Genomic DNA, 144179 nt, shown 5'->3' with positions numbered 1-144179 from the left:
CGCCATTATTAGCGTCACCATACCGCTACTCTGCCTTCTAAAACGGTCCCTGCTGAAAAACAAACATGATGCATTGCAGGCGGAGCGCGATGAGTTGCAGCAAGAAACAGTAGTGGGTGTGGGTGATAACACACAGCCCAGCCTCGTCTCATCACAACGTGCAGTGGAGGACTATGACGAGGAGGAGGATGAAGACATGGAGCAACTCTCCGGCCAAATTGAGGATATGACATGCACACCAGTCATATCCTCGATTCAGCGTGGCTGGCCAGAGGACAGGGTAGATGAGGAGGAGGAGGAGGAGGAGGAGGAGGACAGCATGTTCAGTCATCTTGTTGGTCAGGCTACTGAAGTCCTGGCTGTTAAGAGTCTGGCGCACATGGCTGACTTTATGGTAAGCTGCCTGTCTCGTGACCCTCGCGTTAAGAACATCTTGGCCGACAATCATTACTGGTTGGTAACACTGTTAGACCCACGCTACAAGGAGAACTTTTTGTCTCTTATTCCCGTGGAGGAGAGGTCAACCAAAATGCAGCAGTTTCGGAAGGCCATACTCACGGAAGTAGGCAAAGCATTCCCCTCACAAAACGCTAGCGGCATAGGTCAGGAATCAGTGGACAACCGAGGCGTACAGCCGAGAGAGGCACAAGTCCAATCCGCCAGAGGTAGGGGAACAGTCTTTAAGATGTGGGACAGTTTTCTCAGCCCCTCACGTACCACAGCCCCTGAGGTGCGGGGTAGTGCCACAAGAAATCCTAAGTTTGCCCAGATGCTGAAGGAGTACCTTGCAGATCGAACAACTGTACTCCGACATTCCTCTGTGCCTTACAATTATTGGGTATCCAAGCTGGACACGTGGCATGAATTGGCTCTCTACGCCTTGGAAGTCCTGGCCTGCCCTGCTGCTAGCGTTTTGTCAGAGCGTGTTTTTAGTGCCGCAGGTGGAATCATTACAGATAAACGCACCCGCCTGTCAACTGAAAATGCTGACAGGCTGACTCTGATAAAGATGAACAAGGGTTGGATTGGGCCAGACTTCACCACACCACCAGCAAATGAGAGCGGAATTTAAAGTTTGCCATGTACCTCCACTCACCCATGGGTACACTTCTCGACTTTGGATAATCGCTGGACTGCTCCTCCTTCTCCTCATGCGCCATCATGATGACCGTTACAATAGTTAGGTCTTTGTTTCAGGTATACCCCCAGTGGTAAATTTTTTCGCCCATTCTTTGCAGAATGGACATTACAACGACAGGAGACCCGCTCCTTTGCAATGGGAACAATGTTTTGAGGCCCTCATGCACGTCTCTACCCAGGGACAACGTGGAGCCTCCCAATTTTTGGCTGCCCTGCCTAAGGGCTATACTGAAATACACCCACTTCCTTAAAATGGACACTTAATGTTTTGAGGCCCTCATGCACGTCTCTACCCAGGGACAATGTGGAGCCTCCCAATTTTTGGCTGCCCTGCCTAAGGGCTATACTGAAATAGACCCACTTCCTTAAAATGGACACTTAATGTTTTGAGGCCCTCATGCACGTCTCTACCCAGGGACAATGTGGAGCCTCCCAATTTTTGGCTGCCCTGCCTAAGGGCTATACTGAAATACACCCACTTCCTTAAAATGGACACTTAATGTTTTGAGGCCATCATGCACGTCTCTACCCAGGGACAATGTGGAGCCTCCCAATTTTTGGCTGCCCTGGCAAAGGGCTATACTGAAATAGACCCACTTCCTTACAATGGGCACTTCAGGTTTACAGGCCATCATGCACGTCTCTATCCAGGGACAATGTGGAGCCTCCCAATTTTTGGCTGCCCTGGCAAAGGGCTATACTAAAATAGACCCACTTCCTTACAATGGACACTTAATGTTTTGAGGCCCTCATGCACGTCTCTACCCAGGGACAATGTGGAGCCTCCCAATTTTTGGCTGCCCTGGCAAAGGGCTATACTGAAATAGACCCACTTCCTTACAATGGGCACTTCAGGTTTACAGGCCATCATGCACGTCTCTATCCAGGGACAATGTGGAGCCTCCCAATTTTTGGCTGCCCTGGCAAAGGGCTATACTGAAATAGACCCACTTCCTTACAATGGGCACTTCAGGTTTACAGGCCATCATGCACGTCTCTATCCAGGGACAATGTGGAGCCTCCCAATTTTTGGCTGCCCTGGCAAAGGGCTATACTGAAATAGACCCACTTCCTTACAATGGGCACTTCAGGTTTACAGGCCATCATGCACGTCTCTATCCAGGGACAATGTGGAGCCTCCCAATTTTTGGCTGCCCTGGCAAAGGGCTATACTAAAATAGACCCACTTCCTTACAATGGGCACTTCAGGTTTACAGGCCATCATGCACGTCTCTATCCAGGGACATTGGTGAACCTCACAATTTTGGACTGCCCTGGCAAAGGAAAATACTACAAAGACTCACTTCCTCAAAATGGGCACATTAGACTCAAGAGGCCTTCATGTACGTCTCTTCTCAGGGACATCGGAGTGCCACACAATGTTTTCACGTAAAATCTTTCATGTATTAATCTCAAAAAGTAACATACACCAGCTCTATCTCACTATTGGGTATGTGCCCTTAACATTTCTGCCATGAAAAATCATTTTGGGGTCATTTTGGAAGGTTTTCTGGTGAGTCCGTAAAAATGGCGTAAAACGCGGACAAAATTGTTCACAGCTGTGACTTTTGAGTGATAAATGCTTCAAGGGGTCTTCCCCATGCTGTTGCCATGTCATTTGAGCACTCTTCTGAGACTTTTGTGCCATTTTTAGGGTTTCTCCATGCTGCCGGGAGGTCATTTCACAAAAATACTCGGGTCTCCCATAGGATAACATTGGGCTCGTTGCTCGGGCCGAGTACACGAGTATCTTGGGAGGCTCGGCCCGAGCTTCGAGCACCCGAGCTTTTTAGTACTCGCTCATCACTAATCAAGACATGTCACTGGAAGCAAAAATTACCTCCTTGTACGGATAGGTTGACAGGAACAAAAATAAAAAAAGTTTTGACGCCTGCAAAAAGAGGAGGAAAAACCTAAATAGTAAAATCCGTGTTATTAAGGGTTAATGCTTCTCTCCAATGTGTTAATTTTCGGATTCCTCTGTGGCACAGAAGGTGACGGCAGTGACCACTCCTGGCCCCGCTCTGGGCTTTATCTGCGGTCTAGGAGATGATGAGGACTTAGGACATGGCCTGTATAAAGTTTTACTCTCCTCCCCCCATGGTAACCGTCCGGTGCCGCCACCGCCGCCGCTGCTCACCGGCCGCCATCGGAGCAGAAGGTAAATTTGCAATGATCGCCTCATTCACAGGTTTAATCAAAACGAATTATTCCGGCATTTATCTTATTTTGCGATTCACAAACATTGCCTCCGTCGCTGGCACACGCGTTTATTGTTTATTCTCCATCCCCAGTGATGCAGATTGCCAAACCAAATCCTTTTTAGAATTTCTCTCTGAATAAGATATGGGGATGGGCTGGAAAACGTCCAAATGAATCTGCCAACAGCGGTAATCCACGGCTGCTTAGAATGCATGGCTGGCTTATAGCTTTAAGGGACGCCGCGCTGCATAGCAAACACCAGCAACGAGCAGCCACTGTGGATGGAGGGTAAAGTGATGTGTGTGCAGAATCCAATGGACTGCGGAGGGGCAGAGGAAACTTATACAAGGACCAATGAATCCTAAACCGCTCCTTCAATTACAGACCATCTGTAGGCAGAGGCGCAGCGATCGCCCCAGGAAAAGAAAGTCCCTGATACTAAGTATCTATTGTCAGAACCAAAAACTCCATCCAAAGGATAAGAAGTAACTTGCTGAACGCTGGGGGTCCTTGTGCCGCCCCTGAAGTAGCCATACTGCTTGGATCCGAGGTTTGCTGTGGCTCGAGGGTCAGCGGCCACTCGAATAAAAGGAGGAAATATTTACAAGGGATAGTTCTTGATGCCACCCGTGGTTCGCGGTAAGGAGTGGGGCAGCCAGATAAAGATCCCTCCACGAGTAGGGGAGGCCCCGGGACTGTGGAGATAAGTGGCGGATAGTGTTGTGCAGGCTATGCGGGCAGGCAGGACCCGGTGAAGCAAGTGTACTTACTCAGGCGGTGCAGTTGTTAGTGCGGCCAATAAGCAGACTCCGACACAGAAGTAAACCAAGTTTCAGGGTGCTGCTGCCACTCTGGGGAGCTCGTCCAGGTGTCCGTCCCTCGCTGGTATTGCTTAGTGGTCCGGAGCCTGCCTCCATGCACAATTGTGTAGATGTTCCTGAGTGACCCTTCGGCCTGAAGCTTTCGGGGTCGCGCTCAATATAGTGAAATAGTGGAGCTGTGCTCTCGAAGGCTGACACTTGGGATTTCAGTGGGCCGCATAAGCTGGAAAGCCCTATCCCCCTCGTTGTGTTGATGCCTTCGATCTCTGAGCTCTTGGGGAAAGGTCATAAAGAGACTATCCTCCACAGGTGAATTATCAGGTTGCGTGAAGCTACTCCCTGATCTAGGGTCCTGTACCCCGCTATGCTCGGTACCGGTCCGGTTACTGGACTTCTGGTGCCGACCGTTCTCCAAAACTAAGTCTATGCACCCTCTCTCAATGCCCTACAACCGGGTTTCCAACTCCTCTGGTCCCAGACCACCGTCTGCGATCCAACCAAGGTCACACAGGGAGCTCCAACTCCCTCCAGCTCCTCACTCTTTGAGGGCTACTACTCAACTGACTTCCTCCCTCCCACCAGTCTTCCTGACCCGTAGGCGGGTGGCCCTATTCCAGCTAGACCACCAACTGGTGTGCCTGACAGGGTGTGGTGTGAGGTGTGGTTAGGATTTGAGTGCTGATGGAAGCAATACCAGTGTGTTGGAACCCAGAACCATGGAGGGTGGGTTCTGCACCATGAGATACAGGGGTGAAGTTCCCTTTGACACCCTGATAGAGCCAGGGGCGTCACATCCTGACCACTGGGACCCCGGGATTCGCACTATGTCTTGAATGAAGTGGAGGTGCACATGCTCGGCCTCTGGAAATTGCAGAGGGTTGTACTTATCAGAGGCCGAGCATGTGCACCTCCCGTCGATGCAAGACAGATGCAGAGCTCTGTTCTCCGGGTTCCAGAGTCCCATTGCCAGAATCACTGAGGGTCTCTGTGAGCAAGTTATCTCCTAACCACAGCTCGATATTTTAGGCATAGACCTTTAACCCTTTACGACCTAGGTCGTACATATACATCCTAGGTCACCTCCCTCCCTATATTGTGGGCTTGCACTGTGAGCCCGCTATGTTTAAACCTATACATGTTTGGCATCTACAAACTGGTACTGACCTGAGCACTCATAATGCCAGGTCAGTTTTACCGTATAGTGAACATGATGAATAAAAAAATAAAAAATATTTCTGCAAATGCACCACAAAGGAAATTTTTCACCATTTTCCAGTACAATATGGGGCAGAATGAATGGAGTCATTCAAAAGTAAAACTCGTTCTGCAAATATCAATTCCTCATATGGCTATACTGACCCAAAAATAAAAAAGTTATAGCTCTTGGAGAAAGGGAGAGGAAGAAATGAAAACGAAAAATGGAACACCGTTGGGCAGTAAATGGGTTAAATTTAAAATATGACAGACGTACAGACATATACGCTTACAGTCATGGCCAAAAGTGTTGGCACCCCTAAAATTGTTCCAGAAAATGAAATATTTCTCCCAGAAAGTTATTGCAATTACACATTTAATTCCTTTGAATGAACTGGAACAACACTAAAAATAGAGGGAAAAAGGCAAATTGGACAAAACTCCAAACATGGGAGGGACAATATTGTAGGCAAATTTCCAAAACTCTTTTCTAAAAATGTGAGTAAACAACTATGCTTTAAGCATGTGTGGCTCCACCAAAATCTCCTGTGGCAAGTAACAGATGTGGGCAATATGAAAATCACACCTGAAAGCAGATAAAAAGGGGAGAAGTTGCCTCAATCTTTGCATTGTGTGCCGCAATAAGCATGGAGAACAGAAAGAGGAGAACAGAACTGTCTGAGGACTGGAGAACCAAAATTGGTGAAAAATATCAACAATTTCAAGGTTACAAGTCCATCTCCAGAGATCTTGATGTTGCTTTATTCACGGTGCACAACATAATCCAGAAGGTTAAATCCCATGGCACTGTAGCTAATCTCCCTGGACGTGGACGGCAAAGAAGAATTGATGAAAGGTTGTAACACAGGATGGTCCGGATGGTTTATAAGCCCCAATCAAGCTCCAAAGAAATTCAATCTGTCCTGCAGTCCAGGGGGCATCAGTGTCAGCGTGAAGTGTGGAGAAACAAAATTCAGAAATGTGTAATAAAAAAATAATCGCATTTTCGTCGCCATTTTAAGAGACTCGTAACGTTATCTTTTTTCGGGATCTGGGGGTCATTGATGGCTTATTTTTTGCACCCTGAGCTGACTATTTTAGTTATACCATTTTAGGGTAGGTGCAATGTTTTGATCTCCTCCTATAGCTTTTTATTACAATGTTGTGGTGACCAAAAAAAGTAATTCTGGCGTTTTGATTTTTTTTTCTTGCTATGCCCTTTACTGATTCGGTCACTTCTGAATGCGGTGATACCAAACATGTGTATTTTTCTTTTGTTAATTGTTTTATTTTCAATAAAGCAAAAAGGGGGAGGGGAACTTTAACTTTTGTATTTTTTTTAATTTTTCACATTTTTTAAACTATTTTTACTCTTTTTAATGCTTTTACTAGTCCTATTAGGGGACTTTAAGCTGATACAGTCCGATCGCTTCTGCTGTACACACTGTACTTCACAGGCACTATGTCATCAGCTGACCCCGACAGTCGTGGCAACTCATAGGCGCCTTGTGATCATGTCACGGGGTTGCCAATGGGGAGAGGGTAATGATGCGCTCCTCCCCGGCGCACGGTAAATGCCGTTGTCCTGTTAGTTGCACATGTCGGCTGATCAGATGTGTCTGGAAAGACGCCATGTGAGCCTGTATTACAGGGACAGACAAGACCTACAGTCAGGGCCAGAAATATTTGGACAGTGACACAAGTTTTGTTATTTTAGCTGTTTACAAAAACATGTTCAGAAATACAATTATATATATAATATGGGCTGAAAGTGCACACTCCCAGCTGCAATATGAGAGTTTTCACATCCAAATCGGAGAAAGGGTTTAGGAATCATAGCTCTGTAATGCATAGCCTCCTCTTTTTCAAGGGACCAAAAGTAATTGGACAAGGGACTCTAAGGGCTGCAATTAACTCTGAAGGCGTCTCCCTCGTTAACCTGTAATCAATGAAGTAGTTAAAAGGTCTGGGGTTGATTACAGGTGTGTGGTTTTGCATTTGGAAGTTGTTGCTGTAACCAGACAACATGCGGTCTAAGGAACTCTCAATTGAGGTGAAGCAGAACATCCTGAGGCTGAAAAAAAAGAAAAAATCCATCAGAGAGATAGCAGACATGCTTGGAGTAGCAAAATCAACAGTCGGGTACATTCTGAGAAAAAAGGAATTGACTGGTGAGCTTGGGAACTCAAAAAGGCCTGGGCGTCCACGGATGACAACAGTGGTGGATGATTGCCGCATACTTTCTTTGGTGAAGAAGAACCCGTTCACAACATCAACTGAAGTCCAGAACACTCTCAGTGAAGTAGGTGTATCTGTCTCTAAGTCAACAGTAAAGAGAAGACTCCATGAAAGTAAATACAAAGGGTTCACATCTAGATGCAAACCATTCATCAATTCCAAAAATAGACAGGCCAGAGTTACATTTGCTGAAAAACACTTCATGAAGCCAGCTCAGTTCTGGAAAAGTATTCTATGGACAGATGAGACAAAGATCAACCTGTACCAGAATGATGGGAAGAAAAAAGTTTGGAGAAGAAAGGGAACGGCACATGATCCAAGGCACACCACATCCTCTGTAAAACATGGTGGAGGCAACGTGATGGCATGGGCATGCATGGGTTTCAATGGCACTGGGTCACTTGTGTTTATTGATGACATAACAGCAGACAAGAGTAGCCGGATGAATTCTGAAGTGTACCGGGATATCCTTTCAGCCCAGATTCAGCCAAATGCCGCAAAGTTGATCGGACGGCGCTTCATAGTACAGATGGACAATGACCCCAAGCATACAGCCAAAGCTACCCAGGAGTTCATGAGTGCAAAAAAGTGGAACATTCTGCAATGGCCAAGTCAATCACCAGATCTTAACCCAATTGAGCATGCATTTCACTTGCTCAAATCCAGACTTAAGACGGAAAGACCCACAAACAAGCAAGACCTGAAGGCTGCGGCTGTAAAGGCCTGGCAAAGCATTAAGAAGGAGGAAACCCAGCGTTTGGTGATGTCCATGGGTTCCAGACTTAAGGCAGTGATTGCCTCCAAAGGATTCGCAACAAAATATTGAAATTAAAAATATTTTGTTTGGGTTTGGTTTATTTGTCCAATTACTTTTGACCTCCTAAAATGTGGAGTGTTTGTAAAGAAATGTGACAATTCCTACAATTTCTATCAGATATTTTTGTTCAAACCTTCAAATTAAACGTTACAATCTGCACTTGACTTCTGTTGTAGAGGTTTCATTTCAAATCCAATGTGGTGGCATGCAGAGCCCAACTCGCCAAAATTGTGTCACTGGCCAAAGATTTCTGGACCTAACTGTATGACGTACCGGTATGTCATAGGTCACGAAGGGGATAATAAATTACAAAAATAGATATTTGCCTCATCCAAAAATTCCAAAAAAAGAAAGCTTTCACTCTAGTGCCACCAATTGAAAATAGACATGAGAAATGACAAAATGGCTTTGAATTAATCTCAAATTTCGAAAAAAAATTAGCATTAGGCGAAATCTGTTTTTTTTTTCTGATTTGATTCATGTAATTCCAACAAATTATCAATAAAACACTATTTTGATGGATTCAAATGAGTCTGGGGAGTGTTAAAAATCCTCTTCCCCGCTCTTAAGCTGGTGTCACACATAACGACAACGACGTCGCTGTTACGTCACCATTTTCTGTGACGTAACAGCGACCTTGTAAGTCGCTGTTATGATCGCTGCTTAGCTGTCAAACACAGCGACGCAGCAGCGATCATAACGTCGCTACATGTGCAGAGAGCAGGGAGCAGCGCACACTGCTTAGCGCTGGCTCCTTGCCCTCCTAACTACAGTACACATAGGGTTAATTAACCCAATGTGTACTGCAGCTACATGTGCACAGAGCAGGAGCCGGCACTAGCAGCAAGAGCGGCGGAGGCTGGTAACGAAGGTAAATATCGGGTAACCAGGGAAAGGTCTTCCCTTGGTTACCCGATGTTTACAGTGGTTACAGCTTTCCGCAGCTGCCAGATGCCGGCTCCTGCTCCCTGCTCGCTTCATTTCGTCGCTCTCTCGCTGTCACACACAGCGATGTGTGCGTCACAGCGGGAGAGCGACAACGAAAAAATGAAGCAGGACATTTAGCAACGAGCAACGACCTCACAGCAGGGGCCAGCTCGTTGCTGGATGTCACACACAGCGACAGCGACAGGACGTCGCTGCAACGTCACAGAAAATGGTGACGTAGCAGCGACGTCGTTGTCGTCGTCGCTGTGTGTGACACCACCTTTTCTTTGTCCGTGGAGCTTCTCAATTGTTCATTTTGGTCCAGTCATTCACTACTTCAGCTCCTCCGACCCTATGCACACGTGTGGGGGAGAGCTTTTCTTAAATAAGTAAAAAGACATGAGCCATTGTTTCTTGTGGGACTGTCCGGAGCCTCTTTTTGTATTCTAATTTGTGGAATGCCTGTAGATTACAGATTACATTAGCCCCCTGCAGTGTACTAGTATGTATCATTTGAGGACAATTATGCAGTCTAATTGAACTAGCAAACAGTGAGGAAACAGCCATGATTATCTCTCCCCAATCCTGTGGGGCACAATGCCCTGAAATGGGAACTGAGGGATAAAAAAGAGCGTGCTTATATCACCGGTGTGGTTCTACAGTACTTCAGCCTAGGATCCATGGTTCCAGCTGGAGGATTATAGCTCTGCTTCACTGCCCAACACTGAGCCCACAATTTTGTTTGAGGAACCCGGGTTGGAACAATCCAGTCACTTAGCCATAAACCTCGCTCTGCATTGTCAGCTTCCTAAGCTTTCCACTATCTTCTCTCAGCAGGTGCACACAAAAAACGTGGTGCTGCTTGCTGGGGTAGTAGCCATGGAAGCCCCGAAGTCACAAAAATTAGAATTCCAGTGGCCAGTGGAAGGGTGAGACTCTGTGGCTTGCACCATCTTGCGTCCTTGCTGGGAATATACTATATGCTGTTGACTGTTTATGACCCAATAAAGCCTTAATGGAGTGTGGTTCCCTCATCCTACATTGTCTGAGTAGTGTTCTGCCCATGAAGAAGGAGTGCGGATGTTCAGTGTGATGAACCTTGGTCCATCCGGTCTTTCTAAAGACATCCAGGCCAGTGAACAAAAGTACCCACTAATCTCCACATCTTACATCTGCAGACGGCTGTTTCGTGGTTCTTTCCAGTGCAGTGTAGGGTACTGGTTCATGTTTGGTAGATAAAGATACTAAATATTACAGATAATGAATTGGTCCAAATCAGACTGAATTAATTTTGAATTTAAAAGAAAAAAATTGGATTCTCTGAGTTTAAAGTTTTTAATTTCACTTTGTGCAAATCCAGCAAACTGGAAGCCGGCCAGCTGCTCGTTTTTCTGAATAGTAAGGAAAATGGTAATTAAAAAATATTCTTTAACTGCCGGCAGTTGCTCATTTCTGGCCTGTATTAAATCCCTCTGTATTTAATCCCTCTGCTTCCTGGAGAGGTTGCTGGATATTCAGCTCAGTTGGAGCTAGCCCAGGAGCAGAGAGGACGAGTCTGTTGCTATCTCTGCTGCTATTTCATGTCTGTTGCTATCTGCTGTGATTGTAGTAAGCTGTTCCTATTACCCTTTTTTCTTGTTACCCATACCTGTGCACCTTTGCTTTCACTTTTGCAGGTTTTGGTGTGTGAGTTTTTGTTACCCCTGTCTGTCGTTCTGTGTTGGTTGGTTTTTGGGATCTCCATCCCAGTCAGTTCTCTGGGTGGTGGGGACTGAATTATTAGGAGACAGAATAGGAGACAGGGCCACATTGGAGGCTCGACCCTGACCACCTTCAAGTCTACCATCATGATAAGGGACAGCACAGGGTCCCCAGTCTTAGGGTCAGCTTTGCCATTCTTTTCTCCCCATTACATCTATAGCAGCAAGTCAAAAAAGAGCTTCCTTCAACCCATTGACTTCAAACGTATTCAGGATAGACGGAATATCGAAATAGTCCAGCACTTTCTTATTTACACTTTACCACTAGAGATCTCTGTGACTGTTGACCACATAGGACGCACTGAGACACAGTAATAAGTAGGGATCCTAAAAATGATGACGCTCAACTTTAGGCTTATTTTGACTTAATTCCAATTTTCTAAGTCATCATATTCTGAGAATTGTAAAATGCTTTTTTGCATTTTGAGTTAATAAGTATTATTTTTCTACTATTGGGATACACATGGGCCGGTTTTAGTTCTCTGCAGCTTTGACTAAAGTATTGGAGATGAATTCTAAAACTAGAACTTGGAGTCATTATAAGAGAAAGCGTAAAATATCCGTGAAAATCCTTCAGAAGGCGCTGACCAGCTGCACCGACTATTCTGTTTTACTTCAGATGAGCCCAGAACTGGCACTTTGGAAAGAAAATACATTTTAGCATCTTTTCTCTTTGAGTCAGAAGGGATTAAAAACAGCTATTTCCACAGATATTTATTCCCACAATTATGGATGTCAAGGGATTTACCATTCGCAAAGTGAAAATGTTTGATGCTCAAAGTGTCTGCAAAAAAAAGAAAATACATACACAGACTAAGAAAGCTCTGACATCCCAAATCTATTCTGAAATCTCCAAAGACTGATGGTTTGAAAAATATTTTATACTTTTTTATTAATTCCCAAGCCATGCAATTATTTTTAATTGGTTTATAAAAATCCATATTACATCCATTTCCAAAAGCTGCAGAAAAATGGTTAACAGCAGCATTTAGTGGGTGTTAGTTCCCCAAAGTGTTTTGTCTACATGACTTGCACAAATTTGGTTACAGAGGAAAAAATGTTAATGAAAAAGTGGAATGTGACATTTACTTTCTGTACTATTGGTTAAGCTTTTTGTATTTTTGTATTTTGCTTTGTATTTTTTATGTAATACAAGTAGGGGGTGGATTAGAAAAAGAATGAGAGGAAGATAAAGGAGTAAAAAGGATGGTAAGAAACCCAAAAATGGAAATAATGGAGAAGAAAAGCAAAGAGGAGTTAAGGAGAAGAAAAGTAAACGCCACTTTACACGCTACGATATCGTGACCGATATCGCTAGCGTGCGTACCCGCCCCCATCGGTTGTGTGACACGGGCATATCGCTGCCCGTGGCGCACAAAATTGTGCGGACCCGTCACACTATTTACCTGCCTAGCGACGTCGCTGTGACCGGCGAACCGCCTCCTTTCTAAGGACGCGGGTCGTTCAGCGTCACAGCAGCGTCACTGAAGCGCCGCCCAATAGAAGCGGAGGGGCGGAGATGAGCGGGACGTAACATCCCACCCACCTCCTTCCTTTCGCATTGCGGGCGGCCGCAGGTAAGGTGATGTTCCTCGCTCCTGCGGTGTCACACGTAGCGATGTGTGGTGCCGCAGCAGCGAGGAACTACATCGCTAGCTGCAGCAGTGATAATCGAGAATAGGGGGCCATGTCACCGATGAGCGATTTTGAACGTTTTTGCGACGATTCAAAATCGCTCATAGGTGTCATACGCTACGACATCGCTAAAGCGGCCGGATGTGCGTCACAAATTCCGTGACCCCAACGAGATCACTTGAGCGATGTCGCAGCGTGTAAAGCGGCCTTAAGAACAAGGTAAAGGAAAAGAAAAAAATGAAAGAGATGGTGAAAGCAAAGATGAAAGAGATCTCAAGTTAGCGGTGGTGGACAGGATATGGGTGGACACACTGTGTATATATATATATATATATATATATATATATATACTGTATATATATATATATATATATATATGTACTAGTTGTAGTACCCGGCGTTGCCCGGGATAGTAACTATCTCTCTGGCTCTCTCCCGGTCTCTGTCTTTGTGTCGCTGTCTGTCTGTCTCTCTGTCTGTCTCTTTCTTTGTCTGTCTGTGTCTATGTCTTTGTCTGTCTGTTTCTATCTCTCTGTCTGTATTTGTATCAGTCTGTCTCCATCTCTGTGTCTGTCTGTCTCTCTCTACCTCTGTGTTTGTCTCTATATGTGTGTCTGTCTCTCTCTTTCCCCATCTGTCTCTTTCCTGTCTGTCTCTTTCCCTTCTGTCTCTTTCCCGTCTGTTTTTTTCCTGGTCTGTCTCTTTGCCCGACTGTCTGTTTGCCCGGCTGTTCTCTTTCCAGGTCTGTCTCTTACCAGGGCTGTCTCTTTGGCCGCTTTCTCTTTGCCCCATAGTCTCTTTGCCCGGCTGTCTCTTTGCCCAGCTGTCTCTTTGCCTGGCTGTCTCTTTTCCCGGCTGTCTCTTTCCAGGGCTGTCTCTTTCCACGTCTCTCTTTCCCTGTCTGTCTCTTTCCCGTCTGTTTTTTTCCTGGTCTGTCTCTTTGCCCGGCTGTCTATTTGCCCGGCTGTTCTCTTTCCAGGGCTGTCTCTTTCCAGGGCTGTCTCTTTGCCCAGCTTTCTCTTTGCCCCATAGTCTCTTTGCCCGGCTGTCTCTTTGCCCAGCTGTCTCTTTGCCTGGCTGTCTCTTTTCCCGGCTGTCTCTTTCCAGGGCTGTCTCTTTCCAGAGCTGTGTCTTTCCAGGGCTGTCTCTTTCCACGTCTCTCTTTCCCTGTCTGTCTCTTTGCCCGTCTGTCTCTTTGCCCGTCTGTCTCTTTGCCGGGCTGTCTCTTTCCAGGTCTCTCTCTTTCCAGGGCTGTCTCTTTCCAGGTCTGTCTCTGTCTGTGACACTGTCTCTCTCTATCTCCCCACCGACAACTTATTACCTCACACCTAAGCTTCTTATACTAACAGTTTATTTTGTTCCTATAGCAACCACTGACAGTTGCAATTAATAGCCTGTAACTCCCACCTCCATTCAGTTTAATGGAGGCAGAATTTTGGAGATAAGCGTGGGGTTACATTTTCCCTTTAAAACATAGTCTATGACGTTCCCTGCGTCACATGGCGTGTCTGTGCAAAATTTCGTGAATGTAAATGCGATGGTGCGCATTCCTTTAGCGGACATATATATATATATATATATATATATATATATATATATATATATATATATATATATATATATATTACTATTATTATTTATGATAGCATATTATTACTAATTATTATTTAATATTGTATATCTGTTTATATTAGCAGTAGTAGCACAGAATTATTATTAATGATTTTATTATACTGAATACATATATGTGTTGTCAGCTTATCCTAATAATTGTCTGTCTATTTGCCCTGCAGTGTCCTCTTCCGGGTCAGTTAGCAGAGTAGAAATTAATGTCATACCCAGTGCGTCCCTTTGCCATTTTTTTGTTATGTATTTCATGTATATTACAGGATTATAGTATATTTTTTATAATTTTATATTGTTATTTTATTTACACAATTTATGCACTTGCAATATTGTAGCAGATTGTAATGCTTTGGTTTTCTTGTTTTTTCGTGTTTGTGTCATTCTTCTCTGCTTCTTCGTGATCTTCACATGACGCCTCTTGTGGTTTTTGTTCCTCGGTTTCAGATCTTTGTTTTTTATTCTTTTTTTTTTACAAGGAAAGTCATCATTTTCTTTTGCCTTTTCCTAGTAGTATATTTCATCTATGAATCTTATTTTCCAAATTATTAAAATATTCAAAATGATCCATAACAATAAATACATAAATAAATAAAGGCAGTCAGAGCCGCACGGTTACAAGATTAGAATTGACAGGAGCCCAAAGAGGATCCAAGGACAGCGATGGAAGGGTCTGACAACGCCAGGGACGGGGCCGATTCATGCAGAAAATGATTAGAAAATCCCAGTAAATTTGCATCATTTTAGATCTTTCTAGACCACGGGGAGAATTTGGGATTTTGACAATATCGAGCGGCCGCTTATTAACTGAGTTTCATTATTTGTCTTATTTTACCAGAGTTTATTACATTGAGGATGAAATCAATTAAAAGACTTGAAGAAATTATTTACAATAAGATAAAGTCTTAGTCACAAGCGTTCGCTCACTGGAAACAAATGCGATCAATCAATAGCAGAAATCATCCGCAGCATCTGCATCATACACTTCTTAAAGCTACAGTGCTTAATTTTATGGATACAAATCTCCAGCATTCATCTTGGTAACATTGACACCACCTCAGATAGGTCTTATACACGCACCTATGGCTTCTTATATGGAAGACAAGTTTCAAGCAGACGGCACCCCGAGTGGTGGTAAAAGAGTATTCAGTATTTTTTCAGTATTGTTTCAGTGCTTTGAATTCTGGAAATTTAGAAATTAAAGTCTAAAGGCTACTTTACACACTGCGATATCGGTCCCGATATCGCTAGCGTGGGTACCCGCCCCCATCTGTTGCGTGACACGGGCAAATCGCTGCCCGTGTCGCACAACAGCCGTCACACATACTTACCTGTCCGGCGACGTCGCTGTGACCGGCGAACCGCCTCCTTTCTAAGGGGGCGGTCCGTGCGGCGTCACAGCGACGTCACTGAAACGTCACTGAACCGCCGCCCAATAGCAGCGGAGGGGCGGAGATGAGCGGGACGTAACATCCCGCCCACCTCCTTCCTTCCGCATAGCAGCCGGGAGGCAGGTAAGGGGAGCTTCCTCGTTCCTGCGGCGTCACACGCAGCGATGTGTGCTGCCGCAGGAACGAGGAACAACTTCGTTACTGCTGCAGTAACGATTTTTGAGAATGGACCCCCGTGTCGCCGATTAGCGATTTTGCACGTTTTTGCAACGATGCAAAATCGCTTATCGGTGTCACACGCAACGGCATCGCTAATGCGGCCGGATGTGCGTCACGAATTCCGTGACCCCAACGACTCCGCATTAGCGATGTCGCAGCGTGTAAAGCCCGCTTTAGACTTAGTAAACGGAACCTCTTAACTCGTAAAATGTTAATTTCTTGCAGATATAGGGTCACTCTGCAGGATAGTGATAAAATGTTGTTTGGTCACTGTACTAAAAATGCGGCTACTGGGAGGAAGTAAAATTACTTTTCTCCCAGGAGCTGTCAGGTTTCAGTTATGTGGCACTCACAAAGCACCCACACTATATTGTGAATGACGACTCTAAGCACGGCCCCCGGCATGACAGCTGATTGACAGCTCGCTATGTACAAATGCACTGCATGCCTGACAGGTTAAAAGCCTGTCCCGGCTCCCGGGAGGAAATAGGCTAATTTTCTCCCAGTATCCACAGTTTCAGTAAGTAGACCGGACAGCATTGTAACAAATGCACTGCATGCCTAAATGGTTGAAAACCAGCAGCTTCCGGGAGGAAATAGGTTAATTTTCTCCCAGTAACCTCACTAACAGTAAGAAGTCCAGACAGCATTGTAACAAATGCACTGCATGAATGAATGGTTAAAAACCAGCAGCTCTCAGGAGGAAATAGGTTCCTTTTCTCCCAGTAACCGCACATTCAGTAAGAAAACCAGACAGCATTGTAACAAATTTGCTGCATGCCTGAATGGTTCAAAATCAGTAGCTCCTGGGAGGAAATAGGTTCATTTTCTCCCGGTAACTGCACTTTCAGTAAGAAATCTGGACAGCATTTTAATGCACATGGCGATGTGGCTTTCTAGTGAATGATCCCATTCCTATTCTGGATTCACAGCTACGTCACTTAGTACTACTCTACAATGTCCTCCTGCATGTTGCTGCTGTTTCTGAATCTTTGCTACATGGACACAGGAGATCAGGCGTCCCTCACGTCTGTGTGTGCTGCACATGAGAGACATCATAGCAGCTCGTCTACACCCACCAGCTCAGAGACAACTGAAATTTAGTGATAAGGCCAAGAAAACTGGTGAGAACTGCAGAACACAGGTCACTGAATGGCTGTAAATGGCCTTATGGTTATTCCTCATATACACACATAGCAGCTTATTCTGAACAGACATCTGAAATGACAGCTGCACTTTGATCTCTTCCACATGAATGTTTATAATAAATCTGTAACATGGATCTGGAAAAAGTACATAAATGAAGACGCATACATGAGCATTGGAGCAGCTTCATACAGCCGTATTGTTATTTCTTTCTATTGTGCTAAAACAGATGTCTTTTGGCCCAACAGAAAATTAATAGCAGTAAATGCGAAAACCGATCAAATACCGATAAAATACTAATGCATCTGCATTCTGTAGACTTTAATGAGCGTATTTTATCACTAAAATGGCTCAAAATAGCACTTGCATAATTTTTTAGCAAAAGACATAAAACATTTCCATGTTAATAGCCCCATGGGTTTATATAAGCACCTTATGTTAATCAGTATACAGCAAATAAAACACGGATGACAAATAAACTCGTGGAAAAGAGGCTTTTAGGTGTATTGGAAAAAATGCAAAATTGCACCAGTAACATGGACACTACGCCCAGGGTTTGGGCAAGATCTGCAACCGTAATATGGGCAGAAAAGATTTCCATGTGTTATGATGTCTCCTGGGCACAAATGACCGCTGCAACCGATCACTGGTCTCAATCATCTAAATCACTGCTGCAGGAATGGCCCAGATTGTAACACGGAGTATTTACGGTATATATATGCTATTACTATTTCACTGCATTTCCTCCATTAGTGCATCTTCCTAATAAAGAAAACTTTGCTGCTGGTTCTTAGATCTGTTGTGATTCACAAATTACTTTACATATAAACAAAGGTTCATCAATGATAACATATCCGCCTGCATTATCTGATATATGTATAAAAATAGCATTAATTATACCCATAGATTGGTAAATAACACTTTCGGCCGTTTTTATACAGATGCCATTTCTGGACACTCCTGTAATTATTATCAGACGCTCTGGATACTGGACGTTCAATGAGACGCATGGACTCCGCCCCGAGCATTCATCACATCCCGACACCAGAGATAGATTTAGATTTCCACTGAAGAAATGTAATTAGCTTTGTAACAACTATCTGACCTGTGTTATGGCCGAGCCCGGACTTTAATATTCAGATTATTTTTAGAGGAGCTATGAAGTTCTGGTTTAGTTTGGAGCTTGTGGGACAGAAGACAGCTCCAAAGGATTACAAATATATACAAATATACAAGTACATATGCACAGTTTAAATAATAATCTAAGAATTATTATTTATTATTAGTATTATCAATATTTATTATTATTATTATTATTATTATTATTATTATTATTATAGTAACAATGATAATATTATTAATTAATTCATAATAATAATAATAATAATAATAATAATAATAATAATAATAATAATAATAATAATAATAATAATAATCAAATAGTAACAATGATATTATTATTAATTAATTCATAATATTATTATTTATAATAATAATAATAGTAATAATAATTGTTGGGGTGACTTCTTAATACTGTACATGCACATACAACTATTAAGAGGAGACTTTGTGCAGCAGCCTTCATGGTAAAATAGCTGCTAGGAAACCCCTGCTAAGGACAGGAACAAGCAGAAGAGACTTGTTTGGGTAAAGAACACAAGGAATGGACATTAGGCCAGTGGAAATCTGTGCTTTGGTCTGATGAGTCCAGATTTGGGATCTTTGGATCCAACCACCGTGTCTTTAAAGAAAAGGTGAACGGATGGACTCTACATGGCTGGTTCCCACCGTGAAGCATGGTGGAGGAGGTGTGATGGTGTGGGGGGGTTTTGTTGGTGACACAGTTGGGGATTTATTCACAATTGAAGGCATACAGAACCAGCATGGCTACCACAGCATCTTGCAGCGGCGTGCTATTCCATCCGGTTTGCGTGTAGTTGGACCATCATTTATTTTTCAACAGGACAATGACCCCCCCTCCAGGCTGTGTAAGCGCTATGTGACTAAGAAGGAGAGTGATGGGTGCTACGCCAGATGACCTGACAGCTGGAGGTTTCCACGGTCCTCCACCTGTGACCGCAGGTAACCTGACCTCAGGATACTTCATTAAACTCAGTGACCCCCACCTTTTGCTTTATCTGTTTATCTGTGCTGGGTATCATAATATAGGGGAACCCTACACCAATTTTTGTTATTTAGTTTTTTATGTTTACTGTCCGGGTCCGCCCATCACTACTTGTCACTATTATAAGGCCTACTACCGACGCTGATACAAATGTATCTTATTGTTGCCTGGAAACTTCGAAGCGTCTCAGAAATAAGTTAAAGGGAGTCCTACTTACAAAGTTCAAATTCATACAAGGAACTATAAAAATTACATTTGTGCAGAAGATTTTACAAATTTTGTTTTATATAAGAACAGCTTTTTGTATATGTGAATGAGGAGGCTGCGGAGCACCCTTGGTGTGGCCAAGAGCGCAGTTAAAATTTGTGCCCCTTTAATTACCATCCTCTGTGACTCTTCTTATGGGGATTGACAGCGCTCGCTTTGGGACATTGCCTGATCTCATTCCCCAGCCTTGCACAGACTGACACTGTATGGAGCTGTGAGCACAGACAATGTCAGTGTGTGTCGGTGCGTTCCCATCCCCCTCCTCTGTAGCGGACAATCGCTGCACCCGAGATTACAATGCAGTCAATGCTGACAGAAGTACAATGTCAGTGTGTGTATTCTCACCATCCTCTCCTGTCAGGATCAGTCATCCGCTGCCATGTGATCCAGTGTGCAGCAAGCAGCCGCTACACATAGGAAAGGGAGATGAGAATGTGCACACTGACACTGCAGGGAAGGAGCACATGCAGACTCAGTTACACTGTGTTCTCATCACCCTTTCCTGTTAACATTGGCCCTCGGTTGTGTGATCCTGTGTGCAGCAAACAGTCACTACACATAGGAATCGGAAATGAGAATGTGCACACTGACACAGCAGGGTAGGAACACATGCAGACTCCGTTTTAGTGTGTGCATGCGTGCTCATCTCCCTCTCCTGTTAACATTGGACTCCTGCTGTGTGATCCTGCGTGCAGCAAACAGCTGCTACACATAGGAAAGGGAGATGAGAATGTGCACACTGACACTGCAGGGAAGGAGCACATGCAGACTCAGTTACACTGTGTTCTCATCACCCTTTCCTGTTAACATTGGCCCTCGGTTGTGTGATCCTGTGTGCAGCAAACAGTCACTACACATAGGAATCGGAAATGAGAATGTGCACACTGACACAGCAGGGTAGGAACACATGCAGACTCCGTTTTAGTGTGTGCATGCGTGCTCATCTCCCTCTCCTGTTAACATTGGACTCCTGCTGTGTGATCCTGCGTGCAGCAAACAGCTGCTACACATAGGAAAGGGAGATGAGAATGTGCACACTGACACTGCAGGGAAGGAGCACATGCAGACTCAGTTACACTGTGTTCTCATCACCCTTTCCTGTTAACATTGGCCCTCGGTTGTGTGATCCTGTGTGCAGCAAACAGTCACTACACATAGGAATCGGAAATGAGAATGTGCACACTGACACAGCAGGGTAGGAACACATGCAGACTCCGTTTTAGTGTGTGCATGCGTGCTCATCTCCCTCTCCTGTTAACATTGGACTCCTGCTGTGTGATCCTGCGTGCAGCAAACAGCTGCTACACATAGGAAAGGGAGATGAGAATGTGCACACTGACACTGCAGGGAAGGAGCACATGCAGACTCAGTTACACTGTGTTCTCATCACCCTTTCCTGTTAACATTGGCCCTCGGTTGTGTGATCCTGTGTGCAGCAAACAGTCACTACACATAGGAATCGGAAATGAGAATGTGCACACTGACACAGCAGGGTAGGAACACATGCAGACTCCGTTTTAGTGTGTGCATGCGTGCTCATCTCCCTCTCCTGTTAACATTGGACTCCTGCTGTGTGATCCTGCGTGCAGCAAACAGCTGCTACACATAGGAAAGGGAGATGAGAATGTGCACACTGACACTGCAGGGAAGGAGCACATGCAGACTCAGTTACACTGTGTTCTCATCACCCTTTCCTGTTAACATTGGCCCTCGGTTGTGTGATCCTGTGTGCAGCAAACAGTCACTACACATAGGAATCGGAAATGAGAATGTGCACACTGACACAGCAGGGTAGGAACACATGCAGACTCCGTTTTAGTGTGTGCATGCGTGCTCATCTCCCTCTCCTGTTAACATTGGACTCCTGCTGTGTGATCCTGCGTGCAGCAAACAGCTGCTACACATAGGAAAGGGAGATGAGAATGTGCACACTGACACTGTGCATGCTCTCGGCTTCTGCAGTGTCAGTGTGTAAAGGGCTGATGATTCAGATCAGGCAGTGCTTCAAATCAGCTGTGTTAATTATCCACAAGATGCAGTGTGAAAGATGGTATTTCATGGGGTGGAAGGGTGCACTCAGCTCTTGGCCATATCAAAGGCCCCTCAAAGGCCAATAAAACAGTTTTTACATAAAACAAAACTGGTAAAATATTTAGTACAGGTGTGATTTTTATAGAGGCTTAATCCCACATAGGAATGTATTAATGGTTCAATTTGAGTTTGTAAGTGACAAACTCCCATTGACTTATATGTGAGACATGCCATGAGTAAACCATCGCACCATTGAGGTGGTCACCTCCCTTTAAATAGTCACTGTTGTGTCAACAAACTGAGTGTTTTATCCCCTCCCGTGTAGCTTATGCTGCTCCTTTTTAGTAATTGTTTTATTTCAAACCATAACTTGATAAACAGCTTCACTGCTCAGTGATAGCGTATAATGTCCTGCATGCTGTTATTTGTGATAGGTGTTTTATCTCATGTCAGTGCTGGATTCACAAATATACTGCTCAGTGATGCTGCTTCTTAGTAAGTGTTTTATTTCACACCAGAGCTTGATGCACAGCAACACTGCTCACTGATACTGTATAATGTCTTTCCTATTCCCATGTCAGTGCTGGATTTGTGGCGCCCCTGACCTGGTCAGGCACCACTGAGTACTGCACCCATGCTGGGGACAGTACAATACAGGTAATCCAGAAGGCTGACAGGGGTGTGGAACACAGGCGCATAGTGATCAGGCCTCACACATGTACCCATGAGAGGACCCCTGGGGATCCCAGGAGGGGGCAAGCCTTCACCTTCACTGGAATAGTGGAGGGGGTAGAGCCTCCATCTCCTCTCAAGGGGTGTGGTAAGAGAGTCTGGTTGCTAGGTGGCGTAGGCAAGAACAGGAGAGGAGGAGCAGTGAGTCAGTTAGAGCAGAACTCCATAGGGCTCAGTGAGGAGCAGACCTGTGGGGCTGTTGCTGTCTAACAGCGCCCGCGCAGTGGCTACTGACGGGGGAGAACGGTCAACTAGGAGTGCTGCCTGAAAGCCAGCTTCAGCTAGAGAGTGCACGGAGTGGGAAGTAAGGAGACTGCTAGAGAGCACCAGGCCCAACCGGGCGGCAGATCCCGAAGCGAGGATAGATTCACCTTTCCCTGCTAAACCTGCCGGTTTGGGGCTCTTAAAGCCCACACCACAACACTACAAAAGCCGCAGCCACGTAACCGCAAGTTAGGGCCCATAGGTCATAGGAGGCAAGAGGCTGGAGTGGCCTGGTCCGGTGAACAAGCAAACGGCAACCAAGAAGGGGAGAGAGGCTTGGAGCATCTTCCCTGGATGACCCCCATAGGGACTCAAAGTCGGGGTCACCCCAAACCACCAAGGGCTAAGGAAGGCGAGTCAGTAGTCACCCTCGTAAAGTCAGCCTGAAGGATACCTGGTTCCTACCTGGTTCATCTCAGCTACGCCCGGGTTACTCACCCTGCCACCTGAAGTGAGTAAAAACCCTGAAAGACATCCTGCCTGTGTGGTCATTCTGCGACTTGTGGTACTACGCACCTACACAGGGCCCTGGGGCTTGCCTCACTCTCAGGAGGCTACTACATCTAACTGCACACCCCATCAGCCCCAGGCGACCCTCAACCTGCAGTGGCGGTCCCCACTGACCGCAATACTGAGAGTGGCGTCACGATCAAAACAGAAGATTTCCTACCAGTGACGGAGACCCAGCAACGTGGAGTCCCTGAAGGTAATGCACCGACACCGACACTACACCTGCGGGGCTTCACATCTGGCGTCACGAACAGGATAAGGACTAGACCTGTTCAGACAGGTGACCATGTGCCTGGGCGGTCCGCTTGAAAAATTGGAAGCGCCGCCATATTGCCACCATGAAAAGCGCGCTGAAAAACAACAGCAGCCCGCGCTGGGAGAAGTTACCGCCCACGAAGAGGTGTGGCTACCCAGAGATCCCCTGCAGAGTTCTGACCTTGCTGATGAAGAAAGCGGAAGCGTCCAGAGACGGCGGAGCAGAAGAGAAGCCAGCAGCTTGCTAATGAAGATGGCGTCTGAGAGCAGAGATCCAGAGCCAGGCTCCGCTGCCTGGTGGTGCCGGGAGCTTGCTATTTTCTGTGACCAGCTGGAGGCTAGGATTGTGCGACAGCTCAGGGAAGAACGCACGGAGCTCCTGGAGATGGCTGCGGCGGTGCGGACCTACGAGGAGGGAGCCGCGCGGCGCCTGCCAGACCGAGCGGCGACGACACAGACCCCGATGCTGCCACAGATGGGTGAGTCGAGTGATGCCCCGGCCAGCGCAAGTGCCCCGGCCCCTGCTGCCACGCCCGCGGTCCCAGAAGAGGCGCCCGGCGCGGCGACGCTGGACCAGGCCGCAGCCACGCTAGAAGCGGCCCGCCAAATCCAGGCCGCCGCAGCGATGCCCCGCCTGTCCCGCAGGGCTCCGACCACCACGGCAGTGCTCATCCGTGCCGCAGGTGTGACACTGACTCAGGCTGCCACCCTGCTGAGCCCGGTCCGCCAAGACCCCACCGCAGCAGCGACGCTCGTCCGCGCCGCAAGTGAGATGCTGAACCAGGCCGCAGCCCCGCCAGGTGCGGCCCGCCAAGCTCCGATCGCTGCAGCGACGTCCAGCCCAGCCTGCACAGAGCCCCCTGCAACAGCGACACTGATCCAGGCCGCCGCCATGCCAGGCACGGCCCGCCAAGACCAGGCCACCGCCATGCCGGGCGCGGCCCGCCAAGACCAGGCCGCCGCCATGCCAGGCGCGGCCCGCCAAGACCAGGCCGCCGCCATACAGGGCGCGGTCCGCCAAGAAGAGAAGACTACCTCATCATTTTCCCCGGCCTGCAAGGCCAGAGCAGACACCGCTCCCCAGTCAGAAGAGGTCCCTGCCGGAAAGCCCACGCTGGGGGAGGACCCCGAATACTGGCGGCTGAAGGCTGACATGGAGGCCAAGTTTCCACAATGGTTGGTGGACCGGTACATGCTCCCTCCGCATACTCCCAAGAGAATTCCAGCAACCCCTGCAGCCGCGCCAGAGAGTCCACCGCCCAGACCAGCTGAAGAGAGCCCATCCCCAGCACTGCCACCAAAGGAGTGCAGCGAAGAACTAAGGGGGAGAGGAGGCCAGGAAGCTGAGGAGCTGACTCCGACGCCAACCGTAGCAGACCCCTACCCAGAGCCGGAGATGCTGCCCTATTCCCGCTGGGAGGAGGAAGACTTGACACCGTCAGCAGATGAAGATCTGCCCCAAAGCCTCACCTGGGAGCTTGTAAGCTGCACCTCGCAGAACCCAGCCCGCAAGACACGGCGCAGCAGATCAAAACGTCCTCCAACACCACAGTCTCCAGAGCAGAGGGAGGTCACAGCCAGAGACCTGCAGGAAAAAAGGTGCCTAAGAAGGTCCGAAGCCCAGGCTAGAGGACCCCTGTTACGGTTGCTGCGAGCACTGGAGACTATGTCCAGATTTCTTGCTACTGCACATGTGCGAGCGCTGGAGACTAAGTCCAGATTTCTTGCTACTGCACATGTGCGAGCGCTGGAGACTAAGTCCAGATTTCTTGCTACTGCACATGTGCGAGCGCTGGAGACTAAGTCCAGATTTCTTGCTACTGCACATGTGCGAGCGCCGGAGACTAAGTCCAATCTTGGAGCCATTGCACATGTGCGGGTGACATCATCGCTGACACGAGGTCACATGTCTCTGACACCTTCTATGCCGATTGGTCGCTGGTCATGTGCTTGTGACGTCTTGCTCGGTGATAGGCCAGCATGACGTCACTCCTGTCGTTCTGGCAGCGGATTGGCTCTGGTGTCCTCCATCTTGGATGAGGCACAGAGTCTATATAAGACCCTGACACACGCCGCATGGTGCTCAGTCCTCTTGGTTCATGCATATGAGTAGACGCTCTGTGCGCGTTCCTCTAGGCATTCCTCTGTCTATGCTAGGTGAGCGCTACCGGCAGGGTAGCGTTCTTATACCTTACAGCTTCGGCTGCTGTCCGTATCCTTACCTCTTAGGGGAGCGGACATAGGCAGGTGCCTGAGGCACATGGTCTGGCTGGGCCTTGTGATTCTACTCGTAGGTGGACGTTGCCGCTAGGGTAACGTTCCTTATACTGCGTCTGGCAGTTGTTCGTATCCTCGCACACTAGGGGAGCGAACAGAGGTAGGAGCTTTGTGCGGCTTACGCTGCTGTTCGTCTCTTTTGCACCACTAGAAGAGCGGACCTAGGCAGGTGCCATATCTAGTGGTTCGTGTCCTCGCACACTAGTGGAGCGAACGCAGGTAGGAGCTTTGTGCGGCTTATGCTGCTGTTCGTCTCTTTTGCACCACTAGAAGAGCGGACCTAGGCAGGTGCCATATCTAGTGGTTCGTGTCCTCGCACACTAGTGGAGCGAACGCAGGTAGGAGCTTTGTGCGGCTTACGCTGCTGTTCGTCTCTTTTGCACCACTAGAAGAGCGGACCTAGGTAGGTGCCATTTCGCACACATTGCCTTTGTCTCTGTGATTATTAACAGAGATCATTCCACACACCCTCCAAGTAAGGGAGGAATTGCTTTACTTACTTATTATATTTACTTACTTATTATATCCTTCTGTGAGTTAACAGAGGTATTGCACTCTGCCATAGTCTGCAGCAGAGTCTTTGCACGGTGGACCCTGACTGTCTGATACTCCTTTAGGTTATCAGACAGCCCCCCGTAACATTAGGACTGAGCCAAGGGTCTGGCAGTTATGGCAGAATATCAGCAGTTACACCGTTACATACAAGTACTTGAGTCACGGCTCAAGAGTATAGAGGATAAACCTCAGACCATGGTGACATCTGCACATGATCCTCGACTTGCTCTGCCAAACAGATATTCTGGCGATGCCAGATCATGTCGTGGTTTCATTAGTCAGTGTCAGATACACCTAGAGGTCAACTCTTCTCGCTTCTCTACGGAGAGGTCCAGAGTAGGCTTTATCATCTCCTTACTTCAGGACAAAGCCTTAGAATGGGCGACTCCCCTATGGGAGCGCTCTGATGTGGTTACTCTGAGACATCAAGACTTTCTTGATGCTCTTAAGGCGGTATTCATGGGTCCGCAGGTTACCCATGATGCGGCCCTGAGACTGTTAGATCTATCTCAGGGTTCGTTATCCACTAGTTCTTATGCCATTGCTTTTAGAACTCTGGTGGCAGAACTAGATTGGCCAGAGAAGGTGTTGATTCCTATCTTCTGGAGAGGGTTGGCAGGCTATGTCAAGGATGCCCTTGCTACTCGTGAGGTCCCTGCTTCTCTGGAGGACTTGATCACAGTAGCAACGAGGATCGATGTACGCCATAAGGAACGTAGACTCGAGGTCTCTTCCTCACGCCCTAAGCATCGGGCTATTCCAGTTGTTGAGGGTCCACTACCATCTTCCTCAGCATCTGAAACATCTCCCACTCCTATGGAGTTAGGTCATACGTTCTCCAGACTACGCAAGTCTGGTCCTCCTATATGTTACGTATGTCGTCAGGCTGGGCACTATGCCAACAAGTGTCCTAGTCGTCAGGGAAACTCCCTGGCCTAGTAACCATTAGAGGGGGGTTACTAGAGACGTCTTCTGCACCCTCTAAGTGTTGTATCCCAGGTCAGCTCTCGTTATCTGAGAATACATGGCCTATTATGGCTTTTGTGGATTCCGGAGCTGACGGGATTTTTGTGTCCTCAGGATTTGTCAAGGGACACAATATTCCCTCTATCATGTTAGAGGCGCCTATTCCTGTCCGTGTTGTTAATGGAACTATGTTGTCTGACTCCATTACATTGAGGACAGTTCCCTTGCGCCTTTCCCTGTCTCAGGGTCACATAGAGGAGATTTCTTTTCTTGTTTTGCCTGAGGGTATAGACGACGTCCTTCTGGGTCTTCCATGGCTTCGGACTCATGCTCCTCACATTGACTGGGAGTCTGACAGCATTATTAGTTGGGGTTCGAAATGTCAGTCCCGATGTCTTCCCTTACCACCTAAGGTCGTTGCGGTTGCATCAACTGATCTCTCTCCCATACCTACACCCTATTTGGATTTCGCTGACGTGTTCTCCAAACAGGGTGCTGAGGTTCTTCCACCCCATAGGCCGTATGATTGTGCCATAGACCTTATCCCAGGTTCGGTTCCACCTAAAGGCAGGGTTTACCCCCTGTCGATACCTGAGTCGGAGGCCATGTCGACCTATATAAGAGAGAGTTTAGAGAAGGGGTTCATTCGTAAGTCTGTCTCTCCCGCGGGAGCTGGGTTTTTCTTTGTTCGGAAGAAAGAGGGTGATTTGCGTCCCTGCATAGATTACAGGGGTCTCAACGCAATCACAATAAAGAACAAATACCCATTACCTTTAATTTCGGAGCTCTTTGACAGACTGAGAGGAGCTCAAGTTTTTACGAAGTTGGATCTGCGGGGTGCATATAACTTGGTACGAATTCGAAAGGGTGACGAATGGAAGACCGCTTTTAACACCCGAGACGGTCACTATGAATACCTCGTCATGCCTTTTGGGTTATGTAATGCACCCGCAGTATTTCAGGACTTCGTAAACGATGTGTTCAGGGATTTACTGTTATCCTCAGTAGTGGTGTATCTAGACGACATCCTGATTTTTTCTCCTGATCTGGAGACTCATCGTCAGGATGTCGTTCGTGTCCTTTCCCGTTTAAGGGAGCACTCATTGTTTGCTAAACTCGAGAAATGTGTATTCGAGCAGTCCTCATTGCCTTTTTTGGGTTACATTATCTCACAAGAGGGTCTGGCTATGGATCCTGCGAAGCTCTCTGCTGTCCTGCAATGGTCCGAACCTCATTCCTTGAAGGCGGTGCAACGCTTCTTAGGATTCATAAATTATTACAGGCAGTTCATACCCCATTTTTCTACTTTGGTGGCCCCTTTGGTGGCCTTGACTAAGAAAGGTGCTAATCCCAAAGCCTGGTCTACTGAGACATCTCAGGCTTTTGAGGCAGTAAAAAGACACTTTTCAACTGCTCCCGTTCTTCAAAGACCCGATGAGAATAAGCCCTTCCTCTTAGAGGTTGATGCCTCTTCAGTGGGTGCTGGTGCGGTCTTGTATCAAAAGAATGGTGCAGGTAGAAAAAGGCCGTGTTTCTTCTTTGCTAAAACCTTTTCACCGGCAGAGAGAAACTATACCATTGGGGATAGGGAACTGCTCGCCTTGAGATTAGCCTTGGAGGAGTGGCGTCACTTGCTGGAAGGAGCGAAACATCCTTTCCAGGTCTATACAGACCATAAGAATCTGACGTACTTACAAACCGCTCAGCGTCTGAATCCTCGCCAAGCCCGCTGGTCCTTGTTTTTCTCCCGCTTTCACTTCTCCATCAACTATCTGTCTGGGAGTAAGAATAACAAGGCAGACGCCCTGTCTCGCTCTATGCTTTCTACCCAGGAAGAGATTGACGAACCTCGTCTTATCCTTCCCTCCAGGGTTTTTCATACGCTCTCCCCTGTGACGTTAGACCAAATCCCACCGGGCAAGACCTTTGTTCCGCCTGATCGACAGAATGATATACTGTCATGGGCCCACACCTCAAAGGTGGGTGGGCATTTTGGTATTAGGCGGACACGAGAGTTACTGGAGAGGTGGTATTGGTGGCCACACTTAGCCAGCCACGTCAAGAGATATGTCGGTTCCTGCTACTCGTGTGCTCGCAACCGTCCATTACGGCAGAGACCGGCTGGGCTCTTGCATCCTTTACCAGTGCCAGATAGACCATGGGAGGTGGTAGGCATGGACTTTGTGGGTGATCTTCCATGTTCACAGGGACATAGATTTGTGTGGGTCATTACGGACCATTTCTCCCGGATGGTTCATCTCGTACCGTTATCGAGAATCCCATCTTCCAGGGTACTAGCCAAACTATTCCTCAAGCATGTCTTTAGGCTTCACGGGATGCCAGATCGTATCATTTGTGATAGAGGCCCGCAATTTACTTCCCGTTTCTGGCGAGATCTTTGTAGCCTTCTGCAAATTGAGTTGAATCTCTCTTCGGCATACCATCCGGAGACTAATGGTTTGGTTGAACGTACCAATCAATCTATGATTATATACCTTCGACACTTTGTTGCTGAGAACCACGATAACTGGTCCTCCCTCCTACCCTGGGCAGAATTTGCCCTTAACAATTCGCTGGCTGAGGCCACTGGGCACACACCGTTCGTACTCAATAATGGGCAACACCCTAGGGTACCGGTACCGTTTCCCGCTGCTGCACCTCCTCCTCTTGTGGCCGACTGGGCAACTAATGCCAGAGAGGTTTGGGATCGGACTCAAGAGTCGATCCAAGCAGCTAAGGACCGTATGAAGACGGTGTCCGATCGGTTTCGTCGCCCGGCTCCTGTCTTTTCTCCAGGGGACTTTGTGTGGCTCTCTGCAAAACACGTGAGACTTAGAGTGAGCTCTGTCAAATTTGCTCCTCGCTTCCTGGGTCCTTATGAGGTTCTTCGACAGGTAAATCCTGTAGTCTATCAATTGAAGTTACCTGTCCATCTTAGGATTCATGACAAATTCCATGTCTCACTGCTAAAGCCGGCTATTTTACCTCACGCTCGTGAAGTGCACTCTCCTGCCTCTGATTCCTCTCGCTCTAGCTATGAGGTACGAGCCATAGTTGGTTCTAAGATGGTTAGAGGGCGCAGGTTCTTCTTGATAGATTGGGAGGGCTATGGCCCGGAACATCGCTCTTGGGAGCCTGAGGAGGCTGTCCATGCTCCCGACTTAGTTGCCGATTACCTGCGTCGCCGGGAGGGGGGCCCTTGAGGGGGAGGTACTGTTACGGTTGCTGCGAGCACTGGAGACTATGTCCAGATTTCTTGCTACTGCACATGTGCGAGCGCTGGAGACTAAGTCCAGATTTCTTGCTACTGCACATGTGCGAGCGCTGGAGACTAAGTCCAGATTTCTTGCTACTGCACATGTGCGAGCGCTGGAGACTAAGTCCAGATTTCTTGCTACTGCACATGTGCGAGCGCCGGAGACTAAGTCCAATCTTGGAGCCATTGCACATGTGCGGGTGACATCATCGCTGACACGAGGTCACATGTCTCTGACACCTTCTATGCCGATTGGTCGCTGGTCATGTGCTTGTGACGTCTTGCTCGGTGATAGGCCAGCATGACGTCACTCCTGTCGTTCTGGCAGCGGATTGGCTCTGGTGTCCTCCATCTTGGATGAGGCACAGAGTCTATATAAGACCCTGACACACGCCGCATGGTGCTCAGTCCTCTTGGTTCATGCATATGAGTAGACGCTCTGTGCGCGTTCCTCTAGGCATTCCTCTGTCTATGCTAGGTGAGCGCTACCGGCAGGGTAGCGTTCTTATACCTTACAGCTTCGGCTGCTGTCCGTATCCTTACCTCTTAGGGGAGCGGACATAGGCAGGTGCCTGAGGCACATGGTCTGGCTGGGCCTTGTGATTCTACTCGTAGGTGGACGTTGCCGCTAGGGTAACGTTCCTTATACTGCGTCTGGCAGTTGTTCGTATCCTCGCACACTAGGGGAGCGAACAGAGGTAGGAGCTTTGTGCGGCTTACGCTGCTGTTCGTCTCTTTTGCACCACTAGAAGAGCGGACCTAGGCAGGTGCCATATCTAGTGGTTCGTGTCCTCGCACACTAGTGGAGCGAACGCAGGTAGGAGCTTTGTGCGGCTTATGCTGCTGTTCGTCTCTTTTGCACCACTAGAAGAGCGGACCTAGGTAGGTGCCATTTCGCACACATTGCCTTTGTCTCTGTGATTATTAACAGAGATCATTCCACACACCCTCCAAGTAAGGGAGGAATTGCTTTACTTACTTATTATATTTACTTACTTATTATATCCTTCTGTGAGTTAACAGAGGTATTGCACTCTGCCATAGTCTGCAGCAAAGTCTTTGCACGGTGGACCCTGACTGTCTGATACTCCTTTCAGTTATTATCAGACAGCCCCCCGTAACAACCCCTTTACAGAGGGATAGTAGAGGACTTCAACCTGAAAAGCGGATACGGCTTCATTGTCGTGAAAGGAATAAAAGAGGGCATATTCGTAAATCGGAGAGATGTTCAAGCCCACCTGCCCAGAGGACATTCAGGCAGAAATCTGAAAATTGGGGACTTAGTACAGTTCACCTTACATCAAGGAGAAAGGGGCTACTATGCCTTAGACGTAGCACCATGTCCCAGACAAGAAAGACAAGAAAGACAAGAAAGACAAGAAAGACAAGACAGACAAGAAAGACAAGAAAGACAAGACAGAGATGAAGAACCAAATGTAGAAACAGATGAAGACCAAGAAAGGAAAGATAAAGAACCTACGGATGAAACAACCACAGACAAAGATCCTACAGATGAAACAACCACGGACGACGACGGAGAGCAAGAAAGTCACAGGTGCCAGTGCCCAACGTGCCCACGCCCTAGTGCACAAGAGGAGTAAAGTAAAGGAAAGTAAGAAGTTACTGTTTTGACCAGTTTTGACAAGTTTTGTTTGCAACGTTTAAGAAATGCGCCCACAAAAACTATTGTGAGAAATAAACTTTAAGGCTATGAACTTGCTATAGCCACAAACTCTCGCAGTGTAAAAAGTTACACCAGTGGCACCACCACCAGGGCCAGCCTGTTTAGGGGCTTGGCTCGTCTGCAACCAGGGGGGCCCGTCCGTAGAAAAGGGCCTTGGCTCACCTGCGACCAGAGAGCACGCCTGTTTATGGGGCCTTGGCTCACCACCACAAAGAGGGTACCTGGTCAGCACCAACTGTGGAGGCCGCCTCTGAATCCTGCCAGAAGAGGCTGACGGCGCGGATCCACCAGGCCAGGTATACCCTGAAACCACCAGCCCATGAAAGCCGCTTCTACATCCTGCCAGAAGTGGCTGAAGCCGCGGCCAACGGGAGAGGAAGATTGGAGGAAAGGTCTGGAGAAACGGATGGCCCAGACCTGGTTACCAACAGGACCGGTGACCTGCCTCCTGAGAGGGTTTTGGGTGGGTTAACGGACTTGTGGGTGGAGGGTGGTGATGTCTGATATCTGGTGGTTTTAAAAATGTTTTATATGTTTTAATGTTTTATGCATTTTAAAATGTTGTCTTGCAGCCCGAGGACGTGCTGGTGATAACTAAGGGGGAATGTGGCGCCCCTGACCTGGTCAGGCACCACTGAGTACTGCACCCATGCTGGGGACAGTACAATACAGGTAATCCAGAAGGCTGACTGGGGTGTGGAACACAGGCGCATAGTGATCAGGCCTCACACATGTACCCATGAGAGGACCCCTGGGGATCCCAGGAGGGGGCAAGCCTTCACCTTCACTGGAATAGTGGAGGGGGTAGAGCCTCCATCTCCTCTCAAGGGGTGTGGTAAGAGAGTCTGGTTGCTAGGTGGCGTAGGCAAGAACAGGAGAGGAGGAGCAGTGAGTCAGTTAGAGCAGAACTCCATAGGGCTCAGTGAGGAGCAGACCTGTGGGGCTGTTGCTGTCTAACAGCGCCCGCGCAGTGGCTACTGACGGGGGAGAACGGTCAACTAGGAGTGCTGCCTGAAAGCCAGCTTCAGCTAGAGAGTGCACGGAGTGGGAAGTAAGGAGACTGCTAGAGAGCACCAGGCCCAACCGGGCGGCAGATCCCGAAGCGGGGATAGATTCAACTTTCTTCTGCTAAACCTGCCGGTGTGGGGCTCTTAAAGCCCACACCACAACACTACAAAAGCCGCAGCCACGTAACCGCAAGTTAGGGCCCATAGGTCATAGGAGGCAAGAGGCTGGAGTGGCCTGGTCCGGGGAACAAGCAAACGGCAACCAAGAAGGGGAGAGAGGCTTGGAGCATCTTCCCTGGGTGACCCCCATAGGGACTCAAAGTCGGGGTCACCCCAAACCACCAAGGGCTAAGGAAGGCGAGTCAGTAGTCACCCTCGTAAAGTCAGCCTGAAGGATACCTGGTTCCTACCTGGTTCATCTCAGCTACGCCCGGGTTACTCACCCTGCCACCTGAAGTGAGTAAAAACCCTGAAAGACATCCTGCCTGTGTGGTCATTCTGCGACTTGTGGTACTACGCACCTACACAGGGCCCTGGGGCTTGCCTCACTCTCAGGAGGCTACTACATCTAACTGCACACCCCATCAGCCCCAGGCGACCCTCAACCTGCAGTGGCGGTCCCCACTGACCGCAATACTGAGAGTGGCGTCACGATCAAAACAGAAGATTTCCTACCAGTGACGGAGACCCAGCAACGTGGAGTCCCTGAAGGTAATGCACCGACACCGACACTACACCTGCGGGGCTTCACAGATTCACAGCCACACGGCTCAGTTCTACTGTATAATATATTTCCTATTCCCATGTCAGTGCTGGATTCACAGCCTCACGGCTCAGTTCTACTGTATAATATATTTTCAATTCCCATGTCAGTGCAGGATTCACAGCCACATGGCTCAGTTCTACTGTATAATATCTTTCCTATTCCCATGTCAGTGCAGGATTCACAGTCACACGGCTCAGTTCTACTGTATAATATATTTCCTATTCCCATGTCAGTGCTGGATTCACAGCCACACGGCTCAGTTCTACTGTACAATGTCTTTCCTATTCCCATGTCAGTGCAGGATTCACAGTCACACGGCTCAGTTCTACTGTATAATATATTTCCTATTCCCTTGTCAGTGCTGGATTCACAGCCACACGGCTCAGTTCTACTGTACAATGTCTTTCCTATTCCCATGTCAGTGCTGGATTCACAGCCACACGGCTCAGTTCTACTGTACAATGTCTTTCCTATTCCCATGTCAGTGCAGGATTCACGGCCACATGGCTCAGGGCTACTGTACAATGTCTTTCCTATTCCCATGTCAGTGCAGGATTCACGGCCACATGGCTCAGGGCTGCTGTATAATGTCCTTCTTGCTGTTACAACTTTTGAGCATTTTCTAAGAAACATTTTCCTGATATAAGCAATGATTCATTATTACTAAAGTGACCTTTGATGAAGCTTTGCTAATATTGAGACATAAGAGCAGTATCATGCCTGTGTGTGCTGTGCACAGGAGACATCATAGCAGCTCGTCTGCACGCACCAGCTCAGAGACAACTGATGATTAGATACATAGACTGCAGAGGGAAGAAATCAAGACAACTGCAGAATGCCAGTGATACAATGTTCAGGAATACTGTTACATCTCCTGTACACCCACACGACAGCCTATACTAAACATTTACCTAAAACTCTACGTTCTTTAACATTCTACCAAAATATACACATTTGCCACATGCATGTAATGTCCGTATCATCTTGTGAGTCTACACTAATAGAAATCAATCTCAGAAAATGAAATCAGATACTTCATGTTTCTCATTGCAGACGCACCAAATGTAAATGTATCAACTAATGCAATTCTTATGTAACATATCATGATATCACCACAAGTAACGCCATGATCCACACTCAGCTCTGCTACATCGGTGCATCACCCCATAAATCTTCTTGCACTTTGTGTCCTTGAAATAAAACATGGATCATGGATTTATTGCAGAATGAATACCCTGTGAAAGGCAATGTGAAAATCATTAGTCATTCATGATCAATAATTGAACGGATCAATGCTGGACAATAAGTGTCAGTCCATGAAGATGGATACAATACGGCCGACCTTCAATACAATCACTGCCAGCAAATGTGAAGAGCAAAAGGGGAAATTCACTGCAGCCTAGAGGTGCCAAGGAATGACCTTTACTCTCATAGATGGCATACATGGCGCATGATGTCTGGGGGCTATTTTGTGCTATGGCCCAGTTGCTCTCATAATAATAGATGCATTTTTTTCCTTTAAATCATTTTATATTCTAATTTTATGTAATTATGTAATGTAACTTACAATCAGATGCAGTGTTGCTCACAGCGCATGCATGCTACAAATATTGCGCATGCGCGGCACAAACATTGTGCATGCCCGGCACAAACATTGTGCATGCGCAGCACAAAAACTGTACATGCGCGGCACAAACATTGTGCATGCGCGGCACAAACACTGTACATGCACGGCACAAACATTGTGCATGCGCAGCACAAACATTGTGCATGCGCGCCACAAACATTGTGCATGCGCGGCACAAACAGTGTGCATGCGCTGTGAAAATGAGCAATTCAGCCTTCTGTGTAGGTAACATCACCTAGGACAACATAACTGATAGGGGGAAATCAAAGCAGAAATAAATCATGTGCAGGACATATGTGACGTGATTGTGTCATCTCCGGAAGAGGAGCCTGAGTGTCATGTGATCCATCCAATGAATGGAGAAACTGGAGGAAAGGATTAATAAAATATATTATAAAAATATACAACATTAGAATACAGAGTCATTAAAAGAAAACCCAAACATTATAGTCCAGGAATGCCCCGTTACGTTCTGGCTAATCCACATTAATAGATTGTAAAGGTAACATATAACTGCAGGTAAGCCCATTGCCACGCAGGTATGAGGAAGTACTATGTGAACAGCGACAGAGAGGGGAAACCCTGTGTCTAGGGAAGGGGGTGATTTTAACCCCTGACCAAACCTTCCGCTGGCCCATGGCTCCCCTGACGTGCCAATCCACTGGCCCCTGGCTCCCCTGGTGTCCCAAGATAGATTTTGCACTTATGCACCGAGCAGGACGCCTGGCCCTGGCTGACCCTGAACTGGGTCCTATTTATGAAATGGATGGTATGAGTGCTTAGTCAACTTCACTAAGCTCTAAAGAAGACACAGGGAGCACAGACAGGGGGAAGTGAATGAATAACTGATCTCCAAGAAGACTCAGAGACAGGAACAGCAACAAACAACAATGTTTCTTCAGATTAATTCAAGCTGACAACTTGTATCCAAGGCCTGTATAGGAATAGAACTCTATCACCAGCAAACACCAAGGAGAAATGTGGGTATTAAGGACATAAGTGGGAGTGATGATAATTAACAGCTGAGCAGTGAGGATATTTGCAGGGTCCTAAAAGGAAAAGGATTAAACCCAAGCAGAGAAGATACATAGGATTCCATTTACATCCCAGCAGGAAGAATAGAAGGTCAGGGAGCAGTTTGTGAAGCCAAAGGCTGCGACCTTGTACAGCCGGACACCACAGGACTGTCTGTCATCCATCACATACATCCAAGATGGGTAATTCACACTGCAAATCCTTCTCTAAAGAGTTTTTTTTACCACAAAATTGCAATCCATACAACATAAATTGTCGAGCTGAAAGATACTCTTACAATTACAATTTATAACATTGTTTTATATTTCTTCAGTAAATAAATAATAGAATTAAGCAATTTAGTATCAATTATTTTGCTACTTTATCCTTACAAGAGCTTACACCGTCCTGCAGTCATGTATGACTCTGCGCTCTGTGTCTCCTCTTTTGTAATCTACAGACATCAAACGAGTGTCAAAATACCAAAGAGCGTTCACAGTTCTGTTTCCAGCTCCTTTACAGATCTATATGTCTCCATGGTTACAGACTACAAACAAACCCTGTGTAGTCAGACCTGCAGCCCTGTGTCCCTCTTTTGCTCTCAGAAGAGGAGGAGACATTGGAAAAAAGTAACATATGACTGTAGGACCAGACTACTCATTGATTGTTTGTAGTCTGTAACCATGGCGACACATAGGTCTGCAAAATTACTGTAAACAAATATCCATAAAACTTGATCAGCACTAACTGAAACACTTCTTCATGACTTATTGTAGATGTATGCAGTCCATATAAATATTGATTGCACATCATTAAAATATTATTATATTATAAATTATTATTATTATTATTATTATTATTATTATTAGTAGTAGTAGTAGTAGTAGTATTAGTAGTATTATAAATTATATTATTATAAATTCTTAATTATAATATTAATTATTAATATTATTATAAATATTGATTGCACATCCTTTGTCTATACTCGACAATACACTGCATATTGTGCTTACAAAAATTTCTATCAATATCGGTAAATAAAAAAATTGTGAATTAATTTTTTTTGCACTTCTCATGCTGAACTTTTTCCGTAATATGATTTATGATTTATTTTCCAGTCTCCGGCCCCTGAACTGATTCCAGGCTTTACCGCCACTCAGACAGCGCCAGTTAATAAGGACCTCTTCGCCGGCATGCAGGTTTTTTTTTTTTACCAATGAAGGGAAAAGACATAGCAAAAAAATAAAATAATAAGAAAAAATGAAGGTTGATCGGGAAGACGTGAGCTTATAAATGCAGGTTATCCCCAGTTTCTTCTTTGACAGCAAATGACAACTAGGGGGAAAAGATCAAAGGCTTTAGGAAGTTTTACAAGAAGTGCAGCGAGTCTGCAATCACCGAACCTTTCTGATATTTAATTGAAAAAAAAGAACAAAGTATTTTCCATTTCATAAGTTGATGTGACCTTAACTGTCTTATATGTGCCTGCAGCACGCCGGAAGGAAACATCACTAACAAGCTCGAGAGCTGCTCAACCTCTCGCTCATCCCCAGTCCTCGTCTAGCGCTACTTTTAAGACAGCACTTAAAGTGGCAGCTGACGCTTCTCTGCACATTCTTCCTTCTCCCGATGAGTCTGAAGGGGCTGATGATTTCTTAGGTAACGTAACAGTAGGAGCAAACCCTGCATATTGACGATAGGTTCATTATGTGCCACCAAAGCATTCTGCAGCTATTAACAAAAGGACATATGTGACAAATGCAAGATGAGAAATCCTAAAATAAAGAGCAAATAAAGTGTCACGATTCCTATGTGCAGAACATTCTGTATTGTTCTGCCATGCTCTCCTGTATGTGTTGCCTATGGTGCGGAGCGTTTTGCAGAATGAATGCTCTACTGGTTGTTTCACGCTGGTCCTCGGAGGTGCTCTCGTTCCCGGTGATTGCTCTGGTTAATTAGGGAGTGTGTTAGCTCAGGACCCCGCCAGTCATATTTCCTGGTTACAGTTGTGCTGTTGGCTCCCGTGGTGCTCAGTGTTGAGATCTTGGTCTCTCGACTCCTGTTTCTGTTGTGACTTCCCGGATTCTGACCTCAGACTTCCTCCTGTCCATGTTCCCAACTACTCCCTGTATTTTGGTACATACTCTCCTGGAACACTGACCTTTGGCTTGTATATTGACCTCGTCTCTGTCTGCCCCCCGTCTACTGTCGTGCCCTCCTGGGTTATTATCTCAGCCTGTCTGACTACCTCTCCATTTACTGCATACAAGTAGTATCTAGCTCCACCTTGTGACAGTCATCACATAAAGAAGCTGAAAGAGAGGGGTCCCTGCCCATTACCACTTCTTCTTATCAGAGAGGAACGTCCAGTAGACATCTTATGGTATTAACATAGGATCGTGTTAGAGACAACAGAATTTGCCGAAACTTAAATTTGGCGGATTAGATGGAATTCGGTCAGGAAATTTGATACACATATAATGAGTTTGATGCAAATTGATTAAAGAAGAAAGAACAAAGGAAAAAACCTTTTGTCCTCACTTTTCCTCAGCCCTCCTGATAACTTTCCAACCAAGATCAACTTTCCAACGTCTTCTCCCCTCTATTTTTTTGCCTTTTATTTTCCTCTTCATTCTTTTTGTGGGTTTCTGGCATTGCTCTTCCTCACTATGCCCCAAGCCGTCACGTTAGACATTTTTGGACACTAATGACTTGCATTGTGTCCCGTGTGACTATATGTGGCCTTTGAAAGAACGGAGGGATGGAAAAAGGAGGCGGTAGAAGACAGAGAAGCTGATGGGAGGATTGATGATGGTGGAAGAGGGTGGAGGAAAGGTGATTATAGGAGACAGAGAATCTGACCAGAGGACTGACTAAGGCGGAAGAGGGTGAAGGAAAGGTGATTATAGAAGACAGAGAGGCTGATCGGAAGACCAACGATGGCGGAAGAGGGTGGAGGAAAGGTGATTATAGGAGACAGAGAATCTGACCAGAGGACTGACTAAGGCGGAAGAGGGTGGAGGAAAGGTGATTATAGGAGACAGAGAATCTGACCAGAGGACTGACTAAGGCGGAAGAGGGTGAAGGAAAGGTGATTATAGAAGACAGAGAGGCTGATCGGAAGACCAACGATGGTGGAAGAGGGTGGAGGAAAGATGATTATAGAAGACAGAGAGGCTGATCGGAAGACCAACGATGGAGGAAGAGGGTGGAGGAAAGGTGAGTATAGAAGACAGAGAAGCTGATCGGAGGACCAACGATGGTGGAAGAGGGTGGAGGAAAGGTGATTATAGGAGACAGAGAATCTGACCAGAGGACTGACTAAGGCGGAAGAGGGTGGAGGAAAGGTGATTATAGGAGACAGAGAATCTGACCAGAGGACTGACTAAGGCGGAAGAGGGTGAAGGAAAGGTGATTATAGAAGACAGAGAGGCTGATCGGAAGACCAACGATGGCGGAAGAGGGTGGAGGAAAGGTGATTATAGGAGACAGAGAATCTGACCAGAGGACTGACTAAGGCGGAAGAGGGTGGAGGAAAGGTGAGTATAGAAGACAGAGAAGCTGATCGGAGGACCAACGATGGCGGAAGAGGGTGGGAAATTAAAACAAAGAAAGAATGCAGACATACAATAGATAATTGATAATAGATAGATAATAGATAGATAGATAATAGATAAATAATAGATAGATTGATAGATAGGTAGATAATAAATAGATAAATAGATAGAGAGATAGATAGATGATAGATAGAGGGATAGATAGATATATAGATAGAGGGATAGATAGACATATAGATAATAGATATATAGATAGATAGATAGATAATAGATGGATAGATATAGATAGATAATAGATAGATAGATAGATAGATAGAGGGATAGATAGATCAATGGATAGATAGATAGAGGGATAGATAGAGGGATAGATAGAGGGATAGATAGATAGAGGGATAGATAGATAGAGGGATAGATAGAGGGATAGATAGATAGATAGATAGATAGATAGATAGATAGATAGATGGATCCAGAGTTATTGGTGAGTTATTTTTCCTTCTAGCCCTGCTGTCTCCTTGTCTATCTGAGGATCTGGGTTTGCGCTGTGGCTTCACTCGCTGTTGGCAGCCAATGTCCATCTGTGCAGAAACATATTTAACCACTGACCACATTAATCATGTAACTTTGCTTTTTATTTATATTTAACTTCCAGGCAATTTGCTCATCAGATCACTAAGCACAATATGAAGGCTTTCCGCATTCATGAGCAGGAGGCAATGTCTTCTGATAAGACGTATGTCTGGAATCTTCCTCCCGTAATGCTGCACTATACGTCCTCTAGATGTTCTGAGGATAAGAGACAGTTCACAATTAATGTGAACGTCTAATAAATTGAGAAATAAAAAACAAAAAACATTGCTGCCAGTTGACATTACACAGCTAACATCAACCCCCAATAATATTACCCGGATTGCCACCGCACCAGGGTAATCAGGATGAGCTGGGCATAGCGCCAGAATTGGAGTATCAAATAAATGCACCAATTCTGCGGCAGAGGCGAGCTGCTATTTTTAGGCTTTTGAGAGCCAAAAACCATGGACCTTCCCAGCCTTATAATACCAACCCCCAGCTGTCTGCTTTTCCTTGGCTGGTTATCAAAAATGGGGGTCCCACATGTCATTTTTTTTTTTTACTTATTAATTAATTTATTTATTTAGTTCCCAGCAGTGACCTGGAAGTCAGAGATTCAGGAATTTTCCCCATGCTGTTTCCATCCCCTTCAGCAATTTTCCTGCCAGGCAGCCTTTTTGGGAAGGTCTTCCGGAAAAATGCTTGCGATTCCCATTGACTTCAATTGTACTCGTTCCTCCAGTTGAGCCCGTCTGAGCGTTCACCTGCACCATTCGAGTAACGAGCCCCCCAGCAGTTTAGTTCTCGCTCATCACTACTAACATCTTAGATACTTTTGTAGAAAGTTTATTTTGCCTAATACGTCTCCTCGCTGTAATAAATATTGCCATTCTTTACCTAATGAGAGGTCAACAGGAAAAATAATGCAATAAATAATGTGCGGACTCGCTCAGACAAAGGAGCGGACATAAATCCACTTGTTAAAATCACATTTCAGTTAGGAACCAGTCAGAATTGAAACTTTGTGAGTCATCAGCGGGAATATAATGTATTAACATAATATATTTATGATGGTCCTGATATATTATTCTGCTCCTCTGCAGACGGAGGCTTCCCAGTTATCATAAGACTGACAATGAGACGACCCAGGATAACACAATCTCTATGTATAGCGGAGGTTTTATGGGGTAACAGTCCACAATCGGGGCATAGGTGGAGCTCACTGGAACGAGGAGCATGGCGTCACTCACAGCCCCTGCCATATAATCTAATATACGGTAAGGAGCCTGAACCTCACAATAAATCCTCGCCTTTCCTTTCCCGTTTCCTTTCCTTTCCCGTTTTCTTTCCTTTCCCGTTTTCTTTCCTTTCCCATTTTCTTTCCTTTCCTGTTTTCTTTCCTTTCCTTTCCCATTTTCTTTCCTTTCCTGTTTTATTTCCTTACCCTTCCCGTTTTCTTTCCTTTCCCGTTTTCTTTCCTTTCCCGTTTTCTTTCCTTCCCGTTTTCTTTCTTTTCCCATTTTCTTTCCTTTCCTTTCCCGTTTTCTTTCCTTTCCTGTTTTCTTTCCTTTCCTTTCCCGTTTTCTTTCCTTTCCCGTTTTCTTTCCTTTCCTTTCCCGTTTTCTTTCCTTTCCCGTTTTCTTTCCTTTCCTTTCCCGTGTTCTTTCCTTTCCTTTCCCGTGTTCTTTCCTTTCCCGTTTCATTTCCCGTTTTCTTTCCATTCCCATTTTCTTTCCTTTCCTGTTTTCTTTCCTTTCCTTTCCCATTTTCTTTCCTTTCCCGTTTTCTTTCCTTTCCCGTTTTATTTCCTTTCCTTTCCCATTTTCTTTCCTTTCCTTTCCCGTTTTCTTTCCTTTCCCGTTTTCTTTCCTTTCCCGTTTTCTTTCCTTTCCCGTTTTCTTTCCTTTCCATTCCCATTTTCTTTCCTTTCTTTTCCCGTTTTCTTTCCTTTCCCGTTTTCTTTCCTTTCCTTTCCCATTTTCTTTCCTTTCCTTTCCCGTTTTCTTTCCTTTCCCGTTTTCTTTCCTTTCCCGTTTTCTTTCCTTTCCTTTCCCATTTTCTTTCCTTTCCTTTCCCGTTTTCTTTCCTTTCCCGTTTTCTTTTCTTTCCTTTACTTTTCTGTTCCTTCCTTTTTCCCCCCTTCCCCTTTCCTCTTCTCCTTTCTTTTTTCCTTCCCTCCCTTCCTTGAACATTCTATCTCTTCACCTGTATAAAAGCTGCAGCAGACATTTTAGGGTGCATCTGGATACTCAGAGTACTTCACAGAACAGCAATAGAGATAGTAAATATAATATTATTATTATAATTATTATTATTATTATGAAGAAGAAGATGAAGAAGAATTGTATCTACCATCGTGCCAGGATGTTCCACAACAATTCACAATTAAATATAATCACAGCGCTTGTGTTTTTTTTGCTCCTCTACATCCATTGTGTGCCCCTTTTTTTTTCCACCCAAAGTTAACTTTTGCAGTGTAATCTTCTGGTTTTAATCTACTGGTGATGTAATAAGTAGGATCACTTTCAGTCCCACTCCTGTAACCCCCAGCATTTCTCAAAATGAGGGACTTGCGTTCCTTATTTTCCACTGGTTGGGGTCTTGTGACAGAGATACTCCCTTTAATGCAGGGATGGGGAACCTTTTTACTGCTGGGGGCCATTTGGAAATTTCTGCCAACCTTCGGGGGCCGCACAAAATTATCAATGTGAAAATGAACCAACTATATTTGGTCAAACAGTTAGTTAACTCACCCTTACTGTAATGGCTGGAGCTGCTTCTGATTTGTGCGGCTGTGATATTCAGTGATACTTATGTTGCTTCTCTCTTTTCCAGGTTTGTCACGGTCTGGAGCGCAGGCAACTCTTTGTGATAAGATTGGTAGATTATATACATCACACAACAGATATAGGGACTGGTGTATATAAATCACAGGAGACACATACATGACTGAAGGGGCTGTTGGCATATACATCACATAGGAGACGCTGGGACTGCTGTATATACATCACAGGAGACACCTACATCACACATGTATATGCCCCCAGCCCCCTTCTATGATGTATATGCTTTCAGCCTCTCCTTTGATGTATATGCCCCCAGCCGCTCCTGTGAGGTATATGCCCCCAGCCCCTCCTGTGAGGTATATGCGCCCAGCCCCTCCTGTGAGGTATATGCGCCCAGCCCCTCCTGTGAGGTATATGCGCCCAGCCCCTCCTGTGAGGTATATGCGCCCAGCCCCTCCTGTGAGGTATATGCGCCCAGACGCTCTTGTGATATGTACAACCCCAACATCTCCAATGTAATGTATATACCCCAGCGTGTGATGTATATGCCTCCTAGCATCTCCAATGTGATGTATATATCACTGGAGGGGTTGGGGCATACACATAACAGGAGATGCTGGGGCATATCCATGACAGGAGATGCTGGGGGCATATACATGACAAGAGGGGCTGGGGAACAGACATAACTAGGTCACAGGGAGGCGTAAGCATTGCTGTGGGGCACAGACGGCACTGGGGTGGCACACATATCACTAGGGCAGCACAGAGAGCACGAACATCACTAAGTGGGGGGGCACACAGACAGCACTAAGTGGGGGGGGCACACAGACAGCACTAAGTGGGGGGGCACACAGACAGCACTAAGTGGGGGGGCACACAGACAGCACTAAGTGGGGGGGCACACAGACAGCACTAAGTGGGGGGGCACACAGACAGCACTAAGTGGGGGGGCACACAGACAGCACTAAGTGGGGGGCACGCAGACATCACTAAGTGGGGGGCACGCAGACATCACTAAGTGGGGGGCACGCAGACATCACTAAGTGGGGGGCACGCAGACATCACTAAGTGGGGGGCACGCAGACATCACTAAGTGGGGGGCACGCAGACATCACTAAGTGGGGGGAACGCAGACATCACTAAGTGGGGGGCACGCAGACATCACTAGGAGACTGGGGGGCACAGACGTCACTAGGGGGTACACAGCATTGGAAAGAAGACAGCACTGGGAGCTGCACATTCCACTGATGGGGCACGCTACACCGGAGAGTGGAAGGCGCAGGGGAGCGGGCGGTACACATACTGGGAGCTCAACACTCCACTGATGGGGCACGACGCTGCACTGGAGAGCGGAAGTTAAAGTTAACATTTGCCACATCTGTCTGTATTCTTCTCCATAGATAAGAGCATCACTTATAGAGATGAGTGGAGTCGTTGAAGTGCGGTTCGGCAGGTGCAGCTGAACTTGTTCGGTTTGGCACTCGGACTTGACCTGAACCCCAATGGGAGTCACTGATTGGGCAGTTTGGGTTTCTGCACACATGCATCCATAAACAGAGCACTTCCGGGGGAGGGTGGGCGCGGTCTTCCCACTTTTTTTTGGTGCACACTACATCCGATCACGCTGTTGTTATCCCCAGTGTGAGCACTGAGCACTGGGCTGAGCACCGAGCGTACCTGAGCACTGAGTGTACCCGAGCACCGAGCATTCCCAAGCACAGTGATGGTCACGCGAGTGATTTGCATACGTAAAGCACCTAAACTTCGAACACAAACTCTGTTTTTTCTGTAAAGTCTGTTTTTGGTGCGAGCACCAAACACCAAACCTCGGGTTCGCTCGTCTCTAATCCGGTATCTTTACTGTTCAGCAATTCTACTCCTGGAACCTACGAGACGGATGCCCCGGATCAGATCACCCCTTCTCCAGAAATACTATGAATCTACATGACATTTTCCTCCTCCATATATTAACTAATTGGCTAATTGGTAACATCATGTAATGGAATGGCAGACAGCATAATTCGTTTTTCGCCATCCCGCCGGCCCCCAATGTGTGCACTGGTTTTCTGAAGTCCATAATACGGGCGATGGTGAGTTTTTGCAGCATTTTCGTCTTATTGACACCCGTCCTCTCAGCTCCGCTCAGTCTGAACACATTTCCATGAGATTTCAGCCTCAGAAATGTGTAAATGTTTATCCTCTACACCCGGCGCCCACATTTCCTTCTGCCTTCTGCTTCCAAACGTCTCGGCTACAGAGTTAATGGTTTCTGTTCAGTTTATGACATTATAAAATTTTATATGGCTGCTGCAAGATACACGCGATGTTATAACAGTAAATACAGTCAGATGGAGAAGTGTCAGCTCCCAGAGAGAAGTTATGTTATTTTTAATACACAAGTAAAATCAGACATACAGAAGACGGAGAAAAGCGACGCAACGAGAAAATGAGGCAGAAAGAGTATTTATGAAGACGTGAGCCCGTGTCGTTCCGGGGTTAAGTTGTTGTATTTTACTATTACTAATAATACCATAAAATGATAAGATGATGAAAGATAAGTCTATAATATTTACTGTACGTACATAAAACAATGGAGCCGCGCCGGCAGAATCGTATACAGCAGGTAATAGGAATATATTGAACGCCACTGCCGAGTATGTCGTCAAATTTGAATAATAGCTCACAGACGGGTGAAAAACGGAATTTATTATCCCATTGAATAGGTAGAGTTACAATGAGACATCTCGGGCATTATAGCAGAGAGCGGCCTTATTACGGTGGCACTTATATAGCTTTACTATAATGACTATATGGATTTTCCTTCAAGGGTTTATCAGAGATGACTTCTTAGGAAGTGTTGGCCATAAGTGGTCATCTAAATAAAATGTTCCTTCTAATCTGGGTTTGGGTTCGGATGTGTGCAGACTCTTTCGTTGAGTCTTGGTGGTCAGACTCAAGTTGGCTGACTGATCTTGCCCAATCTCATCTACCGCTATGGGATTAAGTGAGGTGGCTACCAAGGAAAGAAAAAGCCAAAAGTCAAGGAGTCACAGGGTACCAAAAGTGACTCGAGAAGTGTTTACAACCAAAAGGCCACTATTCATGTTCAGGTCTATCTTGACCAAATGTCCATAGTTGGGATTTGACCTCTTCCATTCAATGACTGGATGACTCCCGTTACTTCCATACATGGAGGAGGATAACTATAGACACTGATCCTGTATCTGTCTCTCTTGGGCAGGGTCATTCTATCCGCTGAATCGTGGTCATCTAGTCCTAGTGCAAAGCTTCTTAGAGTCTCAGTTGCTCTTGACAATACACAGCTCAGTGACGATACCTCCGAGGTCTTCTCTCTCCAGAACCTGTCTGTTTTTGTAAATTTTGCTGCCTCACGCAACAGCCAGAAGAATTGAATGGATTATATTTAATGCTCCTCAGGCTCCAGTCTATCCTCTACCTCGCTTTGGCATCCATCGGCAAGAAGACTCACAAAGGTCTTAGATCATACCTGCACTGCACACGCTCCAGCCCCCGTACATTGGCTGCAACCTCTATAATCAATTCAGAGACCACTATTGCCCCCTCCACTTTTTACATCTCTTTCTGCAGGCTGACATCTATGACCCCTCCTTCTGGCATCATCAACCAACACAACATTTGGCAACACCATTGGGTCAATGATTTCAAATCTCCAAGTCTATGCACCATATGGTACTGTAGGTCTAAAGTAGGTCTCTTCTACAACACTGATGTCTCAACACTTAGGGGTACTTTGTACGCTGCGACATCAAATTCTAGATCGCAAGTGCGATCTCAAAAGATCGCACTTGTGACCTAGCATTTCACATCGCTAACGAGATCGCTAGCAATATCGCAGCGTGCAAAGTACCCCTTACTCTCAGGCTCTGATCGGCATTTCTAGTGTCTGCAGTTTCTTGGATGAACTAATAATAGTGATGAACGAGCACTAATATGCTCGGGTGCTCAGTACTGGTAACTAGTGATGAGCGGGCACTACCATGCTCGGGTGCTCAGTACTGGTAACTAGTGATGAGCGAGCACTGCCATGCTCGGGTGCTCAGTACTGGTAACTAGTGATGAGCGGGCACTACCATGCTCAGGTGCTCAGTACTGGTAACTAGTGATGAGCGGGCACTACCATGCTCGGGTGCTCAGTACTGGTAACTAGTGATGAGCGGGCACTACCATGCTCGGGTGCTCTGTACTGGTAACTAGTGATGAGCGGGCACTACCATGCTCGGGTGCCCAGTACTGGTAACTAGTGATGAGCGGGCACTACCATGCTCAGGTGCTCTGTACTGGTAACTAGTGATGAGCGGGCACTACCATGCTCGGGTGCTCAGTACTGGTAACTAGTGATGAGCGGGCACTACCATGCTCAGGTGCTCTGTACTGGTATCTAGTGATGAGCGGGCACTACCATACTCAGGTGCTCTGTACTGGTAACTAGTGATGAGCGGGCACTACCATGCTCGGGTGCTCAGTACTGGTAACTAGTGATGAGTGAGCACTACCATGCTCGAGTGCTCAGTACTGGTAACTAGTGATGATCGGACACTACCATGCTTGGGTGCTCTGTACTGGTAACTAGTGATGAGCGGGCACTACCATGCTCGGGTGCTCAGTACTGGTAACTAGTGATGAGCGGGCACTACCATGCTCGGGTGCTCAGTACTGGTAACTAGTGATGAGCGGGCACTACCATGCTCAGGTGCTCAGTACTGGTAACTAGTGATGAGCGGGCAATACCATGCTCAGGTGCTCAGTACTGGTAACTAGTGATGAGCGGGCACTACCATGCTCGGGTGCTCAGTACTGGTAACTAGTGATGAGCGGGCACTACCATGCTCGGGTGCTCAGTACTGGTAACTAGTAATGAGCGGGCACTACCATGCTCGGGTACTCAGTACTGGTAACTAGTGATGAGCGAGCACTACCATGCTCAGGTGCTCAGTACTGGTAACTAGTGATGAGCGAGCAATACCATGCTCAGGTGCTCAGTACTGGTAACTAGTGATGGGCGGGCACTACCATGCTCAGGTGCTTAGTACTGGTAACTAGTGATGAGCGAGCACTATCATGCTCGGGTGCTCAGTACTGGTAACTAGTGATGAGCGGGCACTACCATGCTCGGGTGCTCAGTACTGGTAACTAGTAATGAGTGGGCACTACCATGCTCGGGTGCTCAGTACTGGTAACTAGTGATGAGCGGGCACTACCATGCTCCGGTGCTCAGTACTGGTAACTAGTGATGAGCGGGCACTACCATGCTCAGGTGCTCAGTATTGGTAACTAGTGATGAGCGGGCACTACCATGCTCGGGTGCTCAGTACTGGTAACTAGTGATGAGCGGGCACTACCATGCTCGAGTGCTCAGTACTCATAACTAGTGGTGAGCGGGCACTACCATGCTCAGGTGCTCAGTACTCATAACTAGTGGTGAGCGGGCACTACCATGCTCAGGTGCTCAGTACTGGTAACTAGTGATGAGCGGGCACTACCATGCTTGGGTGCTCAGTACTGGTAACTAGTGATGAGCGGGCACTACCATGCTCGGGTGCTCAGTACTGCTAACTAGTGATGAGTGAGCACTACCATGCTCGGGTGCTCAGTACTGGTAACTAGTGATGAGCGGGCACTACCATGCTCAGGTGCTCTGTACTGGTAACTAGTGATGAGCGGGCACTACCATGCTCGGGTGCTCAGTACTGGTAACTAGTGATGAGCGGGCACTACCATGCTCGGGTGCTCAGTACTGGTAACTAGTGGTGAGCGGGCACTACCATGCTCAGGTGCTCAGTACTGCTAACTAGTGATGAGTGAGCACTACCATGCTCGGGTGCTCAGTACTGGTAACTAGTGATGAGCGGGCACTACCATGCTCAGGTGCTCTGTACTGGTAACTAGTAATGAGCGGGCACTACCATGCTCAGGTGCTCAGTACTCATAACTAGTGGTGAGCGGGCACTACCATGCTCAGGTGCTCAGTACTGGTAACTAGTGATGAGCGGGCACTACCATGCTCGGGTGCTCAGTACTGGTAACTAGTGATGAGCGGGCACTACCATGCTCGGGTGCTCAGTACTGCTAACTAGTGATGAGTGAGCACTACCATGCTCGGGTGCTCAGTACTGGTAACTAGTGATGAGCGGGCACTACCATGCTCAGGTGCTCTGTACTGGTAACTAGTGATGAGCGGGCACTACCATGCTCGGGTGCTCAGTACTGGTAACTAGTGATGAGCGGGCACTACCATGCTCGGGTGCTCAGTACTGGTAACTAGTGGTGAGCGGGCACTACCATGCTCAGGTGCTCAGTACTGCTAACTAGTGATGAGTGAGCACTACCATGCTCGGGTGCTCAGTACTGGTAACTAGTGATGAGCGGGCACTACCATGCTCAGGTGCTCTGTACTGGTAACTAGTAATGAGCGGGCACTACCATGCTCGGGTGCTCAGTACTGGTAACTAGTGATGAGCGGGCACTACCATGCTCGGGTGCTCAGTACTGGTAACTAGTGATGAGCGGGCACTACCATGCTCGGGTGCTCAGTACTGGTAACTAGTGATGAGCGGGCACTACCATGCTCGGGTGCTCAGTACTCGTAACTAGTGATGAGCGGGCACTACCATGCTCGGGTGCTCAGTACTCGTAACTAGTGATGAGCGGGCACTACCATGCTCAGGTGCTCTGTACTGGTAACTAGTGATGAGCGGGCACTACCATGCTCGGGTGCTCAGTACTGGTAACTAGTGATGAGCGGGCACTACCATGCTCGGGTGCTCAGTACTGGTAACTAGTGATGAGCGGGCACTACCATGCTCAGGTGCTCAGTACTGGTAACTAGTGATGAGCGGGCACTACCATGCTCTGGTGCTCAGTACTGGTAACTAGTGATGAGTGGGCACTACCATGCTCGGGTGCTCAGTACTGGTAACTAGTGATGAGCGGGTACTACCATGCTCAGGTGCTCTGTACTGGTAACTAGTGATGAGCGGGCACTACCATGCTCAGGTGCTCAGTACTGGTAACTAGTGATGAGCGGGCACTACCATGCTCAGGTGCTCTGTACTGGTAACTAGTGATGAGCGGGCACTACCATGCTCGGGTGCTCAGTACTGGTAACTAGTGATGAGCGGGCACTACCATGCTCGGGTGCTCAGTACTGGTAACTAGTGGTGAGCGGGCACTACCATGCTCAGGTGCTCAGTACTGCTAACTAGTGATGAGTGAGCACTACCATGCTCGGGTGCTCAGTACTGGTAACTAGTGATGAGCGGGCACTACCATGCTCAGGTGCTCTGTACTGGTAACTAGTAATGAGCGGGCACTACCATGCTCGGGTGCTCAGTACTGGTAACTAGTGATGAGCGGGCACTACCATGCTCGGGTGCTCAGTACTGGTAACTAGTGATGAGCGGGCACTACCATGCTCGGGTGCTCAGTACTGGTAACTAGTGATGAGCGGGCACTACCATGCTCGGGTGCTCAGTACTCGTAACTAGTGATGAGCGGGCACTACCATGCTCGGGTGCTCAGTACTCGTAACTAGTGATGAGCGGGCACTACCATGCTCAGGTGCTCTGTACTGGTAACTAGTGATGAGCGGGCACTACCATGCTCGGGTGCTCAGTACTGGTAACTAGTGATGAGCGGGCACTACCATGCTCGGGTGCTCAGTACTGGTAACTAGTGATGAGCGGGCACTACCATGCTCAGGTGCTCAGTACTGGTAACTAGTGATGAGCGGGCACTACCATGCTCTGGTGCTCAGTACTGGTAACTAGTGATGAGTGGGCACTACCATGCTCGGGTGCTCAGTACTCGTAACTAGTGATGAGCGGGCACTACCATGCTCGGGTGCTCAGTACTGGTAACTAGTGATGAGCGGGCACTACCATGCTCAGGTGCTCAGTACTGGTAACTAGTGATGAGCGGGCACTATCATGCTCTGGTGCTCAGTACTGGTAACTAGTGATGAGCGGGCACTACCATGCTCGGGTGCTCTGTACTGGTAACTAGTGATGAGCGGGCACTACCATGCTCAGGTGCTCAGTACTGGTAACTAGTGATGAGTGGGCACTACCATGCTCAGGTGCTCAGTACTGGTAACTAGTGATGAGTGGGCACTACCATGCTCAGGTGCTCAGTACTGGTAACTAGTGATGAGCGGGCACTACCATGCTCGGGTGCTCAGTACTGGTAACTAGTGATGAGTGGGCACTACCATGCTCAGGTGCTCAGTACTGGTAACTAGTGATGAGTGAGCACTACCATGCTCGGGTGCTCAGTACTGGTAACTAGTGATGAGCGGGCACTACCATGCTCAGGTGCTCAGTACTGGTAACTAGTAATGAGTGAGCACTACCATGCTCTGGTGCTCAGTACTGGTAACTAGTGATGAGCGGGCACTACCATGCTCAGGTGCTCAGTACTGGTAACTAGTGATGAGTGAGCACTACCATGCTCAGGTGCTCAGTACTGGTAACTAGTGATGAGCGGGCACTACCATGCTCAGGTGCTCAGTACTGGTAACTAGTGATGGGCGGGCACTACCATGCTCGGGTGCTCAGTACTGGTAACTAGTGATGAGCGAGTACTATCATGCTCAGGTGCTCAGTACTGGTAACTAGTGATGAGCGGGCACTACCATGCTCGGGTGCTCAGTACTGGTAACTAGTGATGAGCGGGCACTACCATGCTCGGGTGCTCTGTACTGGTAACTAGTGATGAGCGGGCACTACCATGCTCGGGTGCTCAGTACTGGTAACTAGTGATGAGCGGACACTACCATGCTCGGGTGCTCAGTACTGGTAACTAGTGATGAGCGGGCACTACCATGCTCGGGTGCTCAGTACTGGTAACTAGTGATGAGCGGGCACTACCATGCTCGGGTGCTCAGTACTGGTAACTAGTGATGAGCGGGCACTACCATGCTCAGGTGCTCAGTACTGGTAACTAGTGATGAGTGAGCACTACCATGCTCAGGTGCTCAGTACTGGTAACTAGTGATGAGCGGGCACTACCATGCTCAGGTGCTCAGTACTGGTAACTAGTGATGAGCAGGCACTACCATGGTCAGGTGCTCAGTACTGGTAACTAGTGATGAGCGGACACTACCATGCTCGGGTGCTCTGTACTGGTAACTAGTGATGAGTGGGCACTACCATGCTCGGGTGCTCTGTACTGGTAACTAGTGATGAGCGGGCACTACCATGCTCAGGTGCTCAGTACTGGTAACTAGTGATGAGCGGGCACTACCATGCTCAGGTGCTCAGTACTGGTAACTAGTGATGAGCGGGCACTACCATGCTCAGGTGCTCAGTACTGGTAACTAGTGATGAGCGGGCACTACCATGCTCAGGTGCTCGATACTTGTAACTAGTGATTTACATTTACATTTGCTTCGAGCAGATCATCCATATAAGACCCGTCTTGGCTGACATCTTTCTTCCCTAGATACCCATCAATGTATATATGTAACTTGGTCAATGGGCAGTAGCTGCTTACAATGGGAGGCGGGTGCCAGGAGGCTTTGGCTTTGGCTCTGCACACCGTTATATTAGGGATACATAGTATTGTGTAGGTAAAATTCCAACTTGACTTTTGTTTCTCCCGGTGGATTCTGCTGTGGACTCGGCTGTGGACTCTGCTGTGGACTCTGCTGTGGACTCGGCTGTGGACTCTGCTGTGGATTCTGCTGTGGTCTCTGCTGTGGACTCTGCTGTGGACTCGGCTGTGGACTCTGCTGTGGACTCTGCTGTGGTCTCTGCTGTGGACTCTGCTGTGGACTCTGCTGTGGTCTCTGCTGTGGACTCTGCTGTGGATTCTGCTGTGGATTCTGCTGTGGACTCTGCTGTGGACTCTGCTGTGGGTTCTGCTGTGGATTCTGCTGTGGGTTCTGCTGTGGACTCTGCTGTGGACTCTGCTGTGGGTAGTCCGTCTGTCTCCATAGACTCTGATAGGGAAAGATTTGGAAACATCTATAAGTATGTAATGTGTCCATGCAGCGTTCCGATGTCTTGATGATATGATTGTCTTCTGGGCAGAGACATGTCGGTGAGTGCTTGTGATAGAGCGTTACTAATCAGAGCTCCTCCTGACTAGAGTTGAGCGCGGTTCGTGGTTCGTGGTTCTCCAGTTCGCGGCTCGAGTGATTTTGGGGCATGTTCTAGATCGAACTAGAACTCGAGCTTTTTGCAAAAGCTCGGTAGTTCTAGAAACGTTCGAGAACGGTTCTAGCAGCCAAAAAACAGCTAAATCATAGCTTGGTTTCTGCTGTAATAGTGTAAGTCACTCTGTGAATCAAACTATTATCACATTTCAGTGTATAGTGTGCGTGAACAGCGCCTTCAGATCACTGCTGTTTCTATAATGGCGATCGCCATTTTTTTTTTTTTTTTTTCTTGTCTTCCTTCCCTAAGCGCGCGCGTCTTGTGGGGCGGGCCAGCATGTCAGCCAATCCCAGACACACACACAGCTAAGTGGACTTTGAGCCAGAGAAGCAACGGCATGTGTGATAGGATCTGCATGTCACATGTCCCTGCATTATAAAACCGGACATTTTCTTCACGATCGCCATTATCTGCCTTCTGCGTCTTTGGTGTCAGACATCACTGTCGCAGCTCCGTCTTCCTGAGTCCTATAGCCGATACAGCTGTATGCGCTGCATACACAGCGTTAGACAGCTTAGGGAGAGCACTTTATAGCAGTCCTTTTAAGGGCTCCAACCGGCAGGGTCAGAGAGCCATAGGTGACAGGTCCTGCAAACAGCAACAGCGTCTGTGTAGCCCAGGTCAGGGATTTCCTACCTGCATTTCACCATTAGGAGGGAATAGAAAGGCAGGCTTCCATTCCTCTACCCAGAGCCCCACAACCCTGCCACTGTACCCTCCTGTCCTCTGCACACTCCAACTCATGATAACTAAGCCATTATACTAGCAAACACTCAGTGTACCTAGTGGCATCCTATACGTGGCTATTGGACTTTGCTATAGTCCCACTAGTGCAAAGACATTTGCAGAGCGCGTCTGCCTGCATTGCACACTACAACTCATTCTAACCAAGCCATTATACTAGCAAACACTCAGTGTACCTAGTGGCATCCTATACGTGGCTATTGGACTTTGCTATAGTCCCACTAGTGCAAAGACATTTGCAGAGCGCGTCTGCCTGCGTTGCACACTACAACTCATTCTAACCAAGCCATTATACTAGCAAACACTCAGTGTACCTAGTGGCATCCTATACGTGGCTATTGGACTTTGCTATAGTCCCACTAGTGCAAAGACATTTGCAGAGCGCGTCTGCCTGCGTTGCACACTACAACTCATTCTAACCAAGCCATTATACTAGCACACACTCAGTGTACCTAGTGGCATCCTATACGTGGCTATTGGACTTTGCTATAGTCCCACTAGTGCAAAGACATTTGCAGAGCGCGTCTGCCTGCGTTGCACACTACAACTCATTCTAACCAAGCCATTATACTAGCAAACACTCAGTGTACCTAGTGGCATCCTATACGTGGCTATTGGACTTTGCTATAGTCCCACTAGTGCAAAGACATTTGCAGAGCGCGTCTGCCTGCGTTGCACACTACAACTCATTCTAACCAAGCCATTATACTAGCAAACACTCAGTGTACCTAGTGGCATCCTATACGTGGCTATTGGACTTTGCTATAGTCCCACTAGTGCAAAGACATTTGCAGAGCGCGTCTGCCTGCGTTGCACACTACAACTCATTCTAACCAAGCCATTATACTAGCAAACACTCAGTGTACCTAGTGGCATCCTATACGTGGCTATTGGACTTTGCTATAGTCCCACTAGTGCAAAGACATTTGCAGAGCGCGTCTGCCTGCGTTGCACACTACAACTCATTCTAACCAAGCCATTATACTAGCAAACACTCAGTGTACCTAGTGGCATCCTATACGTGGCTATTGGACTTTGCTATAGTCCCACTAGTGCAAAGACATTTGCAGAGCGCGTCTGCCTGCGTTGCACACTACAACTCATTCTAACCAAGCCATTATACTAGCAAACACTCAGTGTACCTAGTGGCATCCTATACGTGGCTATTGGACTTTGCTATAGTCCCACTAGTGCAAAGACATTTGCAGAGCGCGTCTGCCTGCGTTGCACACTACAACTCATTCTAACCAAGCCATTATACTAGCAAACACTCAGTGTACCTAGTGGCATCCTATACGTGGCTATTGGACTTTGCTATAGTCCCACTAGTGCAAAGACATTTGCAGAGCGCGTCTGCCTGCGTTGCACACTACAACTCATTCTAACCAAGCCATTATACTAGCAAACACTCAGTGTACCTAGTGGCATCCTATACGTGGCTATTGGACTTTGCTATAGTCCCACTAGTGCAAAGACATTTGCAGAGCGCGTCTGCCTGCGTTGCACACTACAACTCATTCTAACCAAGCCATTATACTAGCAAACACTCAGTGTACCTAGTGGCATCCTATACGTGGCTATTGGACTTTGCTATAGTCCCACTAGTGCAAAGACATTTGCAGAGCGCGTCTGCCTGCGTTGCACACTACAACTCATTCTAACCAAGCCATTATACTAGCAAACACTCAGTGTACCTAGTGGCATCCTATACGTGGCTATTGGACTTTGCTATAGTCCCACTAGTGCAAAGACATTTGCAGCACGTCTGCCTGCGTTGCACACTCCAACTAATTATAACTAAGTTGCATTGTCAGGGATATTTATTCTTTATTATTCTGCTGTTAATAAAGCTAGACCACCACTGCAATCTTCACCACCTCTCAATTTTTACTACCACATTTTCAGTCCACAATCTTGTCGCAATCAACATGAGTGGCAAAATGACAGATGCTGGTGGAAAGGGGAAGAGGCGTGGTGGAAAAGGCAAAAAAGGTTTTGTCCGTGGGGAAGGTGGCAAAGCTCCATTATCATCTGCTGAAGATAGACCATCTACCAGCAAAAGTAAGATGTCTACTACTTACCGTGGACAATCCGATGTGCTCCCTTTGTTACGGACACGAACAACAGGAACAAAGGTAGATGATGGGCAAAAAAGGAAAATGCTTGAATGGATCTCAAGTGGTCCAACAAGTGCCCTCTCTGCCACTTCAAGTACCGCATCCAAAAAACACCAGTCCTCTGAGTTGTCATCCCAATCAAACTTGCTTTCTCCCAGCTCTGAAGTCTCCATCAGCCCTGCACAGTATGGTGGAACTGAGATGGCTGAGTCTGCAGAGCTGTTCAGTCACACTATAGCCTGGGAATCAGAGGTCTGCTCCCAAGCTACAGTGAGTACAGAACAGGAAATGGTCTGCAGTGATGCCCAGAACCTTTGTGACTCAGATTCAGGCCGTGAGGACCAAGTTTCTGAGCATAATGTTGACCCTTTGTCACAAACTGTAACACCTGTGGTTATAGACAATGAGGAACATACTGATGAAGATGAGACGCAGATACCCGATTGGGATGACAACTTAAATATTCCGTCAGGGCAAGAAGAGGCTCGGTCTGAGGGGGAGGGGAGTGCAAACACAACAATTGATGATGACGTTCTAGATCCCACCTACTGTCAACCCCCAGTCAGGCACTCGAGGAGGTCAACAGAGGCGGTGGAGGAGGATGCAACCGACGACGAAGTTACCTTGCGCCTTCCTGGACAGAGTCGGAGCACTGGTAGCACGTCTACAACTGCATCCTCAGCCACCACTCTGCCTATGAGCATTATTCGGGGTGGATCAACAGGTCGCATGGCCTCTAAGCCTTGCCTAGCCTGGTCCTTTTTTCACATCGAAAAAGATCGCCCAACTCATGTGATATGTAACATTTGTCATGATTCTGTTAGTAGAGGTCAAAACCTCAGCAGTTTGACAACTTCTTCCATGAATCGTCACATGACTAAATATCATAAGTCCCGGTGGGAAGCTCACCGTGCTGCAATGCGGCCTAGTGGAGCGAACCATCCACCGCCCGCCCCTTCCACTGCATCCGCGCGCTCTTCATCTTCTAGGACTGTGGGGACAGCTGCCACACCTGTTTTTCCACGCAAAACTTCCACCACTGTAACCGCAACAGGCAGTTTGCTTGTAAGGTCGTCAGTTGGTTTGGAAGGGGAAACAAGTGAGTGTGTACAGCTCTCTCAGACATCGATAGCACCAACGTTGGATGAAGGCAACATCATGTCTCCGCCTGCACTTTCCTCACAAACCTGCATTTTTCAAGGGACACCCTACTCAACACCGTCTACACACAGCAGCCAGATCTCTGTCCCTCAGATGTGGTCAAATAAAAGGCCACTTCCTCCGACCCATGACAAAGCTAAGAGGTTGACTCTATCCCTCTGTAAGCTGTTGGCTACCGAAATGCTGCCTTTCCGCCTAGTGGACACACAGGATTTTAGAGACCTTATGTCTGTCGCTGTGCCCCAGTACCAGATGCCTAGTCGCCACTACTTCTCTAAGAAAGGTGTGCCCGCGCTACACCAGCATGTCGCACACAACATCACCGCTTCCTTGAGAAACTCTGTGTGTGAACGGGTGCATTTCACCACCGATACTTGGACCAGTAAGCATGGACAGGGACGTTACATGTCGCTGACTGGGCACTGGGTAACTATGGTGATAGATGGTGAAGGGTCTGCTGCACAAGTCTTGCCGTCCCCACGACTTGTGTGTCAATCCTCTGTCTGTCCAAGTTCCGCCACTGCTTCTGCATCCTCCACCTCATCTGGGTCCTCCACCTCCGCCCCAAGCCTGCCTGGTCAGGCCACCAGCGTTCTCACTGCGCAGAAGGAATCACGCACCCCTCATTACTATGCTGGCAGCAGAGCGCAACGGCATCAGGCGGTCTTTAGCTTGACATGTCTTGGTAATAAGAGTCACACAGCTGAGGAGTTGTGGTCAGCTTTGCGGTCCGAGTTTAATAAATGGTTGTCTCCACTCAAACTGCAGCCTGGTAAGGCCGTGTGCGACAATGCTGCAAACCTGGGTGCGGCACTTCGCCTGGGCAAGGTGACACACGTACCTTGTATGGCTCACGTGTTGAACCTTGTCGTGCAGCAATTTTTAACACACTATCCCGGCCTAGATGGCCTTCTGAACAGGGCACGAAAACTGTCAGCTCACTTCCGCCGTTCAAGCGCCGCAGCAGAGCGACTTGCATCGCTCCAGAAGTCTTTCGGCCTGCCGGTTCATCGCCTGAAATGCGATGTGGCGACACGCTGGAATTCAACTCTCCACATGTTACAGCGACTGTGGCAGCACCGCAGAGCCCTGGTGCAATACGTCATGACGTATAGCCTGGGCCAACGAGATGCAGAGGTGGGGCAGATCACCCTGATGGAGTGGTCTCAGATCAAGGACCTATGCACCCTTCTGCACAGTTTCGACATGGCGACGAATATGTTTAGCTCTGACAATGCCATTATCAGCATGACGATTCCAGTCATTTACATGCTGGAGCACACGCTAAACACTATTCGGAGTCAGGGGGTGGGACAACATGAAGGGGAGGAACTACAGGAGGATTCATATGCGCAAGGGACAACAACATCACGAAGGTCCAGACGTTCATCATCACCAACGCAGCAGGCATGGGACCATGGGGGACAGGGATCGACAAGGGCGCATAGTAGCAGGCGAAATGTTGAGCAAGGTGCAGGAGAACATGAAGAAATGGAGGACGAACTGTCCATGGACATGGAAGACTCAGCGGATGAGGGAGACCTTGGTCAAATTTCAGTTGAAAGAGGTTGGGGTCAGATGTCAGAGGAAGAAAGAACGGGTAGCACCTCTATGCCACAAACACAGCATGGACTTGGTCCGCATGGCTGCGCAAGACACATGAGTGCCTTTTTGTTGCACTACCTCCAACATGACAGTCGTATTGTCAAAATTAGAAGTGATGATGACTACTGGATTGCCACACTATTAGATCCCCGGTACAAGTCCAAATTTTGTGACATAATTCCAGCCATAGAAAGGGACGCACGTATGCAGGAGTATCAGCAGAAGCTGTTACTAGATCTTAGCTCGGCTTTTCCACCAAACAACCGTGCAGGTGCAGGGAGTGAATCTCCCAGTTGTAACTTGACAAACATGGGACGGTCTCGTCATCTTCAACAGTCTACCCGTACCAGTAGGACCTTTTCTGGTGCCGGTAACAGCAATTTTATGGAATCTTTTCATAATTTTTTTAGACCCTCTTTTGCAAGGCCACCAGAGACAACAAGTCTGACACATAGTCAACGGCTGGAGAGGATGATACAGGAGTATCTCCAAATGAACATCGATGCCATGACTGTGCAACTGGAGCCTTGCTCCTTTTGGGCTTCAAACCTACAAAAATGGCCAGAGCTCGCAACTTACGCCTTGGAGATTTTGTCGTGTCCAGCTGCCAGCGTTGTCTCTGAACGTGTATTCAGTGCTGCTGGGTGTGTGCTGACAGATAAGCGCACGCGTCTGTCCAGTGACAATGTGGACAGACTGACGTTCATCAAAATGAACAAGTCATGGATCCAGAAGGAATTTACTACCCCTGTGTCATCCTGGGGAGAGTAAATGCTTGTGGATTTGGAATGTGCTTGATGCAAATCAAAACATCCTGTTTGCAACTAGGGCCCAAGTGCTGCCACTGATGGGGTGGGTGTCTGTGTGGCCCAATTTTTGGAAAAAAGGGAGACTCCGCTTGGAGTAACCCTTGCTTACATTGTTTTTAAAAGAAGCCAAGATGAACAAGTCATGGGTCAGCAAAGACTTTGCTACCTACCCCGGTGTCATCCTGGGGACGGCTAAGAATAGCGTATTTTTGAATGTGCTTGATGCAAATCAAAACATCCTGTTTGCAACTAGGGCCCAAGTGCTGCCACTGATGGGGTGGGTGTCTGTGTGGCCCAATTTTTGGAAAAAAGGGAGACTCCGCTTGGAGTAACCCTTGCTTGCTGTGTTTTTAAAAGAAGCCAAGATGAACAGAGCTGGGATCAGGAAAGACTTTGCTACCTACCCCGGTGTCATCCTGGGGACGGTTAAGAATAGCGTATTTTTGAATGTGCTTGATGCAAATCTAGCTGTGAAGTGTACAACTGGGGCCCAAGTGCTGCCACTGAAGGGGTGGGTGTGTGTGGGGCCCAATTTTTGGAAAAAAGGGAGACTCCGCTTGGAGTAACCCTTGCTTGCTGTGTTTTTAAAAGAAGCCAAGATGAACAGAGCTGGGATCAGGAAAGACTTTGCTACCTACCCCGGTGTCATCCTGGGGACGGATAAGAATGGCGTATTTTTGAATGTGCTTGATGCAAATCTAGCTGTGAAGTGTACAACTGGGGCACAACTGCTGCCACTGAAGGGGTGGGTGTGTGGGGCCCAATTTTTGGAAAAAAGGGAGACTCCGCTTGGAGTCACCTTGCGGTGTTTTACATGACTTTAGAAGGGCGTGCCATGCCTATATCTGTGTGTCCTCCTCTTTTTCCTTGTCCAGCTGTTTTGTTTTCGCATGAGTACATGTCCTTGTCACTTTCCCATGTGTTTGTGTTGTGTTGTGAGTTGTTTGTCACCTTTTGGACACCTTTGAGGGTGTTTTCTAGGTGTTTTACTGTGTTTGTGATTGCCTGCCATTGTTTCCTATGGGCTCGAGTTCGGTTCGTCGAACGTTCGACGAGCCGAACTCGAGCCAGACCCCCCGTTCGGCGAACCGCCTCGAGCCGAACCGGGACCGGTTCGCTCATCTCTACTCCTGACACTGCACTAATGGCTGGAGATGAATTCCCATTAGCTTCACGTCATCCGGTCATGCTTTGCATTAGAAGTTCTCCACTCGCCATATTTCTGCTTATGTAAAAAGCAAACTAGAGAAAATGCAAAACTATAGAGACCTGCTGACAAGTCTCCTTTAAATATCATTACCCCCTCACCACCCGCTCCTTCTGCAAAAAATTAAGGAACACAAAAAATAAATCTTTTGAAATTCAATGCATTTTTTGTCCAATGATGAAGATTTTCTGCTCATTTGCTCCAGTTTCAGATTTCACTTTGTTAATTTTGGTAAAATCCTAAGTGATTGGATTTTACAGTTATTTTGTATGAACGGTGAATCAGGTGCATCCGGTGACGTGATCTGCGGTGTTCTAGTGCTCATACCTGCCAACGGCCAGCACCATAAACCATGAGCAAAACCACTTTGTCTGACAACTACAGACCAGACCTTGTGTAGCTGAAGTTTTCCAGTCAAGCCCAAATATCCTATATCAAAAGAAATCCACATGAAACACCAGAGAAAAGGTAAAATTACCAAAATTGAACAAGGTATTAAAAATGGGCACTTTGTATCAATAATGTCACCAAAATGCTATCCCTAATTTCAGGAATACTACTGATGGTGGAGAGGCCTGAGCCTCCTTGCTGGTCCTGCTCCTGACCAGTTATAATCTGATTCTTCCTCCCCCTGCCACCAGGGAGAAACGGGACAAGAGTGTTTTGGAAGCCGCAGACAAAGACAGACAAGGGAAAACACAGCACACACACACAAAGGTAAAGACAATAAGAGATTCAGAAGGAAAACAGGAGCAGAAAGGAAGTACAAAACAATAGAAGTAAATTCCACAACAGCACCGAGCAATAGGCCCAACTAAAGCACAACTTTCACCAGAGAGTCTGGGACACCATACCGCTGACTAACATAGAATAAACTATAGCTAGCATGGGTAAAAGGATTCCACCAGCATAAATAGGAGGGGAGCAGATGTGATAAATGTCCCCACAGCATGTTATTAAAGGAGCAAGATGACCAGCAGAGATTAACTCATGCTAGCCTGGCTATGAATCAGCACACAGAAAGTTGGCACCCGAGTCTGCTTGTGTTAAGAAACCTTTTGATGGAGTGTCAGAATCTGTAGTCTGAACATAGTCCAATGCCGCCATGACAGTCAGTGAAGTTTGTGCAAAACTCTGTGTGAGAAGAACGAGATCTTTAAAGTTTATAAAAAAAAAACATTGAAGGAAGACATTGAGGAAGGGGTTGTACAATTTGCACCAAATGTATCATGAGCCATGTTTAGCGTTGTATGTGTCTGCCAGCCACGTGGTACAGTAAAGCCGGCAATGCACACTGGATGGCCATTGGCCGGTTGACGCTTCAGCCAATTGTTCGGCCGGCAGCCGTCTCAGACAATTCTCCTATTCACAGTCTTTTGCAAATGAGGCGTTAATTAAGACAAGTGTCTGATGTGAAGGACCGAAACAGAAAATGCTGGTTAGGGCAGATAAGGAGAACCATTGTGTTTGCATGTCTTCATGGTGGTGGAGCAGCATCACTACCAACTACTTCAGCAAAAGAGATTGTCTGCATTCTGCTTCAGTGGCCATGTGGGTAGTAAATGGCCGACAGACTGAAGCCCTACAAAACGTCTCCTGCCTCCTCTGAGTAGACTTGGCAAAACATCATAAATGCATCAAGCTGAAATAATGACACAGCACTGGAGCTACTAATCAGAAGAGGTGCGGCAATGTCGGTAGATAAAGAGGAGGGTCACATGGCTCTGGTCAAGCGGCCAAGGACCACTGAACCCCAGGACCACTGGACCTGAGTCCTGCTACACCTTTTCCTCCACTGTAGTGCCCATTCTTTTATCCATCCCAGCCACTGATACAGTGGCACGTAAAATTTTGGGCACCCCTGGTCAAAATGACTGTTATGGTGAAATGTTAAGCAAGTTGAAGATGAAAGCAGGAGAAGGCTATAAGAAGAAAGAAAAGCATTTTCAAGTCGTCCTTTCCTCAGTTCTGAATGTAATTAAGAAATGTCAGTTGCCAAAAACAGTGGAGGTCAAGATAAGGTCTGGAAGATCAAGCAACATTTCTGTGAGAGCTGCTGGTAGGATTGCTAGGGAGGCAAATCAGAACCCCTGCCTGACTGCAAAAGACCCTCAGAAAGATTTAGCAGACTCTGGAGTTGTGGTACATTGTTCTACTGTTCTGAGACACTTGCACAAATATGACCTTTATGGAAGAGTCATCAGCAAAAAACCTCTCCTGCATCCTCGCCATAAAATTCAGCGTCAGAAGTCTGCAAAACAAACATCTAAACAAGCCTGAGGCATTGTGGAAACAAGTACTTTGGACCTATGAGGTTAAAATAGAACACTGGCCACAATGATCAAAGGTATGTGTGGAGAAAAAGGGCACAGAATTTCAGGAAAAGAACATCTCCCCAACCATTAAGCATGGGGGTGGATCAATCATGATTTGGGGTTGTGTTGCAGCCAATGGCACTAGGAACATTTCACAGGTAGAGGGAAAAAACGATTGAATGAAATTTCAACAAATTCTTCATGCAAATATAACACCATCTGTAAAAGGCTGAAGTTGAAAAGAGGAGAAAAGAAGAGAAAAAGAGGATGGCTTCTACAAATGGATAATGATCCTAAACACAAATCAAAATCCACAATAGATGACCTCAAAAGGTGCAAACTGAAGGTTTTTCCAATGGCTCTCACAGTCCCCTGATCTAGACATCACTGAAAATCTGTGGCTAGACCTGAAAAGAGCATGCATGCAAGACAAGCCAGGAATCTCACAGAACTGGAAGACATCTCTAAGGAAGAGCAGTGCATGCAAGATGAGCCAGGAATTTCACCAAGCTGCAAGATGTCTTCAAGGAAGAGCAGTGCATGCAAGATGAGCAAGAAATCTCACAGAACTGGAAGACATCTCCAAGGAAGAGCAGTGCATGCAATACGAGTCAGAGATCTCACAGAACTGGAAGACAAGCCAGGAATCTCATAGAACTGGAAGACTTCTCCAAGGCAAAGCAGTGCATGCAAGACAAGCCATGAATCTCACAGAACTGGAAGACATCTCCAAGGAAGAGCAGTGCATGCAAGATGAGGAAGGAATTTCACCAAACTGCAAGATGTCTCCAAGGAAGAGCCATGCATGCAAGACAAGCCAGGAATCTCACAGAACTGGTAGATGACTCCAAGGAAGAGCAGAGCATGCAAAATGAGCCAAGAATCTCACAAAAGTAGAAGACATCTCAAAGGAAGAGCAGTGCCTGCAAGACGAACCAGGAACCTCACAGACATGGAAGATGTCTCCAAGGAAGAGCAGAGCATGCAAGACGAGCCAGGAATTTCTCACAACTGGTAGAATAGTCAGGAATTTCAGAGAACTGGAAGACGTCTCCAAGGAAAAATGGATGAAAATCCTTCAAACAAAACTTGAAAGACTTTTGACGGCTACAAAAAAATGTTTATAAATTGTGATTCTGCCATGCAGGGTGCCCAAACTTTTGCATCGGCCCATTTTCTTTTTTTTTTGTTAATTTTAAAATGTAAAAGATGAAAATATATATATTTTTTGCCTAAAACACAACAGAAATGTGTCCTCTGTAACTTTATGCCTTTTAGAGATTATTTCATCGTCAATTTGCTTAACAGTTCACAATAACAGTAATTTTGACCCGGGGTGCACAAACCTTTACATGCCACTGTGTCTGTATACTGTATACATATGTATACTGTACACACGCTATTTTCCATCATACATGCACCGATGCTCAGCGAGAACACATTGCTACCTGATTAAGGCGGGCTTTGCACGTTGCGACATCGCAAGCCGATGCTGCGATGTCGAGCGCGATAGTCCCCGCCCCCGTTGCAGGTACGATATCTTGTGATTCCTGGCGTAGCGAACATTATCGCTACGCCAGCTTCACATGCACTCACCTTTCCTGCGACGTCGCACTCGCCGGAGTCCCGCCTCCTTCCTAAGGGGCGGGTTGTGCGGCGTCACAGCGACGTCACACGGCAGGCGGCCAATCAAAGCAGAGGGGCGGAGATGAGCAGGATGTAAACATCCCGCCCACCTCCTTCCTTCCGTATAGCCGGCGGCGGCAGGTAAGGAGATGTTCCTCGCTCCTGCGGCTTCATACACGGCGATGTGCGCTGCCGCAGGAACAAGAAACAACATCGTACCTGTCGCGGCAGCGTAATTTTGAAAAAGTCGGAGCCTGCACCGATGATACGATTACGACGCTTTTGCGCTCGTTAATCGTAACCTCTAGGATTTACACACTACGATGTCGAAAGTGACGCCGGATGTGCGTCACTTTCGATTTGACCCCACCGACATCACACGTGCGATGTTGCAACGTGCAAAGCCGCCCTTAGGCTCTCACATTTCCTCCCTCCCTAGAAGTTGAGCCTCTTTGGTCTCACAAAGGCGACATTTGCGCAGCTCGCCGCAGTGCTATTCGCGGCTGCTGTAAACCGTTAGGCTCATGAAGGGAGTAATGACCTTCACTATGACATTCTTAATATGCACATTACAAATGAACAGATATATACAAGAAAGGACTGCATTAGCATAAACATATTTTCTTCTTCAGTGAATAACTGAAATAAATACTGATCGTTTCTGGAGATTTTTTTTAAGAATTTTTTTTTAAAGTAGTATGGAAATTTAAATAAATTAAAATGATACAATGTCTCCTGGCTTATTGACCAGTGGCTCATTACATCATAATATAGGAAACCTTCAGTCATATACACAGATAAATGATTACATCTGAGCATAACGTATCCAAGAAAAGAGCAGCACCGAGCGCATTAACAGTAAAAAGCCGCCACAACCTTGTAAACCTCCCATCCTAATTGCCTCGGCTTAGGCTACCTGCAGCACAGTAAATCATGGAACGGTCTCTGGAGATGCCCACGTGGGAGCCATAGACACTCCTCGTCCTTCCATCTTAATATTCAGGTTACTTCACTAGAAAATACCCCCGGGTCATCTATAAAAGATTTTTATACAAATTGATGTCTTTGGAGAACGTGGACGAATGGGAGATTCCATAAACGAAACTTGTGCATAAGGTCATCATCAGGTGTGAACATCAGAAGAGAAGACTGGATACCGCGAATGGAAAGAGCAACAACGAAAACTGTGAATCATAATATCCCCGCAGATATCTACTGATCATGGATAGGCGGTGTTCTCAGTGATGTCACCGCTGATCTCTGGTGATGGATAGGCGGTGTTCTCAGTGATGTCACCGCTGATCTCTGGTGATGGATAGGCGGTGTTCTCAGTGATGTCACCGCTGATCTCTGGTGATGGATAGGCGGTGTTCTCAGTGATGTCACCGCTGATCTCTGGTGATGGATAGGAGGTGTTCTCAGTGATGTCACTGCTGATCTCTGGTGATGGATAGGAGGTGTTCTCAGTGATGTCACCGCTGATCTCTGGTGATGGATAGGAGGTGTTCTCAGTGATGTCACTGCTGATCTCTGGTGATGGATAGGAGGTGTTCTCAGTGATGTCACTGCTGATCTCTGGTGATGAATAGGCGGTGTTCTCAGTGATGTCACTGCTGATCTCTGGTGATGGATAGGAGGTGTTCTCAGTGATGTCACCGCTGATCTCTGGTGATGGATAGGTGGTGTTCTCGGTGATGTCTCCGCTGATATCTGGTGATGGATAGGCCGTGTTCTCAGAGATGTCACCTCTGATCTCTGGTGATGGATAGGTGGTGTTCTCAGTGATGTCACTGCTGATCTCTGGTGATGGATAGGAGGTGTTCTCAGTGATGTCACCGCTGATCTCTGGTGATGGATAGGAGGTGTTCTCAGTGATGTCACTGCTGATCTCTGGTGATGGATAGGAGGTGTTCTCAGTGATGTCACTGCTGATCTCTGGTGATGGATAGGCAGTGTTCTCAGTGATGTCACTGCTGATCTCTGGTGATGGATAGGCCGTGTTCTCAGTGATGTCACTGCTGATCTCTGGTGATGGATAGGCTGTGTTCTCAGTGATGTCACTGCTGATCTCTGGTGATAGATAGGTGGTGTTCTCAGTGATGTCACCGCTGATCTCTGGTGATGGATAGGAGGTGTTCTCAGTGATGTCACCGCTGATCTCTGGTGATGGATAGGTGGTGTTCTCAGTGATGTCACCGCTGATCTCTGGTGATGGATAGGAGGTGTTCTCAGTGATGTCACTGCTGATCTCTGGTGATGGATAGGAGGTGTTCTCAGTGATGTCACCGCTGATCTCTGGTGATGGATAGGCGGTGTTCTCAGAGATGTCACCTCTGATCTCTGGTGATGGATAGGTGGTGTTCTCAGTGATGTCACTGCTGATCTCTGGTGATGGATAGGAGGTGTTCTCAGTGATGTCACCACTGATCTCTGGTGATGGATAGGCGGTGTTCTCAGTGATGTCACCGCTGATCTCTGGTGATGGATAGGAGGTGTTCTCAGTGATGTCACTGCTGATCTCTGGTGATGGATAGGAGGTGTTCTCAGTGATGTCACTGCTGATCTCTGGTGATGGATAGGAGGTGTTCTCAGTGATGTCACCACTGATCTCTGGTGATGGATAGGAGGTGTTCTCAGTGATGTCACTGCTGATCTCTGGTGATGGATAGGAGGTGTTCTCAGTGATGTCACTGCTGATCTCTGGTGATGGATAGGCGGTGTTCTCAGTGATGTCACCGCTGATCTCTGGTGATGGATAGGAGGTGTTCTCAGTGATGTCACTGCTGATCTCTGGTGATGGATAGGAGGTGTTCTCAGTGATGTCACTGCTGATCTCTGGTGATGTATAGGAGGTGTTCTCAGTGATGTCACCACTGATCTCTGGTGATGGATAGGAGGTGTTCTCAGTGATGTCACTGCTGATCTCTGGTGATGGATAGGAGGTGTTCTCAGTGATGTCACTGCTGATCTCTGGTGATGGATAGGAGGTGTTGTCAGTGATGTCACCACTGATCTCTGGTGATGGATAGGAGGTGTTCTCAGTGATGTCACTGCTGATCTCTGGTGATGGATAGGAGGTGTTCTCAGTGATGTCACCGCTGATCTCTGGTGATGGATAGGAGGTGTTCTCAGTGATGTCACCGCTGATCTCTGGTTATGGATAGGAGGTGATCTCAGTGATGTCACCGCTGATCTCTGGTGATGGATAGGAGGTGTTCTCAGTGATGTCACCGCTGATCTCTGGTGATGGATAGGAGGTGTTGTCAGTGATGTCACCACTGATCTCTGGTGATGGATAGGAGGTGTTCTCAGTGATGTCACTGCTGATCTCTGGTGATGGATAGGCGGTGTTCTCAGTGATGTCACCACTGATCTCTGGTGATGGATAGGAGGTGTTCTCAGTGATGTCACCGCTGATCTCTGGTGATGGATAGGCGGTGTTCTCAGTGATGTCACCGCTGATCTCTGGTGATGGATAGGCGGTGTTCTCAGTGATGTCACTGCTGATCTCTGGTGATGGATAGGCGGTGTTCTCAGTGATGTCACCACTGATCTCTGGTGATGGATAGGAGGTGTTCTCAGTGATGTCACCGCTGATCTCTACTGATCATGGATAGGCGGTGTTCTCAGTGATGTCACCACTGATCTCTGGTGATGGATAGGAGGTGTTCTCAGTGATGTCACCGCTGATCTCTGGTGATGGATAGGTGGTGTTCTCAGTGATGTCACCGCTGATCTCTGGTGATGGATAGGCGGTGTTCTCAGTGATGTCACCGCTGATCTCTACTGATCATGGATAGGCGGTGTTCTCAGTGATGTCACCACTGATCTCTGGTGATGGATAGGATGTGTTCTCAGTGATGTAACCGCTGATCTCTGGTGATGGATAGGCGGTGTTCTCAGTGATGTCACTGCTGATCTCTGGTGATGGATAGGTGGTGTTCTCAGTGATGTCACTGCTGATCTCTGGTGATGGATAGGTGGTGTTCTCAGTGATGTCACCACTGATCTCTGGTGATGGATAGGAGGTGTTCTCAGTGATGTCATCGCTGATCTCTGGTGATGGATAGGCGGTGTTCTCAGTGATGTCACCGCTGATCTCTGGTGATGGATAGATGGTGTTCTCAATGATGTCACTGCTGATCTCTGGTGATGTATAGGAGGTGTTCTCAGTGATGTCACCGCTGATTTCTGGTGATGGATAGGCGGTGTTCTCAGTGATGTCACCGCTGATCTCTGGTGATGGATAGGGGGTGTTCTCAGTGATGTCAACGCTGATCTCTGGTGATGGATAGGAGGTGTTCTCAGTGATGTCACCGCTGATCTCTGGTGATGGATAGGCGGAGTTCTCAGTGATGTCACTGCTGATCTCTGGTGATGGATAGGCGGTGTTCTCAGTGATGACACCACTGATCTCTGGTGATGGATAGGAGGTGTTCTCAGTGATGTCACCGCTGATCTCTACTGATCATGGATAGGCGGTGTTCTCAGTGATGTCACCGCTGATCTCTGGTGATGGATAGGAGGTGTTCTCAGTGATGTCACCGCTGATCTCTGGTGATGTATAGGAGGTGTTCTCAGTGATGTCACCGCTGATTTCTGGTGATGGATAGGAGGTGTTCTCAGCGATGTCACCGCTGATCTCTGGTGATGGATAGGAGGTGTTCTCAGTGATGTCACCGCTGATCTCTGGTTATGGATAGGAGGTGATCTCAGTGATGTCACCGCTGATCTCTGGTGATGGATAGGAGGTGTTCTCAGTGATGTCACCGCTGATCTCTGGTGATGGATAGGAGGTGTTCTCAGTGATGTCACTGCTGATCTCTGGTGATGGATAGGCGGTGTTCTCAGTGATGTCACCACTGATCTCTGGTGATGGATAGGAGGTGTTCTCAGTGATGTCACCGCTGATCTCTGGTGATGGATAGGCGGTGTTCTCAGTGATGTCACCGCTGATCTCTGGTGATGGATAGGCGGTGTTCTCAGTGATGTCACTGCTGATCTCTGGTGATGGATAGGCGGTGTTCTCAGTGATGTCACCACTGATCTCTGGTGATGGATAGGAGGTGTTCTCAGTGATGTCACCGCTGATCTCTACTGATCATGGATAGGCGGTGTTCTCACTGATGTCACCGCTGATCTCTGGTGATGGATAGGAGGTGTTCTCAGTGATGTCACTGCTGATCTCTGGTGATGGATAGGAGGTGTTCTCAGTGATGTCACTGCTGATCTCTGGTGATGGATAGGCGGTGTTCTCAGTGATGTCACCACTGATCTCTGGTGATGGATAGGATGTGTTCTCAGTGATGTAACCGCTGATCTCTGGTGATGGATAGGCGGTGTTCTCAGTGATGTCACTGCTGATCTCTGGTGATGGATAGGTGGTGTTCTCAGTGATGTCACTGCTGATCTCTGGTGATGGATAGGTGGTGTTCTCAGTGATGTCATCGCTGATCTCTGGTGATGGATAGGAGGTGTTCTAAGTGATGTCACCACTGATCTCTGGTGATGGATAGGGGGTGTTCTCAGTGATGTCACCACTGATCTCTGGTGATGGATAGGAGGTGTTCTCAGTGATGTCACCGCTGATCTCTGGTGATGGATAGGCGGAGTTCTCAGTGATGTCACTGCTGATCTCTGGTGATGGATAGGCGGTGTTCTCAGTGATGACACCACTGATCTCTGGTGATGGATAGGAGGTGTTCTCAGTGATGTCACCGCTGATCTCTACTGATCATGGATAGGCGGTGTTCTCAGTGATGTCACCGCTGATCTCTGGTGATGGATAGGAGGTGTTCTCAGTGATGTCACTGCTGATCTCTGGTGATGGATAGGAGGTGTTCTCAGTGATGTCACTGCTGATCTCTGGTGATGGATAGGAAGTGTTCTCAGTGATGTTACCACTGATCTCTGGTGATGGATAGGAGGTGTTCTCAGTGATGTAACCGCTGATCTCTGGTGATGAATAGGCGGTGTTCTCAGTGATGTCACTGCTGATCTCTGGTGATGGATAGGTGGTGTTCTCAGTGATGTCACTGCTGATCTCTGGTGATGGATAGGAGGTGTTCTCAGTGATGTCACCGCTGATCTCTGGTGATGGATAGGTGGTGTTCTCAGTGATGTCAACGCTGATCTCTGGTGATGGATAGGAGGTGTTCTAAGTGATGTCACCACTGATCTCTGGTGATGGATAGGAGGTGTTCTCAGTGATGTCATCGCTGATCTCTGGTGATGGATAGGCGGTGTTCTCAGTGATGTCACCGCTGATCTCTGGTGATGGATAGGTGGTGTTCTCAATGATGTCACTGCTGATCTCTGGTGATGTATAGGAGGTGTTCTCAGTGATGTCACCGCTGATTTCTGGTGATGGATAGGCGTTGTTCTCAGTGATGTCACCGCTGATCTCTGGTGATGGATAGGAGGTGTTCTCAGTGATGTCACCGCTGATCTCTGGTGATGGATAGGAGGTGTTCTCAGTGATGTCACCGCTGATCTCTGGTGATGGATAGGAGGTGTTCTCAGTGATGTCACTGCTGATCTCTGGTGATGGATAGGAGGTGTTCTCAGTGATGTCACTGCTGATCTCTGGTGATGGATAGGAGGTGTTCTCAGTGATGTCACCGCTGATCTCTGGTGATGGATAGGAGGTGTTCTCAGTGATGTCATCGCTGATCTCTGGTGATGGATAGGAGGTGTTCTAAGTGATGTCACCACTGATCTCTGGTGATGGATAGGAGGTGTTCTCAGTGATGTCATCGCTGATCTCTGGTGATGGATAGGCGGTGTTCTCAGTGATGTCACCGCTGATCTCTGGTGATGGATAGGTGGTGTTCTCAATGATGTCACTGCTGATCTCTGGTGATGTATAGGAGGTGTTCTCAGTGATGTCACCGCTGATTTCTGGTGATGGATAGGCGGTGTTCTCAGTGATGTCACCGCTGATCTCTGGTGATGGATAGGAGGTGTTCTCAGTGATGTCACCGCTGATCTCTGGTGATGGATAGGAGGTATTCTCAGTGATGTCACCGCTGATCTCTGGTGATGGATAGGAGGTGTTCTCAGTGATGTCACCGCTGATCTCTACTGATCATGAATAGGCGGTGTTCTGAGTGATGTCACTGCTGATCTCTGGTGATGGATAGGCGGTGTTCTCAGTGATGTCACCGATGATCTCTGGTGATGGATAGGAGGTGTTCTCAGTGATGTCACCGTTGATCTCTGGTGATGGATAGGTGCTCTCAGTGATGTCACTACTGATCTCTGGTGATGGATAGGAGGTGTTCTCAGTGATGTCACCGCTGATCTCTGGTGATAGATAGGTACTCTCAGTGATGTCACTGCTGATCTCTGGTGATGGACAGGAGGTGTTCTCAGTGATGTCACCGCTGATCTCTGGTGATGGATAGGAGGTGTTCTCAGTGATGTCACCGCTGATTTCTGGTGATGGATAGGAGGAGTTCTCAGTGATGTCACCGCTGATCTCTGGTGATGGATAGGAGGCGTACTCAGTGATGTCACTGCTGATCTCTACTGATCATGGATAGGTGGTGTTCTCAGTGATGTCACCGTTGATCTCTGGTAATGGACAGGAGGCGTTCTCAGAGATGTCACCGCTGATCTCTGGTGATGGATAGGCGGTGTTCTCAGAGATGTCACCGCTGATCTCTGGTAATGGACAGGAGGCGTTCTCAGAGATGTCACCGTTGATCTCTGGTAATGGACAGGAGGCGTTCTCAGAGATGTCACCGCTGATCTCTGGTGATGGATAGGCGGTGTTCTCAGTGATGTCACCGCTGATCTCTGGTGATGGATAGGCGGTGTTCTCAGAGATGTCACCGCTGATCTCTGGTGATGGATAGGAGGTGTTCTCAGTGATGTCACCGCTGATCTCTGGTGATGGATAGGCGGTGTTCTCAGTGATGCCACCGCTGATCTCTGGTGATGGATAGGAAGTGTTCTCAGTGATGTCACCGCTGATCTCTACTGATCATGGATAGGTGGTGTTCTCAGTGATGTCACCGTTGATCTCTGGTAATGGACAGGAGGCGTTCTCAGAGATGTCACCGCTGATCTCTGGTGATGGATAGGAGGTGTTCTCAGTGATGTCACCGCTGATCTCTGGTGATGGATAGGCGGTGTTCTCAGTGATGCCACCGCTGATCTCTGGTGATGGATAGGAAGTGTTCTCAGTGATGTCACCGCTGATCTCTGGTGATGGATAGGCAGTGTTCTCAGTGGTTTCACCACTGATCTCTGGTGATGGATAGGCGGTGTTCTCAGTGATGTCACCGCTGATCTGTGGTGATGGATAGGCGGTGTTCTCAGTGATGTCACCGCTGATCTCTGGTGATGGATAAGTGGTGTTCTCAGTGATGTCACTGCTGATCTCTGGTGATGTATAGGAGGTGTTCTCAGTGATGTCACCGCTGATTTCTGGTGATGGATAGGCGGTGTTCTCAGTGATGTCACCGCTGATCTCTGGTGATGGATAGGAGGTGTTCTCAGTGATGTCACCGCTGATCTCTGGTGATGGATAGGAGGTGTTCTCAGTGATGTCACCGCTGATCTCTGGTGATGGATAGGAGGTGTTCTCAGTGATGTCACCGCTGTTCTCTACTGATCATGAATAGGCGGTGTTCTGAGTGATGTCACTGCTGATCTCTGGTGATGGATAGGCGGTGTTCTCAGTGATGTCACCGATGATCTCTGGTGATGGATAGGAGGTGTTCTCAGTGATGTCACCGTTGATCTCTGGTGATGGATAGGTGCTCTCAGTGATGTCACTGCTGATCTCTGGTGATGGATAGGAGGTGTTCTCAGTGATGTCACCGCTGATCTCTGGTGACAGATAGGTGCTCTCAGTGATGTCACTGCTGATCTCTGGTGATAGATAGGTGCTCTCAGTGATGTCACTGCTGTTCTCTGGTGATGGATAGGAGGTGTTCTCAGTGATGTCACCGCTGATCTCTGGTGATGGATAGGAGGTGTTCTCAGTTATATCACTGCTGATCTCTGGTGATGGATAGGTACCGTTCCCAGTGATGTCACTGCTGATCTCTGGTGATAGATAGGAGGTGTTCTCAGTGATGTCACCTCTGATCTCTGGTGATGGATAGGTGGTGTTCTCAGTGATGTCACTGCTGATCTCTGGTGATGGATAGGTGGTGTTCTTAGTGATGTCACCGCTGATCTCTGGTGATGGATAGGAGGTGTTCTCAGTGATGTCACCGATGATCTCTGGTGATGGATAGGAGGTGTTCTCAGTGATATCACTGCTGATATCTACTGATCATGGATAGGCGGTGTTCTCAGTGATGTCACCGCTGATCTCTGGTGATGGATAGGAGGTGTTCTCAGTAATGTCACCGCTGATCTCTGGTGATGGATAGGAGGTGTTCTCAGTTATATCACTGCTGATCTTTGGTGATGGATAGGCACCGTTCCCAGTGATATCACTGCTGATCTCTGGTGATAGATAGGAGGTGTTCTCAGTGATGTCACCTCTGATCTCTGGTGATGGATAGGTGGTGTTCTCAGTGATGTCACTGCTGATCTCTGGTGATGGATAGGTGGTGTTCTTAGTGATGTCACCGCTGATCTCTGGTGATGGATAGGTGCTGTTCTCAGTGATGTCACCGCTGATTTCTGGTGATGGATAAGTGGTGTTCTCAGTGATGTCACTGCTGATCTCTGGTGATGGATAGGTGGTATTCTCAGTGATGTCACTGCTGATCTCTGGTGATGGATAGGTGGTGTTCTCAGTGATGTCCCTGCTGATCTCTGGTGATGGATAGGCGGTGTTCTCAGTGATGTCACTGCTGATCTCTGGTGATGGATAGGTGTTCTCAGTGATGTCACCTCTGATCTCTGGTGATGGATAGGTGGTGTTCTCAGTGATGTCACTGCTGATCTTTGGTGATGGGTAGGCGGTGGTTATATTGTACTGCTTTATGCTCACGGACTCCTTTCTTCTCTTGCCGTTTCTTTATTCCGATCACGTTGTGCTCATTTTGTCCCCCTGACACTATATGAATAAGCAGTGATAATAAAACGCTTCCTCCGTATAATATTCATCAACAAATCTGTTGGCCTTTGATACGCGGTGCATTTCTCGTTATTACGTGCCGTCTTAATTTTAATAGCTTTTCAAATTACCATCGTTGTATTTTTTCAATAATATTTCGCAGCCTCTAACTCAAGGTAATATTAATTTAATGGTAATGCAATTGAAGCCGAGTTATATTAGAAACGTAGAAGGCAAAACATTCGCTGAGGACGTCTCTCACAAACACATTCTCGTGTTAACACCCTGACTTTTCATTTACAGCGTTTCTATAGTGGCGATGTGCCAAAGGGCACGTCAGGTGAACAGGAATATAAAGCCGTCTCCCATTACTGTAATGTCTCATATAATTCTGTGCATCTATAAGCCGGAATTGTTCTGCACCTGAAACAATGTAACAATGTATATATTATGTTATTATGTTTATATACTTATACTACTTTATATATTTCACAAAGAAGAGCCGCGCACAGAGGATCAAAGGGAATTTGCAGACGAGCACAGATAGAAATATGAGATTTAACGCCTTAGCGATGGCGCCAATTTTTTTCTTAATGACCAGGCTGCATTTTTTCACATCTGATGCGTCACATTATGTGATAATAAGTCAGAAATACTTCCCATGCACCAGTGATTCTTTTGTGACGCATTGTATTTTATGTCAGCACTAAATTTTGGTTGAGACTCAATATGTTTTCCACTTTTTATGTAAACTGTATAATTTCATGAATATATTCCCCATATGTCTTCTTTACGACAACATCATTTTTCTAACAAAGTTTTATTTTTTTAGGATGTTAGAAGGGTTAAAACTTTGTAGCAATCATTCATTTTTTTCAAGGAAAATTAGAAATCCTATTTTTTTAAGAACTTTGAAGATATTTTGGAAGACTGATATATTGGAAAACCCCTAAAAGTGATATAATTTATAAACTGCACCCATCAAATTATTCAAAGCTTCTTTCCGGAAATGTGTTAACCCTTTAGGTGCTACACAGGTAGTAAGACAAAGTAGAATGAAAAAACGATTAATGCTACTTTTTTCTTTCAGACAAAAGGATCATTTTACAGCTGGCATCAACCCCATATATCACCCTATTTACCCCCGAAACAGGGCACCGTGAAGAGCCGAGGGGAAGCGCCAGGATTGGAGCATCTAATGAATGTGCCACTTCTAGGGCAGCTGCAGGCTGTTATTTTTAGGCTGGGGAGGGCCAAATAACCATTTGCCTTCCCAGCCGGAGAATACAAGACCCCAGCTGTCTGGTTTACCTTGGCTAGTGATCCAATATGAGGGGGTCCCCATGTTGTTGTTTTTTTTAAGTTATTTATTTATTTATATATATATTTATTTAAAAATAAATAATTTGAAAAAACAGCATCGGTTGGCCTCTGTTTTGGATTACCAGCCAAAGTAAAGCTGCCAGATGCGGTCTGCAGATGTCTGCTTTACCCTTGCTGGCTAAAAAAAAATAGTAGGGAACCCACATTGTATTTTTCATTTATTCTTTATTTTGTGTTATTTTGTGGCTAAATACAAGGCTAAATACTCTTTAGTGTCACATAAAAATCAATAATGGGTGCATGTTTACCATATATATATATATATATAACACTTTTTGGGGACTTCACTTTGGGGCTGAGTTGCTGCTGTTCTTTCCTTCTTTCCACTTCTCAGTAATATCAGCCGTAGGTGATGGGGAAGATTCAGGAGGAAGAAATGTCAGGAACAGACTTGTTGCACTGGGGGCTTCTATTACAGGACACAGTGGTATCAGTGAGATCTGCACCATCGGCCGCTCTGACACATGGTAGTAATGGTAGTAAGGCAGATGGCACGGCAGGGCCACAGGTTATACTCCAGGGGGGTTAGGGTGGAGGGTATTATATACTGAAGGGTGGGGGGGCCAGATAAGATACACTGGTGGTAAGGAGCCCGATATTATACACTGGAGGGTGGAGGGGTCTGGATCTTATACATTGGGGGCGAGGAGCTTGATGTTATAAACTGGGGGGAAGGGACAAGATGTTATACTCTGGTGGTACAGGGAAGGAGGTTATATACTGTGACGACATGGACTCTCATGGGTTAAAGTTTCTTAACATTCAGCCAGACTATTGTTCTTATAAGTGCTAAGTCATGTTTGCTTAGCTATTGTATCTCCAGTCTCTTCCAGTAATCATTGTATTGTAGTTGTGTATTGCTAATGTGATTACCTTAGTAGCCATTGTCTAGTCAGAGACTTGCAGGCTCCATGTAGATATCCTCAGTCTTTCTACCCACATCATTTAAATGAACATTGTCTATGCAGCTTGAGATTCATCCAATGGAAGAGGCGATCTTGTCCAACCAATCGATGAGGACGCAGTGTATCGAAGTGGAAGGCTGTGGCTATAAGAGAGGACTTCTTTAAGCCACCAGGTTGATGAAGGTTGATGGATGCTGATGGATCCAGTCTAAGCTCTTTGGAGCTGACTAGAGGATCAGGATATCTTATGGCTTCAATCTAGGGGCTCCGGTTCCGGTTGGAGACCATATCCACAGCCTAGGGATTTCGACCCCGGCTGCCAGGATTGTATCATCATACCAGGACTACCTAAGGAGGACACTCAGGTTGGGACAGTTCAGTCACCTATTACAGACTTTGCAGACCTCACACAGCTTCCTAAATCTGGCGTTATTCCAGTCACGGTGGGTGCCCGCAGAAAGTGGGGTGCTGAAACATGGTTCTCTGGTCCAAGGAGCAGTATGAAAAGGAGGCATTCCGCCAACTGAATGATGCCTCCTGTTATACGAAACTTGATGGGAATCCACTAAGGAAGTATCAGGGTGAGCTTTATGATTTGCTATTCCTTGCCTTTGAGAGGGACATCATACCCAAATCTGTTTTTGAAGGCCTCTTGACTGAACACCCGGTTATTCCAACGATATACTTTCTGCCGAAAGTGCACAAAAATATTGATTGTCCACCTGGCAGGCCAATTGTGTCCGGCAATAATAGCCTATGTGAGCCTGCTTGCAGGTTCCTGGACTATTATTTGCAACCCCTTGTTATTACCCTCCCGTCTTATATTCGGGACTCCATGGAGTTCCTGAATCGTCTGGAGGGCATTACATTCGAGTCTGACATCATCATGGTCACTGCTGACGTTGAGTCACTTTATACCTCTATAGCCCATGAGGATGGCATCGCTGCTGTTGACTTCTTTTTACGGTCTACTGGGTTGGATGTGCAGCTGATTGATCTCCTCCTGCTTCTACTTAGATTTATTTTATCTCATAATTTTTTCTTATTTAAGGACCGTTTCTATCTCCAAGAGAGAGGAGTTGCGATGGGGGCGTCTTGCGCGCCCTCATACGCAAACCTCTTTCTTGGACTATGGGAACGGTCCATAGTTTTTCCAGCATCTGAGATGGGCGCAGTTCACATGTGGCTGCGTTTCATCGACGATATTTTTTTGATTTGGCAGGGGGAGATCAATCAGTTGGATATCTTCATGCAGCGTCTCAATGATAATATGAATAATATCAGGCTTACTTATGTCTTCAGCAGTGAACAAATCGAATATTTGGATGTACGAATATTGAAGGGGACGGACGGAACACTGTGCACAGATATTTTTCGTAAAACCACGGCTGTAAATTCACTTTTGAGCGCCAGATCATCACATCCGAAAAAGGTGATTGATTCCATTCCTACAGGGCAATTCTTGCGTGCCCGACGGGTATGCTCTGATAATGTTTCATTTGAGCAACAATCTGAGGATCTAAAAAGAAGATTTAGGGCAAGGCATTATCGAGAAAAATCTATACAGGAGGGATATGCCAGAGCAAGGGATACTTCACGTGATGTCTTATTAAAAACTCACCCTAAAAAGAATGATGACATCGTTCGTTTCATCACTCCCTATCATGGACAATGGAGGGAGATGTTCTCCATTGTCAAAAAATATTGGTCAGTGCTTCTCACTGACTATGACTTGTCCCTTATACTTACCTCTGGACCTGCAGTGACGCCAAAAAGATCTAAAACATTAAAAGATCAAATTGTGAAAAGCCTTTATACTCCGGTAGTCAGGAATACTTTCGGGATAAATAGGGGTCCCAGATGGGGGTCACGCTCCTGTGGGGACTGTGGGGCTTGCCCACAGATGGATCGTACGGGTGAATTTTGGGATTCTTCTAGAGAGAATACCTACAGAATTGTACACTCCATAAATTGTCGATCCACTGGGATTATCTATTGGGCAATATGCCCCTGTGGCCTCATCTATGTGGGCCTGACTACCCGAGAGTTCCGGACACGCATCTTGGAACACATTCGTGATATCAAGAATGCGGCTAAAGCCACAAAACCGGAGGAAATTTTGCTTTTAAAGAATATCCCTAAACACTTTAGGGAACGTCATGATTGCAACTGGCGGTTACTCAGATTCAGAGGTATTGATAAAGTTTATCTTGGTGCGAGAGGGGGTGACCTTAGGAATGCCATATTTAAGAAAGAGGCCAAATGGATCATCACTCTTGATACAGTAAAACCGCGGGGGCTGAATGATATGATCAGTTATAAGCCCTTTCTGACTTAAATATTTTGGCTCACGGTCTGCAAATGTGTAGTGGAGGTATTGGTTTGTGTTTGCGCACCAATTGCCGTTTTATGTTCTGACATTCTTTTCTCTTTTTATTTCCTTTTTATTTTTCCCATTTCTCTTTTATCCCCAATCTATACTTTTTTAGAGATGGCTGCTTGTATCTGCATATATTGGAACTACTAGAGCAGGAAGATATATCTGGACCGTTTGCATTTTCAAGATCTGGAATAATTGCAATTCAAAAGACTTTTTGGATATTACTTCATGGATACCGTTTAATTTGTCATATATCTATTTTTGTAATTATTTCTTATGCTCGGTTTCCACTTGCCCTGTTGCTTGCCCTTATGTAATATGGCGGTTATGGACTCCATCCTGTGCGCGCACGGGGCTCTGATCACTCCTCCTCTCTGTGTCTGGTGATCTAATGGTTGTCGGGTTGTGCGCATGCGCACTCCCGCTTCCTGAACGCCGGACACAGTGGAGGATGGGCATCGGTTCTCCGGGGCGCGCCACAATAGGATGGTAAGTACTGTTCATTCCAGATATAAGCAGCCCTGGATGTCACCTCTGCACCTCCCGATGAAGCGATAAGCGAAACGCGTTGAGGTGCAGGGTGGTGTGTCAGGCTTGAACACAGGAGTGTTCCTGGTGGGTCACAGTACCTTTATATATGTTGGAACTTTGCCATCTTCCTTGCTGCAAGGACTTTTTTGCATCGCACCTATTTGAGCAATGGCACATACTCACAGGACAGTCCTGTTATCATGATTATTTGAGTCTTGTTCCATGCTCATAGGACAGCATGCATGGTGCTTTTTTACATCTTGCATGGGTCTCTCTCTATGTATGTATATGATATGACATTTCATCTTGCTATTTTATGTACCCCAGTGTGTTGTTAATCACATTATGTGGAATTGATATATCAATGCACTGTAGCTATGCATGGTGATTTTTACATCTTGTATGTGTTTCTGAATTTACAGTGCACATTTATGATATGACGTTTTGATTACTTGTCATTTCATGTACTTTAGTGTGCTGTTGATTGTATTATGTGGAACTGACATACTAATGCACTTTAGCTATGCTGCCTCTGTGGGCTATGCCATGCATATATTTCAGCCTGTTCTGTACTGACACACCTCCCTGACTAGCTTTGCACATGTTTTTAAGCACATCTTTGTATTATGTGTTGCACTTCCTTTGTGTCCCTGAAAAACTTTTTACTAAATTGCATTTAAATAAATTTTCTACAGATTTCTATAAAGAAAATATTGTATGGTATTCAATCTAATTAGGATTGTATGGATGATGATTATGGAGCTTCTATGTAGGTTGTTGTGTTGGGGTGCTGATGTATTGGAGTAATTAGCCCTGGAACCTGTGATGCATGGACATTCTAAATCCCTGGTGAGCCAGCGGAAGGGTGAGACTCTGTTGCCGGTTACATTTGTGTGTTTTGCTGGTTATGTGTTATGTGCCGTTAATTGTTTGGGGATCCAATAAAGCCTAATTATTGTGGTTCCCTCACCCTGTGTTGTCTGAGTTGTGTTACGCCCACGGTTAAGGAGGCCGGAGTTCAGTTGGGATGAGCCCTGAGCCACGCTGTCTTTCTAAAGGCGGCGGGTTTTAGTGGACGAGAGCACCTACTGAACCCCGTGTCCCCACAGTTGGTGGCAGCAGTGGGATACTACTCAGCCTGGTTTACCCAGGGGAGCTGCAGCGGACTGGTGTTTTCGGACACCGTCCAGGGCTCAACAACCAGGGAGGCACATAAGCATACCCAGCAGGCCACAGGGGAGGCATTCAGGTTTCGGACGCTGCCATGTCCAACCCCACCAGCTCAGCCATGGGACAAGGACAAGAGAGGAGTTACGACCGCTGCAGTAAATGGATGCTACAGGATCTGTGCCAGAGGCGAAAGATTATCTACTGGAACGCTGAGACTCGGTCAGCCTTGATCCAGAAATTAGTCCGTTGGGATGCCCAGAATGATGCAGAGGACGATGAGAATCCCACCGGTATTGACCCAGAGGATTTAAACTATGTGCCACATCATGGATCTAGTGACAATCGGGAATCAACTTTGTCCAAAATGGCCCAAGCCACAGCGATGTTGGATGCATTGGGGCCTAGATCCTCAAGAGAAGAGAGGGCTTATGTTCTGGAATATGTTTATGGGATTCCAGCTGCAGTACTGCTAACACCAGCCGGTCGAGAAGGATGGTCCCGCTACCCAGCAGAAGCTGCGCCAAAACAAATGAGTACAAACAGGGCCTGTGACTCGCCCAATCTATGGCGCTGTTATACATGTGGGCACAATGGACATATAGATAAAGATTGTCTCCAAAACCGAGGCCAAATGCTTGGAGCCCATCTGCCACTCCAACCAGTCAACATATTCCGAGATGAACCAACAAGACCTGAGGAATGCTACTCCCAAGGAACACCAATAGCTGAGGAAGCGGTTTATCCAGTCCACACCCTACGGGAGGCCGGACACCGTACACCAGCCAACCTCCATCCCCACATCCAGACGGTCAAGGTCGGTGATATACAGGCTCAGGGACTTCGAGACATTGGATCTTCCATCACTCTGGTAAGCCCAGTTATTGTTTCCCCAGAAGACCCTTTACCAGATTCCCAATTATCCATCTCCCTGGCTGAGGGCCAGTGCTCAGACATTCCTCTGGCATGTGTGCAGTTGGACCTAAGGACCGACCAGGGAGAGGTTGAGGTGGAGCTTGTGGACAGCCTCCCCACACCTGGTATTTTGGGGACCAACCAGGAAGTGATCGATGTGGGGATTGTGAACAGCCTCCCCATACCTGTCATTGTGGAGACTGACCAGAGCAAGGCTGATGTGGAGCTTATGGACACCGTCCCCACACTAGTTACTTTGGGGTCTGACCAGGAAGAGGTCCATATGGAGTTTATGGACAGCCTCCCCACACCTGTTGTTTCGGGGACTAGCCAGGAGGAAGTTGAAGTGGGGTTCATAGATGGCCCCGCCAAGCCTGTTGTTTCGGATACCACTCAAAGGGAAGCGAAAGTGGGGCTTGTGAATTACCTGCTCACACCAGTCATTTTGGAGAATGACCTAGGACAAGGACTATCCAGTCAGTTTGAAGCAGCCATCACCCACCTCCAAGCCAAGCAGGACCCTGATGTGGATCTTTCTAACATCTTTTCCAGGGATGGTTTGCATTCCCGGTCTCCATCATCCACTTCTGAGCCAAGAACCATGAGCAAGCCTAACCACACTGTGGCTATTGACTGGGGGAGGATTGATAGTGGGAGATTTGTGCAGGCCCAACTTATGGACCCCACCTTAGTGCTTGTCCACAATATGGCTGCTCAACTTGGAGGAGTTAATCAGGGGGAGGTGTATAGGTGCGAGCCTCTGTTGCTGACCTCACCATTAAAAAGGACAATGCCGTTAAGAGGAGAAGGATGATCGGAAGCCTATCATGTCTGGCTAATACTAAGAAGGGGAGGAATGTGACGACATGGACTCTCATGGGTTAAAGTTTCTTAACATTCAGCCAGACTATTGTTCTTATGTGTGCTAAGTCATGTTTGCTTAGCTATTATATCTCCAGTCTCTTCCAGTAATCATTGTATTGTAGTGGTGTATTGCTAATGTGATTACCTTAGTAGCCATTGTCTAGTCGGAGACTTGCAGGCTCCATGTAGATATCCTCAGTCTTTCTACCCACATCATTTAAATGAACATTGTCTATGCAGCTTGAGATTCATCCAATGGAAGAGGCGATCTTGTCCAACCAATCGATGAGGACGCAGTGTATCCAAGTGGAAGGCTGTGGCTATAAGAAAGGACTTCTTTAAGCCACCAGATTGATGAAGGTTGATGGATGCTGATGGATCCAGTCTAAGCTCTTTGGAGCTGACTAGAGGATCAGGATATCTTATGGCTTCAATCTAGGGGCTCCGGTTCCGGTTGAAGACCATATCCACAGCCTAGGGATTTCGACCCCGGCTACCAGGATTGTATCATCATACCAGGACTACCTAAGGAGGACACTCAGGTTGGGACAGTTCAGTCACCTGTTACAGACTTTGCAGACCTCACACAGCTTGCTAAATCTGGCGTTATTCCAGTCATGGTGGGTGCCCGCCGAAAGCGGGGTGCTGCTGTATTGGAGTGCCTGTTACATTTGTGTGTTTTGCTGGTTATGTGTTATGTGCCGTTAATTGTTTGGGGATCCAATAAAGCCTAATTATTGTGGTTCCCTCACCCTGTGTTGTCTGAGTAGCGTTACGCCCACGGTTAAGGAGGCCGGCGTTCAGTTGGGATGAGCCATGAGCCACGCTGTCTTTCTAAAGGCGGCGGGTTTTAGTGGACGAGAGCACCCACTGAACCCCGTGTCCCCACATATACTGTGTGTGGGGCCGGATGTTATTCAGTTGGAGAAGGGTTCAGAAGTTATACACTAGGGAGAAAGGGGCTGGATATTATACTCTGGGGTCTAGTGGCTGGATGTTAGCTACAGGGAGCAATGGAGCCATTGAGTGGCAAGGGGACAGATGTTATTCATCGGGGTGCGAGGGGCCAAACATTGTATTCCGGGGGTAATAAGGCCGGGAGTTATACACCAGGGCAAGGGTCCCGGGGCAAAGGGACTGGACGTCATATACTGGGACAATGGGGCCAGATGTTATATACTAGGGTGGTAATGGGGCCAGATGTTATACAGTGGGGGACAATGGGGCCGAATGTTATACAGCGGGGGACAGGGGGGTGAAATGTTATACAGCGGGGGACAGGGGGGTGAAATGTTATACAGCGGGGGACAGTGGGGTGAAATGTTATACAGCGGGGGACAGTGGGTCTGGATGTTATGTACAGGGGGGAAAATTGGGCCAAATGTTATATAGCAGGGGACAATGGGGATGGTTGTAATATACAGGGGGTGGGCAATGGACTGTATAATACACCTCGGGGACAATGAGTCCGGATGTTATATAACAGAAGGTATAATCTGGATGTAAAACCTGATTCTAAAGATTAGGCAGTCAAATGCTTTGCACCATATAGTATATATTATTTTACATGTTTGACGTTCCAACAAATGCTTTAAAGCAAGTTAAATTGAGCATTTAGTTACTGAAGAGCGGCCATGTCATTGCTGTAGTGTTTAGATGTTGGGGAGCCATACTATAAAAAACATCTCAAAAAATGTGACTACAACAGTGGTTGAGCGCCTGGAACTAAAACACTTGCCAAAATCTTGTGTAAATGTTTCATTATTACCTACATTTCCACCTAGATGGGAGGTTTATACAAAGGGTGGGGAATAAAACTGCTGGTCTTATTACAAAGGAAGGTGGAGAGATCTTGCTGGAGCCAGTTACCTAAAAGAAAGACAGAGGTAGAGACAGAAGCAGAGGTGGAGGCAGAGACAGAGGCAGAGACAGAAGCAGAGGTGGTGACAGAGGTAGAGGTGGAGGCAGAGACAGAGGCAGAGACAGAAGCAGAGGTGGTGACAGAGGTAGAGGTGGAGGCAGAGGCAGATACAGAAGCAGAGGTGGTGACAGAGGTAGAGGTGGAGGCAGAGACAGAGGCAGCGGTGGAGAAAGAGGCGGCTACAGGGGCAGACACAGAGGCACACACAGAGGCAGACACCGAGTCAAAGGCAGAGACAGAGGCGGCAACAGAGGAAACGACGGAGACAGAGGCAGAAACAGAGGCAAAGACAGAGGCAGGGAGAGGCAGAGGCAGACATAGAGGCAGACACAGAGGCAGACACAGAGGCGGAGACAGAGGTGGAGACAGAGGGGGAGACAGAGGCAGAGGCAGATTCGGAGACAGAGGCAGTGACAGAAGCGGGGACAGAGGAAATGACAGAGGTGGAGACAGAGCCGGAGACAGAGGCGGAGACAGAGACAGAGGCAGAGACAGAGACAGAAGCAGAGGTGGGGACAGAACAAGAGACAGAGGCGGAAGCAGAGGTGGGGACAGAACAAGAGACAGAGGCGGAGACAGAGACAGAGACAGAAATGCAGGCAGAGGTGGAGGATGTAATTTAGCTTTTTAGATATTTTGTTGAATTGTTTTCGATAAATAAATGATAGAATTGTAGTAAAAGTTGAGGCTGATTTTCACGGAGGGATATTTCTATGTGTGTTTTTGTTCTTGTGTACGTATAATTGTTAGAGAACACTTCCAGTAGGAGAAATAGAACAGAGCTGTTACATTTCCCGAGAATTACAATCCGAGTAATGTACAAAAATGAGAAGGGGATGTTGTCAAGAAAGCGTCTGGCAGTAACTAAACAGTATTTAAGGCCCCGGCTCAGAACAAACTCAGGTTGATGCTTGTGAAATTTGATCAGTCACTAACAGTATGGTTTATATTGTCACCGATCCGGGAAACTAATTCCCCCAAGTGTCTCAGCGCCGGCATTCAACTATGTGAAGAGTTACAGAAATGTGGAGAATATGTGAAAACTCCTCTGAATTACCCGTGGGGCTGAGAGGAAAAGAAAACACAGAGGACGGAATAAAGAGTCTAAAATTACATTTTCTATTCAGTTGCAGGCATTGTCTCCGTGTTTGCAGCAGCTACGAAAGTTTTACCGATGCACTCCGAGAACATTGGAGGGTGTTTTTTTTTTTTCAATTTGCTGTTTTTTTGTATAACTCATGACACGAGGGTTAACACACAGAAATGTGTCAGCTTCAATAAGTAGGATTTGGAGACTTGTGTGATTTGGGACGTGTAAATTTTGAACTATGCCTGAGAGCGAGCCTATGTTTGTCATATATGTAGACCAAGAACTTGCCTCGGGCAAAAGAATTCAAGGAGCGGCAAGTAACGGTGTAAATGAATAATATTCGCTCTTTTTGATGTGATTTCTGTGCTAGTTCGTATTTTCATGCTGTATACTATCTGCAGGATTATCATGGAAAGATGGTGATGGATCACTCATACGTCTGGCTCTGTGAGGCCTGAGGACGTCTATTTGCAGCAGACGATCTTCCTGAGATACTGCTATGGGTGGTGGTGTCTTCTGATGCTAGGACCTTTCTGGCTGAGAATATTGCAAATTGCTTATTAGGAAATATTTAATGATTGCAGTTGAAGTCTCCTCATCTCTTAGTGAACGTGAAGAACAAAAAACAATAGAAAATATGAATTGTTTGCGCTCAGTTGTTCTCTAGCTGCATTCTCAGTGATGTAACTTTTGCCACCCACTTTCTAGTCTTATTATTATGTTGGACATGATGCCCTTGTGACTCTGCTTTGCTCTTTTGCATTGTATGTTACTGACACGACCATCCCCCACTCGCTGCACAGGTAAGTCGAATGTACCTGTAAAGGGAGACTCTGCTTCTGCCACTCACTCATCTACTGACCTATAGCAATAGGCTGGCAATGATCTGAGTACACTTCCACATCACTTGCTGCCAACACTCGCCATTTTGTTGGGCCATTGAGATACCTGCCCTGGGTGACTTTTTAGTAAACACCTAAATTTCCAAAGCACCTGACCACTTCTTGCACTGACATACAGAGGATAACACAACCAGACTAGACTTTGCTTCTTCAGGATTGTGGATACATTGGAAACAGCAACGAACAAACTTATTGCATTCTAAGTTCCATATATGAAAAAGAGAACAGATTTTAAAAAGATACAAAGAAATAACAAAAAGACATAAAAAAAACCATGTAAAACAGAAAAGTATTAATAAAGAAGTCTCTGACGATTAGATAGGGGAGTGATGCTTTGCAGAGGATATTGCTGCAGAAATGAGGACAGATCTACATTGTATCTCCTGAGTCTGACAATGAGATTTCTGGATGAGTTATTATAAAGGGTGTCACCTGCACCCATCTCCCCTCACCCCACCGCATGGTCAGGTGAGAGGAGGACGATTCTAGGCAATGAGAGTTGGGTGCAAGGATATGACTCTAATTTGTCAGATTTTCCCACAGTAACCACCTAATGGAATAATATGACTGTTATATTTCCGAGCATACTTTCACCTGCCTAGAAACACTGCTATGGTTTATCCATAATTCAGGTTGACATTACTTTTCTGGGGTTTCCTCAAGGCTAAATATGACCGTGCTTGAGCCCACAGGAGCGACTATGTCCCCCGATCACAGAGATATATCTATGGATGGTGTTGGTGTCAGGTTAATATAGGTATGACTTGGAAATTGTGCATTTCCATTGCCACGTGATGTCCCAGGTGGGCTAGAGACGTACTGTCTACCTATGGAGCCATCATCTTCTGCGTGTCTATGCATTTCTGTGATGGATGGATACCTGACCTTGGTATTTCCTTTGTCATATTTTTAAACTTGTCAAAAAGTTGGATATTGACTAAAAGGGCCACTTAATATGGTGGTTATGGTGGTCTCCTAAAAAGAGCCACCCCTTGGCTGGGTCCTTCCCGGAGGGATATCTGGCTGGTTTCTGTGTTGAGACTCCTAACAGAGGCTCCACGGAGCTTTTTGATATGCATTTCTGTGACAGCAAGAAAAATACAGAGAACATGTCTTATTCCTGCCACTAATGGTTCCTTGCAAATGTAATTATCTGTAGATGATGCGAGATGTCCGGGGTTTGGGATTTATTTACCTAATTCATAACTCCTCCATAAGAGTTGATGGCCAGGAAGATCTGGAGATTCCAGCCCTGACATGGAATTATGTTCAGTGCACTTGTCTATATACAGTTAGGTCCAGAAATATTTGGACAGTGACAAAAGTTTTGTTATTTTAGCTGTTTACAAAAACATGTTCAGAAATAGAATTATATATATAATATGGGCTGAAAGTGCACACTCCCAGCTGCAATATGAGAGTTTTCACATCCAAATCGGAGAAAGGGTTTAGGAATCATAGCTCTGTAATGCATAGCCTCCTCTTTTTAAAGGGACCAAAAGTAATTGGACAAGGGACTCTAAGGGCTGCAATTAACTCTGAAGGCATCTCCCTCGTTAACCTGTAATCAATGAAGTAGTTAAAAGGTCTGGGGTTGATTACAGGTGTGTAGTTTTGCATTTGGAAGCTGTTGCTGTGACCAGACAACATGCGGTCTAAGGAACTCTCAATTGAGGTGAAGCAGAACATCCTGAGGCTGAAAAAAAAGAAAAAATCCATCAGAGAGATAGCAGAAATGCTTGGAGTAGCAAAATCAACAGTCGGGTACATTCTGAGAAAAAAGGAATTGACTGGTGAGCTTGGGAACTCAAAAAGGCCTGGGCGTCCACGGATGACAACAGTGGTGGATGATCGCCGCATACTTTCTTTGGTGAAGAAGAACCCGTTCACAACATCAACTGAAGTCCAGAACACTCTCAGTGAAGTAGGTGTATCTGTCTCTAAGTCAACAGTAAAGAGAAGACTCCATGAAAGTAAATACAAAGGGTTCACATCTAGATGCAAGCCATTCATCAATTCCAAAAATAGACAGGCCAGAGTTACATTTGCTGAAAAACACCTCATGAAGCCAGCTCAGTTCTGGAAAAGTATTCTATGGACAGATGAGACCAAGATCAACCTGTACCAGAATGATGGGAAGAAAAAAGTTTGGAGAAGAAAGGGAACGGCACATGATCCAAGGCACACCACATCCTCTGTAAAACATGGTGGAGGCAACGTGATGGCATGGGCATGCATGGCTTTCAATGGCACTGGGTCACTTGTGTTTATTGATGACATAACAGCAGACAAGAGTAGCCGGATGAATTCTGAAGTGTACCGGGATATACTTTCAGCCCAGATTCAGCCAAATGCCGCAAAGTTGATCGGACGGCGCTTCATACTACAGATGGACAATGACCCCAAGCATACAGCCAAAGCTACCCAGGAGTTCATGAGTGCAAAAAAGTGGAACATTCTGCAATGGCCAAGTCAATCACCAGATCTTAACCCAATTGAGCATGCATTTCACTTGCTCAAATCCCGACTTAAGACGGAAAGACCCACAAACAAGCAAGACCTGAAGGCTGCGGCTGTAAAGGCCTGGCAAAGCATTAAGAAGGAGGAAACCCAGCGTTTGGTGATGTCCATGGGTTCCAGACTTAAGGCAGTGATTGCCTCCAAAGGATTCGCAACAAAATATTGAAAATAAAAATATTTTGTTTGGGTTTGGTTTATTTGTCCAATTACTTTTGACCTCCTAAAATGTGGAGTGTTTGTAAAGAAATGTGACAATTCCTACAATTTCTATCAGATATTTTTGTTCAAACCTTCAAATTAAACGTTACAATCTGCACTTGAATTCTGTTGTAGAGGTTTCATTTCAAATCCAATGTGGTGGCATGCAGAGCCCAACTCGCCAAAATTGTGTCACTGTCCAAAGATTTCTGGACCTAACTGTATTTGTCTTTTCATCCTCTTTGTGCTCTGCATGTCTGTGAGTAATGGAGTCGGGATAATGAGGATAACGGATGTACAGAGGGCACTTACGGGGCATTTTTACATTATTCCGGTGTCAGTTGCAGAGAACCTAAATATTGAGAATGAGCCACACAAGGGTAATGTCACGGGCGTGTCATGGGTGACAGACAGTCCTGTGATATCTGGCTGCAGAAGGTCGCTGCATTTGGCTGCACAAACTGCTCCTTGATATTCCATCCTTTCCTCTGTGGTGTGAATGAAGTTTTGTGTCTTCTCTGTTACGATTTACTCTTTCCCCTTTAGGACCCTATGAAGATCTTTTCCTTTCAGCTGCTAATCATTCTCCCTCACCCTGTCTTTATATACAGTACCTGCATTTCCCTTGGTATGCTGCTGGTGATAGAGTTAAGTTTCTATACGGTCCTGATTGTAAGCAGTCGGCTTGTAATCATCTGGAGAAACGTGTGTGTTGCTGTTCCTCTTCCCTGTCATCTTGGAAATAAGTTGTTTGTATTCCCCTGTTTATTTTCCCTGAGTGTTCTTTAGGACTTAGTGAGATTGACTAGCGCTCATCCCATTTTTTCCTTAGCTAGGCCAGAGTTAAGGGTCAGCCAGGGACAGATATCCTGCTCAGTGCATAGGTGCAGAACCTATCTAAAGATATCAGGGGAGCCAGGTTCTAGAAGAAGGTTTTATCAGGGGTCACCATCTCCCCCTCCCCTAGACACAGGGTTTCCCTCTTCCCTCTCCACCTCAGACAGATAAATAGGTGATATTGCCTCTGTAAAAGTCACACTTATAAAAGAGAAGAGCAGGAAGAAACTGCCTGGGCAGAAAAGATGGCAGCCAGTGAAGGAAGGCGAATGCATGCAGCTGATGTAACAGACGAAGTCCAGATGAGCAGAGCTGAGAGTCACATCCATAGTGGAGAATGAAACAGAGAAGCAGCTAAGCAGCTGATATTCAGCAGCTGCAGCGATGTAGCCCCCCGAAGCAGGGACCACTGAACTGAACACCAGGGTCCAGCAACTAAACAGGTGGAGAGACGAAGGAGAAGAAGACAGGAACCCAGGAGCAGCCATCTCTGAGACCAAGTGACAAGTGGGGAGAGCCCGGAGCGTCTGAAGATACCAATGTAGTGAATAGACCTGAGATGAGCGATGGGTCGTGGACTGTAAAAGAGCGGTAATGAGGTGGTGGAGCCAGGTAAAGCCAAAAATGAAACAAAGTAGCATGTCTTCATATTGGATGGCGATATAAAAAGTCACTTTGAACTGGTTCTATTGTTTGGGTTCTCATCGGGTAATCAATGTATGTTGGACTAATTGTATAGACGGCTCAATGATATCGGATACGTCCTACCCCTCCTATCACATTCTCAGTGATGTCACCACTGATCTCTGGTGATGGATAGGAGGTGATCTCAGTGATGTCATTGCTGATCTCTGGTGATGGATAGGTGATCTCAGTGATGTAACTGCTGATCTCTGGTGATGGATAGGAGGTGTTCTCAGTGATGTCACTGCTGATCTCTGGTGATGGATAGGTGGTGTTCTCAGTGATGTCACTGCTGATTTCTGGTGATAGATAGGAGGTGTTCTCAGTGATGTCACTGCTGATCTCTGGTGATGGATAGGCGGTGTTCTCAGTGATGTCACCTCTGATCTCTGGTGATGGATAGGCGGTGTTCTCAGTGATGTCACCTCTGATCTCTGGTGATGGATAGGAGGCGTTCTCAGTGATGTCACCGCTGATGTCTGGTGATGGATAGGAGGTGTTCTCAGTGATGTCACCGCTGATCTCTGGTGATGGATAGGAGGTGTTCTCAGTGATGTCACCGCTGATCTCTGGTGATGGATAGGCGGTGTTCTCAGTGATGTCACTGCTGATCTCTGGTGATGGATAGGAGGTGTTGTCAGTGATGTCACCGCTGATCTCTGGTGATGGATAGGAGGTGTTCTCAGTGATGTCACTGCTGATCTCTGGTGATGGATAGGAGGTGTTCTCAGTGATGTCACCGCTGATGTCTGGTGATGGATAGGAGGTGTTCTCAGTGATGTCACTGCTGATCTCTGGTGATGGATAGGAGGTGATCTCAGTGATGTCACTGCTGATCTCTGGTGATGGATAAGAGGTGTTCTCAGTGATGTCACTGCTGATCTCTGGTGATGGATAAGTGGTGTTCTCAGTGATGTCACTGCTGATTTCTGGTGATAGATAGGAGGTGTTCTCAGTGATGTCACTGCTGATCTCTGGTGATGGATAGACGGTGTTCTCAGTGATGTCACTGCTGATCTCTGGTGATGGATAGGAGGTGTTCTCAGTGATGTCACCGCTGATCTCTGGTGATGGATAGGCAGTGTTCTCAGTGATGTCACTGCTGATCTCTGGTGATGGATAGGAGGTGTTCTCAGTGATGTCACTGCTGATCTCTGGTGATGGATAGGAGGTGTTCTCAGTGATGTCACCGCTGATCTCTGGTGATGGATAGGTGGTGTTCTCAGTGATGTCACCGCTGATCTCTGGTGATGGATAGGCGGTGTTCTCAGTGATGTCACTGCTGATCTCTGGTGATGGATAGGTGGTGTTCTCAGTGATGTCACCGCTGATCTCTGGTGATGGATAGGCAGTGTTCTCAGTGATGTCACTGCTGATCTCTGGTGATGGATAGGCGGTGTTCTCAGTGATGTCACCGCTGATCTCTGGTGATGGATAGGCGGTGTTCTCAGTGATGTCACCGCTGATCTCTGTTGATGGATAGGAGGTGTTCTCAGTGATGTCACCGCTGATCTCTGGTGATGGATAGGAGGTGTTCTCAGTGATGTCACTGCTGATCTCTGGTGATGGATAGGAGGTGTTCTCAGTGATGTCACCGCTGATCTCTGGTGATGGATAGGTGGTGTTCTCAGTGATGTCACCGCTGATCTCTGGTGATGGATAGGCGGCGTTCTTAGTGATGTTACTGCTGATCTCTGGTGATGGATAGGCGGTGTTCTTAGTGATGTCACCGCTGATCTCTGGTGATGGATAGGCAGTGTTCTCAGTGATGTCACTGCTGATCTCTGGTGATGGATAGGAGGAGTTCTCAGTGATGTCGCCGCTGATCTCTGGTGATGGATAGGCGGTGTTCTCAGTGATGTCACCGCTGATCTCTGTTGATGGATAGGAGGTGTTCTCAGTGATGTCACCGCTGATCTCTGGTGATGGATAGGAGGTGTTCTCAGTGATGTCACCGCTGATCTCTGGTGATGGATAGGAGGTGTTCTCAGTGATGTCACTGCTGATCTCTGGTGATGGATAGGAGGTGTTCTCAATGATGTCACCGCTGATCTCTGGTGATGGATAGGTGGTGTTCTCAGTGATGTCACCGCTGATCTCTGGTGATGGATGGGAGGTGTTCTCAGTGATGTCACCGCTGATCTCTGGTGATGGATAGGTGGTGTTCTCAGTGATGTCACTGCTGATCTCTGGTGATGGATAGGAGGTGTTCCCAGTGATGTCACTGCTGATCTCTGGTGATGGATAGGCGGTGTTCTCAGTGATGTCACCGCTGATCTCTGGTGATGGATAGGAGGTGTTCTCAGTGATGTCACTGCTGATCTCTGGTGATGGATAGGAGGTGTTCTCAGTGATGTCACCGCTGATCTCTGGTGATGGATAGGCGGTGTTCTCAGTGATGTCACCGCTGATCTCTGGTGATGGATAGGAGGTGTTCTCAGTGATGTCACTGCTGATCTCTGGTGATGGATAGGAGGTGTTCTCAGTGATGTCACCGCTGATCTATGGTGATGGATAAGAGGTGTTCTCAGTGATGTCACCTCTGATCTCTGGTGATGGATAGGAGGTGTTCTCAGTGATGTCACTGCTGATCTCTGGTGATGGATAGGAGGTGTTCTCAGTGATGTCACTGCTGATCTCTGGTGATGGATAGGCGGTGTTCTCAGTGATGTCACCGCTGATCTCTGGTGATGGATAGGAGGTGTTCTCAGTGATGTCACCGCTGATCTCTGGTGCTGGATAGGAGGTGTTCTCAGTGATGTCACTGCTGATCTCTGGTGATGGATAGGTGGTGTTCTTAGTGATGTCACTGCTGATCTCTGGTGATGGATAGGTGGTGTTCTTAGTGATGTCACCGCTGATCTCTGGTGATGGATAGGTGGTGTTCTCAGTGATGTCACCGCTGATCTCTGGTGATGGATAGGTGGTGTTCTTAGTGATGTCACTGCTGATCTCTGGTGATGGATAGGTGGTGTTCTTAGTGATGTCACCGCTGATCTCTGGTGATGGATAGGAGGTGTTCTCAGTGATGTCACTGCTGATCTCTGGTGATGGATAGGTGGTGTTCTCAGTGATGTCACTGCTGATTTCTGGTGATAGATAGGAGGTGTTCTCAGTGATGTCACTGCTGATCTCTGGTGATGGATAGACGGTGTTCTCAGTGATGTCACTGCTGATCTCTGGGGATGGATAGGAGGTGTTATCAGTGATGTCACCGCTGATCTCTGGTGATGGATAGGCAGTGTTCTCAGTGATGTCACTGCTGATCTCTGGTGATGGATAGGAGGTGTTCTCAGTGATGTCACTGCTGATCTCTGGTGATGGATAGGAGGTGTTCTCAGTGATGTCACCGCTGATCTCTGGTGATGGATAGGTGGTGTTCTCAGTGATGTCACCGCTGATCTCTGGTGATGGATAGGCGGTGTTCTCAGTGATGTCACTGCTGATCTCTGGTGATGGATAGGTGGTGTTCTCAGTGATGTCACCGCTGATCTCTGGTGATGGATAGGCAGTGTTCTCAGTGATGTCACTGCTGATCTCTGGTGATGGATAGGCGGTGTTCTCAGTGATGTCACCGCTGATCTCTGGTGATGGATAGGCGGCGTTCTTAGTGATGTTACTGCTGATCTCTGGTGATGGATTGGAGGAGTTCTCAGTGATGTCGCCGCTGATCTCTGGTGATGGATAGGCGGTGTTCTCAGTGATGTCACCGCTGATCTCTGTTGATGGATAGGAGGTGTTCTCAGTGATGTCACCGCTGATCTCTGGTGATGGATAGGAGGTGTTCTCAGTGATGTCACCGCTGATCTCTGGTGATGGATAGGAGGTGTTCTCAGTGATGTCACTGCTGATCTCTGGTGATGGATAGGAGGTGTTCTCAATGATGTCACCGCTGATCTCTGGTGATGGATAGGTGGTGTTCTCAGTGATGTCACTGCTGATCTCTGGTGATGGATAGGCGGTGTTCTCAGTGATGACACCTCTGATCTCTGGTGATGGATAGGAGGCGTTCTCAGTGATGTCACCGCTGATCTCTGGTGATGGATAGGAGGTGTTCTCAGTGATGTCACCGCTGATGTCTGGTGATGGATAGGAGGTGTTCTCAGTGATGTCACTGCTGATCTCTGGTGATGGAGAGGAGGTGTTCTCAGTGATGTCACTGCTGATCTCTGGTGCTGGATAGGAGGTGTTCTCAGTGATGTCACTGCTGATCTCTGGTGATGGATAGGTGGTGTTCTCAGTGATGTCAGTGCTGATTTCTGGTGATGGATAGACGGTGTTCTCAGTGATGTCACTGCTGATCTCTGGTGATGGATAGGAGGTGTTCTCAGTGATGTCACTGCTGATCTCTGGTGATGGATAGGAGGTGTTCTCAGTGATGTCACTGCTGATCTCTGGTGATGAATAGACGGTGTTCTCAGTGATGTCACTGCTGATCTCTGGTGATGGATAGGAGGTGTTCTCAGTGATGTCACCGCTGATCTCTGGTGATGGATAGGCAGTGTTCTCAGTGATGTCACTGCTGATCTCTGGTGATGGATAGGAGGTGTTCTCAGTGATGTCACTGCTGATCTCTGGTGATGGATAGGAGGTGTTCTCAGTGATGTCACCGCTGATCTCTGGTGATGGATAGGTGGTGTTCTCAGTGATGTCACCGCTGATCTCTGGTGATGGATAGGCGGTGTTCTCAGTGATGTCACTGCTGATCTCTGGTGATGGATAGGTGGTGTTCTCAGTGATGTCACCGCTGATCTCTGGTGATGGATAGGCAGTGTTCTCAGTGATGTCACTGCTGATCTCTGGTGATGGATAGGCGGTGTTCTCAGTGATGTCACCGCTGATCTCTGGTGATGGATAGGCGGCGTTCTTAGTGATGTTACTGCTGATCTCTGGTGATGGATTGGAGGAGTTCTCAGTGATGTCGCCGCTGATCTCTGGTGATGGATAGGCGGTGTTCTCAGTGATGTCACCGCTGATCTCTGTTGATGGATAGGAGGTGTTCTCAGTGATGTCACCGCTGATCTCTGGTGATGGATAGGAGGTGTTCTCAGTGATGTCACCGCTGATCTCTGGTGATGGATAGGAGGTGTTCTCAGTGATGTCACTGCTGATCTCTGGTGATGGATAGGAGGTGTTCTCAATGATGTCACCGCTGATCTCTGGTGATGGATAGGTGGTGTTCTCAGTGATGTCACCGCTGATCTCTGGTGATTGATAGGAGGTGTTCTCAGTGATGTCACTGCTGATCTCTGGTGATGGATAGGAGGTGTTCTCAGTGATGTCACCGCTGATCTCTGGTGATGGATAGACAGTGTTCTCAGTGATGTCACTGCTGATCTCTGGTGATGGATAGGAGGTGTTCTCAGTGATGTCACTGCTGATCTCTGGTGATGGATAGGAGGTGTTCTCAGTGATGTCACCGCTGATCTCTGGTGATGGATAGGAGGTGTTCTCAGTGATGTCACCGCTGATCTCTGGTGATGGATAGGCGGTGTTCTCAGTGATGTCACCGCTGATCTCTGGTGATGGATAGGAGGTGTTCTCAGTGATGTCACCGCTGATCTCTGGTGATGGACGGCGGTGGAGTTCTCAGTGATGTCACCGCTGATCTCTGGTGATAGATAGACGGTGGTCTCAGTGATGTCACTGCTGATCTCTGGTGATGGATAGGCGGTGTTCTCAGTGATGTCACCGCTGATCTCTGGTGATGGATAGGCGGTGTTCTCAGTGATGTCACCGCTGATCTCTGGTGATGGATAGGCGGTGTTCTCAGTGATGTCACCGCTGATCTCTGTTGATGGATAGGCGGTGTTCTCAGTGATGTCACCACTGATCTCTGGTGATGGATAGGAGGTGTTCTCAGTGATGTCACCGCTGATCTCTGGTGATGGATAGGAGGTGTTATCAGTGATGTCACTGCTGATCTCTGGTGATGGATAGGAGGTGTTCTCAGTGATGTCACTGCTGATCTCTGGTGATGGATAGGAGGTGTTCTCAGTGATGTCACCGCTGATCTCTGGTGATGGATAGGTGGTGTTCTCAGTGATGTCACCGCTGATCTCTGGTGATGGATAGGCGGTGTTCTCAGTGATGTCACTGCTGATCTCTGGTGATGGATAGGTGGTGTTCTCAGTGATGTCACCGCTGATCTCTGGTGATGGATAGGCAGTGTTCTCAGTGATGTCACTGCTGATCTCTGGTGATGGATAGGCGGTGTTCTCAGTGATGTCACCGCTGATCTCTGGTGATGGATAGGCGGCGTTCTTAGTGATGTTACTGCTGATCTCTGGTGATGGATTGGAGGAGTTCTCAGTGATGTCGCCGCTGATCTCTGGTGATGGATAGGCGGTGTTCTCAGTGATGTCACCGCTGATCTCTGTTGATGGATAGGAGGTGTTCTCAGTGATGTCACCGCTGATCTCTGGTGATGGATAGGAGGTGTTCTCAGTGATGTCACCGCTGATCTCTGGTGATGGATAGGAGGTGTTCTCAGTGATGTCACTGCTGATCTCTGGTGATGGATAGGAGGTGTTCTCAATGATGTCACCGCTGATCTCTGGTGATGGATAGGTGGTGTTCTCAGTGATGTCACCGCTGATCTCTGGTGATTGATAGGAGGTGTTCTCAGTGATGTCACTGCTGATCTCTGGTGATGGATAGGAGGTGTTCTCAGTGATGTCACCGCTGATCTCTGGTGATGGATAGACAGTGTTCTCAGTGATGTCACTGCTGATCTCTGGTGATGGATAGGAGGTGTTCTCAGTGATGTCACTGCTGATCTCTGGTGATGGATAGGAGGTGTTCTCAGTGATGTCACCGCTGATCTCTGGTGATGGATAGGAGGTGTTCTCAGTGATGTCACCGCTGATCTCTGGTGATGGATAGGCGGTGTTCTCAGTGATGTCACCGCTGATCTCTGGTGATGGATAGGAGGTGTTCTCAGTGATGTCACCGCTGATCTCTGGTGATGGACGGCGGTGGAGTTCTCAGTGATGTCACCGCTGATCTCTGGTGATAGATAGACGGTGGTCTCAGTGATGTCACTGCTGATCTCTGGTGATGGATAGGCGGTGTTCTCAGTGATGTCACCGCTGATCTCTGGTGATGGATAGGCGGTGTTCTCAGTGATGTCACCGCTGATCTCTGGTGATGGATAGGCGGTGTTCTCAGTGATGTCACCGCTGATCTCTGTTGATGGATAGGCGGTGTTCTCAGTGATGTCACCACTGATCTCTGGTGATGGATAGGAGGTGTTCTCAGTGATGTCACCGCTGATCTCTGGTGATGGATAGGAGGTGTTATCAGTGATGTCACTGCTGATCTCTGGTGATGGATAGGAGGTGTTCTCAGTGATGTCACTGCTGATCTCTGGTGATGGATAGGAGGTGTTCTCAGTGATGTCACTGCTGATCTCTGGTGATGGATAGGAGGCGTTCTCAGTGATGTCACCTTTGATCTCTGGTGATGGATAGGCGGTGTTCTCAGTGATGTCACTGCTGATCTCTGGTGATGTATAGGCGGCGTTCTCAGTGATGTCACTGCTGATCTCTGGTGATAGATAGGCGGTGTTCTCAGTGATGTCACCGCTGATCTCTGGTGATGGATAGACGGTGTTCTCAGTGATGTCACCGCTGATCTCTGGTGATGGATAGGAGGTGTTCTCAGTGATGTCACCGCTGATCTCTGGTGATGGATAGGAGGTGTTCTCAGTGATGTCACTGCTGATCTCTGGTGATGGATAGGCGGTGTTCTCAGTGATGTCACCGCTGATCTCTGTTGATGGATAGGAGGTGTTCTCAGTGATGTCACCGCTGATCTCTGGTGATGGATAGGAGGTGTTCTCAGTGATGTCACCGCTGATCTCTGGTGATGGATAGGAGGTGTTCTCAGTGATGTCACTGCTGATCTCTGGTGATGGATAGGAGGTGTTCTCAATGATGTCACCGCTGATCTCTGGTGATGGATAGGTGGTGTTCTCAGTGATGTCACCGCTGATCTCTGGTGATTGATAGGAGGTGTTCTCAGTGATGTCACTGCTGATCTCTGGTGATGGATAGGAGGTGTTCTCAGTGATGTCACCGCTGATCTCTGGTGATGGATAGACAGTGTTCTCAGTGATGTCACTGCTGATCTCTGGTGATGGATAGGAGGTGTTCTCAGTGATGTCACTGCTGATCTCTGGTGATGGATAGGAGGTGTTCTCAGTGATGTCACCGCTGATCTCTGGTGATGGATAGGAGGTGTTCTCAGTGATGTCACCGCTGATCTCTGGTGATGGATAGGCGGTGTTCTCAGTGATGTCACCGCTGATCTCTGGTGATGGATAGGAGGTGTTCTCAGTGATGTCACCGCTGATCTCTGGTGATGGACGGCGGTGGAGTTCTCAGTGATGTCACCGCTGATCTCTGGTGATAGATAGACGGTGGTCTCAGTGATGTCACTGCTGATCTCTGGTGATGGATAGGCGGTGTTCTCAGTGATGTCACCGCTGATCTCTGGTGATGGATAGGCGGTGTTCTCAGTGATGTCACCGCTGATCTCTGGTGATGGATAGGCGGTGTTCTCAGTGATGTCACCGCTGATCTCTGTTGATGGATAGGCGGTGTTCTCAGTGATGTCACCACTGATCTCTGGTGATGGATAGGAGGTGTTCTCAGTGATGTCACCGCTGATCTCTGGTGATGGATAGGAGGTGTTATCAGTGATGTCACTGCTGATCTCTGGTGATGGATAGGAGGTGTTCTCAGTGATGTCACTGCTGATCTCTGGTGATGGATAGGAGGTGTTCTCAGTGATGTCACTGCTGATCTCTGGTGATGGATAGGAGGCGTTCTCAGTGATGTCACCTTTGATCTCTGGTGATGGATAGGCGGTGTTCTCAGTGATGTCACTGCTGATCTCTGGTGATGTATAGGCGGCGTTCTCAGTGATGTCACTGCTGATCTCTGGTGATAGATAGGCGGTGTTCTCAGTGATGTCACCGCTGATCTCTGGTGATGGATAGACGGTGTTCTCAGTGATGTCACCGCTGATCTCTGGTGATGGATAGGAGGTGTTCTCAGTGATGTCACCGCTGATCTCTGGTGATGGATAGGAGGTGTTCTCAGTGATGTCACTGCTGATCTCTGGTGATGGATAGACGGTGTTCTCAGTGATGTCACTGCTGATCTCTGGTGATGGATAGACGGTGTTCTCAGTGATGTCACCGCTGATCTCTGGTGATGGATAGGAGGTGTTCTCAGTGATGTCACCGCTGATCTCTGGTGATGGATAGGAGGTGTTCACAGTGATGTCACTGCTGATCTCTGGTGATGGATAGGAGGTGTTCTCAGTGATGTCACCGCTGATCTCTGGTGATGGATAGGTGGTGTTCTCAGTGATGTCACTGGTGATCTCTGGTGATGGATAGGTGGTGTTCTCAGTGATGTCACCGCTGATCTCTGGTGATGGATGGGAGGTGTTCTCAGTGATGTCACTGCTGATCTCTGGTGATGGATAGGAGGTGTTCTCAGTGATGTCACCGCTGATCTCTGGTGATGGATAGGAGGTGTTCTCTGTAATGTCACCGCTGATCTCTGGTGATGGATATGTGGTTTTCTCAGTGATGTCACAGCTGATCTCTGGTGATGGATAGACGGTGTTCTGAGTACTGTCACTGCTGATCTCTGGTGATGGATAGGTGGTGTTCTCAGTGATGTCACCGCTGATTTCTGGTGATGGATAAGCGGTGTTCTCAGTGATGTCACCACTGATCTCTGGTGATGGATAGGAGGTGTTCTCAGTGATGTCTCCGCTGATCTCTGGTGATGGATAGGAGGTGTTCTCAGTGATGTCACCGCTTATCTCTGGTGATGGATAGGTGGTGTTCTCAGTGATGTCACTGCTGATCTCTGGTGATGGATAGGAGGTGTTCTCAGTGATGTCACCGCTGATCTCTGGTGATGGATAGGTGGTGTTCTCAGTGATGTCACTGGTGATCTCTGGTGATGGATAGGTGGTGTTCTCAGTGATGTCACCGCTGATCTCTGGTGATGGATGGGAGGTGTTCTCAGTGATGTCACTGCTGATCTCTGGTGATGGATAGGAGGTGTTCTCAGTGATGTCACCGCTGATCTCTGGTGATGGATATGAGGTGTTCTCTGTAATGTCACCGCTGATCTCTGGTGATGGATAGGTGGTTTTCTCAGTGATGTCACAGCTGATCTCTGGTGATGGATAGACGGTGTTCTGAGTACTGTCACTGCTGATCTCTGGTGATGGATAGGTGGTGTTCTCAGTGATGTCACCGCTGATTTCTGGTGATGGATAAGCGGTGTTCTCAGTGATGTCACCGCTGATCTCTGGTGATGGATAGGAGGTGTTCTCAGTGATGTCTCCGCTGATCTCTGGTGATGGAGAGGAGGTGTTCTCAGTGATGTCACTGCTTATCTCTGGTGATGGATAGGCGGTGTTCTGAGTACTGTCACCGTTGATCTCTGGGGATGGATAGGAGGTGTTCTCAGTGATGTCACTGCTGATCTCTGGTGATGGATAGGAAGTGTTCTCAGTGATGTCACCGCTGATCTCTGGTGATGGATAGGAGGTGTTCTCAGTGATGTCACCGCTGATCTCTGGTGATGGATAGGAGGTGTTCTCAGTGATGTCACTGCTGATCTCTGGTGATGGATAGGAGGTGTTCTCAGTGATGTCACTGCTGATCTCTGGTGATGGATAGGAGGTGTTCTCAGTGATGTCACCGCTGATCTCTGGTGATGGATAAGAGGTGTTCTCAGTGATGTCACTGCTGATCTCTGGTGATGGACAGGAGGTGTTCTCAGTGATGTCACCGCTGATCTCTGGTGATGGATAGGCGGTGTTCTCAGTGATGTCACCGCTGATCTCTGGTGATGGATAGGAGGTGTTCTCAGTGATGTCACCGCTGATCTCTAGTGATGGATAGGCGGTGTTCTCAGTGATGTCACTGCTGAGCTCTGGTGATGGATAGGAGGTGTTCTCAGTGATGTCACTGCTGATCTCTGGTGATGGATAGACGGTGTTCTCAGTGATGTCACTGCTGATCTCTGGTGATGGATAGGAGGTGTTCTCAGTGATGTCACTGCTGATCTCTGGTGATGGATAGGAGGTGTTCTCAGTGATGTCACTGCTGATCTCTGGTGATGTATAGGAGGTGCTCTCAGTGATGTCACTGCTGATCTCTGGTGATGGATAGGAGGTGTTCTCAGTGATGTCACTGCTGATCTCTGGTGATGGATAGGAGGCGTTCTCAGTGATGTCACCTTTGATCTCTGGTGATGGATAGGCGGTGTTCTCAGTGATGTCACCGCTGATCTCTGGTGATGGATAGGAGGTGTTCTCAGTGATGTCACCGCTTATCTCTGGTGATGGATAGGCGGTGTTCTGAGTACTGTCACCGTTGATCTCTGGGGATGGATAGGAGGTGTTCTCAGTGATGTCACTGCTGATCTCTGGTGATGGATAGGAAGTGTTCTCAGTGATGTCACCGCTGATCTCTGGTGATGGATAGGAGGTGTTCTCAGTGATGTCACCGCTGATCTCTGGTGATGGATAGGAGGTGTTCTCAGTGATGTCACTGCTGATCTCTGGTGATGGATAGGAGGTGTTCTCAGTGATGTCACCGCTGATCTCTGGTGATGGATAGGAGGTGTTCTCAGTGATGTCACCGCTGATCTCTGGTGATGGATAGGCAGTGTTCTCAGTGATGTGACCGCTGATCTCTGGTGATGGATAGGCGGTGTTCTCAGTGATGTCACCGCTGATCTCTGGTGATGGATAGGAGATGTTCTCAGTGATGTCACTGCTGATCTCTGGTGATGGATAGGAGGTGTTCTCAGTGATGTCACTGCTGATCTCTGGTGATGGACAGGAGGTGTTCTCAGTGATGTCACCGCTGATCTCTGGTGCTGGATAGGCGGTGTTCTCAGTGATGTCACCGCTGATCTCTGGTGATGGATAGGAGGTGTTCTCAGTGATGTCACCGCTGATCTCTAGTGATGGATAGGCGGTGTTCTCAGTGATGTCACTGCTGAGCTCTGGTGATGGATAGGAGGTGTTCTCAGTGATGTCACTGCTGATCTCTGGTGATGGATAGACGGTGTTCTCAGTGATGTCACTGCTGATCTCTGGTGATGGATAGGTGGTGTTCTCAGTGATGTCACCGCTGATCTCTGGTGATGGATAGGAGGTGTTCTCAGTGATGTCACTGGTGATCTCTGGTGATGGATAGGAGGCGTTCTCAGTGATGTCACCTTTGATCTCTGGTGATGGATAGGCGGTGTTCTCAGTGATGTCACCGCTGATCTCTGGTGATGGATAGGAGGTGTTCTCAGTGACGTCACTGCTGATCTCTGGTGATGGATAGGCGGCGTTCTCAGTGATGTCACCGCTGATCTCTGGTGATGGATGGGAGGTGTTCTCAGTGATGTCACTGCTGATCTCTGGTGATGGATAGGAGGTGTTCTCAGTGATGTCACCGCTGATCTCTGGTGATGGATAGGCGGCGTTCTCAGTGATGTCACCGCTGATCTCTGGTGATGGATAGGCGGCGTTCTCAGTGATGTCACTGCTGATCTCTGGTGATGGATAGGAGGTGTTCTCAGTGATGTCACTGCTGATCTCTGGTGATGGATAGGCGGCGTTCTCAGTGATGTCACCGCTGATCTCTGGTGATGGATGGGAGGTGTTCTCAGTGATGTCACCGCTGATCTCTGGTGATGGATAGGAGGTGTTCTCAGTGATGTCACTGCTGATCTCTGGTGATGGATAGGAGGTGTTCTCAGTGATGTCACCGCTGATCTCTGGTGATGGATAGGAGGTGTTCTCTGTAATGTCACCGCTGATCTCTGGTGATGGATAGGTGGTTTTCTCAGTGATGTCACAGCTGATCTCTGGTGATGGATAGACGGTGTTCTGAGTACTGTCACTGCTGATCTCTGGTGATGGATAGGTGGTGTTCTCAGTGATGTCACCGCTGATTTCTGGTGATGGATAAGCGGTGTTCTCAGTGATGTCACCACTGATCTCTGGTGATGGATAGGAGGTGTTCTCAGTGATGTCTCCGCTAATCTCTGGTGATGGATAGGAGGTGTTCTCAGTGATGTCACCGCTTATCTCTGGTGATGGATAGGTGGTGTTCTCAGTGATGTCACTGCTGATCTCTGGTGATGGATAGGAGGTGTTCTCAGTGATGTCACCGCTGATCTCTGGTGATGGATAGGTGGTGTTCTCAGTGATGTCACTGGTGATCTCTGGTGATGGATAGGTGGTGTTCTCAGTGATGTCACCGCTGATCTCTGGTGATGGATGGGAGGTGTTCTCAGTGATGTCACTGCTGATCTCTGGTGATGGATAGGAGGTGTTCTCAGTGATGTCACCGCTGATCTCTGGTGATGGATATGAGGTGTTCTCTGTAATGTCACCGCTGATCTCTGGTGATGGATAGGTGGTTTTCTCAGTGATGTCACAGCTGATCTCTGGTGATGGATAGACGGTGTTCTGAGTACTGTCACTGCTGATCTCTGGTGATGGATAGGTGGTGTTCTCAGTGATGTCACCGCTGATTTCTGGTGATGGATAAGCGGTGTTCTCAGTGATGTCACCGCTGATCTCTGGTGATGGATAGGAGGTGTTCTCAGTGATGTCTCCGCTGATCTCTGGTGATGGAGAGGAGGTGTTCTCAGTGATGTCACCGCTTATCTCTGGTGATGGATAGGCGGTGTTCTGAGTACTGTCACCGTTGATCTCTGGGGATGGATAGGAGGTGTTCTCAGTGATGTCACTGCTGATCTCTGGTGATGGATAGGAGGTGTTCTCAGTGATGTCACCGCTGATCTCTGGTGATGGATAGGAGGTGTTCTCAGTGATGTCACCGCTGATCTCTGGTGATGGATAGGAGGTGTTCTCAGTGATGTCACTGCTGATCTCTGGTGATGGATAGGAGGTGTTCTCAGTGATGTCACTGCTGATCTCTGGTGATGGATAGGAGGTTTTCTCAGTGATGTCACCGCTGATCTCTGGTGATGGATAGGAGGTGTTCTCAGTGATGTCACTGCTGATCTCTGGTGATGGACAGGTTGTGTTCTCAGTGATGTCACCGCTGATCTCTGGTGATGGATAGGCGGTGTTCTCAGTGATGTCACCGCTGATCTCTGGTGATGGATAGGAGGTGTTCTCAGTGATGTCACCGCTGATCTCTAGTGAATGATAGGCGGTGTTCTCAGTGATGTCACTGCTGAGCTCTGGTGATGGATAGGAGGTGTTCTCAGTGATGTCACTGCTGATCTCTGGTGATGGATAGACGGTGTTCTCAGTGATGTCACTGCTGATCTCTGGTGATGGATAGGAGGTGTTCTCAGTGATGTCACTGCTGATCTCTGGTGATGGATAGGAGGTGTTCTCAGTGATGTCACTGCTGATCTCTGGTGATGGATAGGAGGTGTTCTCAGTGATGTCACTGCTGATCTCTGGTGATGGATAGGAGGCGTTCTCAGTGATGTCACCTTTGATCTCTGGTGATGGATAGGCGGTGTTCTCAGTGATGTCACCGCTGATCTCTGGTGATGGATAGGAGGTGTTCTCAGTGATGTCACCGCTTATCTCTGGTGATGGATAGGCGGTGTTCTGAGTACTGTCACCGTTGATCTCTGGGGATGGATAGGAGGTGTTCTCAGTGATGTCACTGCTGATCTCTGGTGATGGATAGGAAGTGTTCTCAGTGATGTCACCGCTGATCTCTGGTGATGGATAGGAGGTGTTCTCAGTGATGTCACCGCTGATCTCTGGTGATGGATAGGAGGTGTTCTCAGTGATGTCACTGCTGATTTCTGGTGATGGATAGGAGGTGTTCTCAGTGATGTCACCGCTGATCTCTGGTGATGGATAGGAGGTGTTCTCAGTGATGTCACCGCTGATCTCTGGTGATGGATAGGAGGTGTTCTCAGTGATGTCACTGCTGATCTCTGGTGATGGACAGGAGGTGTTCTCCGTGATGTCACCGCTGATCTCTGGTGATGGATAGGCGGTGTTCTCAGTGATGTCACCGCTGATCTCTGGTGATGGATAGGAGGTGTTCTCAGTGATGTCACCGCTGATCTCTAGTGATGGATAGGCGGTGTTCTCAGTGATGTCACTGCTGAGCTCTGGTGATGGATAGGAGGTGTTCTCAGTGATGTCACTGCTGATCTCTGGTGATGGATAGACGGTGTTCTCAGTGATGTCACTGGTGATCTCTGGTGATGGATAGGAGGCGTTCTCAGTGATGTCACCTTTGATCTCTGGTGATGGATAGGCGGTGTTCTCAGTGATGTCACCGCTGATCTCTGGTGATGGATAGGAGGTGTGCTCAGTGATGTCACTGCTGATCTCTGGTGATGTATAGGCGGCGTTCTCAGTGATGTCACCGCTGATCTCTGGTGATGGATAGGCGGTGTTCTCATTGATGTCACCGCTGATCTCTGGTGATGGATAGACGGTGTTCTCAGTGATGTCACTGCTGATCTCTGGTGATGGATAGACGGTGTTCTCAGTGATGTCACCGCTGATCTCTGGTGATGGATAGGCGGTGTTCTCAGTGATGTCACCGCTGATCTCTGGTGATGGATAGACGGTGTTCTCAGTGATGTCACTGCTGATCTCTGGTGATGGATAGGAGGTGTTCTCAGTGATGTCACTGCTGATCTCTGGTGATGGATAGGAGGTGTTCTCCGTGATGTCACCGCTGATCTCTGATGATGGATAGGCGGTGTTCTCAGTGATGTCACCACTGATCTCTGGTGATGGATAGGTGGTGTTCTCAGTGATGTCATTGCTGATCTCTGGTGATGGATAGGAGGTGTTCTCAGTGATGTCACCGCTGATCTCTGGTGATGGATAGGAGGTGTTCTCAGTGATGTCACCGCTGCTCTCTGGTGATGGATAGGAGGTGTTCTCAGTGATGACACCGCTGCTCTCTGGTGATGGATAGGAGGTGTTCCCAGTGATGTCACTGCTGATCTCTGGTGATGGATAGGTGGTGTTCTCAGTGATGTCATTGCTGATCTCTGGTGATGGATAGGAGGTGTTCCCAGTGATGTCACTGCTGATCTCTGGTGATGGATAGGAGGTGTTCTCAGTGATGTCACCGCTGCTCTCTGGTGATGGATAGGTACCGTTCCCATTGATGTCACTGCTGATCTCTGGTGATGGATAGGCGGTGTTCTCAGTGATGTCACCGCTGATCTCTGGTGATGGATAGGAGTTGTTCTCAGTGATGTCACCGCTGATCTCTGGTGATGGATAGGCGGTGTTCTCAGTGATGTCACTGCTGATCTCTGGTGATGGATAGGAGGTGTTCTCAGTGATGTCACTGCTGATCTCTGGTGATGGATAGGTGGTGTTCTTAGTGATTACATAGTTAATTGTAATACTATCCATAGAAGCAAAATATTTTACAAAATAAATCTAGATTTCAATTACACTGTAAACTCAACATCTTACGATGTGAAAACATCTCCAGTTTACAGTAGCATCTTGCACATCAACATGGGGAGCTGATGCCAAATATATGTCTGGTATACACAATATGGATGAGTTTTGGACTTGGGCCGGCGAGATGATTATGCAAATGTAAATAGATTTCCTAAGTAGCGTGCAGTTAGGAAACACAGGGGTCTCGTTAACTTTTGTTGAATCGAATATTAATTATAGTCGAGCTTGTGTAATCGCTGAGGCTCCGCATGATATGAAGATATCCAAATCAAGAGACGGACATGAGAACAGCGGAAGCTAAGCAAAACATGAAAAAATAGATAGATATAGAGAGATAGATATAGAGAGATAATAGATAGATAGATAGATAGATAGATAGATAGAGGGATAGATAGAGGGATAGATAGATAGAGGGATAGATAGAGGGATATATAGATAGATAGAGGGATAATAGATAGATAGATGGATATATAGATAGATAGAGGGATAATAGATAGATAGATAGAGGGATAGATAGATAGATGGATAGATAGATGGATAGATAGAGGGATAATAAATATATAGATAGATAGATAGAGGGATAGATAGAGGGATAATAGATGGATAGATAGATAGATAGATAGATAGAGGGATATATAGATAGATAGAGGGATAGATAGAGGGATAATAGATAGATAGATAGATAGATAGAGGGATAGATAGATAGATAGATAGATAGAGGGATATATAGATAGATAGAGGGATAAGAGATAGATAGATGGATATATAGATAGATAGAGGGATAATAGATAGATAGATAGAGGGATAGATAGATAGATGGATAGATAGATAGATGGATAGATAGAGGGATAATAAATATATAGATAGATAGATAGAGGGATAGATAGAGGGATAATAGATAGATAGATGGATAGATAGATAGAGGGATAGATAGAGGGATAGATAGATAGATAGATAGATAGATAGATAGAGGGATAGATAGATAGATAGATAGATAGATAGATAGATAGATAGAGGGATAGATAGATAGATAGATAGATAGATAGATAGATAGATAGATAGATAGATAGATAGATAGATAGAGGGGTAGATAGATAGATAGATAGATAGAGGGATAGATAGATAGATAGATAGATAGATAGAGGGATGGATATATAGATAGATAGATAGATAGATAGATAGATAGATAGATAAATAGATAGATAAATGGATAGAGAGATGGATAGACAGATAGATGAAAGCATATCCTCAGCGTCAATCTATTTTGCTTCACATCATGTTGCTCGCCTGTTTGATCTACTTAACTATCTCTACACTTCAAAATGTAGTAAAAGTTGTTGGGTGAATTACGACTCCCCCTTGTACGGGCTTAACACGTTGCGACATCGCTTCCGAAATATCGTCAAGGTCACTTCGTTAGTGACGCACATCCGGCGCCGGTAACGACATCGCAACGTGTAAATTCTAGATGCGCCGATAAACGATCGCAAAAGCGTCGAAAATCGGTGATCTGTGTAGCGTCGTTCATTTTCATAATGTCAGGTCAACCGCAGGTACGATGTTGTTCGTCGTTCCTGCAGCTCCACACATCGCTGTGTGTAAACCCGCAGGAGCGCCAAACATCTCCTTACCTGCGTCCCGACGGCAATGCGGAGGGGAGAAGGTGGGCGGGATGTTATGTCCCGCTCATCTCCGCCCCTCCGCTTCTATTGGCCAGCCGATTAGTGACGTCGCGGTGACGTCACTGTGACGCCGAACGCGAGCGCACCGCCCCTTGAGGGAGGGATAGTTCTTGGCAGTGACAGCGACGTTGCCGAGCAGGTATGTGCGTGTGAAGCTGTCGTAGCAATAATGTTCGCTACGGCAACAATCACACACATATTGCACGAGCGACGGGGCGGGTGCTATCGCGCTGGACATCGCTAGCAATTGCTAGCGATGTCGCAACGTGTAAAGTACCCCTTAGTCTACCACAACCACTAAACACTGAGAGGAACAGAGTCAGCGCCGCACTCATGGAATGTCTTAAAGAAAAATCTGCCTTTTCTCTCTAGAGCAACAAATCACAGCGCAGTACTGCCTATAGCAACCAATCACAGTGCAGTACTGCATATAGCAACCAATCACAGTGCAACTTTCACTTCTTATACTGCTGAGGTAAAGTGAAAGTTGTGCTCTGATTGGTTACTATGGACACCACCACACTGTTATGAACAGTGACTAAAAGAAAATCTGCCTTTGCTCCCCATAGCAACCAATCACAGTGCAGCATTCAGTTCTTATACTGCTGAGGTAAAATGAAAGCTTGTCATGCTAGATACAGGGCAGTACCAAGCCAGCAGCGAAAGGGAAGGTAAGAGAAACCCTGTGTCTAGGCAAGGGGAAGATGGTGACCCCTGACCAAACTCACTGCTGGCCTCTGGGGTCCCTCACAACCCTATATAGGTTCCGCACCTATGCGCCGAGCCACATATACCTGACCCTAAGTATCCCTAGTGCTGGAGACTAGATAGGGAACGAGTGGGATGCGCTCTTCATGAGTCCCAGTAACCCACTATAGAAGACACAAGGAGGACACACGGGAAAAAGCGTGATCTACTTATCATTAGATGACTCACGTACAAGTTCAGCAGAGTTTTCAGCAACGACACCACAGAGGAGTACAAGCCACCTGCTTGCAACCTCGGCTTGAATGAACTGAAAATATCACCAGCACCAGTCGAAGGAAGGGAGTATTTAAGCACCAAGAGATTACTGATGATCAGCAGCTGGGTGGAAGGCGAACTCCTGCTGGGTCCAAAAGGGAGAGATGAATCCAGCAGAACCTACCTATACCAATGAGTACTGACAGCAGAAACCATGGAAAGTCAGGGCGCATTCTGCGCTGCCAAACATTGTGACCTTCTATGGCCAGAAACCACATGACTGTCTGTCACCCGTGACACACTTGTGACAATGCTGCACTCTGATTGGATGCTATGGACAACACCATACTCTCTGTGGGATAAGAAAATCTCTGCCCACAGCAGCCAATCACAGCACAGCGTTCATTCATTTCTAATAACACCAAAATCATCCACCAAAAGTCACGCAAAAGGGTCAAAGTACAGGGCAAGAAAAAGCCTATGGAGTCATTGTGGGTGGAAAAACTGTACGTGATGGAATTTTTTCCATATTTTTCTGAGTTCAGAGATTGAAAATTTCTATAAATCCCCTCTTACCTTTCGCACACTTTTCCCCCTGCAAACCTGCATTACGCTCTTTTATTTGACTTCTTGTCTACAGTCTTTTTCTTTTATTACCGATCTGAATGCAGTGATTTATTCACCCGATTTCTTCATTGTTCGAGCTTCTCAGGGATCATAAGTTTTAGGGAATTCAGATAAAGTGAATGGTGTTTACCATTATTTTTCACCTAATTTTGCTAGAATAAGTGTCGTACAATTATTGGAAAAATTGTTCTAAGCATGAAATGGTTTCTACAGTCAGAAGAATAGAGAATCTCTCCGTCCTGTAATCTATCGGTTTGGTATTTCATAAAATAGAAGTTAATGCAGCTGCGTCCCGGAACGGCCGCCGAGCTGAGAACAAATTCTGCTAATACCACTCGTCTGTAAAAACAGCGGAAAAAAATAAGAACTTACATGTGTACAAAAATAATAATAATAATGTAATATACATATATATTTTCTGGTATGTATATCATAAATATTTACACAACAGTTTTCCTAAAGGGGATGTTTCATCTTTATTCACGCTAGGTATGGGGAAGTACCAAGCGAACAGCGGAAGGGAAGGGAAACCCTGCGTCTAGGGAAAGGGAAGATGGTGACTCCTGACCAAACCTACTGCTGGTCCCTCACCACCCTAGATAGGTTCTGCACCTATGCGCCGAGCCGGATACCTGACCTGAGGATGTGCTGAGTTTAACCAAGGGGGAATGTAGCGCCCCTGAAGCCATCAGGGCACTACTAGGTACTGCATCCTGTCAAAGATGCAGGACCTACCCCCGGGGACCTGGAAGACCAGTGCCAGTAACATCAAAACACAAACATCTCCATTTTCCCTCTCCCAATCATGGGTGACTGACTAGTTGGATGGATGGCCACCTAGGGGTGGAGCCCATCCAGTCCACTAGACGAAAATCAGGGGGGAGGAGTAACACAGTGAGTCAGTCTGTAGTGACAGTTATAAGAGATGGACATGTCTCCAGACGGGGTAGTGTAGCAGTGACCTAGGTGGTGAAGGAGAGTAGTTGCCAGGGAGGGTACGACGAGGTACCCCTGGAACCATAGCGCCGAAGGGGCACAAGGCCCTAGGTCAGGCGAACGCTTCAGGCTACCTGACAAATATCTGCACAATGAGGGGACCATCCAGGACCTCACTGACCCAAGAATCCGGGGGCACCAGCAATAACATGAGAGCCAGGGACCGGAACAGAACACCGACCCTACAGGATTCACACTGCCCGCCGTACAGACCAGAAATTGACAACAAACAGTAGGGGACCCCCAGACGCTTCAAGCCACAAGGTTCTACCAAACCAGTGAGAGATGCAGGGGAAAGAAGCCAGCAGGTTACCACACCGGCACTGAGACAAAAGGGACCAGGGGTCGAAACCAGCCATCCTCAGTGAACCAGCATTACCACTGCTGTGAGTAAACACCAGTTGCACTGCATCCCCATCGTGTGGTCTCTGTTCTTTCCACGCCTCACTGCATCATCCACTCCCTGGGGCTCAGCCCTACTTGCGGAGAGCCCAGCATCCAAGCTGCCATCACCGTCAGCAATGGTGGCAATAGACTGTGCAGCGGCGGCTCCATCTACCTAGCCGCAACCCGCAAGTGGTGTCACAACAAAAACTCTCTAATCTCCCTGTTATATAACCCCTTTTCAAGCAACCCTCAGGGACACAGAACCGGGCATCAGCCATTACACACCCGTGACACAGCATTCCCGTACATATACTGTCCGGGACCGAGTACCCCATAACCCTGGGGCGAGTCAATTCTGTGCAGCCAGATGCTGTGACCTTCTATTGCCTGAAACCACATGACTGTCACCCGTGACACACCCATGACAATAGCTGACCAATTCTCTCCCTCTTGGCCACCAGCCTTTATGGGATTTTTTGCTCCTGAAGACTCAGATCCCGGAATGGCCTTGTCGTTGACCCAAACCGAACGCTCTCCTATGCTAATAGCAAGGCAGCATTACCTCTGAAGCACAGGAGATGCGCAGGGGCACTGACTTCGAGGATCCGGCAGCTTAAGGGCGGCTGTCCAAGTTTTACAAATATTTAATATGTCTGAAAGAGACTTAATAAAGGGTAAACTCCGCACTAACCAGTGGATTAAAGTTGTTCAAAACTGCCAGATATCCATCTGGTGTCTGTGGGGGTCGCCCAGCCCCAAATTTATATTGACCAATCTTGGTTGATTTTAAAGAAGATAAGTTAACCAACCCCCTTCTGTGTCTAGCAGAAATGTTATTCCTTCTCTTAATTAAGAACACATGAAGCCTCAGAGGAGCATTCATGTGTATGGGAAAGAAAGGAGAAATAGCTGTCACCCACGAGGTCCACAGTTATCTTATGTGCATGGCCACCTCGCAAGGAGGAAAGGACTTAGGGGTACTTTGCACGTTGCGACATCGCTATTGCAATCTCGTCGGGGTCAAATCGAAAGTGACCCACATCCGGCGCCAGTAACGACATTGCAACGTGTAAAGCCTAGATGCACCGATAAACGATCGCAAAAGCGTTGTAAATCGGCGATCTGTGTAATGTCGGACATTTCCATAATTTCGCTGCAGCGACAGGTACGATGTAGTTCCTCGTTCCTGCGGCAGCACACATCGCTGTGTATGAAGCCGCAGGAGCGAGGAACATCTCCTACCTGCCTCCCTCCTGCAATGAGGAAGGAAGGAGGTGGGCGGGATGTTTACATCCCGCTCATCTCCGCCCCTCCGCTTCTATTGGCCGCCTGCCGTGGGACATCGCTGTGACACCGAACGACCCGCCCCCTTAGGAAGGAGGCGGGTCTCCGGCCAGAGCGACGTCGCAGGGCAGGTAAGTGCATGTCAAGCTGCCGTAGCGATAATGTTCGCTACGGCAGCTATCACAAGAGATCGCATGTGCGACTGGGGCGGGGACTATCGCGCTCGGCATCGCTATCATCGGCTAGCGATGTCGCAACGTGCAAAGTATCCCTTAGAGTCTACAGGGTCTTCAGGTTTGACTTGGTGATGTCACTGTGTCTAATGTCTCTTTCGCTATGTCCGCACTTTCCGTGTCCACCTGTGTTTCAGCTTTTTAGGTCCGTATTGAGCTGCAGCTTTTTCATGCTAAAATGCATGCGTTTTGATTTTCCAGCAAAATCTATGGGAAATGGGGATTTCTTGTCCACACTTTGCGTTTTCAAACGCAGCGTTTAATTTGCATAATTTTGGGCAAAAACTCTGCGTTCAAAGAAGCAGCATGTCAATTGTTTTTGCCATTTGGGCTGCGTTTTGCTAACATTGAAGTCAATTAGAAGTTGTAAAAAGCAACAAACATCAAAATTACATGCTTTTTAGCTGCAGAAAGAATGCGTTTTGGACTACATAAACGTATGTTTTTCTGACATCAAAATAATGAAATGACATATCCCTTTGCACACACACACATAGTCCGACAATTAAAATAATAAATAATATAATTTTTTGCAATTTTAGTGATAAATAGTATAAAACCGCTATAATTATATGAAATATAACTATTTTCGTTATGATGTCAATAATTATATGTTTTCCTTTTTTCCCCCTTTTTTTCATTGTATTTGACTGTTAAAACTTTATTTAGCAGTATCTTAATGTTCAAAACGTATCTGTCTAAACGCAATGGAAAAGCATGTAAAAAGCGCTAAAAACGCGGCTAAAACGCGGTAAAACGCATGCGTATTTACCGCGATTTAGTGGTCAAAAGCAACTTTGGCAAAAGCAATTTCTGCCAAAGGATGCGTTAAGAACTGCAACTAGGACGACGCAAAGTGGGCACATAGCCTTAGGCGGGCTTTGCACGCTGCGACATCGGTAACAATGTGTTACCGATGCTGCAGCGATAGTCCCGCCCCCGTCGCACGTGGAATATCTAGTGAAAGCTGCCGTAGCGATTATTATCGCTACGGCAGTTTCACACGCACATACCTGCCGTGCGACGTCCCTCTGGCCGGCGACCTGCCTCCTTCCTAAGGGGGCGGGTCGTGCGGCGTCACAGCGACGTCACACGGCAGGCGGCCATTTGAAGTGGAGGGGCAGAGATGAGCAGGATGTAAACATCCCGTCCACCTCCGTCCTTCTCATTGCAGCCGGCGGCAGGTAAGGAGATGTTCCTCGCTCCTGCGACTTTACACACAGCGATGTGCGCTGCCGCAGGAGCGAGGAACAACATCGTACCTGTCGCACCATCGGCATTATGGAAATGTCGGAGGCTGCAGTGATGATACGATAACGACGCTTTTGCGCTCGTTCATCGTATCAAAAAGGTTTTACACGTTGCGATATCGACTGCTACGCCTGATGTGCGTCACTTTCGATTTGACCCTATCGACATCGCACGTGCAATGTCGCAGCGTGCAAAGCCCGCCTTAGGCTGGATTGACACAATGGTATGGCATTCAATGCGAGTGCATCGGATACGATATTCTAATGACCCTCGGCTCCCGCTGTGCTGCCTGATGCCAGCATTTATTCGAGTGTCATGCAACTGTGATCCGATCCTGTGATCGGATCACAGCTGGGGAGGAGAGGGTGGGAGCTGTTGAGGAAAGGGAGGATGTTGTCAGCTGATGCGATTATTGCACTGCACTCAGATGTCATCCGAGTGCAGTCCAATGTTTCACTCACACCCGTAAACTTGTATGGGTGGAAGTGACATGGCTCTCACTGACAATTGCAGCATGCTACGACTTTTCACTTATCCAGAATTTGGATGAGAAAAAAGCTGACCATCTGCTCTCCCTCATTGGTCCGAGTGCAATGTGAATTTTCTTGCATTGCACTCGTCCAATTTATATGCTTGAGCGTACCTGTGAAAACCTTAAAGGGGTATTCCAATCTCATATCCTAAATAATCAAGTTGCAATCTTGCAATGCTTCCAAAAGGTAAAATTCTTTGTTTAAATTTGTTTAAGTTTTAAATTTACAAATCCCAGAATTGGATTTAAATAGAGAAAATCCTAAAAATAAAGGGAAATGTTGAAAGTAAAAGTAATTTGCCTAACGGTGAACAATGAGCATCTTTCCCGTTACTCATCTAAAAACACGTTTATTTTTGAAAGAATAGACCTTTTCATTATTTTCTAAAAATGTTTTTGTTTAAAATATACAATATATATAAAATATTCTATGAAACGATTTTACTTTCCTGGTTAATTGAGTTCTTTCACGTGTTACAAATCACTCTTCACTTGATATTTTGTTTTCTTCCTCTTTCCTTGTTTCTTTCCAAATGTATTAATAAATCATATTGAGATGAAATTGTCTGATCGGAGGTTTGACATATCAGACACTCTCCTGGTGTCGGACAGAAGCTTCTATTTTGTTTTTCATCGACAAAATAAAAATAAACATAGTTTCAAAATATTGTTCTTACCAATCACGGCTATTGAGCGGATTAACCAGGCGTGCGTTGCCATGACAACCAATGTATCACTCCACTCGGCTGTCCACCTTTTCAATCAAGAGCTATTCTTTGTAAAATTACCAAAGCTGGAGTATGAAATATGCAAGAGGAATCATAGGAGCCGTTTTACATTTTCTGCAAAGAATGCAGCTTTTTTTTCCCTCTTCATTTAAATGACTAATTTGTTAAGTTTCTAAAGAAAGACTTGGATTAAATTGTAGACTGCAGATAGAGATCGCAGCATCAATCCGTACTGGGGGGATATTTACGGCGGCATTGGAATAGTCAAAATGAAACAATGGAAATGAGTAAAAAAGTTCACTCTGTAGAATAACAATGCTTATTTCTGTCCTGAGAAGTAAAAAAATTGGCAATTACTTCACAATTGTGGACTTTGTTTTGTTGGAAAACTTCATGTAAGTTGTGAAAGGCAACACGGTTCAGCTAAGGTTTAAATGTAGCGAGTAAGCAATGGGCGTAATTCATGTTATTTGTTCTACTTATTTATATGTTTTGAGATTTGCTTTTGCACACGTTTATTTTCAGCATTGCTTTTAAGAATCCCCCCATAAAGATGTTTGCTCTTAAATCTGTGTAAATGTGCATGTAGCGCGTCCATATCCTCTCCTGCCGGTTTCTTCAGGTCCAGCGGGATCTCAATGACATCTATTCTCTGCAGATTCTACGGCTCACACTGCGTTCTGCCAGCCCCGGAAGTGGCTTTTACAAGCTAATACAGCATCAGAACGAGGCTCAGAACGAGGCTCAAGACGAGGCCCAGAACGAGGCAGAGAAAGAGGCTCAGAGCGAGGCTCAGAACGAGGCTCAAAATGAGGCTCAGACCGAGGCAGAGAATGAAGCTCAAAATGAGGGTCAGAACGAGGCTCAGAACGAGGCTCAGAACAGGCTCCCTCCCATAAAGATGTTTGCTATTAAATCTGTGTAAATGTGCATGTAGCGCGTCCAAATCCTCACCTCCTGCCGGTTTCTTCAGGTCCAGCGGGATCTCAATGACATCTACTCTCTGCAGATTCTACGGCTCACACTGCGTTCTGCCTGCCCCGGAAGTCGCTTTTACAAGCTAATAGAGCATCAGAACGAGGCTCAAGACGAGGCTCAGAACGAGGCAGAGAAAGAGGCTCAGAGCGAGGCTCAGAACGAGGCTCAGACCGAGGCAGAGAATGAAGCTCAAAATGAGGGTCAGAACGAGGCTCAGAACGAGGCTCAGAACGAGGCTCAGAACAGGCTTCCTCCCATAAAGATGTTTGCTATTAAATCTGTGTAAATGTGCATGTAGCGCGTCCAAATCCTCACCTCCTGCTGGTTTCTTCGGGTCCAGCGGGATCTCAATGACATCTACGCTCTGCAGATTCTCCAGCTCACACTACGGTCTGCCTGCCTCGGAAGTGGCTTTTACGAGGTAATAGAGCATCAGAACGAGGCTCAAAACGAGGCTCAGAATGAGGCAGAGAAAGAGGCTCAGAGCGAGGCTCAGAACGAGGCCCAGACTGAGGCAGAGAATAAAGCTCAAAATGAGGGTCAGAACGAGGCTCAAAACGAGGCTCAGAATGAGGCTCAGAACGAGGCTCAGAACAGGCTCAGAACGAGGCTCTAAACGAGGCTCAAAATGAGGCTCAGAACGAGGCTGCATAAAAGCCGATGCCATGAAGACAAAATGTACACATAAATAGATGCAACGTGTCACATCCACCAGATGCCAGCAGAGCATCGCACCATCACACTGTAGAACTGCGCCCCGTCACAATACAAAGCATCGCCCCATCACACTGCAGAAGTTTGCCCCATCACTCTGCAGAACATCGCCCAATCACACTGCAAAGCATCACCCCATCACACTGCAGAAATGTGCCCATCACTCTGCAGAACATCCCCCCCATCAACACTGAAAAACATCACCCCAGCACCCTGCAGAACATCACCCTATCACACTGCAGAGCATCTACTCATGACACTGTAGAAGATCACCCCATCACACTGCAGAGCCACAAATTCATCATTCTGTACAACATACAGTAGTTCCACCCCCCTGTATCATTTTACCATGCCACACTTCAGGACATTCCTCCATCCATTTTCTCCTCCAGCTTGTCTCCTTCACATGGTGCATCCTGGTGCCATCTTTTCTCCAGGTCAGATAAGACTGTTAGAAATGAATTGATTTTTTTTAAAGACAAATTGAATTTGCTTCAAATTTGACCCCAAAATTGGATTTTCTTCAATGCTAATTTTTTGGTGTTTGGCATTTGTTTTGTGGGAATTTAGCAAACTGTCAGCAATCAAGTCACTATTTTGCTGAATGATACAGGGTCAAGAAAGGGGTTAAAAAAAATTGATACTCACCTGAACGCGCACCTTTCCGACCACCTCTGCAATCCACCCCTTGGCCCTCCGCTTCGTCTGCTTCTTTTTTCCTGTGGCACATTACGGCCTCCTCAGGCATCTTCACTCTGAGCATGCATCAGACACAAGTTGGGATGTCAAGAAGTCATGCCTTGTACTGCCTAAAGCGTTGACTAGGCCTTTGGGAAGGTGTGACCTGACCACGACACCCTCTTTCATCACTCAATATTCCAGTCTATGTGAATTGTAGACTCATTCATTCGGTCAGCATGAGCATAGGGATCAGTAAGGGTAAAGGGGTCAGAGGTGGTGTAGGGCTCAGCATGGACACAGGAGTCCACAGGAGCATGGGGGTACATGGGTCAGCAGGAGCAAAGATGTAAACACAGGCACAAGGGTCATCAGGGACACAGGAGTCAACAATAGCATAGGGATAATCAGGGGCACAGGGGTCAACAAGGGCACAGGATTTAGCAGGAACACAATGGTCATCAGGTGCACCAGGTGTCAAGAGGGTCACAGGAGTCAGCAGGATCTCAGGGGTCTTCAGGGACACAGGGGTAAGCAGAGACACATAAGTCAGCAGGCTCTTACGTGTCTTTAGGGGCACAAGGCTCACCATTAGCAAAGGGGACATCATGGGCACAGAGGTCAGCAGTGGCACATTTGTCAGCATGAGCACAGGGGTCAGCAGGAGCCAAGAGGTCATCAGGGGCACAGGAATCATCAGGGGCAAAGGAGTCAGCATGGGGACAATGGTCAGCATGAAGACAGGGGTGAGCAGGGGCACAGGGGTCATGAGAACGCAAGGGTCAGCAGGCACACAAGAGCCAGAAGAAGCATAGGGCTCATCAGAAGCACAGGGATCAGCATTGGGACAGAGGTCAGCATGAGCACAGGGTCAGCAGGAACACAGGGGTCAGCAATGGCACAAGGGTCAGCGAGGATACTGGAGTCAGCAGGGGCACAGAGGTCAGCATGGGCACAGGGGTCAGCAGGAACACAGGGGTCAGCAACGGCACAAGGGTCAGCGAGGATACTGGGGTCAGCAGGGGTACAAGGGTCAGCAGGGGCATCCAGGCATAGTAAAATATAAAAGACTCAAACATTAATCACAACTAGAAATTCAAAACTCCCCGTCTTACACAAATTAATGTATTTGGACTGCTAACTAATGTGCATTATTATGTAAATGCTCAAAGCTGATGTTTTCTGGCAAACAGAAATCTCCGAAGTATCTGAGAAAGGAGGAGCGCGATCACAGGCCGATCTCCGAAGACTGGAAAGCCTTGTATACCTTGATTAGATTTTGACGTTATCATGAGTCTTAAATGCAAAGACAACTTAAAATGGAGCAATTTAGATTTGCTTGAAAGCTTCGATGACAAGAAGAATGCGGAGCAGTCGGCTGCGGGGCTGGAGAAGGAGGCTCTTTATCTTTCACAGAAAGAATCATAAGTGCAGATATGTAACATCTAAAATGGAGCGCAATGCCAGGTAGATTGGCCGACGTGTAGTCAAGGCTGTCAAGGCTCAGACATGACGGAGTTTTCATTTACTTCCTACTGGATCATTTTCTTGCTCCATTTCAGCTAAATAGAAATCACAGCAGATGTCGGGGGAAAATATGATAGAGGTCCAATCCATTTGTTCTCATATTGCACTTGATGCTGCCAGACATGTCTTGAGAGGACAGAGGGGTCTGGAGGGAAACAGAGAAGTCTGGAAAGAACAGAGGGGTCTGGAGAGAAACAGAGAGGTCTGGAAAGAACAGAGGGGTCTGGAGAGAAACAGAGAAGTCTGGGGAGAACAGAGGGGTCTGGAGGGAAACAGAAAAGTCTGGAGAGAACAGAGGGGTCTGGAGGGAAACAGAGAAGTCTGGAAAGAAAAGAGGGGTCTGGAGGGAAACAGAGAAGTCTGGAGAGAACAGAGGGGTCTGGAGGTAAACAGAGAAGTCTGGAGAGAACAGAGGGGTCTGGAGGGAAACAGAGAAGTCTGGAAAGAAAAGAGGGGTCTGGAGAGAAACAGAGAAGTCTGGAGAGAACAGAGGGGTCTGGAGAGAAACAGAGAGGTCTGGAAAGAACAGAGGGGTCTGGAGAGAAACAGAGAAGTCTGGAGAGAACAGAGGGGTCTGGAGGGAAACAGAGAAGTCTGGAGAGAATACAGGGGTCTGGAGAGAAACAGAGAAGTCTGGAGAGAACAGAGGGGTCTGGAGGGAAACAGAGAAGTCTGGAGAGAACAGAGGGGTCTGGAGGGAAACAGAGAAGTCTGGAGAGAACAGAGGGGTCTGGAGGGAAACAGAGAAGTCTGGAAAGAAAAGAGGGGTCTGGAGGGAAACAGAGAAGTCTGGAGAGAACAGAGGGGTCTGGGGGGAAACAGAGAAGTCTGGAGAGAATAGAGGGGTCTGGAGAGAAACAGAGAAGTCTGGAGAGAACAGAGGGGTCTGGAGGGAAACAGAGAAGTCTGCAGAGAACAGAGGGGTCTGGAGGGAAACAGAGAAGTCTGGAGAGAACAGAGGGGTCTGGAGGGAAACAGAAAAGTCTGGAGAGAATAGAGGGGTCTGGAGGGTAACAAAAAAGTCTGGAGAGAAAAGAGGGGTCTGGAGGGAAACATAGAAGTCTGGAGAGAAAAGAGGGGTCTGGGGGGAAACAGAGAAGTCTGCATAGAACAGAGGGGTCTGGAGGGTAACAAAGAAGTCTGGAGAGAAAAGAGGGGTCTGGAGGGAAATATAGAAGTCTGGAGAGAAAAGAGGGGTCTGGAGGGAAACAGAGAAGTCTGGAGAGAACAGAGGGGTCTGGAGGGAAACAGAGAAGTCTGGAGAGAACAAAGGGGTCTGGAGGGAAACAGATAAGTCTGGAAAGGACAAGGAGGTCTGGAAGAAAACAGAGTAGTCTGGAAAAGACAGGGAGGTCTGGAAGGAAACAGAGAAGTCGGGAGAGGACAGGGAGGTCTGGAAGGAAACAGAGAAGTCTGGAGAGGAAAAAGAGGTTTGGAGGGAACCAAAGAAGTCTGGAGAGAAAAGAGGGGTCTGGAGGAAAACAGAGAAGTATGGAGAGGACAAAGGGGTTTGGAGGGAACCAAAGAAGTCTTTAGCGAAAAGAGGGGTCTGGAAGGAAACAGAGACGTCTGGAAAGAACAGAGGGGTCTGGAAGGAAACAGAGATGTCTAGAGAAAGCAGAGGGATCTGGAGGGAAACAGAGAAGTCTGAAGAGAACAAAGGGGTCTGGAGGGAAACAGAGAGATCTGGAAAGAACAGAGGGGTTTGGAGGGAAACAAAGTCTGGAGAGAAAAGAGGGGTCTGGAGGGAAGCAAACACGTCTGGTAAGAAAAGAGGGGTCTGGAGAGAAACAGAGAAGTTTGGAGAGCTCACGGAGGTCTGGAAGGAAACAGAGAAGTCTGAAGAGGACAAAGGGGTTTGGAGGGAACCAAAGAAGTCTGGAGAGAAAAGAGGGGTCTGGAAAGAAACAGAGAAGTCTGGAAAAAATGGAGGGGTCTGGAAGGAAACAGAAATGTCTAGAGAGAGCAGAGGGGTCTGCAGGGAAACAGAGAAGTCTGGAGAGGACAGGGAAGTCTGGAAGGAAACAGAGAAGTCTGGAGATGACAAAGGGGTTTGGCAGGAACCAAAGAAGTCTGGAGAGAAAAGAGGGGTCTGGAGGGAAACAAAGAGATCAAATCCGGAGAGAACAGAGAGGTCTGGCGGGAAACAGGGAAGTCCGGAGAGAAAAGAGGAGTCTGGAGGGAAACAGAGAAGTCCGAAGAGAACAAAGGGGTCTGGAGGGAAACAGAGAAGCATGTAGAGCTCAGAAGGGTCTGGAGGGAAACCGAAAAGTCCGGAGAGAACAGAGGGGTCTGGGGGGAAACAGAGAACAACGTAAAGGATAGAGGGGTTCTGGAGGGAAACAGAGAAGTCTGGAGAGAACGGAGGGGTCTGGAGGGTAACAGAGGAAAATTTTCCATGGTACTTGACTGTCAGCTCTCCACCTCAGCTCCTGCTAGGACTTTATATATGAATATTACATCAGAAGAGGTTTTTTATGTTTTCTTCCTTCCAGAAATATGATATCAAGCATCATAAAGTTTTAATGGCCGCAGCTACACCCTCTGACTGTTTCATTTAGCCCTACAAATTAAATTGTGCCAGGTTACTAAGCTTGAACGGAAATGCAATTAGGGCCAAAAAAGTTTTAAAAGTTCTTCTCCAAAGTTTTTACTGCGGTCATTTTTGAACAATTAAAAATATTGCGCAGCAGTTTCACGGATGATTTATACAGCACCCGAAAATGTGTAACATGACAACACAATGCCCGGTGCCATTGTCCCCGTCAGAAAGAATTGCTGGGAAGTCAAATTAAGCAGGTCTGTGACTTGACAATGAAAGGAGCTTATGTTGGTCATTTACCGGTTGGCAGTAAACACTGGTGCCAGGTTGCAGATTTAAGCATGAATGCTCATTATGCCGAACAAATTGCCCATCAATCAGGTGCTTCAAGGAAGACAGGGCTTTTGGAGTCAAACCAGAAGTTGAAGCAAATTAGTAAAAAGGTCCCGGCCACCAAAACTTTCTTTCAAAGGATGCAGAATTTCTAAGTATTTATTCATAGAAATCACTTTTTAAAGACTTTAGGAATGGAGTTTTTGCAACAATTGACTAAGCTCAATAATATTTTCTCCATTAAACAGGTACAATGTAAAAGATAATGCAACACGGGAGACGCAAATTAAAAAAATCAGCTAAATGTAAACAAAAGGAAATAGAATTTCATGTGATCTCAGGGTAAAATGGACAGAAACATAATAAGAAGAGTGCAGAAAAATCACATAAACGAATGAACCCCTCCCTCCCACCGGCCATACTATCACAATCTTCTCAACCTGTGAAGGACAGAACCTGGGGCTTCAATGGCTACTGCAATGGTGGCCAAGAGTGTGAGCTCCGCTCAGGGTCTCTATGGACTCAGTGTTTGCTTCACAAGTGTTGGGTTTTTTTTTTTTTTCAAAGATTTGCTACAGCATTTATACACCAATTAGCTAATGCTTTCTTGATTTATTTTTTTGTTAAGATTTTCTAAAAACATCACAAAAACGCAATAATTTTACTACATTTTCTGAAAATCTTGGCAAAAAAAATGCATTGCGTGAATAATTTAGGTCATTGTGTTTTTATTACATTTCTTATTGCATCTTTTCTTTTTTTTCATGCATTTTTGTCCTTTTTTATAACTACATATCTTGTTACTTGTGTTTTTTTATTGCACCGCTGGAGTGGCATCGGAGATCTCAACGCAATATAAATATATGAGAGCCTCCTTCTGGCCTAATTCTGGTCTCATTCTGGCCTTCTTCTGACCCCATTCTGGTCTTACTCTGGTCTTGTTCTGGTCTCATTCTGGCCTCATTCTGGTTTGTTCTGGTCTGGTTCCGACCTTGTTCTTGTTTTGTTCTTGACTCGTTGTTTTGTTCTTGACTCGTTCTGGTCTCAATCTGGCCCTGTTTTGGCCTTATACAGGCCTCCTTCTGGGCTCGTTCTCATCTCGTTCTGGTCTCAATCTGGCCCCGATCAAGCCACATTGTGGCCTCATCCTGGCCTTGTTCGAGCCTCCTTTAGGGCTTGTTTTTTTCTCATTCTGGCCTCAATCTGGCCCCATTCTAGTCTTGTTGTTGTCTCATTCTGGCCTCTTTCCGGTATTGTTCTGGCCCCGTTCTGACCTCATTCTGGCCTCGTTCTGGTCTCATTCTGCCCTTGTTCTAGCCTTGTTCAGGACTCCTACTGGCCTCTTCCTAGTCTCGTTCTTGTTCCGGCTTCGTTCTTGCCCCATTCTAGCCTTGTACTGGCCCCATTCTAGCTTTGGTCTCACCTCATTTTGCCCTCATTCATGTTCTGGTCTCATTCTGGCTTCATTCTGGTCTTGTACAGTCCTCCTTCTAGCCTCCTTCTGGGCTCGTTCTGGTCTCATTCTGGTCTCATTCTAACTTCGTTCTGGCCTTGATCTTGTTGAGTTTCAAATGAAAGTTCTCTTTTTCTGGCCATTTTGAGAGTTCAATGTAACCAACAAATATAATGCTCCAGATTCTCAACTAGCTCAAATGAAGGTCAGTTTTATAGCTTCTCTAATCAGCAAAACTGTTTTCAGCTGTGCTAACATACTTGCACAAGGGTTTTCAAGGGATTTCTAAACATCCATTAGCCTTCTAACACAGTTAGCAAACACAATGTACCATTAGAACACTGGAGTGGTGGTTGTTGGAAATGGGCCGCTATACACCTATGTAGATATTGTATTAAAAACCAGATGTTTGCAGCGAGAATAGTCATTTCCCACATTAACAATGTATAGAGTGGATTTCTGTTTAATTTAATGTTAGCTTCATTGAAAAAAACTGTGCTTTTTTTCAAAAATAAGGAAATATCTAAGTGACCCTAAACTTTTGAACAGTAGAACACATTAATACTCATTTATTAAATTCTATTGTTCTGCAGTACCGTCCCCAAATCTTCTACACATGCTCACTCATGAAAAACTCTTATCTCCTCCTTTTTTTATTTGTGCAACCGTAATGCTAATTTCTATTTTTCCCTTTCATGATGTCACAACATCCATAAACTTTGGTTCTTCCACCTTTTTACAAAAAACACTGAGTAGATGATAAGTGAAAATCACTTATTAATGTTACTGCAGCGCCACCAAAGGGTAATTAAAATATTGCACTGTGACCATTCATAACAACGCAGGACAGGACGGGTCCTCTAGGAGAAACTCTGAAGAACACTGGTCAAAAGATCCTAAACAGAGGAACCCCAGCCCCTCCTCAGCTTATTAACACATGAGTTGGGTGTATAATATTAAACTTTCTAAACCAGACAACTCATTGAAAACTTTACAAGCATTCCACATCCATTTTTTTTTAATTTATGCTCATAGTGGCCTTTGGCGTTGGGCGTAGTGTGCCTTTAATCAGGTCTCTGCCTGAATGTGCCTTCTGTAAAGATTCACTTAGAACTTGATGACCCCTGGGCCAAGTTTTCCATTTAAGATCAACATTTTAAAATCAAATTTGTTTAATTTTTGTTTCCCCAATGTAAACCCTTATGAAATATTTTTCTTGCACTATAGTCTGAGGGAAAGTCAAACTCTTCACCTGAACTCATGAAAAACTCAAAGAGATTAAATAAGTATTGAGCATGTCACCAAATTAACATTAAATTCTCACCAGATGTCGGTAACAACCCATCCATTCTGCGCAGAGCTCCCTATATACAGAGATACATGATAAGATCCTGTCTGCAGCCACCACTAGGGGGAGCTCCCTGTATACAGAGATACATGATAAGATTCTGTCTGCAGCCACAACTAGAGGGCGCTCCCTGTATACAGAGATACATGATAAGATCCTGTCTGCAGCCACTACTAGGAGGACCTCCGTGTATACAGAGATACATGATAAGATCCTGTCTGCAGCCACCACTAGGGGGAGCTCCCTGTATACAGAGATACATGATAAGATCCTGTCTGCAGCCACCACTAGGGGGAGCTCCCTGTATACAGAGATACATGATAAGATCCTGTCTGCAGCCACTACTAGGGGGAGTTCCCTGTATACAGAGATACATGATAAGATCCTGTCCGCAGCCACCACTAGGGGGAGCTCCCTGTATACAGAGATACATGATAAGATCCTGTCTGCAGCCACTACTAGGAGGAGCTCCCTGTATACAGAGATTCAGGATAAGATCCTGTCTGCAGCCACCACTAGGGGGAGCTCCCTGTATACAGAGATACATGATAAGATCCTGTCTGCAGCCACCACTAGGGGGAGCTCCCTGTATACAGAGATATATAAGATCCTGTCTGCAGCCACCACTAGGGGGAGCTCCATGTATACAGAGATACATGATAAGATCCTGTCTGCAGGCACTACTAGGAGGAGCTCCCTGTATACAGAGATACAGGATAAGATCCTGTCTGCAGCCACCACTAGGGGGAGCTCCCTGTATACAGAGATACATGATAAGATCCGGTCTGCAGCCACCACTAGGGGGAGCTCCCTGTATACAGAGATACAGGATAAGATTCTGTCTGTAGTCACCACTAGTGGGAGCTCCCTGTATACAGAGATATATAAGATTCTGTCTGCAGCCACCACTAGGGGGAGCTCCCTGTATACAGAGATACATGATAAGATCCTGTCTGCAGCCACCACTAGGGGGAGCTCCCTGTATACAGAGATATATAAGATTCTGTCTGCTGCCACCACTAGGGGGAGCTCCCTGTATACAGATATAGAAAAAAAGAGTTAGGCGATAGATTATAGTGTTATATTCTGGTTACATATTGCCTTTTGATTGCCAACATAGACCGGTCTTTGAAGTAAATTTAGTTCACATGCCTTGAAAATGTGAACTTTTATGAAGCAGCCTTGTCTCATCAGGTGTCTGAACTTCATGTTCTGCACTCGCAGGCACAGAAAATCAAATGAGGTAATTATCATTATATAACGATTGTGAGAGACCCTTACAAAAACAAGCTATGCACTGATCTTTCTACCTGGCAGGCGGAGGCAGCGCTCATTGTTCCGAGCTCAGTGTGAACCTGCAAATACACAGCTTGGAGCCTTTACAGAGTGGACTTAAAACAAAAAGCCTCACGTGGATACTGCTCACGCACAGCGCTGCAGGCCAAGAGGCCGCCGAGGGGCACGAGGACGCGCGGTCATTGTCATTATTTCTGCGGATGTCTGTATTGTAGTTACAGTTTTGTTTTTTTTGCTCTTTGTATCAGTGATTGCAGTGATATCCCAGATAATTCATATACGATGCCGTCACATCATGCACAGTGAGACAGGACAGTGAATGTTGTGCGATGGGCAGGTGAGCACCGGTGTATATATAGATCTTAATTTCTGCACCATCTTGCATTTTTTCATTGTGTTTATGATCCAACGATTTTATTGCATTTTTGATTTTCCCTCTGTTTCGTGTGTCAATCTTTACGCCTCCTTCACACTTCCATGTCTCCGCTACATGTGGCGTCCGTTTTTACACTTACCGGAGACACAGACACACATAGAGGCATTAAAATCAATGGGTCTGCACACACGTCCATTTTTTGACATGGACCGTGTGTCTGTGTGGAGCACATGCGTGTCCATGTGCTCTGACACGCCCACCAGGACCTGGGGGCACTCAGAACCGGGCTGGTTCTGTTCTGGGAGGATGTCACGGTGGCTTATGATTAAGGACTTTACTCATATTCTCTTGTCCGAAACGCGTCAAGTCATGACGTTTTTATGGAATCGTTGAAACCTTGATATTTTGGATTTTTAATTTTTGAATAAAGTTTCTATTTTATATCTTGCTGGATACATTTTTCCACTCTGGAATTAGTGCTGAGTCCCTCCTTTTCATTCTCCTTCTGATTCTATACATACAGTGCTATACTGGCACTATCAGGCTGATTCTATACATACAGTGCTATACTGGCACTATCAGGCTGATTCTATACATACAGTGCTATACTGGCACTATCAGGCTGATTCTATACATACAGTGCTATACTGGCACTATCAGGCTGAATCTATACATACAGTGCTATACTGGCACTATCAGGCTGATTCTATACATACAGTGCTATACTGGCGCTATCAGGCTGATTCTATACATGCAGTGCTATACGGGCATTATCAGGCTGATTCTATACATACAGTGCTATACTGGCACTATCAGGCTGATTCTATACATACAGTGCTATACTGGCACTATCAGGCTGATTCTATACATACAGTGCTATACTGGCACTATCAGGCTGATTCTATACATACAGTGCTATACTGGCACTATCAGGCTGAGTCTATACATACAGTGCTATACTGGCAATATCAGGCTGATTCTATACATGCAGTGCTATACGGGCATTATCAGGCTGATTCTATACATACAGTGCTATACTGGCACTATCAGGCTGATTCTATACATACAGTGCTATACTGGCACTATCAGGCTGATTCTATACATACAGTGCTATACTGGCACTATCAGGCTGATTCTATACATACAGTGCTATACTGGCACTATCAGGCTGATTCTATATACAGCTTTAGTTGTCAGCTCGGATGTATAGATTTTGAAATACAAGCAAGTAAAGTTTGTAAACTGAGCAGCTTCTTGAGTGGCAGCAGCTGCCGATCAGCTGATAGCTGGAGTGGGTATTCATAGTAATTCTGCCCCTCTGCCTGTCCGTCCTCCCCCTGTTATTTATGCTAATTCTATTATAGAATCGTTTTACTAAGTGACTAGAAGGACCTGTGCTGATGTCATACCCATGTGACCAGAAGGGGTGGGGCCTTAGCTAACATAGCTGATACCAGGAAGCAACAGGTCACCACGCAACACAAGGTCACCAAATCAAGTCCCAACCTGCTGCATGACAGTTTTTATAAGTACCGTATTTTTTGGATTATAAGACGCACTTTTCCTCCGAAAAATGTGGGAGGAAAGTGAGGGGTGTATCTTATAATCTGAATGTAGCTTACTGGGGTATTGGAGAGGGGTCGAAAGAGGCCAGGGAAATGCTGCTGGGGCGGCTGTGCGGTGTCTGCGAGGGGTCTCCGGCGGCTGCAGCGGCTGTGCAATGTCTGCGGGGGCTGTCTGACGGCTGCAGTGGCTATGTAGTGTCTGCGCTGAGGGTCTTCGGTGGCTGGACTGGCGCTGCGGGTCTAGCGGTGACTAAATGAAAAATGCCGCCCAGAATTGGTGCGTACGCAGATGGATCTCTCAGCTCAAGCTCTCATCTGCGCAGGCACTGCCTCCGGCCCATGGATCTCCCTCCAGCGGACTTCAGGAAAATGAAACCCGGAAGTGGTGCTTGTGCAGATAAGATCTCAGCTTGCCATTGACTCCGGGTGCCATTTCTTTGAAGTCCTCACCACACACAGTCGCCACTGCCACAAAAGCTGCACCAGCATGCAGCCCGAGCCTCCGCCGCGGCCCAAGGTACAGCCTACAGTTTCTGGGACACCCACTGTCCCCCTCCTCCTGTGACTCCTCCACTACTGCCTCCTCCGGTAAGACACCACCGGATTATAAGACGAACCCCATTTTTTTTTTGTCACCTTCTTTTGCTCTGAATTTGGGGTGTGTCTTATAATCTGATGCCTCTTATAAAACGAAAAATACTGTACTTTGCAATTTTTCAACTCTATGAAGATGTGACAAACCCTTTTAGGCTGACATACTTTCTGCTCTTTGCAGTCCTTCTCCGCTCTTAAGTAAAGGTTGTAGCCAGTTACTAGTTGGACTCTCCAGCTGTCACTCCATAGCAGAGCAGAGGAATTGTGGAGCGCTAAAAGCATTTTAGCCCTATGGAAAAACCACACAGCATTTGCCTTAAAGGGAATCTATTTTCAGGTTTTTGCTATGTAATCTGAGAGCAGCATGTGGTAGTGGCTGAGACACTGAATTCAGGTATGTGTCACTTATTAGGCTGTGTGCTATTTTTCAATACAGTGTTTAATCAGTGCTGTTGGACTAGCTGCCCCCATACATCCTAGTCCAGCCGCACTCCTAGCACTGATTAGCAGCTCTCTGTCAATATAAAATGTATACAGAAAGCTGTGGTGTGGGCGGGGTTAGCTTTCTGAGCTCTGCTGTGTCACGGGCGGAGGAGGGGACGCTGCGCTCTCCCACTGCTCGGGTCCGGCTGCCGCTGCTGCTGCGGCCTGTTGCTGCTCGGTGGCTCGAGCGATGGGCCGGATCCCGGGGACTCGAGCGGCGCTCCTCGCCCGTGAGTGAAAGGGGTTTGGTTGTTGGGATAGTTTATTGTCAGTGACGCCACCCACGGTTGTGGTGATTGTGTGGACACCACCGCTGCTCTGTATGGGAATCCCGGGAGCGGTGACAGGGAGCAGCAAAGTTGTTAGTTCTCCCCTCCGTGGGTAGGGGGGGTTGGTTGTCCCGGGGCCCAGTGATGGGGTTGGTATGGTGGACAGGCAGGTTATGGGGCCTGTGGAGGTGCAGGGACGCGGGGGCAGCGCTGTGCTGCACGGCACGGAGGTACTCACTCAGCCCAAGGATGATGACACAGTTCTCGGTAAACAAACGGCTGGTTGGACGGGTCCCTCGGACGGCTACGGTGCTGATGTTCCCTGCAGTTAGCGGTGACGGTCACTTCCCTGCACCTAAATACGGTTCTTTGGTAGCGATAGATTCCCACCGGTAACCCGCTCCCCAGCTTGGATATGAGCCGGAGGAGCCCCTCTCTTGCCCGCAGGCGCTGGCCCTGGGAAACTGGTGCCTTGGCGGTGGCGGTGTCTCCCCTTCACGGTCGGACTGTTGCCTTCAATCGGGACTTTGCTGCTGGGAGACCCGGAGGTCCCCTTCACTGACGGATTTGGCAAATTATGGCGACTCCTAGCCTTGCCGGGATCCGAAAGGCCCCTGCCAATGGTGCTGGCTTCTCTTCGTATACTGCTCCGGTGCCGCCGGGCCACCACCCGTCCACGGTCCTTTCGGCAACCTCCAAGTAGCCTCTCCTGCAGATGGTCACCGCCGTCTGCCAACCTTGCTGTCTCAGTCCGGGGCACACACCCGGACTAACTTCAGGCTTTTCAACTGTCACTTTCTCTGTCACTACTCTCACTGTCCTCCTTCTCCTTCCTCTCACTTTGAACTCTCAACTCTATCTGTTTACTCCTCACTCAAGCTCTGCCTGAGCTAAACTGCCTGGTTTTCCCGCCTCCAGGGCTGTGAACTCCTCGGTGGGCGGAGCCAACCGCCTGGCCCACCCCCTGGTGTGGACATCAGCCCCTGGAGGAAGGCAACAAGGATTTGTGTTCTGACCTTGGTGTTCCTGCAGGGAATGTGGGGTGTGTGTGTTGTTATGACCTGTGACCCCTGGCTTGCCCAGGGCGTCACAGCTGCATCTAAGAACTGCTGCACCCAGTAAACTAAGTGACACATCACTGGAATCAGGGTCCCTTTCCCCACATTATGCTGGTAGAAAATCCTGGGACAAATTCACTTTAAGTATTTGTATCTGACTTTATTACTCATCCATCTTGATAAAGTGAAAACATCACTTCAGTTAAATTTATTAAAAAAAATATTTTGCTCTGCACATTGGAAAAAAAAACATCTGGGTAAACAATCCAGGCAGATTGTGCAACTCCATGAGGTTAGAGACGCCATCGCTCAAAACTGATGGTGCCAGGAACAACAAAATAATTAGTCTTATAAATTGTTTAGATTGTAAACTGTTGTTTTATAAACAAAAAGCAAAAATGTAATAACAAACTGCAAAAAAAATAAATAGGAAAACTTTTGTGCCAAAGTCTCAAATTAGTCAAATCAAGTAAAGATGCAATTATATAAATTAATTTTAATTTACAGTTAGAACAAAAATAAAAGATTCAGGAATAGGAATAATAATTAAAAAAGGTTCCAGTGTCCAAGTATTAGAAAGAAGGGTGGACAGCAAGAGCAATAAGGTCTTATCGGTGGACAAATATGTCAAGGTGAGGGGTCTAAGGGGTGGTTAAGTCACAACTGAGCAATGAAGGACTAAGAGCTGCCGCAATCCACTTTGCAGAATGAGCAGTAGGAAGATAGGAGAAGTAGTCTGCCTTGCTAATGATGGAGTCAAGAAATCCACAGGACGTTGCTTAGGATTTGACCATTTAATTTATACATAGTGAAAAAACTACATAGTACAAATATTTAAAACACAAAGAAAGTTAGTGCACCCCTGGTCAAAATTACTATTAGCGTAAAGAGCAAGTTGAAGATGAAATGATCTCCAAAAGGCATGAAGTTTAAGATGACACATTTCCTTTTGAATTTTAGGCACAAAATATATATTTTCATCTTTTACATTTTAAAATTAACAAAAAAGGAAAATGGCCGATGCACAAGTTTGGGCCCCTTGCATGGTTAGTACCTACTAGCACCCTTTTTGGCAAGTATCGCAGCTTATAAATGCTTTTTGTAGCAGCCTATAATCTTTTAGTTCTTGTTTGAGGGATTTTCATTCATTCTTCCTTGGAGACGTCTGCCAATTCTTTGAAATTCCTGACTCGTCTTGAATGTACTGCTCTTCCTTGGAGACATCTTGCAGTTTGGTGAGATTCCTGGCTTGTCTTGCATGTACTGCTCTTCCTTGGAGACATCTTGCAGTTTGGTGAGATTCCTGGCTTGTCTTGCATGCACTGCTCTTCTATTGAGATGTCTTCCAGTTCTGTGAGATTCCTGGCTCGTCTTGCGTGCACTGCTTTTACTTGGAGACGTCTTCCAGCTCTGTAAGATTCCTGGATCATCCTGCATGCTCTGCTTTTCCTTGGAGACATCTTGCAGTTTGGTGAAATTCCTGGCTCATCCTGCATGCACTGCTCTTCTTTGGAGACGTCTTCCAGTTCTGTGAGGTTTCTGGCTCGTCTTGCATTCTCTGCTCTTTTGAGGTCTCGCCACAGACTTTCAATGATGTTCAGATCAGGGGACTGTGAGGCCATTGTAATACCTTCAGTTTGCAGCTTTTGAGGTCGTCTATTGTGGATTTTGAAATGTGTTTAGGATCATTATTTATTTGTAGACGCCATCCTCTTTTTTTCTTCTTTTCTCCATTTTTATCCTCTTTTTCTCCTCTTTGTCTCCTCTTTTCTCCTTCAGCTTTTTTTACAGATGATGCTATGTTTGCATCAGGAATTTGTTGAAACTTCATTGAATCCATTTTTCCCTCTACCCATGAAATGTTCCCCGTGCCATTGGCAGCAACACAACCCCAAAGCATGATTGATCCACCCCAATGCTTAATGGTTGGCGAGATATCCCTTTCTTGAAATTCTGTGTTCTTTTTCTCCACACATACCTTTGATCATTGTGGCCAAAGAGTTCTATTTTAACCTCATTGTTCCACAGGACTTGTTTCCAGAATGCATCTGGCTTGTTTAGATGTTCTTTTGCAGACCTCTGACACTGAATTTTATGGTGAAAAGAAGGAGAGCTTTTCTTCTGATGACGGCCATATTTGTGCAGGTGTCTCTGAACAGTAGAACAATGTACCACAACTCCAGAGTCTGCTAAATCTTCCTGAAGTTCTTTTGCAGTCAGGCAGGGGTTCTGATTTGCCTCTCTATCAATCCTACCAGCAGCTCACACAAACATTTTGCTTGATCTTCCAGACCTTTTCTTCACCTCCACTGTTCCTGGTAACATCCATTTTTTTAACTACATTTCAAACTCAGGAAAGGATGACTTGAAAATGCTTTTCTGTTTTCTTATAGCCTTTTCCTGCTTTGCCTTCACCATTTTCATTTTCAGAGTGCTAGGCAGCTGCTTAGAAGAACACATGGCTGCTGTTTTTTGTCATAAGTTCAGAGGAAGCTGGGTTTTTATAAAGCTGTAAAATTTGCAGCACCTTATGATAGTGACCAAGAAATAACCCTAACAGGATAATTAAGGGCTGAAACCTTAGTCAAAGTTATCGGAGCACACAAATGTCCAAGGGTGTCCAGACTTTTGCATTGGCTCATTGTCCTTTTTTGTTAACTTTAAAATGTAAAAGATGAAAATATATTGTTTTTGCCTAAAATATAAAGGAAATGTGTCCTCTGTAACTTTATGCCTTTTACATGCCACTCTATCTATTATCTATCTACCTATCTATCTATCTATCTATCTATCCCTCTATCTATCTATCTATCTATCTATCCCTCTATCTATCTATCTACTCATTATCTATTATCTATCTATCTATCCATTATCCATCTATCTATCCATTATCCATCTATCTATTATCTATCCCTCTATCTATCTATCTATCCCTCTATCTATCTACTCATTATCTATTATCTATCTATTATCTATCTATGATCAGCGGTGAGTGTAGTTATTGGACAGTGGCAGAAAGACAAACTAGTGACGTTATCTAATAATAGAATATGCTGGGATTATGTTTTATCAGTCTGTTACATTGTTTACTCTGGATTTTTATGTGAGTTGGGGATTTTTTAATTGTCTAATGCTGTAATTATACCTTATTATTACATATTGGACGTAACATATGATAAAGATGGATCATTGGAGATTTACAAGTTTGTGATTATCGGAGGAGAACAACATTCCCCTCCCCCGACTGCAAAATATGTTGGTTTTTTAATGTTTTTTTTTTACCATCTGTAATAATGGCTGTCAGCCAACGTTGCACATAATGAGGAAAATATTCTCATCTGTAAATGTTGACATATTGCTTATAATAATCCCGCTGCCGATAATAAACGTAAATGCTAATAATAATAATTTTCAAATAATTAGAATACAAATAATAAAATGAAATTCAAATATTATGATAATTATAATAATGAGTAAACTATGATGATGATGATAATTTCAATCAAATATTACTATAAACATATCGTTATATTTGCACCGTCTTTATCCGCTGATATCCTGGAATTGTGGGATATTAGGAAAACAAGATCCATCAACAGCAGAGCAGAAGTAAAAGCAAAAATTCACAATTAGAAATGAGAAAATCGATTCTAAACAATTGGAAAATTCTGAATCCCGGTAATTCTCCTTTTACACATCCGATTTTTACCATGAGGCACGATCTGGCGAAAAAACGGATCTGTCACATCAGTTTTTTCCATGCGTTCCTTCTGTTTTTTAACGGATCCGTTGTGGTACTGAGCATGCTCAGTTCAAAAAAACGGATCCGTCGTTGGATTCCATCATATGCCGGATGACGACGGATCCGGTGCCCATAAGCTTCCATTATACAACATGCCGGACGGCGCCGGATCCGGTCTGGTCCGGTTTTTTGCCAGAGACAAAAAATGTTGCATGCTGCGTCCTTTCCAGCAGCCGGACGAAGACATTCTGCGGGAAACGGTGGACGCCGCATGTAACGCAAGGCCATCCGGCACAATCCGGCGCTGATACAAGTCAATGGGGAATAAAACGGATCCGGCGCCGGATCCGTTTTATCCGTATTTCGCCGGAATGTGCCTGCCGGCAAAAAACGGATTTGTGAAAGCAGCCTTAGCGTAGTAAGACCTGAAAGTAAGATTGAAGACCAAAGGCCAGAAAAAGATTGGGGGGTCGATGGAGATTCGAAATCAAACCAGAGGATAGGACAGGAATCTAATTTTTTGGTTGATTCAGACAAAACTAACCAGAATCAAGTTTTTATAAATGAAGGATTTTACAACATCGCATTATAAAAGTAGGGGTTAGAAATGGTGCACTGTCACTTTAAGGTGCAACTGCATCTCTTTGTATCTTTACAGATTGCTTCACTTTGGTTTGTTATTTGCTCAGCGAACCTATGAGGAGGCTCAACCTTTACAGACAACATACACAAGCACTTTAAGACCGGGACGATAATTAAAGATGTGTGACATTTCCAGGGTCTTAAGGTTAATTTGGCTTTTCAATCATGGTGTCATTAATATACTGGACTAACCTTATACCAGATCGTAATCTGTGGTCAGAGCCACATTAATTACTGCAGGACACACAGTTACACATTGACTTGGCTCCACGATACAGTAGCTCAATAAACACTTCTCAGAGGATCAAAGGTCGCCAGTGAAGATTGCACGATTGCCAAAAGTGTAAGAAAAAAAATCTGCAGAAATGTAATGAAGCACAAGGTGTCTGTACAGAGGCATCCCGAGAGGATGAATCCTCCGCTGTGGAGACATGCAAACCGTCCGCCTGTGGAATTGTGTGACATCAATACAAATAACACAAAATATACAAAAGATATATACAAACATAGATACAAATTAACTAATGCAACAAGCTCAGATTTTGTGTTTGTCAATGATTTAATGAATATTTTAGGTTCCATTAGGACGACCATTGCCCAGAAACTTCATAAAATTAGCACCTTATGTAATATTTGCATTAAAAATGAGCAAATTGAATTCAGCCGATTCTCTCAAATTCAGCTGGAAAATTGATTATTATCTCTCCAGCTTCGAGCATAACAAAAGGAGAAACAGATACAAAAACAAAAATGATATAATATCCCTGTTGTGGTCCGGTGGTCCTCAGCGCGGCCTCTTCCTCTGTCCGGCGTGGCATCTTCCTGTAGCTCCTGGGATTTGAAGCCTAATTAATACCAAATTTGCCAGTAGCCAAAAGAAGATCTTGCACCAGACAGAGGCAGATCTTCTGGACCAGAGCAGGGCTGCAAACAGGTGAAGACTGGATGAGCATACAGTTAGGTCCAGAAATCTTTGGACAGTGACACAATTTTGGCGAGTTGGGCTCTGCATGCCACCACATTGGATTTGAAATGAAACCTCTACAACAGAATTCAAGTGCAGATTGTAACGTTTAATTTGAAGGTTTGAACAAAAATATCTGATAGAAATTGTAGGAATTGTCACATTTCTTTACAAACACTCCACATTTTAGGAGGTCAAAAGTAATTGGACAAATAAACCAAACCCAAACAAAATATTTTTATTTTCAATATTTTGTTGCGAATCCTTTGGAGGCAATCACTGCCTTAAGTCTGGAACCCATGGATATCACCAAACGCTGTGTTTCCTCCTTCTTAATGCTTTGCCAGGCCTTTACAGCCGCAGCCTTCAGGTCTTGCTTGTTTGTGGGTCTTTCCGTCTTACGTCTGGATTTGAGCAAGTGAAATGCATGCTCAATTGGGTTAAGATCTGGTGATTGACTTGGCCATTGCAGAATGTTCCACTTTTTTGCACTCATGAACTCCTGGGTAGCTTTGGCTGTATGCTTGGGGTCATTGTCCATCTGTACTATGAAGCACCGTCCGATCAACTTTGCGGCATTTGGCTGAATCTGGGCTGAAAGTATATCCCGGTACACTTCAGAATTCATCCGGCTACTCTTGTCTGCTGTTATGTCATCAATAAACACAAGTGACCCAGTGCCATTGAAAGACATGCATGCCCATGCCATCACGTTGCCTCCACCATGTTTTACAGAGGATGTGGTGTGCCTTGGATCATGTGCCGTTCCCTTTCTTCTCCAAACTTTTTTCTTCCCATCATTCTGGTACAGGTTGATCTTTGTCTCATCTGTCCATAGAATACTTTTCCAGAACTGAGCTGGCTTCATGAGGTGTTTTTCAGCAAATTTAACTCTGGCCTGTCTATTTTTGGAATTGATGAATGGTTTGCATCTAGATGTGAACCCTTTGTATTTACTTTCATGGAGTCTTCTCTTTACTGGTGACTTAGAGACAGATACACCTACTTCACTGAGAGTGTTCTGGACTTCAGTTGATGTTGTGAACGGGTTCTTCTTCACCAAAGAAAGTATGCGGCGATCATCCACCACTGTTGTCATCCGTGGACGCCCAGGCCTTTTTGAGTTCTCAAGCTCACCAGTCAATTCCTTTTTTCTCAGAATGTACCCGACTGTTGATTTTGCTACTCCAAGCATGTCTGCTATCTCTCTGATGGATTTTTTCTTTTTTTTCAGTCTCAGGATGTTCTGCTTCATCTCAATTGAGAGTTCCTTAGACCGCATGTTGTCTGGTCACAGCAACAGCTTTCAAATGCAAAACCACACACCTGTAATCAACCCCAGACCTTTTAACTACTTCATTGATTACAGGTTAACGAGGGAGACGCCTTCAGAGTTAATTGCAGCCCTTAGAGTCCCTTGTCCAATTACTTTTGGTCCCTTGAAAAAGAGGAGGCTATGCATTACAGAGCTATGATTCCTAAACCCTTTCTCTGATTTGGATGTGAAAACTCTCATATTGTAGCTGGGAGTGTGCACTTTCAGCCCATATTATATATATAATTGTATTTCTGAACATGTTTTTGTAAACAGCTAAAATAACAAAACTTGTGTCACTGTCCAAATATTTCTGGACCTAACTGTATGTATTTTTTCACCCTTTTGCCATTCACAAAGCAAAAACTTTGGATTCCGGGAAATAATTTTTTTCTAAGATTCAAAGTACTGTACTTTTCATTTTATAAGACGCACCCCAAATTTAAAGAAAAAAAGAGGAAAAAATATGGGGTCTGCCCTTATAATCCGGAGCTGTCTTACAGGAGGGGGGTGGCAGCGGGGGTGAAGGCAGGGGCAGTGATGGAGTAGGACAATGTTGTGGGCGGTGCATCGGGTGTCCCAGATTCTCGCTGTGATGCAGAAGGAGCATCCACAAGCTATCAGAGATGCGAGCTTCAAAGAAAAGGTGCCCGGAGGTGGCACATGCGCTGATGGAGCTCTTGGCTCAATGACAAGCCAAGATCTCATCTCCACACGCGCCACCTCTGAGCACCACTTTCCTTACGTTTGCTGCAGGGAATCAATGGGCCAGAGGCGGCGCATGCGCAGATGACATCTTGAGCCAAGACTCCGGGCACCATTATTTGAAGCCCGCGCCGCCAACAGCAGCCCCTATCTCACCGCCAGCAGTGCAGCACCCAGCACTAAGCATGCAGCACAGCCCACAGCACAGTCCGCTGCCTGCAGTATTCGCGCAACACAGCTTGCCACCTGCAGCACAGCGCCCGCGGCCCTCAGCATCTCCCCTGCCTCCTAGGACCCCTCTCCACCACCCCCATTTTGCTACATTCGGATTATAAGACTTACCCCTTATTTTCCTCCCAACTTTTTGAGAGGAAAAGTGCATCTTATAATCTGAAAAATACAGTAAATCTAATTTGCCTTGAACCTTTTTACTACTCACTAATTTTATTGCATTTATTAAATTAAATTAATCAAAACAAAAAATCATTGGTGTCAGCAGCAGTGGCTCATAATTGGTCAATCGTCAGATGCGTTTAACCTTATGATTTCTTGAATTCAATTTAAATTTACAATTTCTGATAAAAAAATCTATACAACATTATGACTAAAGATGAGCGGACCCCTGGATATTCAGTTGCCATCAGCGAGCCCCAGAGGCTGCAGCGATCGGTTGCGTTATCCATCTCTGCAGCCTCTGGATGTAACCAGTCAGGATCACTGTGCAACATCATGTGGATTACTTCGGACCTGCAGGGTTGTTTAGGGGTTAATAAAGGGGTGAAAGAAGGTGTGTGCATTTTTTATTCCAAATAAAAGCTTTTTCTTATGGATGTGCCAATTCTGAGTTGGCTGCGGGCTAGTATTTTTAGGCTGGGAGGGGCCAATAACCACGGCTCTTCCCACCCTGACAATGCGAGCCTCGTCCTGTTAGTTTACTGTGGATAGATATAAAAATGGGGGGGACCCTACACTGTTTTTAAAAATGATCTATCTAAATAATTTAAAAAAACAGCTTGGTATCCCCTGTATTTTGATAACCAGCCAAGGTAAAGCTGACAGCTGGGGGCTATCGCCTGTAGCTGCTGCTTTACCCACACTGGTTATCAAAAAGAGGGCAGGAGCTCACATCAATTTGTTTTTTGTTTGGTGCACTGGCCAATCACAGCCATGCCAATACTTGACATGGCTATGATGGGACCAGAAGTGCCCACACCGGAAAAGCTTGCTGATTGGCTGCACTGCAACTTTATAACAAACGTGAACAAGAACTGGTACGTGTACAGGTAGACGTTTGTGTTTGGGTGCAAGACTTTACAATTCGGGTTCACTCCTCCCTAATCATGACATGATAACAAGACTGACAATAGGCTGCAATGCACATCACAACCACTAGGTGGCCATGTGTGAATACATGCAGCATAATCATGTCCTGGCAGAATATCACAAAAAGATTTACTCTTAAAACTAGAAATTCCATACCACTCACTTTTATGAGCCAAGGACAAAGGTAAGAAAGGAAACATCTGTATATTATAATAGCCCCACATCTCAGAAATATATAATATTTTATTGCACCTCAGAGCTGAATGCACAGCTACAATGCTCAGTACTGCTGTGCAATCTCCTTCATGCTGCTAATGCTGCTTCTAGTAAGTATTTTAGTTTAATGACACAGCTGGATGCACAGCAACACTGCTCTGTACTGCTGAATAGTTTACAATTTGCAGTTACTGCTTCTAGTAATTGTTTTATCTGAGCCCTGGGCTGGATGCTCTGCTAAACTGCTCATGCTGCTATATAAAATTATCTGAGCTGCTCCTGCTGCTAGTAAGTGTTTTTTTCCCACCCTTTAGATCTTGATGCACATCTACACTGCTCAGTACTATGCATAAAATCATCCAAGGTGCTCCTGCTGCTGGTAAGTGTTTTATCTCACACCATAGATCTAGATGCACATCTACACTGCTCAGTACTATGTATAAAATCATCCAAGCTGCTCCTGCTGCTAGTAAGTGTTTTATCTCACCCCATAGATCTAGATGCACATCTACACTGCTCAGTACTATGTATAAAATCATCCAAGCTGCTCCTGCTGCTTGTAGTGTTTATCTCACACCATAGCTCCAGATGCACATCTACACTGCTCAGTACTATGTATAAAATCATCCAAGCTGCTCCTGCTGCATGTAGTGTTTATCTCACACCATAGCTCTAGATGCACATCTACACTGCTCAGTACTATGTATAAAATCATACAAGCTGCTCCTGCTTCTGGTAAGTGTTTTATCTCACCCCATAGCTCTAGATGCACATCTACACTGCTCAGTACTATGTATAAAATCATACAAGCTGCTCCTGCTTCTGGTAAGTGTTTTATCTCACCCTTAGATCTTGATGTACATCTACACAGCTCAGGATTATGTATAAAATCATCCAAGCTGCTACTTCTGCTGGTTTTATCTCACCTCGTAGATATAGATGCACATCTACACTGCTCCGTACTATGTATAAAATAATTCAAGCTGCTCCTGCTGCTAGTAAGTGTTTTATCTCACCACATAGATCAAGATGCACATCTACAATGCTAGTACTGCTGTAAAAAAAATCATCCAAGTTGCTATTGCTTCGGGTAAGTGTTTTATCTCACCCTTTAGATCTTGATGCACATCTACACTGCTCGGTACTGCTGTATAATATCCTCTATGTTGTTGCTGCTGTTTCTTAGCTACATAGAGACAGGAGAGCTGGAATCCCTCGTGTCCATGTCCATGTTATGGAAACATCACAGCAGCTCATTTACACCCAATAGTTCAGAAACTATTGAAAGCTACAGATAGAACCTGCAGAGGAAACAGAAAACCTGGTGAAATGCAGGATACAAGTCATATAATGTCCAGATATAGTGCTAATCCTCATGCACACACATCCCCACCTCACATAAGTGCAGTAGTAATGATGGGCACCTGGTGGCGGTGGGTGAGGCACAGATTTTGCATTGGGGAATTGGGAAAATCTATACATTGTCTTAAGAATTTTTTGTGCGTTTTGAAGTCTGTGACTCTGAGCCTCAGATTTTTACCTCTGTGTCAGCGTCATACGGTCAATAACATATGGGCTCCCAAATATAATCTGGAAATAAAAGGGAATGAAAACCTTTATTGTGAGTCGCAGGGACGGATTTCACTTCATCTGTTGTAGTAAGGATTTCTCCTAATACAATTACAAATTAATACATGGGGAGATTTACTGGCGCTGTATACGGAGAGCAAATTGCTGCTTCACAACAAAGGATCGGCTTTCATTCCGCTCAGATACAATGTGGCGAAACATCCAGCGCAGTCCGGATAATGCTTTATTCTAAAATGGAACAACTCGGCTTATTTATGTTTGAAATAAAGCTGTCGACTTGCTTCGGCTTTACAGTAAGACCGGAACATTCTCTGCTAAGGAAAACATACATCCAAGCCTAATGCATCTAATAAAATGCCATAGAAACCTTGAGAGCAAATCGCATGCAGGAATATCAGCAATCAGCGTGGTGGGCATTCATGTGACTACATAAGGAGCCTTTTATTCTATATACTGCAAAAACAGGATTTAATAAATTGACGCACATTTATAGCACAAAGGTTTGGGTCTTTTTATTTTGCTTTTAACAGCAAAGATCTTTAGACTTTCCGACCTGTATCTCCTCCGTCCCTGGAATGAAAACTGATAGCAGCAGGTGACGTTTGCCGAGTTAATGTCTCCATAGCAAAAACAAACACAGGCGTGGGTGATGGATGATGCCACCATCACCAGAGGTCTGCATAGGTGGCAGCTGCACATGGGCTCTAGTATCTGAGGGCACCAGCAAATCCCATTGCACCAATATGATAAAATGGCACATGGGACTTAGGCTGAGCTCATTGGAATTTGGTCCAGTGGCCTTTCACGTGTGACAGACAGTCATGTGGTTTCTGACCATAGAAGGTCACAGTATCTGGCTGTGTAGAATGTTCCTGCTGTCAGTATTCATTGGTATATATATATAGCTTTCAGAGTCCTGAAAATAAAGAAAACTCTTTGAATGAGAAGGTGTGTCCAAACCTTTGGTCTCTACTATATATATATATATACAGTCAGGGCCAGAAATATTTGGACAGTGACACAAGTTTTGTTATTTTAGCTGTTTACAAAAACATGTTCAGAAATACAATTCTATATATAATAAGGGCTGAAAGTGCACACTCCCAGCTGCAATATGAGAGTTTTCACATTCAAATCGGAGAAAGGGTTTAGGAATCATAGCTCTGTAATGCATAGCCTCCTCTTTTTCAAGGGACCAAAAGTAATTGGACAAGGGACTCTAAGGGCTGCAATTAACTATGAAGGCGTCTCCCTCGTTAACCTGTAATCAATGAAGTAGTTAAAAGGTCTGGGGTTGATTACAGGTGTGTGGTTTTGCATTTGGAAGCTGTTGCTGTGACCAGACAACATGCGGTCTAAGGAACTCTCAATTGAGGTGAAGTAGAACATCCTGAGGCTGAAAAAAAAGAAAAAATCCATCAGAGAGATAGCAGACATGCTTGGAGTAGCAAAATCAACAGTCGGGTACATTCTGAGAAAAAAGGAATTGACTGGTGAGGTTGGGAACTCAAAAAGGCCTGGGCGTCCACGGATGACAACAGTGGTGGATGATCGCCGCATACATTTCTTTGGTGAAGAAGAACCCGTTCACAACATCAACTGAAGTCCAGAACACTCTCAGTGAAGTAGGTGTATCTGTCTCTAAGTCAACAGTAAAGAGAAGACTCCATGAAAGTAAATACAAAGGGTTCACATCTAGATGCAAACCATTCATCAATTCCAAAAATAGACAGGCCAGAGTTACATTTGCTGAAAAACACCTCATGAAGCCAGCTCAGCTCTGGAAAAGTATTCTATGGACAGATGAGACCAAGATCAACCTGTACCAGAATGATGGGAAGAA

The sequence above is a fragment of the Anomaloglossus baeobatrachus genome, chromosome 9 (assembly GCF_048569485.1).
Source record: "Anomaloglossus baeobatrachus isolate aAnoBae1 chromosome 9, aAnoBae1.hap1, whole genome shotgun sequence".
In the NCBI taxonomy this organism is placed as follows: domain Eukaryota; kingdom Metazoa; phylum Chordata; class Amphibia; order Anura; family Aromobatidae; genus Anomaloglossus; species Anomaloglossus baeobatrachus.
This window is presented reverse-complemented; position numbering follows the sequence as displayed.